This window comes from Monodelphis domestica, chromosome 4 (assembly GCF_027887165.1).
Source record: "Monodelphis domestica isolate mMonDom1 chromosome 4, mMonDom1.pri, whole genome shotgun sequence".
In the NCBI taxonomy this organism is placed as follows: domain Eukaryota; kingdom Metazoa; phylum Chordata; class Mammalia; order Didelphimorphia; family Didelphidae; genus Monodelphis; species Monodelphis domestica.
In genome coordinates, this window is record NC_077230.1 from 430,395,643 (window position 1) to 430,515,983 (window position 120,341).

General features: G+C 46.4%; 2 protein-coding genes and 1 pseudogene across 5 annotated transcripts; 2 read left to right on the top strand and 1 right to left on the bottom strand.

The window, feature by feature from the left end:
* Positions 1-43,618: 43,618 nt before the first annotated feature.
* Positions 43,619-63,612, top strand: LOC103106759 (zinc finger protein 829-like). 4 transcript variants are annotated; one of them, XM_056796441.1, is made up of 10 exons: positions 43,619-43,735; positions 44,920-45,050; positions 46,015-46,089; positions 46,720-46,796; positions 46,995-47,056; positions 47,464-47,561; positions 58,059-58,185; positions 59,585-59,680; positions 59,798-59,931; positions 62,519-62,632. In XM_056796441.1, the coding sequence occupies exons 2-9, from the start codon at positions 44,928-44,930 to the stop codon at positions 59,860-59,862; spliced, it is 723 nt and encodes a 240-aa protein (XP_056652419.1). In that variant the 5' UTR covers positions 43,619-43,735; positions 44,920-44,927; the 3' UTR covers positions 59,863-59,931; positions 62,519-62,632. The 4 variants fall into 4 exon arrangements, with proteins under 4 accessions (XP_056652419.1, XP_056652415.1, XP_056652416.1 ...); XM_056796437.1 differs by lacking the exon at positions 59,798-59,931 and having other exon boundaries at positions 62,519-63,612; XM_056796438.1 differs by lacking the exon at positions 59,798-59,931 and having other exon boundaries at positions 47,467-47,561; positions 62,519-63,612.
* Positions 63,613-77,814: 14,202 nt separating this feature from the next.
* Positions 77,815-79,534, bottom strand: LOC130459026 (uncharacterized). Its single transcript, XM_056826241.1, has 2 exons — positions 79,531-79,534; positions 77,815-78,380 (listed from the first exon to the last, which is right to left on the bottom strand). The coding sequence occupies exons 1-2, from the start codon at positions 79,532-79,534 to the stop codon at positions 77,815-77,817; spliced, it is 570 nt and encodes a 189-aa protein (XP_056682219.1).
* Positions 79,535-86,087: 6,553 nt separating this feature from the next.
* On the top strand, positions 86,088-91,266 carry LOC103091900 (ADP/ATP translocase 3-like; annotated as a pseudogene).
* The last annotated feature ends 29,075 nt before the right edge of the window (positions 91,267-120,341 follow it).

The window sequence follows — 120,341 nt, forward strand, 5'->3', positions numbered from 1 at the left end:
AACGATAGATAAGTCAGTTAAAGGAAGTGAGTTAAGGATATTGTTAGTATCATAAGTGAAGGGAAGGGCAAAAGACTGAGAGATAAGTCAATCCTCCTTGTTTAATGTAGCATTTTAATAACAATCCATTTGCTCTTAACAGCAGGTAATACTTTTCTTAATTTCCAATCATCTGGTGTAAAAATTTTGCTGATGAAGGGTCTTAATCAGCTCTATAATGGTGAGAGCTTCCAATAGGTTGGCATGCTATAGCACAAGCTAGAACTCCTGCTTCCTGTTTGCCGGGGGCTATCCGTAGCCTCCTTAATGCTATTTTGGCTTGCAGAGTTCTGTGGGGACAGGGGCAGGCTGCATAAGAAAAGAAGCCTTCAGGGATGAAGGTCTTATCTTTCTCTAGAAGTCAGGGTTTCAATGCCCATAGCCTGAATTAGGTTATAAGGTTTTATCCCAAGGACTGGAATTGGTCAAAAGGAAAGTTAATACTAAGTGCAAGTGTTTAAATGACCAGCATGAATTGGTATATGCTTTAGAGAAATTTCTAATACATTCAAATTTTAAATATGTAGGAACTATTATTTTTTAAACACGGCATAAGGTCAGCAAGGATGGAAATGAGCAGAAATTGTTTAAAAATCATGAATGAAGTTCAGAAACTTTATATGAGGCATATTAATGCAAAAAAGCAGAATGTAATGTTTATGGGAATATCGGTACTTGTAAAGAATTTGCACTTATTGTTGCATTTATAGTTGGGCAAAAGTTTTACAGGGTCAATCGTGGTCAACATCGATTAGGGAAATAGAAATCATTTTTGAATGTCAATTCTGACATGACACATTGGCTCAGCTACAGCTATGCCACATGAAAGGTGAGCCGTTAGTTTAAAATTTTGCATTCATTTCATGGTCATTTTCCATGATCATTTTCTCAGATTATTTTTCCCATATATTTTCTTTGAAATACTACAAGTACATTGTAAGTACGACTAATGCTCTGATCCTGATATGTGAATCAGAAATTTCATTTTTGGACATACCCATAAGGCTTATATAAGAAATGTGCAGCCAAAAGTTGCCATGTCACTTCATTAGCTTCATTCTTGTTGTTTCAACAACAAATCAAAATGTAATGTTCATGGGAATGTTGATACTTGAATTGATGTTTGCACAAATGTTTGAAAAATGTAAAAGATGCTCATCTATTCGGTATAGATACCACCACAAAGATCCCACACTCCAAAGACTTGACCATGGGATCAAAAAAGAATAGCCACAGTTGTTCAGACACTACTGTATGCCTTTCATTTTATATGTCGATGCTATATACTGTCAAAAGGAATTTATTTTGTAAGTATTGTAAGATTCCTATTTGTATTGTAAGAAATGCTACTATTATACAAGGGTATAGACATTGGTATGACTCTCTTAGAAGAAGGAGATAGAATTTTTCATCCACAGCATAGACCTAGTAACCCTGACAACAAAAAAAATTATGTTTAAAGCAGGAGACGCTGCCCAGAGATTTAGGATGGACAGATGGTCCTGATCTAACTCTTACAAAAAAAAAGGATGAAATGTCAGGCAGAATGTACTTTGACATTTTTAAGTAGGAACCTAAGTTATTGACAACGGTCATCTACATCTATGTATAGATGATGTTCCTGACAATACCTATATAGATATTATGTGCCAACCGCCATTTGTGTGGTTCCATGTTAATAACCTTTTTGGACCTTACTCCTAAAAACCCCCATCTTTTGGGGTGATGTCTATATGGGAACTCTTTCATGCTAGCTCCCAACAGCCCCAGAGGTTCAGGCAGGCCTCTGGATTTGGGGTCTATCATTTTCCCCTTCTAATACTGGAAGACGTTATGGCCTGTGGGAAGTCTAGCCTAAGTGGTAAACTGAGAGCTCAAGGTTGGACAGCCACTGTGGACTCACAGTTGTTGACTCAGCTCTGTGGAATAGGCTATTCTACACCTCCATGGGACAGAGGCAAAGTATACACTAAGTTTCCCCTTTGGAGTGTATATTTAAAGATTGGGGGGGGGGGGGGAATTGGCACTGATAAGCTTGTAGAAAGAGCACATTGGATGTTTTACATTTACAAGAAATTAAGAAGTTACATCAAATTCTATGTGAACAAGAAGCGGTAGAAATTGCTTCTACGTGAAAAGCAACTTAAGCTTCTAATGAACCCAAACACTGGTTTGGTAGACTGAATTTTTCAAACATTGCCAATGTTATATTCTTGGTTATATTGAATGGTTCGTTTATACAGAAGTAGAGATTTCAGTAAGGCTGATATAAGAAATATGCAGCCAGAAGTTCCCATGGCACTTCATTATCTTCATTCCTGTCATTTAAACAACAAATCAGAATGAAATGTTTATGGGAACATTGGTACTTGTTAAGAATTTGCACTAATTGTTGCACTTATAGTTGTGTAAAAGTGTTACAAGATCAATCTTGGTCAACATCGAGTAGAGAAATGGAAATCATTTTTGAATATCAATTCTGACATGACATTGGCTCAGCTACAGCTATGCCACATGAAAGGTGAGCCATTAGTTTAAAATTTTGCATTCATTTCATGGTCATTTTCCATGATGATTTTCTCAGATTATTTTTCCCATATATCTTCTTTGAAATACTACAAGTACATTGTAAGTACTACTAACGCTCTGATCCTGATATATGAATCAGAAAGTTTATTTTTGGACATAACCATAAGGCTTATATAAGAAATGTGCACCTAAAAGTTGCCATTTCATTTCATTAGCTTCATTCTTGTTGTTTCAACAACAAATCAAAATGTAATGTTCATGGGAATATTGATACTTGAATTGATGTTTGCAATAATGTTTGAAAAATGTAAAACATGCTAATCTATTTGGTATGATATTCAAAAAAAGGGGGGGAAGAGAGAAAGTATTTTTAAGAGTATCTTTATCCATTCTTATTTCAATTGAGCAATTGGGATTTGATGCTCTTTTACTTTATTTTCTCTGAATATTTTGATTATCCTATGTTGTTTTTCTTTTCATGCATTTTGAAGTAAGATTATTTTCTTATTACTTTTTTATCATTATTTTTAACCTATTATGAGACGTTTATCTTTGATTTTGATTACTAAGTATGAAGATCATTTTCATCATTATCAAATTATTAATAAGTTGAGAGTAAAATCTTCATTGTTGTTGACAATCACACTTACTTTTTACATCCCAAGTTTTTGCAATATGTTTTGGGTGTCTATTTTGAATCACGTGAAGTATCATTTTATGATGCTACATGATTTTCATATTTTTGAGTCACAATTTTTTTTATATTTTTATATCACTCCCCCTTCATCTTATTTTTTTAACACAAAAAGGGGGGATATGTAGCATTCCAAGCATATTCACATCTAAGAAATATAACTGATATATGGATATTGTGTCTTCAGACACAAGGTTTGAACTCTGACATTTGTGGGTGGACTCTTGACCTAGCCATGCAAACTCATTAACATTTGGTGCGGACTCGAATTCCTTGGTAAAAGGGCCGGTTGGGGTCAACACACCCAAAAGTTGTCATCATTACCTTCCCATCCAATCTGAATTATCTATGCTTTCTTATCTGGTCATTGATCCTGGCTATCCCCAAGAAAGCCTGGGGTCAAGGCGTGATTCCCTCTCTTGTTCCAGCAATCTTAAAGCTTCACTACTGTCTCTTTACTAAGGCCTCTCTGGGCCACATGTCTTACTTCCACCTGTCTGCAAGCTTCTCATATTTTCTTTTTAATTTTACATTTAAATTTTTTAATTTTAATTCTTTGACCAAGGAAAAAAGCAGAGGGGATCACGCCTGCCCTATCTATTACTTTGACTTGTCTCTGTCTGTCATTCTTCACCCATATTCTCAGACTCCTTGCTCCTTCTTCTCGAGTCCCAGCCCACAAAGGAAAAATCCCTTTTTGTAACCACCACGACCAGGTTACAGACACCCTCATTCACAGGCCATGGTACCAACCCTGCAACCATATGTCTATGTGGCAGGCATCTTGGATTATATATCCCAAAGACTACGCATAATCAGAACAAGGGAAAGACAAGGATTCCCTCTCATCTCGAGAGGAAGTCTTTTTCTTTAACTATTGAAGATGTGACAACTTCTTATAATCCTGGCTATACGTGGGCAATATGATATGTCCATGCACCTGTCCTATGATTACTTTATCACCTTAATTCAGGATCACTAAGGAGTGAACATCATTTTCTTATTATTTGATATTATAACTTGTGATCTTTGATGATGAAAATTGTTACGCTTGACATTGCTAAATGGAAATGAAGATCATTCTTATCATTTTTACAGCAGTATTGCTAAGTTATACTTCATTTTGAAATTGGATTGTGAATTCATTTTTGATTCTTTATCTGATAGCTCACTAGTATTCCTGTTTGTTGATTAAGTTTACAATTTCATTGTAACAGGATACCCTCTTATTTAATTTTTGTAAAAAAAAAAAAAGGGGGTGGATATATAACCTACCAGGCATGGGGGTATGGTTGATGTATGAAATACTTGATCAGATCCATTCATGATCGATGTATCGGCAGTTCTAAGGGCAAGAGAATTCCTGGGCCTGAGCCACAAAGGCTTAGCCCTCACCTTGTCAAACCTCCTTCCTCTGAAAAGCTCATGTCAGGAGAATCCCCGCCTCCTCTGATCTTGTCATTGTCTATGCAACCAAAGTTAAGAACTATGTACTATGTCACCTATTCATTGATCACCTCTCAATCCACAATAAAGGCTGGGGTGAGGCCCCCTGCTTTTTCTCTTGTTTCCTGCAACCTAGGAGTTCTCCCTGCTGTCTCTCTTTATCTGTCCTAGCGCCACTATTGGCCACGTCCTTCTATCTCAGAATTCTTACCTCCACTTGTTCTCTTATGTCTCAGATTTTCCTTTCATGATTTTTCTAAGGAAAATAGTATCAGGGGCCATCGCCGCTCCCATTTCAATTCACTTCTCTGTGTCTCTTGATTTATCACCCATTTTCTCCGACTCCTTTCTCCTTCTCGAGCCCAAACCCACTAAGGACATACATTATGTAGCAGCCGCAGGTTGGACTCTTATCCCAGGTTTCACAAAGATATATCATCTCACGATTCACTGACCTAACCTCGGTCACCATGACCATACGTGAAACATATGGGTACCGAAGACTAAGATTGCTGTGTCTTCCCTTTGGGCACTTGGGTTTCAGGACCCCAGCCCCAGGACTTTCGGTTCACTCCCCCCCACCCCAGGAATTCCTTTTTACTCCCTGTACCCTAAAAGTGTATAAAACACCTGCAAATCGCAGCCTCGGGGCCAGCACTTTAGGTCCTCGGCACCAAGCTATATTTTGCTCAATAAAGTACCTCTTGTGTGTTGCATTACCGTGTGTGTGTGTGTGTGTCTGTGTGTGTGTGTGTGTGTGTGTGTGTATGTGTCCTCCATGAATTCTGAGCCAGAATCATACATTATACCTTCAACCCAAAAGGCAGGAGTCCTAGACACGGAACAGAAGAGCTGCCTTACCACTGCTGCTGCTGCTGCTGCTCTTTGTGCTACAGCTGACCGCTCTGTGGCATCACATTCTGAGGGAGAGCCAAGAACACAAGGTACAAGTGGAGCCCAAGAGTGACCAGGCTACCCTATAGGTTCCAGCCATCTCTCTATCTAGGCAGGCACTGATGCCAGCACACAGCCAGCCAGCCAGCCAGTCAGCCAGCCAGCAGCGTCTAGTGTATTCTCTACCTGCTTCACTCCTTTCACAGACCTAGCCAGGACATGGTGAGGACCAAGGAGAATAGTGAACGTGCCGGTAAAAGGGACAGCTGTCTCATCCCTGCAAGGACAAGGTCCACCCTATGTTGCCAGGAACGACACTTCCCCCCTTTTGAGGTGAGGAGGGATGCATGGCTGGAGGAATGGGCATGCTTGCAGGGGACGGTCATGCCTCCAGGGTCACACAGGACTTGCCTTTGCCTCCTCTATCCCTCCAGATCCTCCATCGACACCACTCCAAAGGAGACACTTCCCTTACAAAGAACGCTCACAAGGTGTGTAAGCCAGAGGACGCCCAGCAAAGGCTTTTCCACCAAAGGCATGTTGGTGATCTGACTGGCAGGAAGAGCAGGCTGAACACACTTTAGGGGCTCTGGTAGTTATACCAGGGGCCAGCCAGACTCTCTTAACAGAGTCCACCATGCCCGGGGTACCAAAGTGGCCATTAGGATGAACAGATTGGTAAATTTGGTGATGGAAACTTCTAGGGAGCAGGGGTTTTCCTTCAGATGACACCCACACTCCATGAATTGGTTTTGCTTTGAATTTTCCTTTCCATTTCTCCACTTCCTTTTCATTATAGGAAAGTGATCCATTTAAGTCATCAGTGGTTGTTCATGTTCAAAGTAGTTCAGGCCCTCCTATGGCTGCTAGCTTGGCAGCAGCATCTGCTCAGTCATGTCCCCTGGAGACAGGGTCAGTGCCACCTCTATGGGCACAGCAGTGAACTAGAGCGAGGGCTTCAGGCAGCGGGAGAGCAGAAAGAACTTCCTTAATCATTTCTGCATCCGCTATGGAAGGAGAATACTGAGAGCACAGGGTGGAAGGCAGGTGTGTGACTGCTCTAAGGCAAAGTGGGCCACTCACGGCCAAGGTCCACTCCTATTTATGCCTGAGACGTCAGGATGTGTACGAGGCTTGGGGTCCAACTTGCACAGAGCTCTAAAAGCTTATTTCAAAACCATTAAAAAAAAAAAAAAACCCTCCTCGGATGCAATACCAATATGTGGCCTCAAGAGGGAGACCAAGAGGCGAAGGGGGTGGGGGAGGGGGAGCTGAGCACCTGAGGAAGTTGGGGACCTGGGAGTGGGGCTACTGAAGGAGGGGACTTTCTGGTGGGTGTCCCCCAGGGAGAGGAGGGGCAGTGTGGGAGGCGGGCAATTGAGAGGGAGGGGCAGCTTTCAGGGGTAGGCCTGCCTATGGAGCTGACCAGTACAGGCAGCAGGCGGGACTACTGAAGAACCCAGAGGAAGAGGCAGGAGGCGGGCTCCGCGGCAGCAGCCACCCCCAAAGCCTCCTCCCCTCGGCAGAGGTGCCTCATGTGACCAACTTCGGCCCAAGTGCTGCTCCCCTACCTCACACAGTCCACAGGCAACTTCCAGTCTTTTGCCTTGGCCGACCTTAATGCTAGGCACAGCGACACAGGGAGGCTCTGACAGAAAAGGCGGGAACTTTCCGCTCCCCTCCCCCTCCGCCACGTGCCACCTGCCTGCCCCTACTGCGCCTGCGTGCCACCTGCCTGCCCCTGAGCGCCTGCACTCCAAGCCTCCTGGCCTGCCTTTTACTCTGGGCCTGCGCAGCTCTTCCACACACCTCCTTCCTCCACCCCTCCCTTCAGCTGGAGCCCTTGCTTTTGCCACACTCTGCAATTGGGGTTCGGGCTCCAAACACACATTAAGGGATACACCACCAGCAACCAGGGGAAAGGGCACAGTCCCCACCCCCACACCTCCGACCTGGGACTGGCCTTGCCTCACATCTATCCCTTACAAAAAGCCCGGGTTCGGTGGAGGGAAAACAAAAACAACAACCGTCTTTGGTACTGACCTACAATGCCCAAAGGAGTCTCAGTGTTCCCCTTCGCCTTCCGAAGGGGGAGACCTGTCTAAAGAAGCTTCGCCAAAAACAAAGAAAAACCCCCAAATCACATGGCCCGAAATCGCCAAAGTAGTCCCCAAAGGGGAGACTGTGGTAGGTCACCAGCGGAGCTATTCAGCTGCTGCTGCTACTCTTGACACACAACTCCCTCCCACCCCGGCATGGACCCCCTGGGGAAGGGAGCAGCACCCTACCCAGTCTTCTGGCATCCACCACCACAAGGAAGGTGAGCGGAAATGGATTCATTACACTTACCTTCCAGAAGCACCTTCATGACGGGACCTTCATTTCACCAGGGAGGGAAGAAAGCAGGAAGGAAGGCAAGGGCAGGGAGAAAAACTGTGGCAGAAATGAAAAGAAAGGTGCAGGAGCTTCACTTACTAGCTCTACAAGATGCATGCCCTCCCACCCAGAGACCATCTTCTTCCTCCCCATTTAGGCTGACAGGAACAAGGCTTCGATGGCAGAACAGATTTGTGCCTTAATGCTACTGCTGCTGCTCTTTCTCCTGACCACTCCATGGCATCGCCTAGAGTGGCCCGCTTACCCTGCATGCTTCATCCAGCTCTGCCTCAAGGCAGCCATTTCTCCCTGCAGAAAGCCAACCCGCAACCTGTGAATCTTGAAATTTCTCAGACTTGTGAATGTTAAAGGGGATTTTTTATTGGGACATTTCCCTATTGGAATTATTTCCCATTTTAAACAGTGAAGCTACTTAGATCTAACATGTGAGAACTCTACTTGGATCAGAAATGGGAGGACCTCTACTCCACCCTACTTAAGACTGCTTTAGGGGAGAAAACTTTTTGCTGAACAATGAAAAATACTTACAGCCATACTTAAGGCATGCCTATTTTTAGAACTAATACAAAGGGGTGCTAAGTACCTATAAAGGTCAGGCAACTTGTAAACTTAGAAGGAGGAAAGAGGAAAAAACTTACTTAGAGATTCTAGCCTACTCAGGTGTGGATTAGAATGGGCTGTCCTTTGGAAAACGTCTACTGTGATTGGTAGATGGAAGAACTTAGGGGAGGTGACATAGGAGAAAACCTGCTAAATAAGAAAAAGACCAGTCTGTTGGAGAAGGCTCGCTGGAGCTCCTCTGAGGAGACTGTGTCTCTCTGAATCCTTGCTTGGACAAATCTTGTGGTGAGTGATAAAGGCCTGACTGATTCTTTCTCTTAAAGGCTTAGGCCTGGGTTGGCCAGGGCCACCTTGGGCTGGCCTATCCTTTTCTCATTATTCCCCTTTTTCTCTCTTTCTCTCTCTTTCTTTGATTCCTCATCATATTATTAATTAAATTCTCTATAAAACCCAGTTGACTTGGGTATATTCATAATAGGGAATATTTCCCTGGTGACCACCTTATATTTGATAAAAAAGAAGACACTGTAGTGAAAACATATTTTCTGCGGTCATAAATTTACTCATCCACTCTTTATCTACTACAATTTAAGTCTTCCACCATTTTAACCATTACAGTTTATGGCATCCACTCTTTTAAATGCCACAAACCTCCCCTGCATTCTTGGCCTGGCTCTCTTACTTCCAAGACCTAGCCAGGACATGGGGAGGAGGTGGGAACATCCTGAGCATGTGAAGGAGGCCAAAATGACCAGCCTTGGAAAAACAGCACGTCCTAGGCCTTACCAGCCTTGAAAAGTTTGTCAGAACCCTAAATATGTCAAACCCCAAGTACCAGATAAAGGCCAGGAAGACCCCAATAAATGTCAAACTACAGGCCAGGAAGACCCCAATAATATAGAATTGTCAAAGTTCCAAGAATAGTGGGAAGCAGATGAGAGCCATACATGCAGGCAAAATTCCAAGGATGTTTGATAAGGGGCTGGAAAGCCAGGCCTACAGAAAAGTATTTCAAGCCCAGCCTGTCAGAAGCAACTTGGAACTCTGATGGCAGAGGTTCCCACTGATGCGCGTATCAGTTTCACAATAAAGGCTTTCTCCTGGCTTGATTACATTGTCCGTGGACTTCCTTGGTGGTGGGTGAAAATCCGGACCTTAACAACAGGTTACCAAGCTGTGTGCAGGAATTGACTGGCCCACGGCGGAGCCTTATGTCGCGCCTCTCCTGCTTTAGCTTCCGAAGAGCTTTTGGCCACAGTGCTCGGTCTTCCAGGGACTGAAAATCCACCCCCCCCCCCATTTTGGGCCCTTAGACTTGGCGGAGGTTCCAAGACCTCACAAGGCACCACCCTCCTGTCTGCTAGGCAGGTTAGTTGCCTCACCTAAGAGCCTGAGGGCGGGGCCACATGGGGGCCTGCACTGCCATTGGCTCTTCCATGCGCAGACTCCGCCTCTCGGGTCAGGTCAGCGCCTTTTCTGTAACTAGGAAAGGGAGGCCTCCAGCAAAGACGGGCTTCTCTGTCTTCCGGCTGAGCCTCCCCGGCCATATCACTTCTTGGAGAACAGACCCGTTCCCAGGGGGAATTCACGGTAAGTCCGACTTTTGGGGGGGAATCATTTCAAAAGGCTGCTACCGAGTCTCCAAGGACGTGGCCATAAAATAAGCAAAGTTCATTTTGGAAAAGCGAATGCCGGAGCAGGGAAGAAGGGAAAGGCAGCGCAGAAACCGGAAGAAAACATTTATTGAGTCAAAGCGAACACTTTCATTTCAATATCTCCAAGCCAACATGGGAACGACGTTGTTCAAGAATGATCACAGTTTACCAAAAACGTGGGCTCTAAAGTATGCTACAAAAATATGCCAATTTTCCCCAGGGAAGAGTGAACAGCAGCAAGCTCTGAATGTGCACTGATTGATAATTGATGGCAAAAGGAACAACTACTGTAATCACAACATTTGTCTGTGGACGGGCCAACTGTATTGTAATACTGACTTCCCTTCCTAAATCCCCCTTTTGCCCCACTCACCCCTCATTTTGCTTTTCACAGATCGGCACCACTTCATGGTTAGCCGCCATTATGCAAGTTACCTCCCAGTGTAAAAATAAATGCATTTTCTTAAAGTGGGCTAGACACGAAACTGGGCCAAGTGGGCTCTGTTTTTTAATGAAGTTATTTATTAGTGAATGAATTTCGAAGGCTTTTCCATGGCTACAGGATTCCCGTTCTTTCCTCCCCTCCTCCTACTCCCCTCCCGTTGGGCTATTTTTTATTTGCTTCCATTTTAAAATGAGAACTGTTTGGCCCTTAGACCTATTGAAATCAACCTTTAAAATGCCTGAAAGTCAGTCAAAACCAGCCTCAAAACTTCAACATCCTTCTTACTTTTCATCCTCAGTAGGAAAAACTCCAGAAAAGGTGGTTCCACATTTGGGAAGTTTTTGTGTCCTTTAAAGGTAAATCTCCTCCCTGTGACAATCATCCACAGTGGTTTAAAGGTATCGTTGGAGCAGTTTGGAAAGTGATGGACTGAGAAAACAAAGTCCTTGCTTACAACATTGGGTCTTCTGGAACAGGAATGTGCAGAGTGGCAGGCCTAGAATTAGGAAGGTCTGAGTTCAAATTTGACCTCAGACATTTATTAGCTGTCTAACCCTGGGCATGTCACTTAACCCTGTTTGCCTCAGTTTCCTCATTTGTAAAAAGAGCTGGAGGAAATAGCAAACCACTTCAGTATTTGTGCAAAGAACACTCCAAATGAGATCACAGAGAAGGAATAAACAACAGGAATATCTCTAATGGGAGGGAAAATGGACTCCACTCTAAAGGGAAGAAAAACATGATTTGGAAGAGACAATGACTTCTGGATCCTCCTGATGTTCTATTTCAGCCCTCAGGGAACAAAAGCAAGATAAGACCTGCAAGTACTGCTCCTCCTGCAGGGTAGCAGCCCTGCATTGTGCACAATATGCTTCATGTGCAGCTGAAGAATTTCCATACGGGAAACAGTGGAAACCAAGGAGTTGGCCTGTAACTGTTACCTGTTACAAAGAGCGCTGATCTTTTCAAGTGCGAGCAAGCCTCTGATAACATTGTAGGGAGTGATGATGCAGCACTCAGTCTGCCAGTACTGCTTTGGGAACAATGCTGGGCCAGGCACAGACGGATCTCCAGAAAGAGGAAATGCAAGAAGATGCAGTAAGGACAAGGGCGACTTTCCTGCCAAAGCCCAAGGAGAAGATGATCTTCACTAAGGAAAAGGATCTGGGGGCCAGCAAGGAGACAGCAGTCTGGCACTCTTGGGCAAACCTGCTTGCATCTGACCACGTTGGAGGTACCATGCAATATGCAAGATGGCAGTTTCCTTTCCAGTGAATCCACGTAGGAAGTGCCAGAATAAGACGCTTCATGCATCTAGCACTGACTTCATTCGTTGTTTCAGCAGGAAGTGAGGCTCAGCTGAGAGGGAAACGGGAAGTCAACAGAAGACATTTCCTTCTTCCCATCCGTTTATTTCCAGGCTGGTGGGGGTACTCGGGTTACCCTACTGTTCGATCACAGGCAGGCATGGAGGAGCTGGATTGGGCACGTGCTTTTGAAAGAAATCCACAGAAAATCAAACCAACGACTCTATTCTGACAACCGTGATAGCAAGACGTGGGGATGAGGAAGGGGAGAAGAATCAGCTCTAGAATCTGGAGACAGTGCAATATTCACGTACTTTGGAACCTGAGCAAAAGGCTTCTCGCCTCTCAAGAGTAAAAAGTGACCCTGTGAGTTGTTTTCAAGTTTCTTTTCTGCCAAGTCAGCGCGTTGCTATGAGCAACGTAAGCTGACCTGAATACAGCTAGATGAAAAACCCAAGCCTGCCAACTGTGTGGGGAGCAGTTCCTGATGACGGGCAGTCTAAGGAGGAACATAAAAGAAGACAGCAGGGAGGAGAAGGGAAAAGAGAGAGCATGGATGGAAGCACTCATCTGCTCTTTGCAGGCTTGACGGTGTCCTTTAAAAATAAACATACTCAACATTTACAACGTCGTGTCTTCTGAACGCCAGCTTTGTTTCGTTTCAAAATGGCAGAGAACGAAAAGGGACGCCGATGGAAAGCAGCTGTGACAAGCGATCTTTGCTGTGATGTCGAGAGAGTGGGGGCCACCCGGAAAACTTGGCGGCTTCCTCAAGCCCAGGGGCTCAGCCGGGCTTCCAACAAGAGGAGAAAGGGTCATCGTGCTTGTCCAGAGACCAACCTTCTCTGGCATGCCCAGGACCGAAGTCAGGACAAGAAAAGTGCTGGGACAGACGGTTTAGAGGAAACGAGGGGCAGATGCTAAAGCCAGTCGCCTACCGGATAGGCCTTGAGAATACGCCTAAGACAGAACACCGCAAGCCGGGCTACTCTATAGTCACGGTGCGGGGGAAGCCAGACGCACGCACGCCGCTGGAAGGACGACGAGATCCACTTCAGCGTCTTTGGAGCACGGCAGAGAAACGTCACCAGAGCCGTCACGAGAGGATGAACGCGGTCCCAGCCCATTTCTTTCTCAAAATGAACACGTGAAGCAGGCTCAGCCCGCGCGCCCCAATTCCAAACCAGAAAACAACTCCCAAAGCCCCAAATCTCCAAATCAAAAACCCCAAAACAGTAGACGAGATCCGGAAATTCACACGAACCTGTGAAGACAAGAAAAACAAGCCAAGTTAGTTCCAACATTACTGAGAATATTTAGACTTTTGTTTTGGTTTTAAGAAGCTTCTCATTTTAAAGTTCAAGTAAGACACTGTTAAAAGGGAAAACGGATGTCATTCTTTGGGTCTGTCGAAGCCCATAGAAAATAGGCACTCTGAACTGAACTGAACTGAATTTTTAAAAAATAGTACCTGGATGGAGAGCCAGGCCTAGAGACGGGAGGTCCTGGGTTCAAATCTGGCGTCAGACACTTCCCAATCTGTGACCCTGGGCAAGTCACTGAACCCCCACTGCCTAGCCCTGACCCCTCTTCTGCCTCGGAGTACAGCGTCGATTCTAACGTGGAAGGGGAGGGTTTAAAGAAAATAGGACCTCAATTTAGAAAGCCGAAGGACGGAAAACTGGGCCAGGCTTCTGACCAAACTGGATTTCCCTGTCAAATTTAGTCCACGGGGAAGAGGTTAGAAATGGCAGTCCTGGTAGCTCAGTTACTTTGAACTGGCCTCAGTTGACAACTCGGACGCACGTCTGCCTGTGTCAGGACTAGAAATCGCGAAGCGCAGAGGTCTGCTTCCTGGACTGAGCACCCCTTGAGTGGGACGTGCAGGGTTCTCAGACACTCACTCGAGGGACTCCCAGGGTTATCTGGCCTTTGTCTCCACCAGCTGCATCTGGCCATTGGAAGGCATCCCCCCACCATAGCCTCCTTTGGACTGCATCTGGCTCTGTATGGAGCTGACCTAGAGGAACAGGAAGGGGAAAAGCAAAGAAGCCGCTTTTAGCTCAAATCCCCACCTCGGTGCCACTTGCTCCGCTGATGAAGGGCCTTCCTAGAAGCGCTTCTCTGGGCTTAAAGCTCTGCCCCGAGCAAGGCCCCCCCCCCCAACACATGACCTCGGAGGGTGAAAAGGGCAGAGGGAAGAGCAGACGCCCAGGCAGCCTCCCTTGGCCCAGGCACGTTTTCCTTATCCTGTATTTTCTTTAATCCTTAACTTTTAATAAACCTCTAAAAATGTAATCCTCCTTGCAGAGAAAAACTAATTTCTACCTGCCTCAGTCTCCCCTAAATTTTAATCTTGACAGTTTGGCGTAACCACTTCGGGAGAAAAACCTCTCAATCTTCTGATTTCTTTTCTGATCTTAAATTCAGTTTTAATATCTAGTGCCTAGAAAATTTTTTTTTGAGCCACATCTCTCTGGTCAAGGTTATTTTTTACCCTCGCAAAGCTGCTGCTCGATCCAGACCTGTTGCGTTTGCCGCCCACCCCACCCGGCTCAGCCGCTTTTGCCTGCGGGCGTTCAGCCCCCGATTCCAGACCTGATTCAACCAAGATCGCAATCACCTGGTGACCTGCCTGCCCAACAAACCCAGATCCTTGACGGGTAACAAAACGGGGGGGCGGGGGGGAGGTATTGGCTCCACGTGGGCGGCCTGGGCTCCATGTGGACTGGGGCAGGAGAAGGTATCAGAGCAGGGGAGAGAGAAAGGGAGAGGAGAAGAAACAGACTTTTCAAACAGAAACTTAATAGCAATGGGCTGTTTAAAAGGATACCTTTTGACTCTTCTGGTAATTTCATTGACTTCACCTGCCTGTCAGGGAGCAGACTCAGCCCAAAGATTCAACTTTAACTTTGAAGGGGCAAATGCGTGGCCCAGCAAACTGGGAGCCAGGCCCAGAGATGGGAGGTCTCTAGTTGAAATCTGGCCTGAGACACTTCATGGCCGTGTGGCCCGGAGCAGATCGTTCAGACCCCATTGCCTAGCCCTTACCACTCTGCCTTCGGACAATAGACATTTAAATGGATAAACACCCCCAAGGAACGCCAAAGAGACTAAAGGATAAATTTTGAGGCATTTCAAACTCCAATGGTTTATAAAAATCTCTGTATTCTATTGCATTGCTTGGTTTAAGATTTAACTTTGTGATGTTAAATTCATATATTACTGGATTGAATATTATTCTGTTACGCTGAAGGTTGATTGAATTTATTTTGAATGTACTGAGTTTTGAAATTCTGTTGTTTTTCCCCTATAACTGTGCTAAAAAAAATATCATTGTAATTAAGCCCATATTAAAAAAAAAACAGTTTTCTATTTTGCCGAGGATAGATGGACTTCAGAACTGGTTACAATTGCTATAACAATCTTTGGAAAATTTAATATGCTAAATATCTCAACTGATTTTAAGGGTTTTTAAATATGATTTTTGGAATTTTTTTTTAACAATCTCTGGTTATTTTGCCTGCCCCTACCACGAGGTAAGGCCAATTGTAGCTGAAGCGAAATACATTTTATAACCCCCCAACCTTCCCGCATTTCTAAATATGTGAATGGAAGTTGGGGCAGTTAATCTCAGGGCATTTGTACCCCTAAAAAGCCTCCAAGATAAAGGAGCACCCCTTTATTTATGCTCCTCAGCTCACTATTTTATTTGCACCAGAATGATATATAGATTTCTTGATTATGTTCTTAACCCAAGATGAGTTTTACCTTGTTTAAATATATATATGTTTATTACCAAAGTTGAAAGATTTGCTACATTTGTAAAAATTGTGACAAATATCCATCAATTCATAGGCTTTTAAATGTCATACAACTTATGTGAAATATGATAGTGTGTTTGTTTGCTATTGTAATTAATTGGGCTATTGAGAATTTGGGGAATTTCGATACCTACATATTTGTACTACTGTTCAGTTCATTTGCCTTCTGCTCACAGTGATCATGGCCAGATATTAAGAGGAAATGGATCTCATTTTTGGTGAGAAAGCCTTGCATTTTATATTTTCTTAGCTGACTCAGTGTGTCAATGATTATAAGCTACATTTTTGAATTTTTAAAGCTCTTTTATTATTATATTTTTCTTGCATGTGCAATATACTTTTCAGTATTTTTTATTTTTTTCTCTTTTTTATATTTAAAGCACATGTCACCAGCATTAAGGTTTTGAATTTTCAGTACTACAAGTTTGAAATACATTTGTCAGAGCATGCTCAAAAAGCTAGAGACTATAAAAATGATGCCACTAATTATTTAAATAAATTATGGGACTTTGCTTAATGATTCTGTCTGATTCCAGGACAAGATATACACACAAGAGCCATTGCACAGAGCCAAAGAAAAGCCAATCCAGGATGGATTGATGCTCGTCTAGGCCAACACAAAGGTCTTGAACCTAGTGTGAAGACTCGAGGTTATTGTGTTTATCATTGCTAGACATAGGCTTTCCTTGTGTCCACACTCACTCTGAAGATACTCACAGACGAGTATCTCAACCCTGGCTCCTATAATCTGGTCCCTCTTTTCTGCCTCATAGGGTGCTACCTTTCTGTAGTCCTGGCTACTGACTAGGTAAATGCATCATTGCTTAGATCATTTAGATTGGGCCCTGATTCAAGGACCCGTTATAGATTTATTTTTCTTTACTTGGAATTTTTACACATAAGACTTTGATAGTCTATATTTTCATCCAGAAATTTTTTTTCTTTTCTTTGGATTTTTCTGATGTCTTTTTAATATCTCTTGCCAATTGATTCATATACCTCATACCTCAGCCGTGCATCCCTAAGTGATTCTGTATTTGTCAATCACCCTCTTAACGGGGGGAATGTAAAAATATCATTATTTAAATGGCAAAGTTTAAATTCCTTTTGAGAAGAATTTTAGGTAAAGAAGATGCTCCCTCTCTGAATCCAGAACTGAACTGTTGGAGAGGCCACCGTGAAGAAGCCTCCAGACCACAAGCTGCACAAAATTGAACTTTGGGTGTGATTGATTGAACATTTATTTGTATGTATACTCTCATGCCAAAGGGGGCTGCCTGCCCCCTAATGGCTTTTTGTCAATGTGTTCAGCAATTATTGTTTTTTTTTTCCTTTCCTCTTATCCTCAAATTATCGTAATCTTTAAATTGATTCTGTTTTTATGATCCTTTGGGGAAGGACTTCTTCCCAGAGGATCAAACAGGGGAATGTAAAAATGGACTGGAATCCAGGACTTCAATCCCCACAAGCCTTTGCTCCACTTCCCCAAAATGCTTTGCAATCTCACGCAATTCTGAGGTGGGCCGAGATTGAGGAAGGATTTAAGCTGGTGGCACAGGTTTTGGGGTCTCTTTTTGGACTTCCGTTTTGGAGCAGATGGGGCTCTTTCCTTAATGTAGGTGAGGTCTTGTCTAGGCCTCTGGCCTAGGCACGTTTTCCTTATCCTGTATTTTCTTTAATCCTTAATAAACCTCTAAAAAATATAATACTCCTTGCAGAGAGAAACTCATTTCAGATGCCTCCGTCTCCCCTAAATTTTAATCTTTACATCGGACCACTTTGGAAATAAACAAGCTCCGGTGAGTTGCGATGGCGACCACGAGGGGGTGAGGGAAGCGGTGAAAGAGGAGGCCAGACGGCAGTGAGTCCCCAGCCTTGGGCCAGCCAAGGGGGCACCAGGCTGAAATGCTCATCGATTCTTAGTCTATGTGGCGACACGAGGTTTTACGCTACGGACAGCCCGGAGGAAGGTGTTGGACACGGCCTGCCCTCCGTGGAACATCTCTCTTGGGCCAGCCTGAGATGTCCAGTCAGGCCACTTAGAGCTTGGTGGGGCAAAAGCACAGGAACTATCCACAGACAAACTGGCGTTGAGTGCAATGGGGAGTCCTTAGGGAGATGGGAGGGACTCACATCCTGAGAAGAGGACAAAAGCTGCTGCCGGTCCAAGGCTCGGACCCGAAGCTCCACCCATCGGCGATTTCCCAGAATCCTCTCTTCTCTTGCTTCTTGCACTGCTCCATTTCCCCTCCGTGCTAACATCTCCCTTCCAGCTCCAAGTGTCCGAGGCAGGAAGATTTCACTTACAGCAAGTTCCTGTTTGCGTTCAGCTTTCTCCTTGTCTGCTGGGATGCTCGGCCTAAAGGTGAAAAAGGGGCCCCAGCGAACACTTCCTGCTCCGATGCCAGCACTTTGCAGACGAAGACGCTGAGGGCCACGAGGGGAAGCGCTCACAGGAAGTGGCTGCAGCTCTGCAGGGTTCCTTCTGTCATCTGCGTTCACTCTCAGAAGCGTGCACACCCCACTCACACTCGAGGGGGGGAGGCCTGCGAGCCACGTGTGCCAGTGGGCGACGAAGGAGAATCGACTGACGGCCCCCCGGGCTGTCCTAAGCAAAGCTCTTGCTGTAACTGGTCCATGTAAAGTGGAGGAAAGTCACAGGAAGTGACAAAGAGGAAGGCCTTTCAAAACACCAAGAACTTCCTGCGAAGGGTGCCTTGACTCTGAGGATCTCTGACTGCTTCTGCTCTCCTGGATCCTCTGAAGGGACCAGCCTCAGGAGAGGCCTCCCCTCCTGAGAGAGGCTCCCGCTAAGGGCCGATTAGCCCTGCCTGGGTTGAGCCTGGGGCAGGAACAACATACTGAGGCTAGATAGCTTACCCTCTTCTCGCTCCGATTTTTCTTACTTTCACTCTTTCCATATTTTATACCTAAATCTCTTTGGGAGTATATTCCAGTGACTCTATTCTTAAATAAGCCGGTCCAGCCTTTTATAAGAACCCTTTTTACCCCTTTTAGTACTTTATGATTTCTTGTTTAGCCCTGATTTGTCCTAGGATTGATACTAAGTATCAGTTCCGAGGCTAAAGAGGGCCAATGACAAAACAATCAGGGTTAAGTCACATGCCTATGATCACAGACTAGTGATGGCGAACCTATGGCAATGGGTGGCAAAGACGGCACACAGAGCACTCTGTGGGAATGCGGCCGCCCTACCCACCCTCTCAGAGCTGCTGCCCTCCCCCTCTCTAACCGGGCTGGGGGCATTCCTCACTTCACCGGCCCCTTTGCAGGAGGAGGGGCCTGTTAAGTTGGCGGCTCAGGCAGCAGAGCTGGAGGGAAGCTAAGTGCTCAGGCCACTCCCCTCCCCTCTCCACACTCCCTCAGGATATTCCTCACTTCACCCACCCTCTGGCCAGCAGCCCAGTGGGAGCACTTTCTCCATCCTTGTGTAGGCTAATAAGTTGTATGGAGGAGCACAGCACTCAGTCTGTGGGGGGATGGGGTGGGGCCTGGCACGCCTTCTCTAAAAGGTTCACCATCACTAGTCTAAGTCAGTTTTTGAACCCAAGATCTCTTCTCTCCTGGGCCTGGGTCTCTGTCCATTGAGTCCCCTTGTTGCTCCCAAAGTTGACTTTCATTCAGTAACATGGACTGCTCTGTGGAGCAGCCTCTGTATAGTCAGAAATGGTGCTTTAAAATGCTACTCACTAAAACGCATGCACTTTCCTCCTAGGAGAGCCCCCCAGGCCCGTGTCGGGCCTACTGTAATCTTTCACATATAATTCTATCATGTATAGTGACTGTTTCCCGGGCCACAGGACATAGAAAACCAAAAAAAGGAATCCAAGCTAATAGCCAGAGGAACCAGACCCAGCTATTTACAAGCCAAAACCAACGTGCCTCAGTGGCCCCGAAGATCATTAAGGTACAGCACAGAGATTAGAATAACGATGACATCATTACAATCATGACGATTCTGTTGTCAATAAAATTGAAATGATGTTCTATAATGTAGTCCCTCTTAGGCGGACTACAGAGGATGTTCTTGAACTCAGAGGCAAGCTTGAGTTACCTGGGAATTCCCTGATGTGATCCCTGGGATGTCAGAAAGTCGTGTCAAAGAGAAATGCCTTCACAGCTTTCTCTTAAAGTTGGGGATGTAACGCTTCAGTAGCAAGGTGGCTGGGGGGGAGGATCAGGTCCAAACTCGTCTTTCCTCCTCTTTCTTCTTCCTCCTTCATCATCATCTTCATTTTCCTTCTCTTTTTAGCTTTGGAAATGTTCCCCCCATCTAGAGCCATAGAAATTCTAGCTTCCTACTACATTTGCTTGCCAGCTGCACCAGGATAGGCTGCTTCGCTTCCCTGGGCACTTCAACATTGTAAGGTGTGCCAGAGCTGACCTTTTCCACAGGGAGCTAGAGAGGGCTCTCACCCACTCACCCATCAGAAGAATTCTCTGAGCCTTGGATTCCATTTGCCATCCCTGCCTTTGCCTCCAATGGATCTCATTTCATCCCTGATCACTTCCAACTTGAACCTCATTTTGAACTCGTCTCTTTTCACTCCAGTCACTGCATGTGATTAAAAACGATGCCTGTGAGACTGAAATACAATTTTATACACGTACGACGTGTATACACACACACACACACACACACACACACACACACACACACACACTTCCAATTCCATGGTCCCCAGACTAAGAACTCCTGCCTTGGACTAGAGCAATATGTCCTTTGAAAGCCATTTGTTGAATGAAATGATTCCACAAAGTCTGTCTGTTCCAACTGGTTGAGGAATCTTCTAACAGTCTTTGGATCCTGCTTGAAAGGCTTATAATGGAATCTCACAAACCTCTGAGGAGTCTGAGAGGAGAGAGGTCCTGGAGGGAGAGCTCCTGGAGAGGTCTGAGAGGAGGGCTTGCTCTGAAGGAGGCTGGAGGTGGAGGCCCCTGAGACTGTTTCTCCATTTTGGTCACGTGAGTGATAGGGACTGATCTCTTTTCTTTGCCTCAGCTATCTAAGGGCTTGGGCCTTTTGGCCCAGCCTAAACAAAGGGGGTATTTAAGCCCTATTCCCTTCTCTCCCCTTTCTCTCTCTCTCTCTCTCTCTCTCTCTCTCTCTCTCTCTCTCTCTCTCTCTCTCTCTCTCTCTCTCTCACTATCTATCTATCTATCTATCTATCTATCTATCTATCTATCTATCTATCTATCTATCTCTATCTCTAATACCTTTCTTCCTCCTGTTTGTAATTAAAAACTCCATAAAAGGTTGACTGCTGACTTGAGTTTTCATTTAGGAATTACATAGCTGAATTCCTTGGCAACCTTAAATTAACATATATCAGTCTTTTAAAGTGATTTCCATATCACAAATGAATGTTCAATACTCCAAGTATTATTTTAATACTATATATTAAAATCCACTCAGAGCAGAGAGAAATTAAAAACAACCAGAGAAATTTTAAAAAACAGAGAAATGCAAAAAAAAATGCTCCCTCCTCCACCCCTAACCCTACATACATGCCAGAGAGAGTAAGTAGCTGGAAACAGAAACTCAAAACCAAATCCATGTAAGGAGATGCACAAACAGGAAAAGGGAAAGAGTAGGAAATGTAATCTCTAGAGTTTGAGATTATAAATCAATACATTCCCCCTGTAGTCCTTTGGGAAACCAGTCTCCCCAATGGATCATGAAAACATAACTAACTTACAACTTGAACTAGAGGTATATACAAATATTACAGTTTTTAAAGGGAAATTACAATAATTTGGAGATGAGGAAAATAGAAAGGAAAAGGAACAAAACCAATGATAAGTGCATTGACAAAAAGCCAATTGTGGAAGACCCCTTTCACATAGGAGTGTAAATTCAAAACAAAAGTATTTCAACCCCCCAAAGTTCAAATTCATCATATCTCAAAGTTCAATCTGGATCTTCTGGTGTAGCATGTGGTCTCCGCAGGCATCTTCACAGCACCTTCTAAATTCTGGGTGGTAGTCTCTTGTTCTATATGAGGCTCAAATTCAAGTCAAAGTTCACAACAATAACATAGTCCACCCTGAAGAAAATAATAATACATCCCCCCCCAAGGAGGATACAGAGATACATGTAGGAATTGTAAGATGCTCCCCTGGGGGGCAGAACCAAGACCAGGAGTTCTTCAGGTAAGGGCAAGGGAAAATGGGAGACCAGAGAAAAGGTTGGAGTCAGAAGGACCTCATGTACTGGTGGTAGAATGAGTGTGCCTTAATTCAAGCTGGTAACATCTCTTAAAGGCAAGAACCACAGACAGTAAAACAATCCTTGGAGAAACATCAATGAGAAGGTGTAGCAGATAAGGCTCCAACGTCACCTGGGTTCATGGAACAGTCTAATCATTAATAACATGTTATTGCCCACAATAACATGTTTTATTATGCTAAGTATAAAGAAGGTAAGGGAAAAGACACTTGAAACTTTTCTAGATAGACTTTGCATAATTTGCCTCTAAGAGGACACTCATCTTAATCCTAGACAGGCTCTGAGATCTCTACCTCTGACAGGAATTACACAGGGATACGTGGTTGAATTTTAAGGCAGATGAATCAAATATCAAAAAATATAAAAGAATTGAAGAAATTTAAAAAGTATTTAGGGTTAGGATTAGGGTTCCCTAACCCTAACCCTAAATACGTGCCAATTTCTGAATCAGTTATAAAATATAAAAAGAAAACTTGAAAAATTCTCAGAAGAAGGAAAAAAGAAAAACAAAGAAAAATTATCACAACTCACAACAGGTTCTTGTAGCAATCCATGTCCCATGAGCATACAACAACAATCAGTCGCTAACCCAATTTATCAGTCTGGACTACAGTAAGTTGTCCCATCATGAGAGAAAATAGAAAAAAAGACTAGATCACAAGACAAATGGGAAGTAGAATTCCTCGATTCAACCCTTTTCTTTGCTTTTTTGGGAAAATGGTGCCAGAACAATCAATGTTATATAGAGTGTGGTACAAGGAAGTCCTGAATTTAACACATATTAAATAGCTGCAACCTTGAGTCTCACACATGATCAAGTCAATGTGCTTTTTGTGCAGAATGTCATTAATTCCCATAGGACTGGCTGAGTTTCTTTCACCTTTTTGTGCTCATTTGGAACTTTGCAAGTCAAGTTCTGTGCTCTGTTGTGGTCCGTTTCTCTTTTGATTAGATATAGCCATCAACCAAAATTCTCATGATAGTTAAATAACTAGTGGCAGGTTACCATAGTCCAAAGCTTTTGGGGTGTGCTTTTTATATGTTAGGTAAACAGACATCTTAGCTTACTCTATTGCAAAAAGTAAAAATAGTTTTAAAAAGCCTTTTCAATACTAGTAACATGTATTTTAAAGGCAAAAAAATGAGAAAAGAAAGAGGAGAAAATAAAAAACTATGTGACACATGTAGGAAGAAAACAAAATATTAAAATGTGTATATTTCACAATTACAGAGGTGAAGTATAGAAGCTAGTTTTCAAAAAAAAATAAGATTCATTTCCTCTTAGATTTAACATGATCCACAGTGCAAGTGCAAATTATAGTGACCCCCCACGGGAGTCCTATAATATTTATCTGTGGGTAATAACCTGAGGTGGAGAGAGGAGGCTAAGGAACTGGGAGAATAATAATGACTCAAAGACAAAAGTTGAAACTCATGGGGAGTAAGGTGAACTCCGAGGAAATAAGAGGAATAAGAGAATAGGTGAGGAGTATCAAACTCCTATAGACAAGAGAGTCTGCTTTGGGGGTGACCGCGTCACTAGGAAAGGGGGGAGTCTCAACTCCTTGGTTCCTCCTATAGACAAGGGAGTCTGAACATTACTAGGAGGCACTGGGGGCGACACCATCGCTAAAAAGAGGGGGGGAGTCACAACTCTCCTATAGCAATAGGAGGCACTGGGGCAACAGCGTCGCTATGAAAGAAGCAAGAGGGGAAGAGGAGAGGAGGGGAAGAGAGAGAGAGTAAGAGTAACAATAAGAAAGCTTGTAAGAGAGAGTTTCATGCTAGTTCCCCAGTATTTATTGAAGGTTTTAGAAATGTGGATCAACAAATACCTATCATGACATAGGTTTTCACACTGGTTAAATTGACAATGACGAGATCAAAGAGGTGGAGATTAATCCAACACGCTCTTTGCAAATGAATGTACTCTGAGCTATTGAACCACACTTTGCAAATGAAAGTACTCCGAGCTGAGGCAGCGTGGCTGCCAAGGCCCAGCCTATGCTAGAGCTTAGGACTGTGCCTCTCCATACAATGAACATCAAGAGGTCTGACCATGTGTCTGATTCTGTGTTGAGACAACACAGAATCAGTACAATGAGTTCCTTTATCCGAATCAATACGTGCTAGCAGGCCAAAATTGGGAATAATTTTTTTCAAAAGGATTTTAGCAACAAAAGTTGTTGTGGCATGAGCAGTAGGAAATGCTTCAGGCCACCTGGTTAGTTGATCTACTATGACCAGACAAAATTTATACTGTCCAGCTTTTGGCATGGAGATAAAGTCATTTTGTAGCTGCTCAAATGGTGTGTAAGCAAGAGGATGTCCACCAAAGGCTTTTCCTTGAAAGGCATGTTGATTAAAGGCCTGGCAGGTAGGACAAGCTGTACATACTTTGAAGGTAATTGTAGTTATTCCAGGTGCTATTCAGACTGTAAGGATAATCTTAGGGTTGTGACCTAATCTAAATTAATTTTGTCACCAGAGAAAATCCCAAATAAAATACCCAAGTCGGTTTGGAAATTTATGGTGATTTTAATTAATATAGAGAGAAGGAATTAAGGAGAAGAGAGAGAAAGAGGGTATAGGATTTCTCCCCCCTGGCTTGTGCCAGGGGGAGTTCAAAGACCTCTGCCATGAGGTCTTTGAAGAAGATTAGAGGCTTTTCTAAGAGGATAGTGTTTGGAAGGTAAAGGAGAAAAGAATCAGCCTAAACTCCAGGAGAGCTCAGTGAAGATAGTATCAAGGAAAACTCACCGCCAAACCCAGACAATAGCTGCCACCACGCCAAGATGCCAAAATGCTCAGCAAGTTGCCACCAGAGCCACCTCTCTGTGGAAAGAGACCAGAGAGAGGAAGTGATGTGAAATACATAGATAGTTTTTACATAACTTTCCTGCACCTCACAGTACCAATGGTAGCTTAAACTTGACTTAGGACATTCCAGGGGTCTATCAGTTGTTTCTGATTTGTCATTTGCTAGCACACATCTGTCATAGGCCATCCTCCTAAATACTTAATCCTTAAGTATGAGTGTAGACATTCCTGTTTTTGTTAAACTAAGTAGGGTGGAATAATCTAAAGTTCACAATACTCTTTTAACAGTGTCTACAATGCCTTGGGTGCTGAAATGGCTATGTTTATGAATGGAGTGGGAAATCTGGTAAACTCTAGTGAGCAGGGATTTGTCATCTTATGATACCCATACTCCATTTATCTGTTTTGCTTTAAATTTATGCTTTCATTTTTCCACTTCCTTGTCATTATAAGAAAGGGATAGATCCAAATTAACAGTAATTGTTAGTGGCATAATTAACTCAGGTCCTTCTAAGTCTGCTAGTTTAGTTGCCATATCTACTTGGATGTTTTCCCTGGAGACAAGGTCAGTGCCACCTATGTGTGCAGAGCAGTGAACAACAGCTACGGCTTTGGGGACACAGATTGCAGAAATAAGATCAGTAATGAGGTTTGCATTGGCAATACATTTTCCAGCTGATGTTAAGAATCCCCTCTGAAGCCATAGCATGCCAACGGTGTAACATATGCCAAAGGCATAGTGGGAGTCTATGTAAATTGTGACTCTTTTATCCTTTGCAATGATACAAGTGTGTTTCAAATCTGTGTGTTCTGCACCCTGTGTGCTTACAGTTGAGGGTAAGGAAGCTGACCACAGAGTATCAAATTTGGTAACTACTGCAGCTCCTGTGTAGCATACACCATCCCTCATAAATGAAGAGCCATCTGTAAACAATATTAAATCCAAATTATCCAAAGGAATGTCCAGTAAATCATTACAAGGTTTATCAACAGTTGACACTAAAGATATACAATCATGTAAAGGTTCTCCAAAAATTGGTAAATCGGGGAACAAGGTTGAAGGATTAAGAACTCCACAGTGTTTTACTGTGATATGTTCATTATACAACAGGATTATCTCATACCTAGTAATCCTTTGGTCAGTGTTTTTTCTGGGTTTCTCCTGACAAATTTTGGAATGATGGCAGTAATAGACTTTGTTAAAAAATATTTTACCCAAGGTTGAAAGATTGACTAGATTTGTAGAACTTGTGAAAAATATCCATGAGTTCATAGGTTTTTATAAATGTCACACAGCAACTCATGTGAATCTAAATAATAGTGGGTTTGTTTGCTATTGTCATTAACTGGGCTATTACTATTTGGGGAATTTTGGTATTTCTTTGAATGTGCATTTACTGTTTTATAAAGCTGTTATTTGGTGAAAATCAACTGTACTCACATTGTGGATTATGGCCAAGTTAAAAAGGAAATGGATCTCATTTTTTTGGTGAGAAAACTTTGTATTCTGCCTCTCCTTAGATAAACACAGTGTGTCACTGATTGTGAACTATATATTTTTGATTTTTTTTTAAATTTTATTGTTTTCCCTTCTGTGTGCAATACACTGAGTTTTCTTTTTTTCTTAATTTTTTGTACTTGAAGCACATGTGTGACCACAAAAATATGGTTTTCAAGACTTTGAATTTCCAAAACTGTAAAGATAATTTTTAGTGTCTTGAGGTAAATAAAAAATAAGTGGTTGCCATGGGAATAATTCCCAAATATGAAATACCGAAGTCAGCTGGGTTTTATGGAGATTTTAATTAATACAAATGAAGGAATTAAGGGAAGGGAAAGAGACAGAGTAAGAGGAAATAATAGGAAAAGGCTAGGGTCTAGGCCCTAGGCCTTTTTCTTTAAGAGAGAAACTAAGTCAGTCTTTAATCACTCACCACAAGATTTTGTCCCAAGCAAAACTCTAGTGTTCAGAGACCCAGCTAATCCAACTAGTCCGAGCTCCAACTACTTAAGAGAGCCTCCTCTGACTCCTGACCTCCAATTCAGCTTCCAAAGCTGAACTCCCTCCAGAGACCTCAAGCTCCTTCCTTTTAAAGAAAATTTTTTCTTGTGTCACCTCCCCTAAACTTTCGCATCTACCAATCACAGTAGACACTTTTCCTAGGACTACCCATTCTTAGTTCTCACCACTCTTTACTTCTCACCTTCTCTGGGTAGATTGTATCTTCTGAGTACTTCACACCTTTTTGCTAAGTTTGCCTTTTGTGAGTTACTTGACCTTTTAGTGATTAATTTGACCTTTATAGGTACTTAGCACCCTTTTGTATTAGATCTGAAAATAGACCTAGCTTAAGGGCTTTTGCTTCACTATAAGTATGGGTTGGGGACTTTTTCTCATTGTTCCATCAGGAGTTTACAACTTTATCTTCCCCTAAAGTATGCTTAAGTATGGGTAGAGTAATGTAAAGTTCTCAATCCATCCTAACCAAGTACCTTCATTGTTTAAAATGGGGAATAGTCTTAATCAAATGTTCCAAAGTAGAGTCTGAGAAATTTTAAGATTCACAATTCCCCCTGATGATCATTGGGAGCTAGTCTCCCCATTGATCATTTAACATCATCATCTTGTAGTCCTAAATACACTTCTAACTTCAGATTCATACAATATTCAATTTTCTAAGAGGAAATTACAGTAGTGAGGGAGAAACAGAAAAGAAAGAAAGCAAAACCAATGTTTTGCTAGGCGCATTAACAGAAAGCCAAATTAGGGGCAGTCCCCTTGGCATAAAAGTGTACATTTACAATAAATGTTCAATCAAATTTCAGTTCAATCAACCACACCCAAAGTTCATTCTTGATCTTGCTTGCTGTAGGGTAGGTTTTCTGGCATCTTTCTGCAACAGTTCATTCTCTGGATTTAGGAGTTAGCAAGCTTCTTCCTTGAAGATCTTTTCTTGAACAAAATCAAAATCTTGGATTTTTATAAAAATACAATCTCAAACCAAAAATTAAAAAATCTTGGATTTTAAATTAAAATATACATGTAACCAGTATTAAGAGTTGTTTTTTTTTTATTTTGCACTAGGGTAAGTTTAAAATGTTGATTAGCCCTGGTGTCAATGCATATCCAAAAGCTTTAGATTATAGAAACAGTGCTATTCATTGTTTAAAAATTATGAGACTTTGACTAATAATTGTGTCTGATTCCAGATGGTACTACAAAGTTGACCTGAATAGTGCCAATGAGCACAAGGTCAAAGAGACCAACCAATCCCAGTGGGATCGATGAGTTTCTGTGCCAAGACACGGGACTTGAAATTGTTTGGGGTTTGAGGTTGCAGCTGTTTGACATATGTCAGACGCATGTCTTCCCCATGCTACATTCTACCAATTACCAAAGTTTGGCTACCATCCTGGCTACCCTATCCCTGAGAGAAAAGGTAATATCAGACCATGGAATGCTATTTCCCATTTGCTTCTAAAATCTAGTCCTTTTTCTTTCTTTCATAGTGTGGCAAATTTTCTGTTGTCCTGGCTGATGATTGAGTAAGTGCATAATTGCTATTACAGGCTTATAGGCCATAAATCACTTTAATCAGGCTGATTCAAGAACCTGTTATAGGTTTATTTTTCCTTACTTAAAATTTTTACACATAAGACATTGACATTTTATGTTTCCTCCAGAAGTTATTTTTTTCTCTTTTATTTGGATTTCTTGATGTTTTTATTTCTTTTGACAGTTGATTCATATACCTCATAACTCAGCTATGGATTCCCTGAGTGATCCATGTGTTTGTCAACACCCTCCTCGGCGGGGGTGGGGGGTTGTATTATTATCCTATAATGCAAAGTTAAAATTCTTTTGAGTGTAATTTTAGGATAAGAAACTTGCTACCTCCCCAAATCCAGAAAGTGAATGGTGTAAGGGCCAGAATGTAAGGGGTAAAATTAAAAGGGTTAGGCTAAATATATGTGTGGTCACCAGGAATTATTACTCAATTCCAAGTGATTTTTTATGGTAGTTTATTTACTGTAATATTTCTTGGGGAAATGTGTGGGATTGAAGAACAGGGAATAAGGAAGGTTTTATAACAGGGAAGTGAAGAGTTGAAGGAAGAGAGGAATATGGCTGCCATTGAGGTAAAAGGAGAGAGATGCCCCCTGCCAAGAGGCTACTTTTGAAAAATGGGATTCCCAAGAAATGGGTCACTTATGATAGCACTATGAGTAGATGTGAAAGATACCCCAAAGCAGGTAAACATGGACTCTTCTGAGGGACAAGCCTCCCACCCAGACTTAGTCCCCCAGCAGGGGTCCAATAAGGACCATATATAGTTGAATGGCTGTCCTGAGATTAAAGTCCTGAGATTATAGTCCTCCTATCTGACTGCGGTTATTTAAATAAAGATAAATTTTAATAACAAGTTTGGATTTGGGAGGTATCAGGAAAGAGGGAAGAGGGATTTCCCTAGGTGAGGGTTGAGTCTCTCTCAATTTTTGAGCTGAGGCCAGGCCTCGCAGGCTGGGGGAGGGTTTCTTTTATTCTGGTCTATGCTAATCTGTGCTAGTTTACTTAAGTTCAAAGTCTTAGCAGTAGACAGCAAAAGGAAGAAAAGTTCTGATCCTTCAGAGCTGGTTGGGTCTGTCTCTTTGGGATGACACCCCTAAAGATCAGCCTTACAGTAGAAACTGCTTCCCTTAAGTCCTTTTGCTCAATTAACACGATCACAGGGATCCAGGTAGAGCACACAGTGGGGAAATTCAGGAAAAGAAACATTTCCAGAGAAAGGGAGAGAGACTCCTTCCAGTTTGAGGGCCACGAAGTGAGAACTTGTCACGAGATCAACTGTCACTCCCAGTTGCCCCTTCCCTCACTAACTGTCATTCTTGTCAATATCTTCTCTCTAACATTCCAACTACTGTTTGTTCCACCTGATTGGCAGAAAGTCCAAAACTTGCTTTAGTTTTCCTTTCCACATTACAAATGGAGAAAGAGTGAAAGTATGAAAATCATAGAGATGTGGCATTTAAAAGAGTTGGTTGTCATAAATTGTGATGATTAAAATAGTGGAAGACTTAAATTGTAGTTTATATAACGAGTGGGTGAGTGGGTAGTCGTGGCTGCAATCTAGACGCCACACGCTTCCTCTCCCCGGTACTGAACGAAATAGACTACATCAAAGGAGCATAAAAATCACCTTTGGAGGAACAGAAGGACTCCCCAGCACTCCCCAGTACCCCTCAGAGGCAAAGGTATGGGGGTTTGAACATTTCCACACTATAATAAGAAAGAGGAAAAGCTTGCACAAAAACATGAACTGAGCTGCCCTCCCCCCCCACCTCCCCCACCAAACCAGAGTGAGCTACCAGAGCACTCACTGGGACAGTGAGTGAGTGGGGAATGTCTCTGTCTGGGGGGGGCACTCCAGGGTCCTTGGAATCTGGGGACTGCCAGGAAAAAACTTCTCAGGGCAGTTTCATGGGAGAATCATGTGCTGAGCACTGGGGGCCCAGGGAGCCAGGGCGGTTGCACTGAGCATCTGGGTGGAGCTAAACACCAGGGGCAGACCACACACTGATTATCTGTGCGGAGCTGAACACCTGGGCAGTTTGGCTGTGATCAGGGACCCAGCGCTCTAAGAAACCTCAGAGGCTGGGAAGAACTAGTCTGAGGCAACCTAAATTCACAGAAAACCCGCCCATATCACCCAGACCCTAGACCAAAAAGGAAAGGGGAATAAAACCACCAAAGGGATGGCTCACATGGCCCAAAATCAAGCCTCCAGGAAGAAAGGGGAAAAAGGTGACTATTGAAAACTTTTATGGTGGAAGTACCCAAGGAAAAGAAGAGAATGAGGATGAAATCCAAAAAAAAAAATCAGAACATGCCTCCCAAAATGGAAACTATCAACAAGCTCTGGAAGATCTCAAACTGGAACTTATCCAAAAGATGGAAACCTGGAAAGAAAAATGGGAGAAAGAGATCAGCAGTCTGACAGATAAGACTGCTCAATTGGAAAAAGAGCTTGAAGCATCCAATAGAAGGGCAGACAAAGCTGAAAAGCAAAACCAGTCCCTAACGACCAGAATTAAGCAACTCAAAGAAAGTGAGATCATAAAACAGCAAGTATCAATAAAGCAAACCCAAAAAATTAATGAATTAGGAGAAAACATAAAATATCTCACTGAAAAGGTCACAGACTTGGAAAACAGAGGAAGAAGAGACAACCTCCGAATTATCAGTCTCCCAGAAAAACCAGAGATAAACAATAAACTCAATATTATTCTACAGGAGATTATAAAAGAAAATTGCCCACACATACTGGAGGAAGGGGGCAAAATAGAAATAGAAAGGGTTCATAGAACACCTTCTATACTAAATCCCCAAAAGACAACCCCTAGGAATGTAATTGCCAAATTAAAGAACTTCCAAGAAAAGGAGAAAATCCTACAAGAAGCCAAGAACAGGAGCTTCAGATATAAGGGGGCTCCCATAAGGATCACACACGACTTAGCGGCTAACACACTGAAACCACAAAGCATGGAACACGATATTTAGAAAGGTAAGAGAGCTGGGTCTCCAACCAAGAATCAACTACCCAGCAAAACTGACTATATACTTCCAGGGGAAAGTATGGGCATTCAACAAAATAGAAGATTTCCAAGCATTTGCTAAGAAAAGACCAGAACTTAGTGGAAAATTTTATATCCGAGCACAGAAAGCAAGAGAAACATAAAAAGGTAAATACGAAAGAAAGGGAAAAGGAGATAAATCTTATCTTTTTCTTTAAGTCAAACTCTCTTCTATAAGGACTATATTTATATCAAATTATATATATATATATTAATATTTGGGGGAAATCTTATGTGTAACTCTCAAAAATTGTATGCATCATAAGAGTAGTTAGAAGAAACATGCATAGGGAAAGATTGGGGCATTAAGAAGATTTGGGGAAAGTGGGGACAAAAAAAGGAAAAGGGAGGGGGGAACCGTCGATAACACTAAGATTTACTTCAAGAAATAGGGGGGACTTAATGGAATAATCTTTCCCATATAAAGATACACATGGGAAGGGGAGGGGAAGAACTCTCATATGAGAAGGAGAGGAAGAGAGCGTGAAGTGGAATTACTTATACCTTACTCTCAGTGAAATCAAATCTGAGAGGGAAGAACATCTAGATCCAGTGGGATCCTGAATTCTATCTTATCCATTAGGGCAAGAAAGAAAGGAAAATTAAAGAGGGGGAGGGGGAAGGGAGTATAAAAAGGGAGGGAAGGAGAGGGAGGAGGGGAAGGGAGCATAAAAAGGGAGGGGCTAGAAAGGGAAGCATCTCAAGGGAGGGGACTAGGGGGACTGACCTAAAGTAAATCACTGGTTCAAAAGGATATAGCTAAAAAAGAAAGGTCAGAACTAGGGGAAGGTATCAAAATGCCAGCGAATCCACAAATGACAATCATAACTTTGAACGTGAATGGGATGAACTTACCCATAAAACGTAGACAAATAGCAGATTGGATTAGAACCCCAAAACCTACCATTTGTTGTCTTCAAGAAACACATATGAGGCGGATTGACACTCACAAGGTTAGAATTAAAGGTTGGAGTAAGACCTTTTGGGCCTCAACTGATAGAAAGAAGGAAGGAGTTGCAATCATGATATCAGACAAAGCCAAAGCACAAATAGACCTGATCAAAAGGGATAGGGAAGGTAAATATATTCTGTTAAAAAGGAGTATAGACAATGAGGAAATATCACTAATCAACATGTATGCACCAAATGGTATAGCATCCAAATTTTTAACAGAGAAACTAGGACAATTGAAGGAGGAAATAGACAGTAAAACCATATTAGTGGGAGACTTGAACCAACCACTATCAAATTTAGATAAATCAAACCAAAAAATAAACAAGAAAGAGGTAAAAGAGGTAAATGAAATCTTAGAAAAATTAGAGTTAATAGACATATGGAGAAAAATAAATAGGGACAAAAAGGAATACACCTTCTTTTCAGCACCACATGGCACATTCACAAAAATAGATCATACACTAGGTCACAGAAACATGGCACTCAAATGCAGAAAAGCAGAAATAATAAATTCAGCCTTTTCAGATCACAAGGCAATAAAAATTTTGATGGGTAAGGGTACATGGAGAGCCAAATCAAAAATTAATTGGAAATTAAATAATATGATACTCCAAAATCAGATAGTTAGAGAAGAAATCATAGAAACAATTAATAATTTTGTTGAGGAAAATGACAAAGGTGAGATATAAAGAGTGGGTGAGTAAATTGTGACTGCAGAAAATATGTTTCCCTACATTGTCTTGGGTTTAAATCAAATATAAGGTGATCGCCAGGGAAATATTCCCAATTATGAATATACCCAAGTCAACTGGGTTTTATAGAGAATTTAATTAATAATACAATGAGGAATCAAAGAAAGAGAGAGAGAAAAAGGAAATAAATGAGAAAAGAATAGGCCGGCCCAGGCAGCCCTGGCCAACCCAGGCCTAAGCCCTAAAAGAAAAGATCAGTCAGTCCTTAATCACTCACCATAAGATCTGTTCAAGCGAGGATTCAGGGGGACAGAGTCTCCCCAGAGGGAGTTCCAGCCAGAGTCAGCCTCCCTTGAGAGACCTCCTTAGAGAGTGTCCTTCTCTCAACAACCTCCTTAAAGACTGTCTTTTGAGAGCTCCAGAGATCTCCTGTTTTTCAGCTTTTCCTTTCCTTATAAAGGGAAATTTTCCTTTGTCACCTCCCCTAAATTTTTACATCTACCAATCACAGTAGACGTTTTTCAAAGGACAGACCATTCTTAGTCCACACCTAAGAAAGTGTGGATTTTTTAGTAATTCACACCAGGAAAGCTCTGAGTAAGTCTCCCAGTTCTTTGTTCCTTGTAAATTTGCCTGACCTTTATAGGTACTTAGCACCCCTTTGTATTAATTCTAAAAATAGGCATGGCTTAAGTATGGGTGTAAGTATTTTTCATTGTTCAGCAAGGAGTTTTCTCCCCTAAAGCAGTCTTAAGTATGGGTGGAGTAGAGGTCTTCCCATTTCTGATCTAAGTAGAGTTCTCACTTTCCAAATGGGGAATGGTCACAGTAAGGAATTGTTCTAATGGAGAATTCCCCAATGGGGAAATTTTTTTAACATTCACAAGTCTGAGAAATTTCAAGACTCACAGAGAATAGATATTTACTCTGGCTGGTCCGAACCAGGCAGGGTTTAAAAGGCCCCAGCAAGGGGGGGCCCAGATGATTGTTTATTGTTATTGATTATTAATAACAATAATTATGATAAATGCATATTATCAATTATTGCTATCAATATTTATACTAAGGTATTATTATTAAATATTAATAACGGCAATTATAATAAATGCATGTTGGTGGTGGTCATTAATAACAACTATTATACATTCATTATTGATACTATTATTTTGCAACAATTACTGTTTCCTTACATTAGCTTTATGTTTTAAGCCTCCTCTTATTGCCTTCCATAATAACATTGAAGAACTTTGTGTCTCCATTTTTTTTTATGTTTTGGAAACTTTTCATTGTTTAATCTGACTATTTAGTTATACTCAGACTAGCTTAAATAGGCCAATTAAGACAGACAGATTTGACAATATGGGAAATACTGCAACAAATTAAAGGAAATCAGGAAATATTCCTCCTGATTCACCACTGTACACTTTTAAATTCCTGGGCAGATTCTAATTTGCCTAAGGAGAATTGGATAACAAGGAAAGAAGCTAGAAAGCTTTGTAAGGCATGGATGGACATATCTTTTACCTGGCCAAAAATATGGCCCTTTTGATTTCAAGATCTTAAAAGATTTGAAGTTAGCCATTAAAAACGAAGATTCGAAAGATTATAAATACTGGTACTTGTGGGCATATCATGTTGATAAATCGACCATCCCTTCCAGTGAGGAAACCATTCTTTTTTTTTTTAATCAAACCATTCTAGCTTAACTCCTTCAGTGAAATCTAGCAAGAAACACGCTATATCATCCTACCTGGCCTGTGAGGAGACTTCTCCTCATAGTGACCCAAACCAGGACTTGAACCCTTCAACTAGTCTCCCTATCAGACCTCACTAATCCCCTACTCTTCCCATCCCCTTTCCCCCAAATCTACCTCTCTACCTTCCCCTAACACCTCACCTTTCTAATTACTCAGTGCCCACCCATCTCCCCTATCCCCACCTGAACCCTCCCTTCTTCAATCCTTTTCCATACCCTCCTCTAGACCTCACCCATCCTACTCCTCTCCACCCCATACCAGGTCCCCCCTCCCCTCCACCCAGCCCCACCCTCATTGCTCTCCACCCCACCCCCAATCTTTTCGCCCTGACTCCCCACCTCCTGACCCTCTCCATTGTGATTTTTAAATCTCCATCTTGCTTGGTCTAGCACCCAAAATTGTGCACACCCACACTACACAGGCATGTGCTAGTCAATGACAAATCAGAAATAACTAACCAGAAATAACCTGGGCTGTCCTAAGCCAAGCTTGAGCCACCATTGGCACTTGTGAGGCAGAGAAAGTGATGTAGAAAGCAGCCTCTAGAGTTCACTCACTTCCTGGGGACAGAGTTAGGCACCAGTTCATGCTAGGAACTTGAGCAAAGAGGAGGCCCGCAGACAGCTTTCCTTCAGATCGGTCACGTGAGTCAAGGACTGATTCTCCTTTCTACGTCGGCCTTTGGGCCTAAACTCCCTCTGGCTCTGCCAGAAGGTTGAGTTAACCTTTTTCCTTTTCCCCCTCTTTCCTTCTCTCCCTCTCATTCTTTCTTACTCCCGTTGTGATTAAACCACCATAAACTCCATTCTGACTTGAGTGTTTCATTTTAGGAATTTCATAAGTAAATTCCTTGGCAACCATAAATAACATTATATCAGCCTTTAAGGTGATTTGACTATAACACCATTCAACGCCCCCCCTTCCCCTACTAGCCTCACTACAACCCACTCCTTTGAATTCCAGAACACAGGCAAAGTAGCAGTTACCATAGATGATTCAAATAAAGGTCTTTTCCCTCTAAAAGATAATAACAGATGTGGAGATTTAGTAAACATCAGACATTATATACCTCCTTTTTCTCCATAGGACATTGAGAGATTCAAAGAAAAATTTCCCTCATTTGAAACCAAACCTATACTGTTAATAAATAAGATTGAGAACATTTTTCATACATATAACCCCACATGGGTTGATGTGGAAGATTTGCTCCAGGTCTTGCTAACAGAAAGGGGAAAGGAATAAGAATCTCTTGGTAATCAGGCACAGGGAGAGGAAACAACTCATTGGCCAACTGAGGATCCCAATTGGAATCCAAATTCAAAGCAAGATTACTTACAACTATGCCAGGCTAGAAAGGTGTTGCTAAAAGCTATGAAAGCCTGCTCTGATAGGCCTGGAACATGGGCTAAATTTGAAAATCTTAAGCAAAAAGAAAATGAAAAAATCCAGTTTTTTGATATACTTGTTGAGCTAGGAAGTAGATATATATATAGCTCAATCTGGATAGGGAATGGGATGTTAGAGAAATCAGAATACAATTTGTAAAAAATTAAAAAAAAAACAGTTGTAAGATAGGAATTATTTTATGACTAGCTATCCAAACTGGCCTACTATGGACCTTGAAGAATTGAAAAGAGTGGCAGTTCATGCTTTTGAGAGACATAAGGAAAAGGGGAAGGAGAACACTAATTTAGTGGAAGCATTAAGGAAGGAAATAAAGTAATTGACTGCTAAGCATGGTGCGAAGGATAAAGAGAATGCTACTTTGGTAGAGACTTTGAGGAAGGAAATAAAAGAATTAACTGAACAGTTAGACAACAGTTAGAAAGGTAAAGCAAGGAAAGATCATAGGTCCCTTACAAGAATCCACAAAACAACCACTAACATGCTATTTTTGTGGAAAAGTGGATCATGTAATTATGAATTGTAAGAAGAGGAATCAGGAAAATAGAAATAGAAGTTTCAGGAATAATAATATTGATAGGAGGAATAGTTGTTCAAATGAGGTAAATTAGAACTCACACCCAAACATCTGTACTCAGTGTGGGAACTCCCCTCAGTATGGGGAACTCCAGAGGTATGGACAAAGAGATTGTGATGACTGATAGTACTTGGGAGAGGAAGGAACCTCAAAGAATCTGGAGGTGAATTTTTAAGCCTTTTCAGATCTCATTGCTTTATTGATGTTGACTGTTTCAGTTTGTTCCCCTCCCCAGAATGAAGAAGTCTCTGTAACACAATTCTAAATACAAGATGTATATAATTTAATAATAACCACTTCATAAATTATCAAAATTGAAATATTTGGTTACATTATCTTTATTGGTACCTCGCCTATGATTGTGCTGTAGAAGAATATCATTGTAAAAAGCCCATAAACAGCATTTTGTTCTTTTTTTGCCTTTGTTAATTGTCACATATATGATGATGGATGGACTCCATCACATTGGTTTCAACCTGTATAATGGTTTTGGATAATTTAATTGTCTAATAATCTCAATTGATTTTAATGAGTATTCAGACATGGTTTTCAGATATGTGGGAGCATCCCTACCTCTGAAGATTTATTTGCTTGCCTCTGTGTTGTTTGTAACAAGAGGTACAGGTCCAGTATGGCACTGTTGTATTTTCCCATCTCTGCATTTATTGTAAATGTAACGGATGACTTACCTTCAGTAATTTTCCTTTTTAGGTCTTGACTCCAGGTGAACATGGTTGGGACATATTGGAGACAGTCTGTTACACTGTTACAGTCTCATACCATGAGGGAAGGAGGTGCCCAAGTGACTTATTTAACCTGCGCAATGTGTTATAATCCCATCCAGAAGGTGGGTATGATTTTTCTTCATCAACAGTACAGACATTTTTCAGGTTTCTCTCCTACCACATTTTGGAATGATGGTAATAATAGACTTTGTTAAAAATATCTTTGCCAAGGTTGAAAGACTGGCTAAATCGGTAGAAGTTGTGACAAATATTCATGATTTCAAAGGTTTCTTACATGTCACACAACAAGTCATGTGAATTCTAATGATAGTTGGTTGGTTTCCTATTGCCATTAATGGGTTCTTAGAATTTTGGGGATTTGGGGTACTTCTTAGAATCTGTATTAGTTGTACCACTGTTTTTAAATGGTTTTTACCTGGTGAAAAAATTATGTGCATTCACACTGTGGATCCTGGCCAAGTTAAGAGGGTTATAAATTTCATTTTTGAGGGAGCACCTTTTGTGTTGTGCCTCTGCTTGGCTAACACATTGCCACATGGAATGTGAACTGTGAAACTATGATTTTTTAATTATTTTTTCTCTTTATGTTTGTAATGGGATATTTGATTTTTTATCGTTGGTGATACTTGAAGTACATGAAATCAGTATTAAGGTCTTTTTTTACCTGAAGGGTAAAGTTCACAGTATCTATTAGCCCTAGGAACTATGCATACCCAAAAGCTTTAGACTATGGAAACCTGCCATACATTGATAAACGTCCTGGGACTTTGTTTAGATTATGTTTAGATCAATATCTCACACCCTATACTGTATTGGCAAAGGTGTGGCTCCAGGACCCTGGGGCAAGGAGGGGGCTGCTCCATTCCCCCTCTCCACCACCCCCTGGGGACAATGTTCACATGCACTGCCCCTCTGCCCAGCAGCCCAGTGCAAGCACTTCCTCCCTCTAGTGTCTGAGGGAATGTGGGAGGATCACAGGCAGCCTGAAACTGCAGTTGTCAACATTGCCCTATCCCAAGAGAGGGTCAAAAACGGTATGTGACTTCAATGGAAAGCATGATATTATACGTAAAACAGAGCAACCTAGAAGAGTTTGCCTAGCAGATTGATGAAGGGAAGAACATTATGAGCAAGCAAAGATAAAGGACATTATAAGATGTAAAATGACGGAGTCTGACCAAATTAAAATAAAAAGGGTTGGTGCAAACAAAACAAATGTAACCGAGATTAGAAGGGAAACAATGAGCTGGGGAAATTTTTCATAACATATTTCTTTTATGAAGGTCTCATTTCTCAATGGAGAACCAAGACACATTAATAAGAACACAATCATTTCCCAGTTGACAAATGGTCAAAGAATATGAGTAAGCAATTTTCAGATGAAGAAATCAAAGCCATCAATAATCATATGAAAAAAATGTTCTAAATCGCTGTTGATTGGAGAAATGCAAATGGAAACACCTCTGAGGTAGTGCCTCACACCTATCGGAACGGGCATTTTGACAGTAAAAGAAAATGAACTTGAGGCACTAATGCACAGCTGCTGGTTATCAATGGATCCAAGCATTCTGGGGGCAATTTGGAATGGTGCCAAGTGTGTCCTTTGGTCCAGGAATACACTACTGTGTCTATCCTGTAAAATGTAAATTAATATCTGATAACTCCAAGTATTATATTTTATAAGGGTTGTTAATAATCAGTTGAAGTAGAAGAAAGTAAAAAGAACAAAAGTAAAAATCTGAGTAACATTCTCCTGCCTCTCGCCTTCCCCCCACCTCCACCGTCATGTTTCTGGGAGAAGAGAGGGAGGGATGGTGGGAAAGAGAGTCCCTGGGGAGAGAATTCTAATTCTACAATTCCAAGGAGATAAAAGAATAGGAAAGACCTGTTTGCACAAAAATATTTATAGCTGCTCTTTTGGGGAGGCAAAGAATTGGAAACTAGCAGGATGTCCCGCAACTGGGGAATGGCTGAACAAATTGTGTTCTACGGTGGGGATGGAATACTATTGTGCTCAAAGGAATGAACAGGGCAGTGTCTGAAAAAGTTGGAAAGACCGACATCCCTAGGCTCGTGGAGAGGGGAAGGGGGTGGGGAGGAGCCCCCGCCTCTTGTGACACTCCAAGACAGTGATGGCGAATCTCTTCAAGGGGTTGCTGAACTGAGAAATGCCCTGGCGGGGTGCAGAGGGGGAGGGGAACAGCCCAGCCCAGCTCCCTCTGACTTTCTCACAGAGAGGTCTCTGAGTGCTGCCCTTTGGCACACGTGCCGCAGGTTTGCCACTCTGAACCTAGGGGCTGATGGAATGGCCCAGCCACCGCTCAGGGTTTGCTTATTTACTGAAGCTCATGGAAATCCCCACCTCCCTTCCCTGGCATTCCATGCAGGAATCTGCAGAAAAATGGGCGCAGAGGAGGAAGGCACGAATGCAAGTAGAAGGGTTTGGCAACATCACGGGTGAGCTGAAGGCCACCAAAGAGGGAAAGGGGATTCCCCCAGGCTGCCGGGCCTCAGTGCACAGGCTGTGACCCCTCTATGGGAGAGGACCCGCCCCCTCCCGGAATGGCCTCATCTAGGTGGGCATATAGAGAGGCTTCAGACCCCCGTTAGGAGACTAAGGCTTGTGGAGATTCAATCCAGCTCGGCCCTGACTGTGGAGACCAAACTGTGGCCCCTCCCCATGTTTAGATTTAATTACCAAAGGTGTGAACACATCAAGTGGGAGGTCTGTGACCCACATGTGAAATGGCGGCTGATGCCCTGGCAGCCCTAAAGCAGAAGCGTCAGCTGTGATGGCGAAGATGAGGGGAGGAGCAGCCCCAGAAAGGGGCGCCAACTGCCCGAGGGGAGCGGAGGCTGGCAGAGGGTCTGCTGAGTGCACTGACACGTGGTCAGGGAAAAGCTGACTCTCCACTGCTGGTTGGTCTGAAGAGACCCCGACCTCCTGGGAGATTCCCCGGCTCCTCCCTTCCCTACAACAGAGCCAAAGGAGGCCGGTGTGTGACTCACAACACAGGCACAACAGCTAAAGGACCAGCAAGGTAGGCATTGCAGGTGGCGTGTCTCCAGCGCTTTCTTCTTTCAGGGCAGCCTGTGGTAGCCTGGCCCATCCTCTGGCCCTGCCACGTGGGTGGGGCCAGCACTAGGAGGCACCAGGAGCCAAAGTCCAGAGGAAGGGAAGTCCTTCGCACCCACCCCCTTTACCTGGGCTCACCAGGGGTGGGGCCGGGTGGGGCCTCTCCAGGGACGCTCCCTGGAAACTGTCAACTTTACATTTTCTCCATTTTGCTTAGTCTTCGAAATTCTAGCAACGGGGAATGTCTACACCCCTACTTAAGGATTAACTGTGAGGAGGATGGCCTAGGAGCACATCAGAAGCAGCTGACAGACCCCTGGGCTGTCCCAAGTCAAGTTTAAGCTGCCATTGGTGCATGGGAGGCAGGAAGTGACGTATATTTCACATCACTTCCTCTCACACCCTCTGGTGGAGATGTTGGTCCTTGTCAGACACACTGGGCAGCCTTTTGGCGCACTTGCAGCTCTTGTTGGGGTTTGGCGTTTGTGGCTTCCTGGTGAGGACAAGCTCTGTATTGTGGGTTAGGTGAGGCGTCCTCCCTGTGTGTCCTCCTTTCCTTGACCTCCATCTCCTCTCTGGCTTGCCAGAGCAGTCCAATTCCTTTTTCTCTCTCTGTCTCTCCCTCTCTGTCTCTCTCTTTCCCTCCCTCTCTTCTCTGTCTCTGTCTCTCTGTCTCTCTCCCTTCCTCTCTCTTTCTGTCTCTCTCCCTCTCTGTCTCTGTCTCTCTGTCTCTGTCTCCCTCTCTCTCCCCCTCTCTCTCTGTCTCTCTCTCCTTCTCTCTGTCTCTGTCTCTCCTTCTCCCTCTCTATCTCTGTCTCTCTCTCCCTCTCTCTCTGTCTCTTTCTTTCTCTCTCCTCCCTCTCTCTCTGTGTGTCTCTCTATCTCTCTCTCCGTCTCTCTCTCCTCTCTGTCTCTCTCTCTCTGTCTGTCTCTGTCTCTCTCCCTCTCTTTCTCTCTCCTCCCTCTCTCTCTCTCTCTGTCTCTCTCCCTTCCTCTCTCTGTCTCTCTCTATCTCTCTGTCTGTCTCTGTCTCTCTCCCTCTCTTTCTCTCTCCTCCCTCTCTCTCTGTCTCTCTCCTCCCTCTCTCTCTCTGTGTCTCTCTATCTCTCTCTCCGTCTCTCTCTCCTCTCTGTCTCTATCTCTCTGTCTGTCTCTATCTCTCTCTCCCTCTCTTTCTCTCTCCTCCCTCTCTCTCTCTCTGTCTCTCTCCCTTCCTCTCTCTGTCTCTATCTCTCTGTCTGTCTGTCTCTCTCCCTCTCTTTCTCTCTCCTCCCTCTCTCTGTGTCTCTCTCTCTCTCCGTCTCTCTCTCCCTCTCTCTCTGTCTCTCTCCTCTCTGTCTTTCTCTCCTCTCCCTCTCTCTCTGTCTCTCTCTCTCTGTCTCTTTCTCTATCTCCCTCTCTCTCTATCTCTCTGTCTCTGCTTCTCTCTCTCTGTCTGTCTCTCTGTGTCTCTCTATCTCTCTGTCTGTCTCTGTCTCTGCTTCTCTCTCTCTGTCCCTCTCTCCCTCCCTCCCTCTCTCTTTCTCTCTCTCTCTTTTTCTCTCCCTTCCTCTCTCTGTCTATCTCTCTGTCTGTCTCTGTCTGTCTCACTGTCTCTCTCCTCCCTCTCTCTCTATCTCTGTCTCTCTCTCCTTCTCTTTGTCTCTCTCTCTCTGCCTCTCTCCCTTCCTCTCTCTGTCTCTCTATCTCTCTGTCTGTCTCTGTCTCTCTCCTCCCTCTCTCTCTGTCTCTCTATCTCTGTCTCTCTCTCCTTCTCTTTGTCTCTCTCTCTCTGTCTCTCTCCCTTCCTCTCTCTGTCTCTCTATCTCTCTGCCTGTCTCTGTCTGTCTCTCTGTCTCTCTCCTCCCTCTCTCTCTGTCTCTCTATCTCTGTCTCTCTCTCCTTCTCTTTGTCTCTCTCTCTCCCTTCCTCTCTGTCTCTCTATCTCTCTGTCTGTCTCTGTCTCTCTCCTCCCTCTCTCTCTGTCTCTCTCTCTCTGTCTCTCTCTCCTTCTCTTTGTCTCTCTCTGTCTCTCTCCCTTCCTCTCTCTGTCTCTCTATCTCTCTGTCTGTCTCTGTCTGTCTCTCTCCTCCCTCTCTCTGTCTCTCTCTCTGTCTCTCTCTCCTTCTCTTTGTCTCTCTCTCTGTCTCCCTCCCTTCCTCTCTCTGTCTCTCTATCTCTCTGTCTGTCTCTGTCTGTCTCCTCCCTCTCTCTCTCTCTCTCTATCTCTGTCTCTCCTCTTTGTCTCTCTCTCTGTCTCTCCCTTCCTCTCTCTATCTCTCTGTCTCTCTCCTCCCTCTCTCTCTCTCTGTCTCTCTATCTCTCTGTTTGTCTCTCTGTCTCTCTCTCCTTCTCTTTGTCTCTCTCTCTGTCTCTCTCCCTTCCTCTCTCTATCTCTCTGTCTCTGTCTGTCTCTCTGTCTCTCTCCTCCCTCTCTCTCTCTGTCTATCTCTCTGTTTGTCTCTCTGTCTCTCTCTCCTTCTCTTTGTCTCTCTCTCTGTGTCTCCTCTCCCTCTCTCTCCTTCTTAATTTCTTCCTTCTATTGTAGTTAAAACCACCATAAAAAAAATCCCAAACTGACTTGAGTAATTTATTGGGATTGAAATATTCAGTCAATAACCCCTAATTTTACCCCTTACAGAACCAGGGCAGACCATGAGGAACTGGCCAGGGGGAGGAGGTTGGGATCGCACCTCCCACAAGTCCTTTCTTCAGCCCCCTCCCCCCACCCCCCACCCCATCTAGCTACCCCACCACCGCTGAAGTTCCTGCTTCAATCACTGGCCGCCTCCAGAGGCTGGACTCCCACAGGCTCCGCCTGCGCTCCTCCCGCTACTTTCCCACTGGGCCCGAAGACCCTATAGCTCGGGTTGAAGACACGCCCAGGCCTGGACCAAGCCTCCCCTTCCGGTAATAAGGGCGACAGATACCGGAAGTGGGGCGGGGGGAGCGGGGTTTCCTGTCGCAGCTGGTTTGAAAAGCGATTGGGCTCGGAGGAGAAGCTGCGGGGGGCGGAGAGGCGAGGAGGCCGGACCGGAGGCTGGAGGCCCTGGGCAGTAAGTGGGCGCCGCTGCCCCTGCTTGGCCTGGCGGCCAGCGCGCTTCTCCCGGATGCGTCGTTGCCCCCATCGCCGTGGGCTCCCGGGTCGGCGTCCGTCTTCCGTCCGCCAGGGCCCTCCGGGACGGGAGCGGCTCTTCCCCGGAACACTCGGACCTGCGGGGCACGTGGGGCCGCCGAGCAGGACCGAGTGGGGAGGTCCGTGGCGGAGGGCTCGTGCGCGGCTCCCAACTCTTCTGTCCGGAGACCTGCAAGTGTTTCTCGAAGGGAGGAGAGGCCTCGGCTGACGGCTTTACGGCTGGGCCGCTCCCGTTGCGGGGTGCCCGGGGCCTTGTGGGGCGGGGCGGGCAGGGGCCTGCGGACCGCGGGTTCAGGCTGCGGGTGCCAGAAACGGAGTGCGGAGCATGCGCGGGCTCGGGGGCTCCCGTTCCCTGCGTTGTTCCACCCGCCCTCATTTGTCCGCGTTAGGGATGGCACCATCCGCCCCCCCCCCCGCGCCCCTCCCCGCTCGGGGGCGCCTCGGGGCCTGGGTCGCGCTTTTCCTCTGTCTCGGCAGAAGTGCTGGAGTGCTTTTCCGTGTTCTTCTCCGGGATGGGGAAGCTGAGAAAGAGAGTGGCCAGGCGAGCGGGGCCCCACTGGGGGGAGGCAGGCAGGGAGGGTCCCCACTCGGGCACTTGGACAGGAACCCACAAGGACTGACCGTGTTCACCTAGAATGTATGAGAAAATGAGGTGGGAGCCTGGCTATCCCGGGGCTTCCGTGGCTGCATGTGACACCCCGAAAAGAGCCGAGTTCGAGTCCTACTTAGGCGGGAGCACCTGTTCTCCATCAGGGGTAGGACGGGAGGGTTAGGGTTAGAGCGCCTGCGTGTGAGATGAGCGGCCCCAGCGGGGCTCGGCAGGTGCAGCAGGAGCCGCAGAAGCGCCCGGTACAGTCCAGGGAAGCCGCTGGGGCTTGGCGATGGCCCTTTGGGCCTGTCAGCCACTTCCCCAGCCCCAGGCCCCTTTCTCTACTGGAGCCCAGCAGCGCTTTCCAGGGTTCTGGGCGACAGGAGGGGGCGTGGATGTGCCTGGGGGAGATCCAAGCCCAGGGCTGGCTCCCAGCCGCCGGAAGTGCGTCCCCAGGTACATGGGGCTGCTTCCGGGAGACTCCACCGCCGCTAATGGTCGGGCTTTGATTGCAGGCGTGGCCATGGAAAGCCCCGCCTTTCCCAGCCTGAAGCCAGCTGAGATCGTGGCACACGTGCAGAGCTGCATCCTGACCGGAGCTGACGGCAGACACCTGTCCAAGAACGACCTTTTTCCGGATCCAAAGGTACCCGCGCTGCCCCTTCCCTGGTTTAGGTCCTGGGGCCGGGCGGGGCTCCTGGGCGGGTCCCCCCCAGCCTCGCCCAGTGTTGATCCCTGGGGGAGCAGCTGAGGAACTTCCAGGAGTGGGCGGTTCCCTCCATGGCCGCCCACAGATCTGGGAGCCTCCAGGGTGCCTGTCCACTTGGCGCCATGATGGGCGGGCAGCTGGGCAGGCGCTCCTGCGCCCCCGGGCTCTGAAAGCTTTGAATTCGCACTTCTAAACAGTGAAATGTATTTGCCTCTTAAGATGTCACCTTCTCCAGCGCCGTCCTTGTGCTTCCGGGCCGCTGCGAATGGCCTTCGCTTAGTCTGGGAGGAAGCCTGTTGGCGCCCTTACTTGGATGGCCTTGAGCCGAGAGGCAGCTAGGGCGGCCCCTGTGTATTACAGGAGATGGGAACAAGGCTCTGGCCACCCAGCTCAGTGAGGAGGCGGGATTTGAACCCAGGACTCAGAAATGGGGACTTCCGCACCCCAGCCCCCAGGCTCTGCTACCTCTGTACCTTGTTTCATGCCATGTGGCGGAGAGAGAATAGGAAGCTGTCATTTGGGCGTGCTGGCACCTCCTCGGTATGATTTCCCACTGGACGCTGAGACACCAGGAGGTGCGCAGCCTCTCCTCCGCCCCTTGGCTGCCACTTCTCTGGACTGTCCTGGGGTCAGGATGGCTCCTCCCAGCCGGAGCCACCTGATTCCTGATTGCTCAGGCGAGGGGGCGTGTCTGGTGTCACGTGATGCTCACGGGAGCCCGGGCGCCAGCGTCAGTCCGCCAGCCCCGTCCGTGAGCCCCGATTCGGCCGGATATCCTGGAGCCGAAGTGGGGAAGGGAGAAGAGAGGGGGCGCTTCCCTTTTCCAGGGGCGTCCCAGCCTCCCTCGGTGACCCCCCCCCCCGGAAAAGGGGGGATTTTGACGGCCATTTTTCTCTTACAGCCAGAGGTCGTGCGCAGGATTTTTTGGCGGAGCCTCCAAATGGTGTGCCGGAGCCCCCAGGACCCCCTTTACACGGTGGGTGTGCTGGGGTTGGGCTTCTGAAGAGGCGGGAGCTGGCCTCGGTGCTTCTCCTCCCCGCCCCACGCCAGCGGGCCAGGGACAGGCGGTGCTGACCGAGGCGCGCTCCAGGGCAGCCCGAATCTGGGTGGGCGTAGAACCTCCCTCCTGAGGGCCGTCCTGGGGCCGAAGGGCGCCTGCGCTCTGCTCCTTCTCCCGGGGATCTGGGGGGGTTCCGTGTTTCAGTCCGTCTTAGATCAGCCGGGCGCCGAGGTGAAGGAGGCCCCCCTGAAAGGCCCCTCTGCTGCTGCCTTCTCCCGCCAGGCGTCATTCGCTGTGCACTAATTGAGCACCTGCTGTGTGCCAGGCGGGGAGGCCCGGCAGAGGAGCGGCTGGGGGATCTCCGAGGGCTCCCCCACCGGCTCCAGGTTCTCTGTGGCAGCCAGAGCCCTCCCTCCCTTTGCTGTCTGCGCTCCCGGCTTCTCTGCCCCGGGCGTTCCTGGCTGTCCTCATCTCCCTTCGAGGCCCCCCTGAGGGCAGGGAGGATCCTGGGCTGGTCCGTCTCTGGGCGCTCAGCCGGAGCTCCCCCCCTGCTGGCTCCGAGCTCTTTAGGGCTGGACTAAGTGCCCCCTGCGTTTGCGTGTCTAGATGCCGGTGAGCGTGGACGTGGCGTATCCCCAGATCATGGAAGGCTTCCTGCCGCTGTGCAACCTGTTCACGTCCATGTGAGTCAGGGGGCGGCTGGAGCCCCGCCTCCCCTGTCCGGGCGGCGCCCCCCCCCCCCCAGCCTCTGACCGGGAGGGCTCCGGCCAGCTGACGCGGGGCGGGAGCGCAGGGGGGGGGAGCGCCGGGGGCTCCGGCCGAGAGGCCTCCCGCGCAGTCCTGTCCCCGTCGGGCTGACGCCGCTTTGTCCGGATTCCCAGGGACGCCTTCCTTCGTGTCTGCCGGGTCAGTGACTTCGAGTTCGCCGACGTGCTGCACCCAAGTAAGTGGCGCTTTCCTTCCAGTGCTCTCGGGGGGCTGTGGAGCCCCTTTCTGGGCTCGCAGGGCGGCACTTCTGTTCCGCCGCGCCCTCCGCCCCCAGCCGTGCTCTCCCTGCTCGCGTGTGGAAACGCTGGCCTTCCGGTGTTAGTTCTGAGCCCCAAATTCGGTGGCTTCTCCCCCGGCTCGAGCAGTCGGACGTGTGCCGCCGCGCAAAGCCTCGCCCCGGAGCTCCTGCCGGGAAAGGAGGCCCAGCCGCAGTCCAGAGGCGCTCGTCTGCTCCTCTGCGCCGGGCGGGCTTGGGCAGGCTCCCCTCAGAAGGGGGGGCACCGCCCAGGACACGCCCACCGCTCCGAGGGGAGGCTCCCCGTGCCAGCCGTCCCGCTCACCGCGCTCTGCTTTCCCTTTCAGAAGGGAGGCGCACCTGCTGGTTCTTGAGTGCCATCATCAACTTCATCCGCGCCGGAGAGTCCCGTCGGGAGCCGCCCGTGGAACGCGCCAGGCGCTGCGTAAGATGGGGGGGGAGGGGCCGCCTTGTGGTTCAGGAGCTTCGAGGCTCGTGCTTAGGGCCGGGGTTAGCCGGGGGAGAGCAGCGAGGCGGGAGGCCGCCCCCAGCAGCTTGGAGTCGAGTCGCGAAGACAAGACGGCGCTAAAAGTGAGGACAAGCCGAATGGACGATCAGTGCGCAAAGAAGGGCAGAGCCGTCAGCCACGTGAATGGGTTGCTCCGTTTGTGGGTGTCTTCACGGAGGCGTCTGAAACGCTGAGCTCATCCCTTCGCGCTGCTCCCCCTCTTCCCCCCTGTAGAGATTGTTCGGGCGACGGCCGAGAGATCTGGCTCTCCCGTTGGTCCTCCTCTCCAAGGTGCTGTTCAAGTCTTCGGTGCTGCCGCGGCCTGCTTTGGGCCTGCCCGGTTAGGAACGTGGCGGGAGCTCCGGTGGCCGTCGAACGGCTTCCTTGTTCTCGGGCTGGAAGGCCTCGTCGGCCTTCTCCCGAGGTCTTGGGCAGTGTGTTCCCCCGTGGGGCTCCGGCCCACCTCGGGGCCCCTCTCGCTGCCTGAGTGGCGCCTGTTTCTCCTCCTTCCCATTCGAAATCCGTATCTGTGCAGGCCGCGTCCCTCGACTTCTCTGTAAAGCCACCTCCGTGATCAGCCCCTAATCTTGCAGCAAGTCCTGCCGACGGTCGGCAACTTGCTCCGTGCCCAGAGAACGTCTCGTCGTCATAACCCTGGGGAGGCTTTGCTTGTCCTGGTTCCGGGCATTCGGTGTTCTCACTTGGGTCCCACTCATTTGTAGAAACAGAGATGTCCAAGGCCGGGCTTCCATCCCAGAAGCCCTCGCTGGTTCCCAGAATTCCCAGTAATCTCACCTGGGTCTCCAGGCTTCCATCCCCAGAAGCCCTCGCTGTTCCCAGAATCCCCAGTAACCTCTCCTGGGTCCATCCCAGAAGCCCTCGCTGTTCCCAGAATCCCCAGTAACCTCTCCTGGGTCCATCCCAGAAGCCCTCGCTGTTCCCAGAATCCCCAGTAACCTCTCCTGGGTCCATCCCCAGAAGCCCTCGCTGTTTCCCAGAGTTCCCAGTAATCTCACCTGGGTCCATCCCAGAAGCCCTCGCTGTTCCCAGAATCCCCAGTAACCTCTCCTGAGTCCATCCCAGAAGCCTTTGCTGGTTCCCAGAATTCCCAGTAACCTCTCCTGGGTCCATCCCCAGAAGCCCTCGCTGGTTCCCAGAATTCCCAGTAATCTCTCCTGGGTCCATCCCAGAAGCCCTTGCTGTTTCCCAGAGTTCCCAGTAACCTCTCCTGGGTCCATCCCAGAAGCCCTCGCTGGTTCCCAGAGTTCCCAGTAACCTCTCCTGGGTCCATCCCCAGAAGCCCTTGCTGTTTCCCAGAATTCCCAGTAACCTCACCTGGGTCCATCCCAGAAGCCCTCGCTGGTTCCCAGAGTTCCCAGTAACCTCTCCTGGGTCCATCCCCAGAAGCCCTTGCTGTTTCCCAGAATTCCCAGTAATCTCACCTGGGTCTCCAGGCTTCCATCCCCAGAAGCCTTTGCTGGTTCCCAGAATTCCCAGTAACCTCTCCTGGGTCCATCCCAGAAGCCCTCGCTGTTTCCCAGAATTCCCAGTAATCTCTCCTGGGTCCATCCCAGAAGCCCTCGCTGGTTCCCAGAGTTCCCAGTAACCTCTCCTGGGTCCATCCCAGAAGCCCTCGCTGGTTCCCACCTCTCCCGGGTCTCCAGGTTGGCGAGATCACAGGCGGCGTTCAGCTGGCAGTCGCGCCTGCCTCCCTCTTCCATTTCCTAGAACCAGGAGGTCGCTGACTTGGCCCGTCCCCTTCTCCGCCTGCCTCCTCATCACGTCGGACTCTTGGGGGTCGGCTCTACTGGCCTGTTGCGTTTCTCCTGGATCAGTTGGCTGCTGGGCGGCAGCGAGTGCGGTCTCGCTTTCTGTGCCCAGCTTCCCTTCCCATTTCTTTTCCAGGAGACGGTCTTGGGTCGGGGGCCTCCCTTGTGGCAGGGAGAGCGCTGGGGTCGGTCCGTCCATCTCCCCGTCCCGCGTGCCTCCGTCGTGCTCAGGAAGGGCCACCTCGTGCGTTGGGGAGGCGCGTGACGAGTGGACCCCTCGGGGTGGCCTCGGTTCCGCCGGACGGGCCCCTTTGGCTTGCCTGAGTTGGCCCCATCGGGCTTGGAGCCCCAGAGCCGACCCTGCCTTTCCTCAAGTGGGATCTGCCAGATCCGGGCCTTCCCCTGGCTCCGGGGGGCCACCTAGTCAGGCTGTGATCTGGCCGCCTCTCGGAAGGGTGGATCAGAGACCCTGAGAGCACGTTTGGGTTCTCTGTGTGTCCCGAAGGGCTGGTCGGTACCTTTTGGAGACCTTTTCTTCGGGGGTTCGAGTTCCTGGGTCGTGACCTGCCTCCGCACTTTTGATGAGGACCCACCGGCTGCACTAGAGCGTTGAGTGACCTCCTTGGAGGAAAAGTGTTTTCCGGTTCCCTATCAGACCTAGTGTCCTTGTCGCTGTCATTTCCTGTGCATTCGCCGCTGCTTTCTTTGCCTTCCTTTCTTCTTCCTCGGGCGCACCGTCTGCCTGGCCGTCGCTCTTGTCCTTCGTCTGGTCTGACCCTTCGGGGGATCGCAGCTCCACGGACGTAATTCAAGTAGGGTGCCGAAAGGGCAGCTGGGCTGCGAGCGTGCTGGTCCCGAGAACCAGAACTCGGGCCGCTCCTGTGAGCCTCCGAGGCCCGGCTCCCTTGTCGGCGGGATGGGGCAGGGCGAGAAGTCGCTGGCTCCCCTTGGGACTCGTCGTGGAGCCGGCTTGGCCGCTTCCCGTCCGCTGGAGGAGCTCTCCTGACCGTCCTGGGGACCCCCATCTGTCCCTCCCCTCATTGCGAGGGCTGGCCCGAAGCAACTGGAGGAGGAGCCCCGGGCCAAGCCGGGGAGGGCCAGGCCAGCGCGAGCCCTGCCCCCGCGAGAACATGCGTGACTGGGGCCCGCCCCCTCTTCAAGGTGAGGCCTCCTTGCCTGCTCCCTGCACGCTCTTCTCCGGAGACAGCAGAGGCCCGCCCTCGGCCCTGCCTGCAGCCTGATGTTCGGGCCCGCCGTCTCCTCGCGGCTCTCGCACTCTCCGCTTTTCGCTTCTACCTCTGACCTCCCCTCGATCACCCCTCATTGCCGCGGCCTGCCCAGCTCGTAGGCGTTGGGGGTTCTCAGCCAGGTGTGACAGCAAGGCGGAAGAGAGACGGAAGGCAGCCGTGTGCGTGTGTGCACAAGTGTGCGTGTGTGCACAAGTGTGCGTGCGCGTGTGTGTACGTGCGTGTCTGCGCACGTGTGTTTGCGTGCGTGTGTGCATGCGTGCGTTTGTGTGTGTGCACAAGTGTGCGTGTGTGTTTGCGTGCGTGTGTGCACAAGTGTGCGTGTGTGTGCACGTGCGTGTCTGCGCACGTGTGTGTTTGCGTGTGCGCCCCTGGGGCAAAGCTCTGCGTGAAGTGGCTTCTCCGCCCTGCCCAGACTGAGCTTCTTTTCATCTCGGCACGCAGTTACGTATCCAACATACGTGTCCAACTAAAGACCGTTGGATACGTGGCACACGAGCACGTCGCTTTCTGGACGTTCTGAGAGGGTTCTGTGCGCGTGTCGCTCCCGATTCGGGCAGGATACCCCGAGGTTTGCGCAAGATCGATGATTTCCTCACGAGTAGCTGAACTTCCTTCAAGGAAAGCCGCGCGACTGTTCGAGAGCGCTCGGCGGTGAGGGAGGCCCGGAGGGCTTCTGGCCCTCTTCCCGTCGTTGGCGAGCCAGCGGAGAAGGGCTTTGGCTGGTAAACCGAGTCGCCGAGGCCTCTCCTTGGGAGCGACTGATGCTCAGAGCGCGGGAGGAGGGGTTCCGGGCACAGCTTTTGCTGCCAGTGATGGTGGTTTGGGCTGGCTCTGTGGGGGACCCTTTGAGGCACTGCGTGCGAGTGTTTTGTGCTTCTGTTGCTGCTGCCGAGACCAGGGAGAGGACAAGAAGCTCGTCGGCCCCCCTCGTGAGGGATGTCGGCGAGAGAAGCGGGGCCGAGAGGGTGGCTCCGTCCTGCCGAGGAGTCTCCTTGTGGCCTTCGGGCCTCCGCCTGCCGCCTTGTCAAGCCGCCGTGGCCGGATGGCTCCCTCTAGCGGTAAGCTCGGGCTTAGAGTAGAGGAGTTTCTCCAGCCCTCTTTGGGGCGCTGCTCTTCACCCTTTAGGCTCCTTTACCTGATGACCCGAGCAACCCCCAGGGGTGTGTGCGGGTGAAAAGCAGGGATCTGACAAAAGCGAGGAGCGCCGTGGAATACAAACACGTAGTTTCATTGGAGAAGAAGTGCAGAAAGAGGAAAGAGAGAAGTCTTATTATCTCTTTGGGGTATAAACCCAGCAGTGGCATGGCTGGAACACAGGGCAGGCAGTCTATTTTCTTTTTTTAATTAGAGCCCTCCCCTTCCGTCTTAGAATCAATACTGTGGATGGGCTCCAAGGCAGAAGAGGGGTCCGGGCTAGGCCATGGGGTCAAGGGACTTGCCCAGGGTCACACAGCTGGGAAGTGTCTGAGGCCAGATTGGAACCCAGGACCTCCCGTCTCTAGCCTGGCTCTCCATCCACTGAGCCACCCCGCTGCCCTTCAGGCAGTCTTTTAACTTATGCCCTTTAGGCATAGTTCCAAATTGCCTTGTAGAGTGGTTGGATCAGTTCACAACTCCACCAGCAATGCATGAATGTCCGACTTTGCCACATCTCCTCCACCATTCACTGCTTTCTTCTGCTGTCATGTTAGCCAATCTGCTGGGTGTGAGGTGATACCTCAGAGCTGTTTTGATTTGCATCTCTCTGATTATAAGAGATGTAGAACACTTCTTCATGTGCTTGTTAATAGTTTTGATTTCTTTGGCTGAGAATTGCCTGTTCATGTCCCTTGCCCATTTGTCAATTGGGGAATGGCTTGATTTTTGGTACAACTAGTTTAGCTCTTTATAAATTTGAGTAACTAAACCTTTGTCAGAGGTTTCTATGAAGATTTTTTTTCCAATTTGTTGTTTCCCTTCTGATTTTAGATATATTGGTTTTGTTTGTAGAAAACCTTTTATTTGATGTAGTCAAAATTATTTATTTTACATTTTGTGACTCTAAGTCTTGCTTGGTTTTAAAATATTTCCCTTCCCAAAGGTCTGACACATATACTATTCTATGTTCACCTAATTTGCTTATAGTTTCCTTCTTCATATTCAACTCATTCACCCATTCTGAGTTTATCTTGATGTAGGGTGTGAAGTTTTGATCCAAACCTAATCTCTCCCACACTGTCTTCCAGTTTTCCTAGCAATTTTTCTCCCAAAAGCTGGGGTCTTTGGGTTTGTCATAGACTGTCTTGCTGAGGTCACTTACCCCAAGTCTATTCCACTGATCCTTCTTTCTGTCTCTGAGCCAGTACGAAATTGTTTTGATTTATAGTATAGTTTGAGATCTGGGACTGCACAGCCCTCTTCCTTTGTATTTTTTTCTTCATTATTTCCCTGGATATCCTTGATCTTTTGTTCTTCCGAATGAACTGTGTTATTTTTTTTTCTAATTCAGTAAAAAACTTTTTTGGAAGTTCAGTGGGTATGGCACTAAATAGATAAGTTTGGGTAGGATGGTCATTTTTATTATATTGGCTCATCCTACCCATGAGCAGTTAATGTTTTTCCAGTTGTTTAGGTCTAGTTTTAATTGTGTGGCGAGTGTTTTGTAGTTGTGTTCATGTAGTTCCTGTGTTTGTCTCGGCAGTTAGATTCCTGAGTATTTTATATTGTCTCGGGTGATTTTAAATGGGATTTCTCTTTCTAGTTCTTGCTGCTGAGCTGTGTTGGAGATATATAGAAAAGCTGATGATTTATGTGGGTTTATTTTGTATCCTGCAACTTTGCTAAAGTTGTTGATTATTTCCACTAGCTTTTTAGTTGATTCTCTAGGATTCTTTAAGTCATATCATCCGCAAAGAGTGACAGCTTGGTCTCCTCATTGCCAATTTTAATACCTTCAATTTCTTTTTCTTCTCTAATTGCTACTGCTAGTGTTTCTAATACAATGTCAAATAATAGAGGTGATAATGGGCATCCTTGTTTCACTCCTGATCTTATTGGGAATGCATCTAGTTTATCCCCATTGCAGATGATGTTGGCTGATGGTTTTAAATACTGTTTATTATTTTTAGGAATGACCCTTCTATTCCTATACTTTGCGACTCCTGCCTTCTTTCTGTCAGTTGAGGCCCAAAAGGTCTTGCTCCACCCTTTAATTCCGACCTTGTAAGTATCTGCTTGCCTCATGTGTGTTTCTTGTAGACAACATATGGTAGGATTCTGGATTCTAAACCACTCTCCTATTCGTCTTAAGTTTTATGGGTGAGTTCATCCCATTCATGTTCAAAGTTATGATTGCCGCCTAATTCCCCAGCATTTTGATATCCTCTCCTAGTTCTGTCCTTTCTCCTTTTGCTATATCCTTTTAAACCAGTGGTTTACTTTTAGTTAATCCCCCTATTATGGACTCTTTCAATGTCTATTTTGCCCTCTTTTTTCAGGAATATCAGGGCAGTTTCTTGAATAATTTCTTGTAATACGTTGTCAAGGCTTTTGTCTCTCGTAGATCTGTTTTCCATGTCACTTGTCCTTTCAATGAGATATTTCATGTTTCCTTCTATTTTGTCATTCTTTTGACTTTGCTTTATTTATTCTTGCTGTCCCCTGAGATCATTAGCTTCTACTTGTCCAATTCTAGTCTTTAAAGACTGGTTTTCAGCTATGATCTTTTGATTTTCCTTTTCCATTTGGTCTATCCTTCTTTTTATGGCTACTAGTAGGTCAAGCCTGGTCTCCAATTTGCTTATTACTTCATTTGATTTCTGCGCTTTTTCCAAGTAGGAAATTTTGTCTTTTAAACTGTTATTTTCTTTTAAATTACTTTCTTTTTCCCACTTTTCTTCTATCTTTCTTACTTAATTCTTGAACTCCTTTTTGAGATTCTCAAGACCTTGTGACCAATTTCCTCTTTTTTTTTTTTTGAAAGTTTGGATGTATTTGCTTCTTTGTCACTCTCTGCTGTCTCTTCTTTGTTTTGTTCTTTTTCTCCATAGAAATTATCCTGGGTCAAAAGCTTTTTCTGCTGCAGCTTATTTCTTTTGGTATTTGTGGGTTGTGGTTCCTGTGTGTTGGTGGACATTTCTGTCTATATTATCTTCCCTTCCCAGCCAGAAGTCCGAGTGAGGAGGGCTCGCAGTTCATTGTGTGTTGAGCTTTAAATTAAAGCATTTGCCCTGAAGTTATTTTTTCAGTCTCATCTGTTGTGGCCAGCCCACTTCTGTCCTATCTCCATGCCCAGGCTCTGCATCCTTCAGCCTAGTTTCCCAAGTCTTGCTGCCAAAGCCTTGCACTGCCCTCAGGATAAGTCTATAGTGCCCTCAGGCAGCTTCCAAAAATTTAGAGATTGTCCTGGCACTCGCTCATGGTGTGGGGGAGACATGATCAGCTTGTGCTTTCATGTAATTTTACCCCTTTATTGTGTGGAAATGCCTAAACGCTGCCTACCTTTAAGGCTGTACTCTGTGGCAGAGCCCCTTTACTCACCTGATTTTGATTTTTGTCCTTTTGAGATGCTTTATAGTGATTAGTTGTGAGGAAAATCCAACAGTTCCTGCTACTCTGAGGCCATCTTAGCTTCGCCTCCCAAATGCTCTTTGATTGTTCTTTTCATTGTTGTGTTCATGTTTTTTACCCAGTTGTGTTCTTCTGAGTGGCCTCTGACCATTAGGTTATCTATGTTCCTCCTGTCTTTGAGATCAGGATGTTTGGCTTTGGAAGTGGGAAGATTTTCTTTTACTATGGTTGACTTTCTTCAAGGTTGTCCTTCCCTTCTGTGGATTTCAATCCATGGTAGATTTGGGGTTTTCTCTTAGCCCCAGGGTTCTAACAACCTCACAGAGGAAGACAATACACAAATGATGAAAAGGGTTCTGGGTGGAGAGAAGGTGCCCATACCAGGGTCCTGGTGGAGAAATAAGTCAGAGAATACCCAAAAATGTAGATCCAGGTGAGAAATAATATGTTTGTGTGATTCAGTTTCTCCTTGAAAAGTGGTTTGTAGTTCATAACTTCACCCCCTGGTGGTGATGGATGGATGTGGCAGGTCTGAGAAAGAAAGAGGTTTGGAATAGCATCTTCGGAGTGTTTCAGGGAGAATACTAAAGATCAGTTATCAGTCCCTAAAAGGTCTGCCTTTCTTTGCTGAGAACCCACACAATGGACACTATGCAGTGAAGAAGAGTAACTCAAGAGATCTTAGAGGAAAGAAAAGATTTATAAATTCTTGGGAATCTAAAAAAGCATTAGAGAGAGCAAGAAATTCTTCAATAGTTCAGAAGTCAAATCCTAGAATAAAGGAAGTGAAATGGGAAAACATTTCATTCCAGACACATTGGCCAGACAAATGTGCATAGAGCAGGTTGGACATGAAGTGGTCCCTCCAGATGATCAAGTTATATTCAGATCTGGCCAGCTTCTTTATATGGGCCATTAGCAGGCCTCTTTCACTCATTCCCTTGACCATTCTTTGAGTTTTCTTGAGTTCTAGGTGTATAATTAGATCATTTCTTTCTCATAAAGCACCGATTTTTTTTGTATGAATTAGTTCAAACAAAACTCAAGTTGATTAAATAAATATTGTTTTCTTATTGAATAAAGAAACTCCCCCTTCTCCATCATAGTCACTCTTATTTTTGTGCCATAAAGTTTAAGTAAGGAATTTATGCCATATACAAATGAAAGCAATCCTAAAGGAAATGTTTGGCTGTCATCCATCCTACCCAGAGGAGTCTCAAACCCTGAATGTCACAACAGACAAGTCTCTTTCACTTGGCTGGAAAGCATCCCAGATCATTTCATCGAATCCACATTATAATGAATATCTCCTTGGGACCCTCCTCGTGCTTTCATCCAGATACAGAAAACAAACAAGATCTTTTCGTTAGCTTTGTTGTAATTCAAATGGGATTGGAAAAATGGGGATAAATGGGAGGTTTGTATGGGGGTGTGGAGGAGATAAAGGGAGAAAGGGTATATTGCTTGGTGATGCAAGGGAGGGAGATGCCCCCTGTTGAGAGGAAGCAGCAGGGGTCCGATAAGGACTGTTTGTCCTGGAATGACTGAACTGAAGTTCAGCTCCCTCTATGACCAGAAAAGATCTGACTACGAGTTCAAATAATATAAAGTTTAATAACCAGTTGGGATTGGAGTTCTTTCCTCAGCTTCAGAGCTGAGGCCAGGCCAGAGGCTGGTGGAGGGTTTCTCCCACTCCCACCTACTCTATATCAGTCCTGCTTTGTCTAATTCAGAATCTTAGCAGTAGATAGAAAGCAAACAAGAACAGGTCTAACCTTCAGAAGCCTGTGTCTTCGGGCTGAACCAAGAAGAGCATGCCACTCCAGACTGGGCTGAACAAGCTCCACTCTCTTCCAACACTCGGAAGCAAGTCCCAACCGGCCGGGAGGAAGCGCTAGTCACAAGACCCAACTGCTACTCCCAGTTGCCCCTTCCCCCACAAACTGTCAGTCTAGTTTCCTTTCCACAGCACCATGCAGAACTCTCTTCCCTCCAGAATATACCACACTGACCAGATTCTCACTTGTAAGTTCTGTGAAGGAAGAACTTTCACCCCAGCCTCCCTCTCTTCTCTGCCATAGAGCCAGGCACCTCTCCACTAGAACACAGACTTTCTCCATGATTTCCTAGGGAGACGTGTTCCATAATGTTATAGTTAGAAATTGCTGGAGGCTTATTGCTCAATGTGTGAGCATTTACCGGTAAAGAGAGAGTTCTCAGCCTTTCTAGATCTCACTCTCCATTTAGCTCGCTCAGGCTGAGCTGGCCACAGATGAAGAGATCAGGAAAGCTCAGAGACAGGCCCCCAGCGAGGAGGCACAAAAGGCCCCTCTCCTTCCCTCGCTTTCCTTTTACTGTACTCTTCCCTCTGTGATTAAGCTGTGCTGGTTCTGGCACACTGACGCTAAGGACACTCACAGTGAGGCAGGACACAGTGCAGGGCATCAGACACATGACTCTGTGTCACCTACATCTCTCTGCTGGCTGGGGCCCTTGGGACCAAAGCAGGAATGGAGGTCCCCTAGATATGTTCCTTCACACAATAAAAACTCCTCAGCATTGTTCTGGAGGGTCGCTTTGTTCAAGCCTCCATTAGGCTCTTACAGACTCAGCTTCTCGTGCTGACTGATACTGACAAAAGGTGGGACCTTTGGGCCCCTCCCTTCTCTGTGGGTCAGTTTCCTCCTGTAATTGACCATCCTGGGCTCTTAAAGACTCAGCTTCTAGTGCTAACTGATACTGACAAAGGGTGGGACCTTTGGGCCCCTCCCTTCTCTGTGGGTCAGTTTCCTCTGTAACTGACCAGAGGTGGGCTCTTCCTTGTGATGTGACTTTCAGCCTTCTGTGCTCTGCTTGGGCTGCTCTAGGAGGTGATGACGTTCCAGGATGTGGCTGTGGACTTCACGCGGGAGGAGTGGCGCCTCCTGTCCCCTCCCCAGAAGGAGCTGTACAAGGAGGTGATGCTGGAGAATGCCCGGAACCTGCTCTCTGTGGGTAAGGAGCCTCTCCCTGCTGCCTCAGTCTGCCATCCAAGGGAATGTCGCCCTCAGCAGGAAGCAGGGTTGGGAGCAGTTTTCAGTCAGGAGGAAGGGATGAGGGCTGGTATGGCGAGTCCCAGAGTCAGGGCCCCCCTGCTGCCTGGTTCTCCTGTAAAGGTCTTTGTGTAATGGGACCTTGGAGGTTCCCTTTGGTGCTCCTGAAGTCCGAGATCAAATCTATGTTGGAGAATCTCAGAGATGATTCCATCGTGCCTCTACCTGCCTTAAATGGTATCTCCCAAACCCATCTGGGAAAACTGTTTGGACAGGTTTTCTTTCCTCTCTAGGGTGAATCTACTATTGGGGATATTTTTTCCTCTTTAACAAACATAAACCCATAGCTCATAGCTCCTCAGTGTCCCCAGCAGAGCAGGGTTGTCCTTAGTCTTCCTCCAGCAGAGCCTGTTAAGACAGGGAGGGAAGGGAAGAAGCGTTTATAATGATCTGCTCTTGGCCAGGTGCTCTGCCCAGGGTTTTCTTGATAATATTACAGCACTTCTCCCTCACCTTCATTTTCTAAATTTTGTGACAAAATTATCCCCATTTTACAGATGAGGAAATAGAGATTTGAGTAAGTGGTTGTTCTGAGGCACCTACAGAGAAGTTGTCTGTGGCCAGATTTAAACTGAGGCCTTCCCGCCTCTCTGCCCAGGCCCCTGGCTGCTCCCCTTCTGGCTGCCTCTCATTTCCAGATAGCCAAAAACTAAGGACAGAGTCCAGCCTTATCTGAAGAAAATGTCCTAGAACCAAATGTTCTCGTTCCAAATTGACTTCCTGACCTTTTCCCCCCTTCTCTCCCCACCCTAAATGCTGGGGAGACTTTCTTCCATGAGACCACAGAATCCTCCCTCAGACACTGCTTGTACCCCTCTGTCATTGTCAGGACAAATGGACTGATTGAAAGTCAGAATTGGGCCCAACAAGGATTGTTGAGTTCCCCAGGAGAAGAGGCAGTCTCCCCAAGAGAACAGTCCATGAGGGCTGAGAGAGGGAGGAGCAGGCAGGGTCATAGGACAAAAGCTGATCCCTTGCGGTCCCTGTGTTTGGGGTCTCACACTGACCCAGAACACGGATCCTCAGACCCAGTTTGGGAGTTTAGGATTTTTTGCCAGATTGGACCAGAACAGGATGGGGCCAGGGAGGGGCTGTTGCTCATTCCAGGTTCCCCAGCAGGATAACAGGCACATCCTACCCTGGGCTTCTGCATTACCGGCACTGAGGGGTGAGGGCAGACTTCTGGGGGAACCCCATGGACAGTCTCTGAGTGGAGTCACTGGACTCCCCCACCTTTCCCTAAAGAGAACTCAATGACAACTTCTCTCCATCCTCCTCCCTGACTGATCCCCCATGCCCAGGGCTTCCAGTTCCCACAGAAGATGTACTCTCTTATTTGGAGCAGAGCGAAGCTCCATGGATGCTGGAGCAAGAAGACCTGAGGAGCTGCCACCCAGGTGAGGGAAGGGAAAAGAAGCATGGGAGAGCTGGGGTGACCAGAGGCTTCTATATGCTCTGGTGAAGGCTGGGCTAGATTTGGGGGCAGGAGGACCTGACTTGGAATTCTTTTTCAGAGGTTTTAGCAGGGGTTTCCTGGGCAAGTCACTGCACCCATGAGCCTCAGTCTCCCGATCTGTAAGACGAGGCTGTTGGACTCCATTTCCTATCAGCTCCCTTTCAGGGGATCATTCTGTAACCTTCTTAAGAGGTCAGTGTTTGGGACGGAAGGGCCTGGAAGTCTTCTGCAGGTGCCAGAAGGGCTGAGCTTATCCCCTCTGAGCTCTTTATTAGTATCCAAAAACATATATAAGTGTTTGCTCTGTGCCAGGTCCTGTGCTGAGTTGTAGGGGATGTAAAAGGGTGCAGTGGACACCCCTGCCCTCATGGAGCTCACCCTCTGCCAGAGCAGACAGCAGGTCGACAGCTCTGTAGAAGCGCTCTAGATCCCAGCTCCGAGGCAGCCAATGAAGAGAGGGAAGGCTCTGGACAGAAGTAGCTCTAGAGAGATCTAATGGGGGAAGATGGCAATCGAAGGAGGAAATAATCAAAATTTAAAAAAAAGCCACTGTTTGCACATGGCACCTAATATGTGTAACACACTTTATAAATATGATCTCGTGTGATCCTCATAGGAGCCCCAGGAGTTACTTGATGCTATTCTGTTTGTGTTGTAGTTGAGGAGATTGAGACAGACAGAACTCCTGCTAATTGCCCAGGGCTCAAAGTCCTAGCAAGTTTCTGAGGTAGAATTAGAATATACCACTCCACCTGTATGGGGATTTTTAAGAAGAATACCATGAAAATGCTAGATTCTGTGTAAGGTAGGAAATAGGAAGAGGATTTTGCGAGCTGTCTTGGTAAGGAATGAAAATTCTTCGGTTTTAGCTCTCTAACCAGTGAAGAAAATTGCTACCTACCTTGCAAAAGATTCGTTTTTCCATTGACTCATGAAAAGAAGTGTATTAAATGATGAACATGGTTAGAGATCAATGGCATATATCACTGTTGTTTCTTTAAAGCAAAGTTTATCTAGAAATTCACTTTGTAAGGGTGGAATTTCATTTTTCTACACTGGCAAATTGGCTCCATTGTCACTGAAATTACTGAATGACTAGGCTGAGTTACCAAACAATTCCTTTAAGAAACCCCCGAGATAGAAGAATGATTACATAAATGAAGGTAAGTTCAAGTCAGAAAACAACCACAGCACTGCAGTGAGTGGCCAGCAAAGGGCTGTTTTTATAAAAAGGTTGTGGTCATTGATGGTTTCATAACGGCCTCTGCATGTCTAGTCACTGGGGTTTGCAAAGACTCTGCTATCTCTGCTGCAAGAATACAAACCCAGCTAACATCTTGATCTCATGGCTACAGATTTGATGAAATGCAGAGTAACCCAGGAATGGGACAACTTCTCGTGTGTTGTGACAGCCAGTGAGAGTCTGTGCATGCCTGTGAGCATGAATGACCAACCTTTTTGGAAGTTTGGAAATAATTTGATGTCAAGTTGAGAAACTAAAAGAATATGTTACACTTAGAAGCAATCAGAGTTTGAGGTTGTCATTGAATGTACCCCAAAAGCATCATATTCCTGGTTAGGATCTTTTGGGATCACTACGGGGGGAGGGGGGGGGATCCATTTATGTTTGTAATTCTTGTTGTCCAGAAGGAAAAATATTGTTTTAACAAAATTGGGTGCCTTTATTTATTGCTTAAAATGTCAGTAACTAGTTTTTAGTTCAAGTTTGTTGAAGCATTATCTCAAACCTTTAAGGGATTTATAAACGAATAAATGGGAAGGGTACAAAAGTACAAAAAATAGAAGCTTGCAGCTCATTTCTTTAAAAAAAAATGATGGACTCAAGTTACTATATGAGACATATTTTTAATCATGGGCAATGCCATGTCTTTGTTTAAATTGTATTCAGGAGAAGGCCTTTATGGTAGTGAAATGAGACTTTTTTAAAAAGTAATAGCTACTGTCAAGTAGGGAACAGAACAAAATCTTTTATGACTTGGATAAATGCCAAAAAGAGTGTAATTTCTTCCTTTGATCTCAGATATTGTAAGAAAAAAATAAGTTTGAAAGGAATCATGAAGGAAATTGTGTAAGGACTACAGATAAGCTAGATCATGAAATCATAACTATGAAGATAGGATGTGAAAAGGAAAGCAAAAGGAAAGATTGAAAGTGAATTGTCTAGTGGGGACAGCGCACCCAATCACAAGATTTGGTTTCATCTGCCAGGATTTGGGTCAAGTCACTTAGCTAGCCTTTCTGAGGTCATGCTCTGAGATAGGAATATAATAATGCTAGCCTGGCCAAAATCACAGGTTTGTCATGAAGAGCCAATGTGGGAGGCTCTTTGTTAATTAAATTGTTCTTTAGCTTTGAAGTAATAACATTTTCAAAGGATGGATTGTGTCCATTTAAGTTGGAAGACTTTTTTCTTACCTCAAGATATAGGATATAAAGCAGTTTATGTTCTGATAATGGAGGAAAGGAGATGTGGTTATTTGTGTGTATATGTGACTATGCAGATATGTATTTCTGTTTGTTTCTTTTTTTTTTTTTCATTTTATTTTTTTAACCCTTACCTTCCGTCTTGGAGTGAATACTGTGTATTGGCTCCAAGGCAGAAGAGTGGTAAGGGCTGGGCAATGGGGGTCAAGTGACTTGCCCAGGGTCACACAGCTGGGAAGTGTCTGAGGCCAGATTTGAACCTAGGACCTCCTGTCTCTAGGCCTGGCTCTCAATCCACTGAGCTACCCAGCTGCCCCCTGTTTGTTTCTTTTAGAAGGAGAGATCAGACCAGAAATGAAGGAGACTCCAACAGAGATGAGCCCTTCTGTGGAAGAAACAGACCAGCAAATACTCATGAGTGATGTTCCAGATAACGTAGCTTGGAGAGAATTCTGCGTTGAATCTCAAAATTCACCCTATTCTGAACATCAAAGAATGAATTCTGAGGAAAAGTCTAGTGAATGCGAGCAAAGTGGAAAGACATTCAGATGGAGACCCAAACTTGCTGGACATCAGAGAATCCACACTGGGGAGAGATCTTATGAATGCAAGCAATGTGGAAAGATATTCAGTCGGCGATCCAATCTTATTAAACATCAGAGAATCCACACTGGGGAGAGACCATATGAATGCAAGCAATGTGGAAAGACATTCAGTTGGAGTTCCCATCTTGCCCAGCATCAGAGAATTCACACTGGGGAGAAACCTTATGAATGCAACCTATGTGGAAAGACATTCACTCAGAGCTCCACTCTTGCTCGACATCAGAGAATTCACACTGGGGAGAAACCTTATGAATGCAAACAATGTGGCAAGACATTCAGTCGGAGCTCCTATCTTGCTCAACATCAGAGAGTCCACACTGGGGAGAAACTTTATGAATGCAAACAATGTGGAAAGACGTTCAGTCGGATTTCCCATCTTGCTGTACATCAGAGAATCCACACATGAGAAACATGAATAAAATTAATGTAAGATGACTTTCAAACATCTCCAATCTTTCTCAGCATCAGAGAATTCAAAATGGGAAGAAACCTTATGAATGCAAGTAATGTGGAAAGACATTCATATGGAACTCCACTCTTGCTCTGCATAAGTGAAATCATAGTTTCACATAGAGCTCTCATCTTGCTCTAAGATTAGGTATGTATTTATATAATATTCTTGTATATAATATTTATATAATCTTATAAATTTTTGTACATATTAATTGTAAGTTGAATTTGAATTAATATCTTTAGGTTCTTATTTCTGTGTAGTCAGAATGGTATTGTTTATAACTACAATTATTTGTAATTTTGTAACTAATTTGTAATTTTGGGTAATTTGAAACATGTAAAAACCAAGATTGATTTTGCTTTCATTCTCTCCCTGTCTCTTGTATTTGTATAGTTTTCTATTAGAAAGAATTAATACTATAGGCAACTTTGACTAGGAATAAATATATATACATATATATATATATTCCTAGTCGTGCATGAAAGATTCATTGGGGAGACTAGTCTCCCAAAAGATTTCTTAATCTCTCCCTCTGTCTCCTTAAGAGGCAAGAGAGCAGGGTTTCTAAGTAGATCAGAACTGACAGAAGTCAGTGAGCCAGAACTAAGGATTCCATTATTAGGGAGACCAGGAAAGGGAAAAGGACACTGTGCTGATGGGCTTTTTTGCCTCTGGATCTCGATAGAGTAGGAGATCTGTCTCTGAGGCAAGGGGCTACTGGCAGTTAGCTACTGACAGCTGAGTGGTACAAAGGATGTTTGTGGATGGTGAATGTCTAATTATTTAAGAAGATAAGTAGTTAGTGAATCAATTTTACATACTGTAGGTTAGATAGACCTGATCTTGCCAGGCAAGAAGAAACTGTCCTGAGAAGACAAAAGAAGGGTTTTAGAAATTTTAGATAGTATTATAAGTTTAGGTATAGTTATAGGGTATTAGAATAATAATCTCCCTTTCCTCCTTTTCTATTTCCTATCTGTACTTCTCAAATTAAACTATTTTATTCAACTGCTCTAAATTTTATCCAACCCTAACACCTGCTTTCTTGCTTCGTAAGAAGATAGAAGCAGAGATTAAGAAAATCCCTTTAACAGTCACAAGGAGGGGGGAGGGTAAATACAATTCAACATAGAAGAGCCATTAGGAGGGGAGACAACAGGAGGGAATGGAATGAGACCAAAGGAGCCAAGAGCAGGGAGTTTCCATTGAGAGCAGTGTAAACCTTAAAATTTCTTAGACTTATGAATGTTGGAAATTTCCCCATTGGGAAATTTCATACTTGAAAAAATTTCCTACTGATAGTAAGAACTCTATTGGAATATGAAACTCCTTGGCATGGGAGGATCCTTCTCCTCCCTACTTAAGACTACTTTAGGACAGAAACCTTTTGCTAAACAATGGAAAGGGCTTTGACCTATGCTTAAGCATAGAACAGGAAGTTCTTTGAGTCATGATTGATTTTAAAATTGATTCAATGGAGATACTTGGAATGACAGAACCAGGTCTTGGAACTTCCAATCTCCACCCTACTCAGAGTAACAGGATTTAGGAAGGGCTGCAGCAAAGATCAAGATTTAATTATTTGAGAATATGACCTTCAACAGACATGTGCAAAGGGGAGAGACCTCTGGGCGGTCCTGGGTTAAGCTAGAGCCACCATTGGCACAGGGAAGACATGGACAATGATTGGTAGATGTGAGAACTGAGGGGAGGGAACTTAGATGGTTTCCTTAAAGATAGCGGGGTCTGAAGACTGGGGAGAGGTTGCTCTGAAGGAGGACTGAGGAGAGTTTTTTGCTCTGGAGGAGGTCTGAGAGGAGAGAGGTCCTGGAGGGAGAGCTCCTGGAGAGGTCTTGAAGAAGGCTGTGGAAGGAGAACTCAGGAGGAGTCAGGAGGAGAATTCTCTGGAAACATTTCTTGAAAGGAGGCTCTCTTGAAGGTGGAGCCTGAGGTTGGCATGAGAAGCCTTACCTAGAGAGATCTTGGGTGAGTGATAAAACCAACTGACTGATTTATTCATTCATTCCTTTCTTACTTTCTCTCTTTTTCTATTGATTAATCAGTGTATTATATATTAGATTTCTCTATAAAACCCAGTTGGCTTGGGCATATTCATAAATTGGGAATATATTCCCTGGCAACCATCTTATATTTATATAGAACCAAGACACAGTAGGAAACATATTTCAGCGGTCATAATTGTTATATATTTCCTTTGCTCCCAAACATTTTAATTATCACAGTTTATGGCTCCCACTCTCTTATCTCCAACAATTTAAACCCCAAAACTATTTTAAATCTAACAGCAGAAAGGCTGCTCCTACATGGGGAGACTTTGACCAGGGGAGACCCTAACCCTAACCACGTGCCAGGAATCCTGTTGCCTGGCAGAGGCCCCAGGAGGGGAAGGATAGTCCTGAGAGAAGTGGGGGCCTAGGAGGCAGGACTCCTTGGTCCTTAAAAGCAAGGTAAAATTGCATCCTGTACGGACTCCCCTGGGAGTCCCCTGCCCCTTCCAGGCAGGATGTTTTAGCAGGAAAGAAGATCCCAAAGGCGAAGCAGGGAGCCACAGAAGATCCCCCTTAGACACTAGAGCAGCCTCAATAACATCGTGTCCTTTGGAAGATTCACACAATCTGCTGCTAGTTTGGGCTCTGCTTCTGCCCTGGGTCCTTTCCGAACCCAGCTGGCCCTGCCTGCACAGAGGCATGGGCAGAAGTTGGTCGGACCCAAAGGGACTAGGGAAAAGGAGCTGTCCCTTCCCCAAGCCGCAGAGGCTCTCCTAACAGAAATACAAGGAATGCTATCGATTAGGGAGAGATCATTGATAAGGGAGAGCAAACGCCTGCCCTAGTTGGGGTTTTGCAGTCCAGAGTCTGATGGAACTTCCCTACAGTTAGTTCGTGCCTCTGAGTTGGTGCTCCGTATCCAGAGGGGAAATCTTGGATTTGCAGTAATCCCTCTAGCCACTGGGTCAGCTGTGGAAGCGGAGGAAGTTGGGCTGCTTTTAAACCCTTTTCATAAAGAAAATCCTGATTGTGCTCGTCTGTGGCTCCAGAGTTGAGCCACCCGCGTTGGGGCCATTAAGCGTGAACCAGCAAGCCAAACGTGGGCTGAGTGAGATCTGGGAAACTAGCCAACAGCGGCAAGGAGGCGGCTCTTCATATAAGTAAGAAAAATAGTGGGACATCGGGACCGAGTTCGACTTGGGTCAGCGAGGATCCGGGAGCCGTAGGGAGGTTGCGAGGTCACTCGAGAGGAGAACCAGAGCTGCGCAGCTTGTCGAACCCCTTTTACCTCAACGCACTTTCTCCCCTTCCTCATGTAACCGGTGGTATTTATGTTAAATACGGTTGTGTTTGCTAGCCTGCCTCCAAGCAGTTTCTATACATCTGGGCCTCCAACTCACTCCAAGGGAAGCACAGGCAGACACAGAAGGGCTTGTGGACCGAGTTCACCACCAACCCTGACGACATACATTTATGGGTTTTGTCTCCGTCTCCGTTCTTTCTCTGGCAGTGACGTTCACCAGCTCTTCTTCAGGGATTCGCCCTGTAGATAGAGAGAATGTTCTCTAGGAACTCCTCCTATCACTCCTCATTATTTCAGGGATGTCAAAGTTAAATTCTCTCTCCAATAGCAAAAGCATTCTATCTTATGAGGGTTGTTAAGGGTCGTTAAAAGTCAAGGAATAAAGATACAAAACAAAAGCCGCGTGCCCGTGGCTGGTCAGCCCATTCAGAGTCCCCGCGCTTAGCTTGCCACTGGAAGAGAGGAGAGAGCCAGGGAGGCGTTACTGCCAGGTAAATACCCATTGTGAAGTCGCCATCGTGGAGACTCAGGAGAGATTCTAGGGAACTCTGGGAAATACCCAGGACTTCTGGGGATGGACGTCTGGGGTTCAAAATCTCCATTTGTACACATGCCCCCGAGGCCCGAGGAAGACTAGTCTCTGATGGGTCTTGTAAACATACCAGCTATGGAATTGCCATCATTTGAGGATAAGAGGAAAAGAGAACAGAACTCGGCGCATTGACACAAAGCCAGTTGGGGGCAGTCCTCTTTGGCATAAGACTATACATACAAACAAATGCATTCCAGCCCCACACAGGGCAAATCACCACATCCCAAAGTTCACTCTGGGTCTTCTGGTGCAGCTTGTGGTCTGTGGAGGCATCTTCACGGTGTCTTCTCCAACGGGTTCACTTTCTGGATTCGGAGAGCTAGCGTGTTTCTTGACCTAAAATTACTCTCTAAAGGAATTCAAACTTTGCGATTTAAAATAATAATATTTTATACCCCCTGAAGAGGGTGATTGAAAAACACAGGGATAGTTCTGGATGAAATATAGACTATCAAAGTCTTAGGTGGAAAAATTCTAAGTAAAAGAAAAATAAACCTATAACAGGACCTTGAATCAGGGCCCAATTAAAACGATCTAAGCGATGATGCATTTACCCAGTCAGTAGCCAGGACTACAGAAAGTTTGCCACACTATGAAAGACAGAAAAGGGACTAGATTATAGGAGCCAAATTTGAGATACTTGGTAGAATGTGGAACAAGGAAGACCTACCTTTAACACGTGTTAAATAGCCATAACCTTGAACCCCAAACAAGTTCAAGTCCTCGTCATAGCTCAAAATTTTCATCAACCCCTTTGGGATTGGTTGGTCTCTTTGACCTTGTGCTCGATTGGCTCTATGCAGTTTAGCTTTGTGCTTCTTTGGCACTGTGCAATGACTCTTTTTGTATTCTCTTGTCCTGGAATCAGAATTAGTAAGCAAAGTCCCATCGTTTTTTTTAATTAATGGCATCATTTTTATAGTCTCAAGCTTTTGGGGTATGCATTGACATTATAGCAAATATAATTTAAACTTATATTACAAGTTTTTAAATTCAAAAATATAGCTTATAATCATTGACACACTGTGTCAGCTAAAGAAATATCAAATACAAGGTTTCTCACCAAAAATGAGATCCATTTCCTCTTCATACCTGGCCATGATCCACTGTGAGTACAAGCAAATGAATTTCACAAAGAAACAGTTTTTTATAAAGAACAGTAGTACAAATATGTAGTTATCAATATCCCCAAAATTCTCAATATCCCAATTAATTACAATAGCAAACAAACCTACTATCATATTTCACATAAGTTGCTGTATGACATTTAAAGAAAATGGGTACCTGTCACAAGTTTTTCAGGTGTACCAATGTTTCAACCTTGGCAAATACGTTTTTAAACAAAGTAAAACTTATTTGGGTCTAGAACATCATCAAGAAATTTAGAGATCATTCTGATGAAAGTGTAAAGTGAGCTGAAGAGTTATAAATGAGAGATCCTCCCTTTGAGGGAGCCATCCAGGGGTACCATGCCCTGGGACTAATTTCCCAGCTCCTTTAGTATGAGACTGTGATGTCCCATCCATTCACATTTTTATAAATGTGGGAAGTGGGGATTAGTAGTAATAATTGGGATACTCTGCACTGACTAGAGAGATACTAGGGGAAACCTGAGGGTTCCTAATTGTAATGGAGATAGAGATACTACTAGAGGGGATACTCTGGGGTTGCCTAGTGATCACTACTGATGGCTAATAGATCAAGATATTTCTTACCCTCCACCCTTCACCTCCCAGTTTTCCACCCACACCCTCCTGCCTCCCTTCCCCTCCCCCTTTAGTCAGCCACCCTTCTAAGTCATTCAAAGGTGAACTGTGAGGTTTAGAGAAGATACCTTTTCCCTCTTTCTCAGGTAAGGAGGTTTATTGGGAAAAACAGGACAAGGATGGAAATTGAGGTGAGAGGGATAGGGTTGTCCCTAGTCTATAAGGAGGGTCAGGAGGATTTGGGGAAATGTCAGTCCTGTCACAGCTGTGACACAAAAGTCTGTCAGGGAGATGGAAGGACAACTGTTTAATCTTCTTTCTTCAAACTCAAATCTCAAATATACAATTAGTTCTTCACACTTTAAACCACCAACAAAAGTTAATTTCTCAGCCTAGCTCCAGAACCCTGCCCCCCCTCCCCCAAGGATCCTTCAGCCTAGGACAGAAGCTAACAGGGGTCCAGTTCAGAGCTTCTTCCCCTTCAGCCTGGCTTGACTCTCCAACTGACTTTCCTGGAACATTCTATTTAGAATGTTCTTTCTTGATTGACAGCTGAAGTCCTTTACTTTGTTTTGCATGCTTGAAATTCTCTCTTCCTTCATGCCTCTTCCACAATACCCTCCATCTTTGTCTGCACTGTGACCCCACCAGGGTTCCTCATTCATCCCACTCTCCTTGTGCAGCTTCCTTCTTCTTCTGTTGCTCCTCTGCTGCCATTGTGGTCTGGAGCCATTCCCTGCTGCGTTGTGCTCTTGGGGCTTTTCAAGAAGCAAATTTCAGGTTTTCTCCCTAAAAATTTTTCCGGCTCCTCTTCATTCGTGAACACTTACTTTTTAGCCACTATTGTTGAACTCACATTTACAGGTGTTGGGAGTGTGTTGGGGACATCTACAGAGTTGCAGTAGGGGTCAGTTTAGAACTGTTGGAGAATAGCTATGGAGTCGCAAGAAAGCAAGACCGGAACATTATCAAAGAGGGATAATGAACGTTTATTGCAAGCAGCACACCAGATTTCAAGCTCTTCTCGAGAGGCACAATCTATCCTCTCCAGAGTGTGAACAGGGGAGTTAACCCGTTCCCAGGAGATCTTGGAACTGTTCATGCAGCCTTGAAGGGAGATGACTACGTTTTGGCGGACTCAGCAGGAATGGAAGGTCACAAACACCTGGGAAGAGGAACTCTATTCCATGAGGTCATGGAAGGTTCACTGCAATTCCCCCTTTCTGTTTATGCCATCCAGTTCCCTTTGGTCCAGGGTCCCATGAATAGTTTTTTTGCAAAACTAGTCATTAAAGCTTTTAGTAAACAAGGCCCAAGCACAAGCAGATAAACAAAATCACAAGCGCACCAACTACGAGAAGAGTAACATCATGAAATGAGGAAAATGATCCCTTTTTTGTTTCAATCCAATTATACAAAGAATCTGCAATATGCTGCGCTTCAAGGTCCTCCTGTAAGAATGAATCAATATTCTGAATTAATATACCCAAATCATTAATATCTTTGGTGATATTTTCATGGTCCCTTAATCCCTGTCATTGTAATTTAATTTTTTCCAATGTTTTTGTGTCATTATTTATTGTTATGGGTAGCAAGCAAAATGCAGCATATCTATAATCACATTTCATGCGGGTTTTCAATGACAAATATTCTACTTCATTTGTTAGATCATATTTTTCTGTAACATCATCATACTTTTGTAACAACTCGTATCAGTTTCTTTTTGTCTTTCTAATGCTGAGGTTACAGTAGCCGCCAAGGCTGCCCAATAACTGTCGTCATGCTCAAGAGTATGTAAGTTAGAAACTGATTGTGCCAAAGATACAGAACCTTTTATAGTCGAAGCCAATGCAGAAACTCAGGCTGCCATGCCTGATGCAATACAAGTCATACATCGTCTACGTCGTGGTCTTATTTGTGGTCGTAATACATGAAGAACTTGATCCCCTGGACGACCACACCATGAATCTTTATGTTCAGGGGAAAAAAGGGCTGTGCGTGGTCACTTGATGGTTAAGACCGGCCCGTCCACTCGTGATCCTACACAGTAACGGACCCTGCAATTGTGTGTCATATCAGTCATGTTCAAGGCTTCAGGATGATCTTTTACTGCAGTTATAAAAGCACATCCCAGTTAGGCAAGCCTGAATGTCTAATGTAACACTTCTAGTCACTGGTGTTTGGACGTTCCCAGTATTAGTGACAGTCACACAGGGAGACACATTCTCTTTATCCAACGCCAGGGCTGTCTGTCCGTAATCAGTCAACGTCTGGGTGACGTAGCAGAGCGTCACCGATTAGCTCTGGAGCATCACCCACACATGTGAGCCTCTAAAACAGTCATGAAATGTATAAGAGTCCAGTTTCTGTCCAATCCGCCTTGTGTCGTCGTGCCAAGACTCCCAGGTCATGTTTGTCCAATGAATACGTGACGCCCTCTTAGATCTGCACGACAGCGAGGGCGGAAACATATTAACGGTGTCTCCTTGTTCACATCCCATCACAGAAGGACAAACAGGTCTTTGTGGTCCCCAAGTACTATCACAAGGTTCCCGCAGCCAACCTAGACATTGCCGCTGGCCGTGACCTTCCTATTTTACCCCTTTGTCTACACGACAAGGTCCTGTCCAGAAGGAGTCTGACAGGTCAGGATGGCCATAGTAAGGCGCCTGCAGTGATCTGAGGGGCAGGCAGGCAAGATGGTCTCGTGCGAGGCCCACTGGGGTGCCCCAACCAGTCCAGTCCAGTTGAAAGACACAAACCAGTTGTTGGCCTATTGCTGTCCTTAGCTTGTCTCTCCCAATGGTAAATGCCAGGAATATCAGTTAGTTTGTATATAGAAGACGACTCCCAGTAAAGCGTGTCCCACGCCGACAGACTCTACCCAAGGGGGTTGTTCCCCAAAGACCGTCTCTTTACTCCAGGAGCTGCACTTTTGTTCTGGAACAGAAGCAGAAGAGGCAGCATCTCATGGAGACGTGGTCGAGGCTCCTTGCGAGGCTTCCTGCGTCCTCTCCTTGTCCTTCTCTTTGGGGTCCATTTCTCGAACTCGGCGGGAGGGAGCCGAACTCTGTCTTCACCTGTGGAGACACCAACACAGCCAGCCTGCAGGACCCCTGGGTGGGGGCCTTGCCAGGATTGATCATCGTCTTTCCACATGACAGATTGTTGTTCTGGGGCAGGCAGGGAGCCCGGGAGTGGCGGTGCCTGAATTCTGTTCCTAGGAAAATGCAGAGAAACATTTTCCAGCACTGGATGTTATTGGAAGCAAAGATCAGATTATGGATAGTATGTACAGCTATTGCCAATCGTCGATGCGGGGTGCTGTCTCCCCCTTTTTGTTTAAAAGGAATGTTTTTAGTGTTTGATTACTGCGCTCCGCAGTAGCTTGTCCTTGTGGATTGTACGGATACCTGTGAGGTGTTGGATGCCCCGAGTTTGACAGAAAAGGAAATAAGCCTGTGGAGTGCAGGTGGTCATAGCAATGGGTACACCAATAGCCAAGACCATTCGTCGTGACTTTGTAAGTATTTCTGGAGTATTTCTTTAGCAATGGGGACCCAGATGTCCTGAGGATGCCGTCCTAAACCTCAGACCGCATGCTCTGTGCCCTTCCATATAACTGAGCCATGAGACAGTCAGAACTCTGTCAAGCCTTTCCCAAATTGCTTTTTGGACGTAGCCATTCAATGACTCTGTTTCTCAGTTAAGGCACCTGTTGGTAACATTGAAGAGGCAAAAAGAGTCACTTCCACGGCGAAGGGAGGCGGATATGGTTAAGTGGAGCCTGATTCACTTTGTCTTCTACCATCCCTAAAGCAAGAGAGGCCTCGGGTGTCCGTATTCCAGGGGAATTCAAGTCAGAACTGCCTTCCAGTGTTGTGAATAACAGTTCTAATGTAGTAAGAAATAAATGTTGCCTGGCCCAATTGATGTCACCTAACCATTTCTGATAATCATTAAGACAGTCCTTTCTTTATTGTATTTGTGAGGCATAACAGTTGTTGCCTATAGCTAAGCCCCTCGAGAGAGAGAGTGCAGGACGTGTTTTGTGAATCTTTCCTTGAGCGATGGCTAAATGGTATTTTTGCCAGGTAATTTCCAACTGACTGTCGCACCTGCTTATTTGGGATTCACCTTCAGCCGCAATAAGAATATCATCCATATAGTGGATGATGTACAGAGCAGGAAAGTGTAGTCTTACAGAATGGAGGGCCGAAGCCACATATTGTTGGCACATAGTAGGGCTGTTTCTCATTCCCTGGGGGAGTACTTTGAACTTTTAACAACTATGTGGTTCAGTTAAATTAACAGAGGGGATAGAAAAGGCAAATCTTTTAGTCTTGATCTTGTAAAGGGATAGTATAAAAACAGTCTTTAAGATCAATAGCCCACAACGGCCAATTTTCAGGACTCCAGGGTACATGTGGTAACCCTGGTTGTAGAGCCCCCATTTCTTCCATACTTTCATTGACTTTTCTCAAATCAATGAGCATTCTCCATTTTCCTGATTTCTTTTTCATAGCAAACACTGGAGAGTTCCAGGGTCTATTACTAGCTTATATATGCCCTTTTTGTAATTGTTCCTTAATGATTTCTTGCCAGGCAGAGAGCTTTTCTAATGTAAGGGGCCACTGAGCACCCCAAATAGGTGTGTCTGACTTCCAAGTGATGGGCATTGCTCTCTTTTCTTCAGTGACCCCTGTGAAAAATCATTTCCTACCTGCACCTTCATTTGTCTTAGTAAATCTCTCCCCCACAGTGTTGTGGGAAGATGGTCACTCATTGGTCTTTGGTCTGTGATCATTGGAGTCCAAAAGACCTGCCGATCTTCACTTGGAATTTGAGCTACTTCCCTTTCTAAAACAATCAACGCATCTGTTTCGTTTTTGATCTTTTGGCTTTGCTTTATTGATTCTTGCTCTTTTTCGAGATCATTGTCTTCCAATTGCCTGATTCTGACCTTTAAAGCCTGGTTTTCCTTTTCAGTTTGGTCAAACCAGTTTTGTAGTTGCGTAAATTCCTTTTGCATTATTTCCCACTTTCCCTGCCAGAAGGCTTCCATCTTTTTTTATCATTTCCGATTCAAATTCTTCATGGGTTTGTGGAGAGTTTCCATTTCCTTTGGAAGATTTTGGAGCATTTGCTTGTGTTTCCTATTCTATCTCCTCTGTATTTTGTACTTTTGCTCCATAAAATGTGTCCAAAAGTCGCCCCCTTCTTCTTGTTTTTCTTGGTGTTTTGAGACTTTTGTGCTTCTGTGCTGTTAGCCATCTTTGAGTAAGGAGGGCTAGCTCTTCTTTTATCTGTCTGGTGTTCAGAGGCTTTAGCCCCAGGCAAATTGTCCATTCTCTGCAGCTGTTCTGTCTTCCCGGGGAAGCCAGGAATTGCTGGTGTTTCGGTGTTACTGCCCTCCTCAGTTCCCTCCCGATGCCTCTCCTTTGCCTTACTTCCACACTCTGAGCCTGGCTTGGCACTGTCCGCAAGGTATCTCAGTGCCTTTGCCAGCCAGAAGAGCCTGCACTTTAGGGGGGGGGGAAGCTGTGGCTTCTGGGAGCTCAGAGGGCTCCTGATAGGATTAACTTCAGCTGGGTTGAACTGAGTATGCCCTGAAGCAGGGACCTTCTGTGAGACTCAGATGGAAGGATCCAGCCTGGGGGCTACAGGCTCCCCCCCCCCCATCTCTCTCTGTTTCCCTGCTATCTGTGTTGGGTGCCCCCGTGACTGGGTCAGGTTGTTTTCAGGATGCGGCCTTCAGAATAGCCGGCCCTGAGGTCCTTTTGCTGGCCCTAAGGTTCCCGCTGCTGCCTCAGACTCGGCGCTCTGGTAATGATGTAATTTTCTTTTCTGCCTCTTTATCCTCCAAACATAACCCAACAACATTGTAAATTAGAGCAAATTCAGGCTGTGGCTCTTCATTGTCCTTAAATTCAGATCCAATCCGTTCCCAATCCTCTATAGTGACCCTATTCAGGTCCGGGAACCATGAGGCTAATCTCTGGACATGTCGGACAAAATCTTTCAGCTGCGTGCTGAGTTCCGTTGCCTTTTGGGGCACGTTCTTCACTTCTCCTGGATTGGGAATAGCCTCGCGTTATTCCATTGTATCGGAAGGTCTTTCTCTCTCCTGATGGCTCGTAGCCCCGTATTTTTGGTCGCCTCTCCCTGAGTGGAGTTCGTAGCCTTTGCTTTCACCCCAAGACAGTCTGGCTTCTTGGCACTTGAATTTCGTTTTCTGTGTTCAGAAGTTCTCGCCGATTGCTTTGGGTGGTTCCTCTCGTTATTGGGAGATCCCGCGGGGTCTTCTGCATGACCTGTGAGCTCTCTGTGGTCATCCTGGCTCTGAGATCAGCATATCTGGCTTTGGAAGTGGCGAGATATCTTGGAATGTTCTGGACGTTTTCCTGACTTGTCCTTCGCTTCGGTGGACTTCCATGGCAAATCTGCTGTTCTCGCTCTCGTGCTCTTGGGGGAGGCTTACCTTGGTAGACTCAAGGTTTTCTGTTCTCTTAGCTTCAAGCTTCTAACCGTCTCGTCGTAGAGGAAGACAATACTCAAAAGAGGCATGAAAAGGGGTTGTGGAGGGGAGAGAAGGTGCCCATACCAAGGGCACGGTGGAGAAATCAGTGAGGAAAAAGCCCCAACAGTAGATCAGGGTGAGAAAGAAGATATTTGAGCTTGACTTTCTCCTCAGAATGAGCTGTGGAGTTCATTCCTTCGCCCCACGGTGGTGACAGATCGATGTAAGAGGTCTGGCATGGCATCTGGATAAATATTGCTTTTTTATCGAATAAAGGACCTCTCCGTCCTCCATCACAATCCCTCTTATTTCTGTATCATCAGAAAGATAGGCCATGTACAAATGGAAGCAATCACACAGCAAAAGGTTTCCCTGGAAACACTGCAGACCTGACTGTAGCGGCAGACAAGAGTCCTTCACTTGACTGAGAACCCACCCAGATCACCAGATCAGACTTGATTTCCGTCCTGCAGAAAACAAGCTAGAACGTCTCTGTCCCTGTGTTCTCTTTGAAGGCGTCCCGTACAGCTCTTCCCTCCAGAAGACACAGTTTTGGTGTAGAACGTGGAACTTGCAAGTTCTACGGAGAAAGGATGTGTACCTCGCACTCTCTCTTCTCCTCCACAGATCCACACACCTCCCAGTAGAACACAGCTTTGCTCCATGATTTCATAGGGAGATGCATTCTGTGGCGAGAATGTTTTAGCTGAGATGCCAAAAAGGGAAACAAAGTCTCCAAGCCGAAAAGAAATGGGTTTATTGAGAGAGGGTCAGTGTCACAGTGACGCCGGACTCCGGTCAGCAGCCGGAGACCCGGAGCCTTGGGAGCGGCCTCCTTGTACCCACAGTCTTGCTGCTAAAAACACGCTTTTCCAGGTTGCTCCCCGAATCCTGGGTTCCTGAGCATCAGGCCGGACAGCCACAATTAACAAAAGATGAGAAATAAGGGTGTGTTTGAATGCCCCTTTCACCCCATACGGCTTGGGGGGAGACAGAGCGGCTGTGTGAGTTGCCTAAGAGGGCGATTGTCTTGGAAAATCCAAGGTCTCTGGTGCCGAAACAAGTAAAGGAGGACAAAGTGGAGACACTCGTGTAACCCTGAGGGGTTCGGGGATTTCAGTCAGACGCTCCTCGGGGCTATTCCAGGGCAGCCGTTTCCTCACTACGGTTTCACGTGTGGACGCTGACACACGTCAGGGAAAGGCTGGGGCCAGACCTTCTCTGTGCTTTGGTTTCCTCCGAGAACTGTGCTTCAGGCCTGTGCTTTGACTTGTGATGCTCTAGGAGGCGGTGACGTTCCAGGATGTGGCTGTGGACTTCACGCGGGAGGAGTGGCGCCTCTTGGAGCCTCCCCAGAAGGAGCTGTGCAGGGAGGTGATGCTGGAGAATGCCCAGAACCTGCTGTCCCTGTCCGGGTTCAGATTGAGCCAGAACAATGACCCCCTTTACCCAGCTTGTGCCCAGGAGTTTCTGCCAGGATGGAACCCAACATGGTGGGGGCACAGGATTTGGCTGTTGCTCATTCCAGGAAAACTTGGCACCTCCCATCCCGGGTTCCTGGCATTACAAATGCTCTGAGGTGAGGGCGAGCCCATGTGCCGACCCCAAGTGGAGTAACGGCATTCACGGGCCTTTCCCTAGAGAGAAGGTCTCCCCATCCTCCTCCCTAATGCACTGCCCATGCCCAGGGCTGGCAGCTTTGCAGAGGAGCCGTAATTGCTTGTTCTGGGCGAAGGGACGCCCCGTGGATGCTAGAGGAAGAGGCTGAGAATCTGCTGCCCGGGTGAGTGAGGAATGCGAAGATCAGCATAAAAGCTGAAGCACCCCGACTCAGCCACCAAGGATGAGAGGTCACAAGTCACCGGAGTGGACTGGAGTGGGTGCCATGGCCCTCCCACGTCCCAGCTCCCAGCCGTGCCAGGCAAATGGGCAAGGGACAAGAAGGGACTCGGGGAAACGACTATAAAAAGTCCTGAACTTCCTCTTCAGTAAAATTCTCCTTTGGAGGCTCTGCTCCTTGGATCTTCTCCTTTGGACTTCCTTGTAGGATGGCTCCTTAGGGCTTTGGGCCTTCTGCTCGGAGCTGCTAGGAGTCAGGACTTCCTTGTAGGACAGCTCCTTGGGGCTTTGGGCCTTTGGCTGGGAGTCGGGACTTCCTTGTAGGACAGCTCCTTGGGGCTTTGGGCCTTAGGCTGGGAGCTGCTCAGGGTTGGGACTTCCTTGTAGGAGGCTCCTTGGGGCTCGGAGCTGCTCAGGGTCAGGACTTCCTTGTAGGACGGCTCCTTGGGGCTCGAAGCTGCTCAGAGTTGGGACTTCCTTGTAGGACGGCTCCTTGGGGCTTTGGGCCTTCGGCTGGGAGTCGGGACTTCCTTGTAGGACGGCTCTTTGGGGCTCGGAGCTGCCCGGAGTCGGGATTCCCTGTAGGATGGCTCCTTGGGGCTTCAGGCCTTCAGCTGGGAGCAGCTCGGAGTCGGGACTTCCTTGTAGGAAGGCTCTTTGGGGCTTTGGGCCTCCATCCTGGAGCTGCTCGGGGTTGGGTCTTCCTTGTAGGAAGGCTCCTTGGGGCTCAGAGCTGCCCGGAGTCGGGATTCCCTGTAGGGCGGCTCCTTGGGGCTTCGGGCCTTCAGCTGGGAGCAGCTCGGGGTTGGGACTTCCTTGTAGGAAGGCTCCTTGGGGCTTTGGGCCTTCGGCTGGGAGTCGGGACTTCCTTGTAGGATGGCTCTTTGGGGCTCGGAGCTGCCCGGAGTCGGGATTCCCTGTAGGATGGCTCCTTGGGGCTTTGGGCCTCCATCCTGGAGCTGCTCAGGGTCGGGACTTCCTTGTAGGACGGCTCTTTGGGGCTCGGAGCTGCCCGGAGTCGGGATTCCCTGTAGGATGGCTCCTTGGGGCTTCGGGCCTTCAGCTGGGAGCAGCTCGGAGTCGGGACTTCCTTGTAGGACGGATCCTTGGGCCTCAGAGCTGCTCGGGGTCAGGACTTCCTTGTAGGAAGGCTCCTTGGGGCTCGGAGCTGCTCGGGGTCAGGACCTCCATGTTGGGTTCGCTGCTGCCTCGGGGAGCTCTTCTGCAGTCCTGCCAGGCCTGCTGGTGAGTCACTAGGATTCCCTGGGGGACGGAGCTTCATTTCCCCGGATCAGCATTTCGGGCTGGCGCGGCAGTCTCCTCACCTCTTTCCCTTGCCCACCCCCCTTTTACTAATACTCTGTGACAGGGAATTTAGGAGAAGCCCTGGGTGAGGGTAGGCCGGTTAGCTGGTGAAAGCTGGCCGATCAGCCCTCGGGGAAACGTCCTGTGTCTGGCAGAGGGCTGCCCCGTGAGCTCGACGGACTTGTTAAAGGAGATCAGGGAGGCCCCTAAACGATGTTGTCCCAGACTGCTTAGGCTGCTCTCTGTCCCTGTGGCATAGAATGGAGACAAAGGGGTCTGAGACGCCGTAGGAATGAGGATCGACTTTGGGTCAGGACTTTGCTTAATCTGGCCTTCCCCGAACGTCCCTTTCTGGCCAAACCCTCTAGAGGGAGAGCAATAACGACACCCCAAGATTTGACTGAACTTGGCCTTAAGGAGAGCCCTCCTCCACCAAGAAAGCCTTCACCCTTCAAGCCCCTTCTACCCTCCTAAATGACATCTGATTGCACTTGGTTATCAACTCATGGATGGTTTCATAAACCTATGTCAGGGGGCAGCTGGGTGGCTCGGTGGATGGAGAGCCCGGCCTAGAGACAGGAGGTCCTGTGTTCAAATGTGACCTGAAACACTTCCCAGCTGCGTGACCCTGAGCAAGTCACTTAACCCCCATTGCCTAGCCCTTAGCACTCTTCTGCCTTGGAATCAAGACACAGTATTGACTCCAAGACAGAAGGGGAGGGTTTAAAAAATAAATAAATGAAATAAAATAAGATAAATAAATATCAAGCAAAGGATTGGAGGGAGGAACAGGAGTGCCCTAATCCAAAACACAGAGTTTAACCCCTAAGCCTAACACCAAAAGGCCCTGGCTTGGAACCTTTCTTTGACTTCTTCCTTTCCCTATGCTGCTACCTGTAAAAATTAAAATTAAATCTCAATAATAAAATATTATATTTTAAGAGACTTCTTAATGATCATTAGAAATAAAGGAATAAAAGGAATACAAAATTTAAAAAACCATGACCACATACCCATGGCTGATCAGCCATTTCAAAACACTCCCCTTATGGGGCAGCTAATTGGCTCAGTAAATTGAGAGCCAGACCTAGAGATGGGAGGTTCTAGGTTCAAATCTGACCTCAGACACTTCCCAGCTGGGTGACCCTGGCCAAGTCACTTAACCCCCCTTGCCTAGCCCTTAGCACTCTTCTGCCTTGGAACCAGTACACAGTATTGACTGCAGGACGGAAGGTGAGGGGTTAAACAAAACACCCCCCTTACCACCACCAAGCTTGCTATCACCATGCCAAAGATTGGGACCCTCTACATCCCCTCCTCTACAAGAAGTGCATGATGACAGGAAGTCAGTGGGCTACCCGGAAATAGAGTTCTTTTTTTCGGGGACAGACTTTCAATTCTACATAACCTAAGCTAGTAATGGCAAATTACAAACGTCTTTCAATATACTAGCACAGAGAAAGACGCTTCTTTCTTCGGGCCTGGCTCAGCCTGCCTGTCCAGGCAAAACTCAAGAGACTAAAAGTTCAGCCAGTCCTCTTAATGCTTTGCTGTCCATGAACAACAGGCACAATCCACAAGCCTTGAGATCAAAGGAGAAGGTTGGGAAATGCTCAAGGATTGTTGGGATTCACTCCTGAGGTGGCAACAGGAGCTCCGTTCAGTCAGGGATCCAGGAACTGCGAATCTTAAAACTGCTTAGACTGTACCTTAGAAGATTTGATTAAGCTATTCCCCATTTCTAACAATGGAGATACTTGATCAGGAATGTATTGGGAACTTTTAAAATTACTCCACCCTACTCAGGCAGTGCCTTAGGGGAAGATAAATTTGAAAACTCCTGATTGAACAATGAAAAGTCCCCAACTCATACTTATAGTGAAGCCAAACCCTTAAGTTGGGTCTATTTATAGATCTAATACAAAAGGGTGCTAAGTACCTATGAAGATCAAATTAATCACTAAAAGGTCAAGCAATTTGCAAAGGGCGAGCTTAGCAAGAGGTGTGAAGTTTTAGTCTACCCAGAGAAGGTGAGAACTAAAGAATGATGTGAACTAAGAATGGGCAGTCCTAGGAAGAAGCATCTACTGTGATTGGCAGATGTGAAAATTTAGGGGGGGTGACATAAGAGAAAATTTCTTTAAAAGGAGAAGTCAGTTCGGGCAATTAAAAATGTAGTTGGAGTTTGGTAGTGGGAGTTGGGAGTTCGAAGGACTGGAGCTTGCTTGAAGACGATCTTGTGGTGAGTGATAAAGACTGACTTGCTCTCCCTTAGGCTCAGGCCTAGGCCATTTGGCCTAGGCCCTTTTCTACTGCTTGGCTATTCTCTCTCTCTCTGTCTCTCTCTCTCTCTCTCTCTGTCTCTCTGTGTGTGTCTCTGTCTCTCTCTCCTCTCTCTCCTTCCCTCCCTCTTTCTCTCTCTCTTTCTCTCTCTCTCCCTCTCCCTCCCTCCCTCCCTCCCTCTCTCCCTCCCTCCCTCCCTCTCTCCCTCTCTCTCTCTCTCTCTCTCTCTCTCTCTCTCTCTCTCTCTCTCTCTCTCTCTCTCTCTCTCTCTCTCTCTCTCTCTCTCTCTCTCTCTCTCTCTCTCTCTCTCTCTCCTTCCCTTAATTCCTTCATTTATATTAATTAAAATCTCCATAAATCCCCAGCTGACTTGGGTATTTTCATGTTTGGGAATTTCCCATGGCAACCACTTATTTATATTTTAAGTCAAAACACTAAAATTATCTTTACCAGTTTGGCCAAAACCTTTACAGAGTTTGGCATTTACAGGTTTTTAACATTCACAGAATGAACTCTTCCCCTGAGACAGTTTCTTTCCCAGAACTCTCTGCTCTTCAACCTCCCAACTGTCTTTAGCTGTCCCTCGAGCCTCTCTTCCATACTCCATCTCCTCCAACTAAGCAAAACTGTAAAAAGATGCTGGTGGTTTTCCTGACTTCTGGTATAATAATTGGCGACCACGTTTTGATGACTCGGATTTAGTACAAAGCAAACTCAATCATCATAGCAAGAAGAGGCCCGTGAGAGCTGATATTGCCAGATTTCTACGTGCCGCAGTGAAGCCAGGGCCAGGTTTGAGGGCACAAAGACCTGGCTTGGAGTTCTTCCTCAGGTATTTTAGCAGCGGCTTCCTGGGTACACCATGGCACCCCTGAGCTTGCGTTTCGTAGCAGTAAGATGAAGGCGTTGGCCTGCCCGTCCCGTGGCTAAAACATTGTCACATGAATGTGAACTATAAAATTATTATTTTTTGATATTTTTTCTTTATATTTGCAATAGGGTATTTGATTTTGTTCTTTTTTCCTGTCCTTGATAGTACTTGAAGTACATGAAATCAGTATTAATGTGTTTGACTTGAAGGATAAGTTTACAGTATATTAACCCTAATAACTATGCCTACCCCAAAGCTTTAGACTATGGAAACCTGTTATTTATTGATAAATGCTATGGGACTTTGCTTAATGATTGTGTCTGATTCCAAGAGAAGGGAACAAAAGAGCCATTATACAGTGATAAGTAGCACGAGGTCAAGAAGGACCAAACCAATCCATGCAGGATTGTTGACATACATCAACACAAAAGAACTTGAACCCAGTGTGAGACTCGAGGTTGCAGTGCTTGATATATGTTAAGATGCAGGAGTCCTTGTACCACACTGCTTGTGAATTATTCTCAGTCAAGTACGAAGTTTGGCTACCATCCTGGCTCCCCCTGTCCCTGATAGTGAAGGTAAAATCAGGCCAGGGAATGATTTTTCCCATTTTCAGCTGAAAACTCGTCCCTTCTGTGAATCTTAAAACTGCTCAAACTTTACCTTAAAACATTTGGTTAAGGCTATTCCCCATTTAAACAATGGAAGTACTTAGTCAGGAATGTATTGAGAACTCTAACATTACCCCACCCATACTTAGGCATACCTTAGAGGAAGATAAAGTTGTAAACTCCTTACTGAACAATGAAAAGTACTTAACTCATACTTATAGTGAAGCAACGAACCTTAAGCTAGGTCTATTTTTAGATCTAATACAAAAGGGTGCTAAGTACCTATAAAAGTTAAATTAATCAGGATCAGTTGCGCTCAGGAGCTGAACTGGAGGGTCTCTCTGAACACTAGAGTTTTGCATGGGACAAAATCTTTTGGTGAGTGGATTAAAGACTGACTTAGTTTTCTCTCTTAAAGAGAAAGGCCTAGGCCATTGGCCTAGACCATAGCCGTCCTATTATTTCCTCTTACTCTGTCTCTTTTCCTTCCCTTAATTCCTTCATTTGTATTAATTAAAATCTCCATAAAACCCAGCTGACTTGGGTATTTCATAATTGGGAATTTTCCCATGGCAACCACCTATTTTTGATTTAAATCAAGACACTAAAAATTATCTTTACAGTTTTGGCAATTCAAAGTCTTGAACCCATATTTTCGCAGTCACCATTTATGGCAACCACTCTTTCGTCTGTAACACTTCTCTCTTATACTTTGGCAATTTTCTATAGTCCTGGCTGCCAATGAGTAAAGTGCCACATCACTGCAATTGCCCTACAGGCTTGTGGGAAATAAATCACTTTAATTGGGCCTTGCTGGTGATTCAAGGACCTGTTACAGGTTTGGGTTTATTTTTTTTTTACTCAAAATTTTATACATGTTTTTATTATTTTTGTACTTATTATTTTTATATAGAATTTAATTTTTGCTCTTTTATTTGGGATGGGGGGTATTTTTCCTTTGACAATTGTTTCCTATACCTCAAAACTCAGCTGTGCATCCCGGGGTGATCCTGGTGTTGGTCAAAACCCTCCTCAGGGGGGGATTGTGTGATTATCCTAAAATCTGAGATTTAAAATCTTTTGGAGAAACTTCAGGAAAAGAAACTTAAAAACATCATGAATCATGGAACAACAGCCACACACCTCATCAAAAGATCCAGAACCAACTTTGGGATATAATGAACTGAAGTGAAGGGGGTTGAACATACTTATTCTGAATGTAACTCTTATGCCAAAGAGGATTGCCCTCTAATTGGCATTTTGTCAATGTGTATCAATCATTTTTGTTGTCTTCTTCTCATAGTTCCCTCTTATCTCTAACTATTGTGACTTCCTCTTAGAAAGTGAAGTATTGTATGTGCTTTTAGTTAGAAGATACTTGGAGATATAAGATAGTTATGTTTAAATAATCTATTGGGGAGACTAGTCTCCCAAAGGATCACAGGGGGATTATGTCGAAGGGGTTTCATCCCCTCCCCCTCCTGGGTTGCTGACCGGTGAATCAACATTTTTCACATGCCAGCACAACATCCGTGAATGTCTGTGAAGCATCTGTGAACATCAATAAGAGAGGATGGGCGGAGCCCACCTGGGTCTTTTGGCAGGGATCCTTGGAGGGAACAGGGAGGTGATGGAGGGAGAGATGCAGGAGGATGGCTGCATGTGGTCAGAACTTAGAGTAAGGAAAAGACTTTAAATCTATGTTTATCTACCTTTTCTATTAATAAAATTTATGAAAAATAATAACTGGTAGATATATATATTGATTTTAAATATAATAGAGGATAAAGAGAGGGAAGGCACAAAAGTGAAGGAGCACTAGAGAAGTCTTAACTGTGGAAGGTGGTTTGGAGCTTCAAGAACTCTAGTTTGAGGATATTTGGCAAACAGAATAACAGGAAACAAGGAAATGCATTGGCAACACAAACTGCAAATGGCCATCTCTAGCAGTTTAGCCTTGAAACCATGGACAGATGTTGGACAATATCTCATGGGAATAAATAGAACACGTGAGAGTTTTCAGAGCATTAGGGGAAGTGTTTTCATTGGTTCTCATAGAAAAGGAGCCATTATTTCATGGGTTTGGGAAATACTGAAAATGAAAGAAAAATAGAGGTCCTGGAAGAAAGAATACACTGTGTTTAGATGAGGGAGTGGAATAGGGTATTTTGCACCTGTAAAGAGATTTTCTTTAGCTAGGAGGAGAATAACCTTTTTCTCTGATACTGAGGCCAAAGAGGAAAAGGGGACATCTGAGTTCTTTAAGATCTAGAGGAAAAGATATCTCTTCATAAACATCCAGTTTTTTAAAAGTGAAATATGCAACCAAGTTCTCAACTCAGAAGGTGTGGGCAGGGAGGAGGAGTAAGCCGTAAAGGAGAGTTGGAGACCAAGGAAAATATTTAGAAAAGATGCTGTGTGGTGAATGGAAACGGGAATCAATGAAGGAGATGTCAAAGGATTGCCTTACCATAGTGAGGACCCAGCTGAGATTAGGGAGCCCAAATGTATAGTGGACCCAGGGAGCTGTTTCATGGTTTTCATTCTCTCCCTTCAACAGCACATGAGAAGGAGTGAAAACTGCATAAATCACCAGCCCCAGGCTCTTTCCCCATCTCTGGGCTCAGGCTTTGTCTTGTTCTGGAGAATTGGGGGACCAGGTCCCCTCAGTTTAGGGACATGGAAGCCCAGAAAGAAACCTCTGTGATCTTCAGGCCTGGGTCTGCTTTAGTTCCAACAGAATCACTGTTGACAACTGAGAAGTAAGGGCAAGAAAGAGACAGAAACAGGGCTGAGGCCAGAGCGTGCATTTGCCTTCCAGGAGAGAGACCAGAATGCAAGGATGCTGACAGAGCCTGGACCTCTCATAAGCCCTGGACCAAGTCAATAAACATGGATTAAATATAAAATGTATTCTAGGAATAACCCCTGAGTATGCAAAGGAAGGACAAAACCAGCTCACCATCTAGGATCCCAACGTGGAGGTGGTTTAAAAAGAAGCAACAGATCCTGAATCTCACTCTTAGATGATCCAGGGAGAAAAGAGTGTTGGGGAATGGAAACGCATTTATTCAACAGGGAAATAAAAAATGGAGGAATGAAGATATTTAAGTAGAAAAGCAATCAAAAGGAGGAAATATCAAATTAAAATGATAAAATAAAATCCAAAATTAGACTAGGGCATCTACTATGTATCACACTTTATAAATATTCTCTCTTTTACTCCTCATAGGAACCCTAGCAGTTACTTACTATTATTATGCCCATGTTATAGTTGAGGAGACTGAGACAGACAGAGCTCCTGGGAATCACTCAGGGTTAAAAGTTTAGCAAATGTCTGAGGTAGAATTAGAATTTCCCATCATCACCTGTATTGCCATAATCTATGTAAGGCAGGCAATAGGAAGAGAATTATAGGAGCTCTCTGGCTGAGGGATGAAAATTCGTGTTTTTGGTTTTAGCTCTCTAACTAGCCAACAATATGACTTGCTACTGTTACAGACAAAAGGGTGGTTGCCATAAACTGTGACAGTTAAAAGAGTGGTTGTCATAAACTGTGACCGCAAAAATATGGTTTCAAGACAGTGTCCTGAGTTAAATCAAAAATAAGTGGTCGCCATGGGAAAATTCCCAAATATGAAATATACCCAAGTCAGCTGGGTTTTGTGGAGATTTTAATTAATGAAGGAATGAAGGATTTAATGAAATGAAGGAATTAATGAAAGGGAGAGAAACAGAATAAGAGGGAATAGTAGGAAAAAGCCTAGGCCAGCCTAGGCTTTAAGCCTTAAGAGAGACCAGTTGGTCTTTAATCACTCACCATAAGATCCTTCCAAGCAAAACTCTAGTGTTCAGAGAAACCCTCAAGTTTAGCTCAGGAAGCTCCACTTCAGGTTCCAAGGCTGCATAAAACTTCAGAGGCCTTCTGGCCTCCTCTTAAAGAGAATTTTCTCCTATGTCACCTCCCCTAAGTTCTCACATCTACCAATCACAATAGACATTTTCACAGGACTGACCATTCTTAGTTCACACCTTCTTTAGTTCTCAACTTCTCTGGGTAGACTAAAACTTCTGAGTGAGTTCACACCTCTTTGCCATTTGCAAGTTGCCTGACCTTTTAGTGATTAATTTGGCCTTCATAGGTACTTAGCACCTTTTTGTATTAGATCTAAAAATAGACTTAGCTTAAGGGCTTTCACCTCACTATAAGTATGAGTTAGGGACTTTTCATTGTTCAGTAAGGATTTTACAACTTTATCTTCCCCTAAAGTATGCTTAAGTGTGGGTGGAGTAAGGTTAGAGTTCTCACATTCCTGATCAAGTACCTTCATTGTTTAAAATGGGGAATGGTCTTAACCAAATGTTCTAAGGTAGAGTCTGAGAATCTTTAACATTCACAAGTCTGAGAAATTTTAAGATGCACACTACCTACTATGGGAATGATTTGTTTTTCCTTTGACTCATGACAAACATTGTATTAAATGATAAATGTGCTTGGAGATCAATGGCATGGATTGCTTTGTTTTCTTTTTAAAAATTGCTCTACAAAATCACCTTCATTGGATATAATTTCATTTTTTCTCCACTGGCAAATTGGCTTCACTCTCACTGAAACTACTGAATGACTACCCTGTGTTGCAGCCCAAGGCTTTTAAGGATCTTCCAGCCAGAAGACCCTGACCTGGAGTGGAGAATAAATTAAACTCAGAAAACAAGCACAGCATTTCAGTGAGTGACCAGTGAAGGGCTTTTTTGTAAAAAACTTGTGGTCAATGAGGGTTTCATAATGGCCTCTCCTCTGCATATCTAGTGACCAATATAACAATCCGGCCAGCGGTTGTTATGTAATTTTCCTTTGTGGGTGATAGTTTGAGAAGGAGAAGGGAACCTGAGAAAAATGGGTGATAAATGAAGACTCAAAGACAAGTTAAAAGATATGGGGAGTGGCGCTAGAGCCTATAATATTTTCCTTTGAAAATTAATTAAAGGAAAATATGAGAAATAAGAGACCGCGTGGATGTAAGAAGATAGAAATAGCACGTGGCCAAGAGTCGCACTAGGACAGATAAAGAGAGACAGCAGGGAGAACTCCAAGGTTGCAGGAAACAAGAGAAAAAGCAGGGGGCCTCACCCCAGCCTTTATTGTGGATTGTGAGGTGATCAATGAATTCGTGACATAGCACGTACTTCTTAACTTTGGTTGCATAGACAATGACAAGATCAGAGGAGGAGGAGATTCCCCTGACATGTGCTTTTCAGAGGAATGAGGTTTGACAAGGTGAGGGCTAAGCCTTTGTGGCAGCTCAGGAATTCTCCTGCCCTTACATTGATCATTAACTGATCTGATCAAGTATCTAATACATCAACCATACTTCCCAGATGCCAACATGCCTGGCATGCTACTACCAGGGTGTGCAAAGAGCCTCCTATCTCAGCTGTAAGAATAAGGCAAACTCAAGTAATGTCTTGATCTCGTGATTATAAACTTGATGAGATGCAATTACAGGGTTAACCCAGGAATGGGATAACTCCTCACATGTAGAGACAACCAGTGAGAGTCTATGCTTGCCTGTTAGCATGAATGACCAACCTTCCTGGAAGTTTGGAAATAATTTGGTGTCAAGTTGAGAAACTAAAAGAATGTGTTTTACTTAGAGTTTGAGGTCATCATTGAGTGCACCCCAAAAGCATCATATTCCTGGTTAGGATCATTTGGAATCACTGCAGGAAAAAAGATTATGTTTGAAATACTTGTTACCCAAGAGGGAAAATGTTGTTATAACAAAATTGGACCATTAATTCTTTAAGTGCCAGTGACTAATTTTCAGCCCAAGTCCTTGGAGCATGATCTCAAATCTCCAAAGGGCTTATGAACCACTAAAAGGGAATGGCACAAAAGGACTAATAATGAAGCATGCAGCCCATTTCCTTACAAAAGGATGATGGGCTCAAGTTACTATATGAGATATATTTTTAAACATGAAAAATGCCATGTCTTTATTTAATTGTATTCAGGAGAAGGATTTTATTGTAGGGAAAAGTGGCATTCAAAGAAAATCAAAGGTTACCTCAAGAAATAGGGAACAGAACAAAATCTTTCATGCTTTGGGTGAATACAAAACAGTGTTGATTTTCTTCATTTCATCTCAGACCCTGCAACAACAACAAAAATAAGTTTAAAATTAGCAACCATGAAGGAAATTATATAATGCTTAAGGATAAGATAGATCATGAAAAAATAGCAAAATTTTGCACACTGGTATCATATGAGGATAGAAATGAATGTATAAGCAATTAAAATGAAAGTAAAAAGGAAAAATTGGAAGTGAATTGTCTACTACTATGGGTAGACCATGCCCATTCACAAGATTTTGTTTGAGCTGCTATGATGTGGGTCAAGTCACTCAGCCAGCCATTTTGAGGTCATGGTCTGAGATAGGAATGTAATAATACCAGCTTTGCCAAAATCACAAAGAGCCAATGTAATGCAATGTGAGGCTCTTTGTTAATTAATTTGTTATTTAAATTTGAGTTAATGGCATGTTCAAATGATGGATTGGACCTGTTTATGTTGCAAGACTTTTCTTCTTACTCAAGGAAATAGGAAATAAAGTAGTTTATGTTCTGACAGTGGAATAAAGTAGATATATGTGTATATGTGGCTTTGTACATATGTTTTACTGTTTGTTTCTTTTAGAAGGAGAGATCAGACCTGAAATGAAGGCAACTCCAACAGAAGTGAGCCTCTCTGTGGAAGAAATGGGCCAACAAAGATTCATGAGTGATAGTCCCGATAGTTTAGCTTCAAGAGAATTTTGTGTTGAATCTCAAAATTCATCCCTTATTAAACATCAAAGAATGCACGCGGAGGGAAAATCTAGTGAAGATAATCAGTGCAAAAAGGCTTTTATGCACAGGGCTAGTCTTGCTGTACATCAGAGAATCCACACTGGGGAGAAACCTTATAAATGCAAGCAATGTGAAAGGCATTCAAACAGATTCAATCTTGCTGCACATCAGAGAATCTACACTGGGGAGAAACCTTATGAATGCAATCAGTGTGGAAAGACATTCAGAGACAGCTCCAATATTGCTGTACATCTGAGAATCCATACTGAGGAGAAACCTTATGAATGTAAACACTGTGGAAAGACATTCAGAAACAGCTCCAGTCTTTCTGGACATGAGAGAATCCACACGAATGAGAAACCTTATGAATGCTGAAATGAATGATAGGGCTTTGAGGATGGAATTAGATGTTACAATGTAGGGCCAATATCAGAATAAACTTTGGGAAGGCTATTGGTGGCTGACAGGCCCAGTCCTGGCTGAGCCTGTCCTGAGATAATAAATACAGACCACTATAAACAGGGACATATTGTTGTATTGTGAATTTTAGATTTTCTACACCCTGCTTAGTCTTAGAAATTTAGCAACCAGGAATCAGCAAGGATTAAGTGTTGAGGAGGATGGCCTATGAAAGGCATGTGCTAGCCTTTTGGTCCGAGCTGTAGCAAGGATCTGTTCATACAGCAAAGCCTTCCCCAGCTTTCAGCCCTCTTCCACCGGCTTTCTGTTTCCAATTCCACCACCTATCCCCTCTGTAACCATGACGGAACAGGCCATCTCCTTTGCCAAGGACTCTTTGGCCGGTGGCATCGCCGCTGCTATTTCCAAGACCGCGGTGGCCCCATCGAGAGAGTCCAGCTACTATTGCAGGTGCAGCATGCAAGTAAACGAATTGCTGCAGATAAGCAGTGCAAAGGCATTATGCACTGTATAGTCCGAATTCTAAAGGAACAAGGGGTGCTTTCCTTCTGGCGGGGTAACCTAGCAAATGTCATCAGAGATTTCCCCACTCAGGCCCTTAACTTCGCCTTTAAGGATGAGTATAAGCAGGTGTTTGGGGGAGGAGTGGACAAGCACACACAATTTTGGAGGTATTTTGCTGGGAATCTTGCCTCTGGTGGTGCAGCTGGAGCCACCTCTCTCTGCTTTGTCTACCCATTGGATTTTGTGAAAACCCGCTTGGAAGCTGATGTTGGGAAATCTGGCACTGAGAGAGAATTCCGAGGCCCGGGAGACTGCCTTGTGAACACCACCAAGTCTGATGGGATTCGGGGCTTATATCGAGGTTTCAGTGTCTCAGTGCAGGGTAGTATCCTCTTTGGAGCAGTCCACTTTGGAATCTCTGATGCAGCAAAAGGGATGCTTCCAGATCCTAAGAACACCCATACTGTGATAAGTTGGATGATTGCCCAAACAGCGACTGCTGTAGCAGGCGCAGATTCCGATCCCTTTGATACAGTAAGGGGCAAATGATGATGCAACCTGGGCACAAAGGAGCTGATCTCACGTATGCTGGGACAAGTGGCTGCTGGAGGAAGATTGCTGAAGACAAGGGTGGCAAAGCTTTCTTCAAGGGTGCCTGGTCCGACGCTCTTAGAGGCACGGGTGGAGCTTTTGTGCTTGTCCTCTCTGATGAATTGAAGAAAGTAACCTAAGTACATCCTACCTAAAAGTGGGACGGTGACCGAGATCATGTGGAATACTTCACCACACTTAGCGTTTCGGACCGCTGACCTTCAAGAAATCCCTGTTGTCTTTCTATCCAGGCCAGATCGTGTTTGTGGAGAAGCCAGGAAAAGCTCTGAGAAGGAGGGACTCATTTCTTGTGATCCATTATTCACACAATGGGGCTGATGGTGATTCAGTATATTGATTGTATTGGTTTGGGGGGAACTAACCGTTACTGTGGGGCCAAGGAGGCAGATCAACTTAGACCATCTAGTTTAATGCTATTTTGTAGGACCATAAATCTGTGTTTAAGTTACTTATTCGAAGAAAAAAATCATGTCTCCCATTTGTACTTAAGCACTATATATACTATTTTGCACAGCTGACTATTTGGCAGTTATGATCTGTGTTGGGCATTCTGCTGTAAAACAATAAATACACAGAACACTCAAAAAAAAAGAAAGAAAGACGTGTGCTAGCAAGTGACAAATCAGAAACGACTGACAGCCCCTGGGCTGTCCTAAGTCAAGCTTAAGCCACCATTGGTATGTGGGAGACGCAGGAAGTGATGTAAAAGCGGCCTATATATTTTGCGTCACTTCCTCTCACGCTCTCTTTCTCGCTCTCACTCGCAGACACGTTGGTCTCTGCTGGCAGCGTGGGGAGTGCTGGACAGTGTTTTGGCGTTTGTGGCTTGATGGTGAGGTGACTGGGAGAAGTTCTTGGTGTGCTTGGTGAGTGGTTAGGCTGATTCCTTTTTCCTTTACCTCCTAAAGGAAACTATCTTCCGAGAAGACCCCTCATCTTGGAGGAGGCCTTGTGACTGGAAGCCGCGCTAGGTTGAGAAGACCCCTTGGCCTAGGCCTCTGAGCTCCTATCTGGCTTGATAGAGCAGTCCAATTTCCCTTTCCCCTCTATTCTTCATTTCTTCCTTCTATTGTAATTAAAATCACCATACAAATCCCAAACCGACTTGAGTAATTTATTGGGGTTGAATTAATCCCTGGCAATCGCTCGCATAATATAGATTCGGGCAATAACCCCTAATTTTACCTCTTCCCATCTTTAATAAACAAGGGAAGGTGAAAGGGGGATTTGGGATCATCTAAACGAAGGTCTCTCTAAATATCTCTTCTCAGAGATCTCTTCTGAGTGAAACGTCCTCCTCTGACCCTCCCTAACTCCCTAGATCTCCAGTCCCTGATCTTCACTAAGACCCTCAACTGAACCCCCCTTAGTTGGATTTAAGGAAAGGGTCTGTGTGAGGCTTTGCTAGGGCCAGGGAAGATCTTAGATCCGGAAAGGATGCAGACTCGATCTCATGACCCCTGCAGATGGATCGGAGTCAACAGGAACTGCCTTGGTGAAGCACAGCAAGCAAAACAGTGAGCAGGAAGGACAGGATTAAGCACCAAGGAAATGTGCAGCCACCCGCTCCAGGGATTCTCCAGAGATCCAGCTGACAGCCTTGGTCCCAGCCTCGCCTCCTTCAAAGTTCCAGAGTCTTCCTGCTGGTCTCCCGCCACTTCCCTCTGCAGACGCAGACGCTTCCTTCTAGCAATGCGAGCAACATCCAAAGCCCTCAGTCAGAGCTGCAGGCGCGCCCTCCATCGGAGGAACCACAGACGCGCCCTGAGCTCTCGCCTTGCTCGGAACCAGGATCCGGCCCGAACGTCTCGACCTCTTGGACCCAGGCGGGGCACAGAACAGTTTCACCCTTCAGATCCGTTCACTGATGAGGGGCGCGTTTGTGAGCAAATCAGAAACGGAGAACATTGTGAGGCGCATTGGATTGTTTCCATTCCATTCCAAACGGCACCAACAAAATCAATGCAGAGAGCCCAAAGGGCGACAATAAGACCGGCTGCTGTTCATCGCTGGGGTCCTCCTGGCCCAGCACGTGACTGCAGCCTTCCCGGGGCAGGTCCCGGGTAGGTCTGAGCCTCCTCCCAGCTCCTGCCTCCTTGCCGTGGAACCCCAGAGAACTCCCAGATGGAACGTCAGCAAAGCTCTTTGAGCCCCTGGAAAAGGGGGACGGGGTGGAGCAGAGATTTCCGAGCGGGAGCGAAGGTCCGCTGTTCGGGCAAGCTTAGGGCGCCCCAGACCTAGGTCCTGACGGGTGTCCCGCCTCAGGGCTCCCAGGAGCACCCCAGGCCTGGCTCCTCCCTCTTCTTCCTCTTTTCTGGCTTCCTGACCACCGGGTGGCCCTTTCCCAGACTTCAGTGCTGCCCACAGGGACCCAGGAGCCCCTTCCAGACTGGATTGTTGGCTCCACTTTCCCTTGGGAGCGTCCGAGCCACCCCTAAGCCTGAGCCTCTGCCGGAGGGTCCCAGGGAGGCCTCAGCACCCACGAGCAGCCACGACCCTGGCTCCATCCTGGGGAAGAAGGCAAGGCCGGGGCCGAGTCCCTTCAGCCTCTGTGGACAGGGCTGGGCCGGGCGGGCGGTGTGGAGGCCTTCGAGGGGGATCCTGCCCAGAAAGTGGCAGGCGAGGAAGCTCTGCCTCCGCCTCCCCCGGGCTGCCTCCTCTCTCGGGTCTGCGCTGCCCCCCAAAGTCCCGCCTTCCCGGGCACCCCGGACAGAGGGACGGTCACGAGAGGCGGAGACGAGGCCCCCAGGGAGCCCCGACTGTCCCCACCGCAAAGCAAGCGCGTCCCTCCTAGAATGCCAGCGCCTTTCGGCTTCTGCCTCTGCAGCAGCCCCTCCTGCTGCAGACACGGACACGGACGGACACGGACTGACACACAGACACACGTGCACACGTACACACATGCACACACACACAGACACAAGTGTACACACGCACACACGTGCACACACATGCACACACTCATGGACTCACACAGACACGCACACAGACACACATGTGCACACAGAGAGAGGCACACAAGCACACGGACACACACATGGACACACACAGACACACATGTACACTCAGAGAGACACAAATGCTCACACACGCACACATGTGTACACGCACGTGCACACACGCACATACATGCACACACTCGCATACACACATGTACACGCACGCACACAGAGACACCCATACACATGCACACAGACACACACATGGACTCACACACATGCACACGTGCACACGTGCATGCACACATGCACCTGCACGCATGCACACCGGCACACACAGACATGCACACAGACACACATGTACACACGTGCACACAGACACACATAGAAATGCACACATGTGCGTGCACACACACACGCAGCATCTTCTCCTCTTTTTCTTTTGGCCGGCCTCTTCCCGCTTCAGTCTTGTCTGGCCCGGCCTGGAGCAGAGCCTGAGGGTGGCCCCGCTCTGCTGTCCCTCTTGGGGCTGCTCAGTAGCTTCCGCCTCGGCTCCTCCCTCTTCCCTACTTTAGGCCCAGCCGGCGGCTCTGGAGGGACAGCCCGGCACAGAGAGAAGGAAAGCCAGCAGCCGCCCTCCGGTGCCCCAACACGCACGCTGTGACCGAGGGGACCCCAAACTCTACAGGGGGGCCGGTTGGGCCGCCGGACTCTCGAAGCCAGGAAGAGGCCCCTGTGCAAGCAGAGGAGTGAAAAGGGAAACGGGGGACCCGTCCGTCTGTCCGTCTGCCGGCCGCGCTCCGGGGCAGCTCCGGGCCTGCTGTCGGCCCAGGAGGCGGTCATTGTCCGAGCGGTGCCGTCACCCGGGCCAGACGCAGCCGGAGATGCTCCGCTCTGGAAAGCGGACGGAAGAGCTGCCGGACACACGAAGCTGGGCCGCCGGGTACAGCCTGGGGGGGCCTCGTGCAGCCGCGCCTCCCCCATTTGTGTGACCCAGACAACAGGGCGGCAGCGCTGGCGGCTCACGGCAGAGGCCGGATCGCCGCTCTCCGATGTCCCCTGTGAGACGCCTCGTGCTCCTTCAGTGACTCTCAGACCTGGGTGCGGCCAAGGATGATGTCCTGGAAGTTGTGCCGTGCCTGAGGCCACACACGGTGCTCCTCTCGCGGACCCCAGTGAACGAGGGGCCCCTTCTGGAAGGCCTCGGGGGGCCCCAGTGTGGGGAGCCTGCCCAGAAGTGTGAGCCTCCCCTCTGTGCATCCACATGGGCTGAGTAATGGCTGAGCCGCGGCCTCGGGGTCCCCCCAACAGTCTCTCCCTTCATCTGGCTGCAAATCTGAAAGCCTCTCATAAATCAGGGCGCTGGGGGGGTCGGCAGAGGATCTGAGGAGGTCCCTCTTCCTGGGCGCCCTGAGGCCGAGCAGAAACGCTCCCCCCTTTCCCAGCCCTCATCCTGATCTTAAGGAACCAAGACAGGAAGGAGGCAGGAGCTGGCAGGCTTCAGGCCAGCTGCCGGCTCTGTCTCTTGAGCTGTCTCTTGGGGCATCTTTTGGGGTGTCTCTTGGGCTGTCTCTTGGGGTATCTCTTGAGCTGTCTCTTAGGGCATCTCTTGGGGTGTCTCTTGGGGCATCTCTTGGGCTGTCTCTTAGGGTGTCTCTTGGGGTGTCTCTTGGGCTGTCTCTTGAGGTGTCTCTTGAGCTGTCTCTTGGGCTGTCTCTCGGGCTGTCTCTTGGGCTGTCTCTTGGGGTGTCTCTTGAGGTGTCTCTCGGGCTGTCTCTTGAGCTGTCTCTTAGGGTGTCTCTTGGGCTGTCTCTCGAGCTGTCTCTTGGGCTGTCTCTCGAGCTGTCTCTCGAGATGTCTCTTGGGGTGTCTCTTGAGGTGTCTCTCGAGCTGTTTCTTGGGGCATCTCTTGGGCTGTCTCTTGAGCTGTCTCTTGGGGTGTCTCTCGAGCTGTCTCTTGGGCTGTCTCTCGAGCTGCCTCTTGGGGTGTCTCTTGGGGTATCTCTTGAGCTGTCTCTTGGGGTGTCTCTTGGGGCATCTCTTGGGATATCTCTTGGGGTTTCTCTTGAGATGTCTCTTGGGGTGTCTCTTGAGGTGTCTCTCGAGCTGTTTCTTGGGCTGTCTCTTGGACTGTCTCTCGAGCTGTCTCTCGGGCTATCTCTTGAGGTGTCTCTTGAGCTGTCTCTTGGGGTGTCTCTTGAAGTGTCTCTCGAGCTGTTTCTTGGGCTGTCTCTTGGGCTGTCTCTTGGGGTGTCTCTTGAGCTGTCTCTTGGGCTGTCTCTCGGGCTGCCTCTCGGGCTGTCTCTTGAGCTGTCTCTTGGGGTGTCTCTCGAGCTGTCTCTTGGGCTGTCTCTCGAGCTGCCTCTTGGGGTGTCTCTTGGGGTGTCTCTTGAGCTGTCTCTTGGGCTGTCTCTTGGGGCATCTCTTGGGATATCTCTTGGGGTTTCTCTTGGGCTATCTCTTGGGGTGTCTCTTGAGCTGTCTCTTGGGGTGTCTCTTGGGCTGTCTCTTGGGGTGTCTCTTGGGGCATCTCTTGGGCTATGTCTTGGGCTGTCTCTCAAGCTGTCTCTCGAGCTGTCTCTTGGGCTATCTCTTGGGGTGTCTCTTGAGCTGTCTCTTGGGGCGTCTCTTGGGCTGTCTCTCGAGCTGTCTCTTGGGCTGTCTCTCGAGCTGTCTCTTGGGGTATCTCTTGAGGTGTCTCTCGAGCTGTCTCTTGGGGCATCTCTTGGGCTGTCTCTTGGGCTGTCTCTTGGGGTGTCTCTCGAGCTGTCTCTTGAGCTGTCTCTTGAGCTGTCTCGTGGGCTGTCTCTTGGGGCATCTCTTGGAATATCTCTTGGGGTTTCTCTTGGGGCATCTCTTGGGCTGTCTCTCAAGCTGCCTCTTGGGGTGTCTCTTGGGGTGTCTCTTGAGCTGTCTCTTGGGCTGTCTCTTGGGGCATCTCTTGGAATATCTCTTGGGGTTTCTCTTGGGCTATCTCTTGGGGTGTCTCTTGGGCTGTCTCTCGAGCTGTCTCTTGGGGTGTCTCTTGAGGTGTCTCTCGAGCTGTTTCTTGGGCTGTCTCTCGGGCTGTCTCTTGGGGTGTCTCTTGGGCTGTCTCTTGGACTGTCTCTTGAGCTGTCTCTTGGACTGTCTCTCGAGCTGTCTCTTGGGATGTCTCTTGAGGTGTCTCTCGAGCTGTTTCTTGGGCTGTCTCTCAGGCTGTCTCTCAGGCTGTCTCTTGGGCTATCTCTTGGGGTGTCTCTTGAGCTGTCTCTTGGGGTATATCTTGGGCTGTCTCTTGGGCTGTCTCTTGAGCTGCCTCTTGGGCTGTCTCTTGGGGCATCTCTTGGGATATCTCTTGGGGTTTCTCTTGGGCTATCTCTTGGGGTGTCTCTTGAGGTGTCTCTCGAGCTGTTTCTTGGGCTGTCTCTTGGGGTGTCTCTTGAGCTGTCTCTTGGGCTGTCTCTCGGGCTGTCTCTTGGGGTGTCTCTTGGGCTGTCTCTTGGACTGTCTCTTGAGCTGTCTCTTGGACTGTCTCTCGAGCTGTCTCTCGAGCTGTCTCTTGGGGTGTCTCTTGAGGTGTCTCTCGAGCTGTTTCTTGGGCTGTCTCTTGGGCTGTCTCTCGGGCTGTCTCTCAGGCTGTCTCTTGGGCTATCTCTTGGGGTGTCTCTTGAGCTGTCTCTTGGGGTATCTCTTGGGCTGTCTCTTGGACTGTCTCTTGAGCTGTCTCTTGGACTGTCTCTCAAGCTGTCTCTCGGGCTGTCTCTTGAGCTGTCTCTTGGGGTGTCTCTTGGGCTGTCTCTGGGGGTGTCTCTTGAGCTGTCTCTTGGGGTGTCTCTTGGGCTGTCTCTTGGGGCATCTCTCGGGCTGTCTCTCAGGCTGTCTCTTGAGCTGTCTCTTGGGGTGTCTCTCGAGCTGTCTCTTGGGCTGTCTCTTGAGCTCTCTCTTGGGGTGTCTCTTGGGCTGTCTCTGGGGGTGTCTCTTGGGCTGTCTCTTGGGGTGTCTCTTGGGCTGTCTCTTGAGCTGTCTCTTGGGCTGTCTCTTGAGCTGTCTCTTGGGGTGTCTCTTGGACTGTCTCTGGGGTCGTCTCTTGGGCTGTCTCTTGGGGCATCTCTTGGGGTATCTCTTGGGGTTTCTCTTGGGCTATCTCTTGGGGTGTCTCTTGGGGTGTCTCTTGGGCTGTCTCTTGGGGTGTCTCTTGGGGCATCTCTTGGGCTATGTCTTGGGCTGTCTCTCGAGCTGTCTCTTGGGCTGTCTCTTGGACTGTCTCTCGAGCTGTCTCTTGGGGTGTCTCTTGAGGTGTCTCTCGAGCTGTCTCTTGGGGTGTCTCTTGGGCTTTCTCTTGGGGTGTCTCTTGGGGCATCTCTTGGGCTATGTCTTGAGCTGTCTCTTGGGCTGTATCTCAGGCTGTCTCTTGGGGTGTCAGGAGGCTGCGAGTCTTGGCCGGCTCTCCGACTCTCTCCGGCGAGGCAGAAACCCCTCCTGGCCTGTGGCCTGAACCTGCGGCCCCTCCTTCTCCGGGGATGTCTCCGAGCTTCTGGGGCTCCCCGGCCCAACGGCCTTCCCGGTCAGTCAAAGCCCCCTCAGTGCCGCCTCCTGTCCCTGCACTGCCGCCGGCTACACCGTCATGCCGGCGCTCGTTCTTGGGAGGTCGGCCCAGCCAGAGCCGATACCTGGCGGCTTTGGCGAGGACTCTGGCTGCACAGTCGCGCCGCAGCGGTCTCTGAACCGCCCCATTCCTCGTCCCTCATAGCCAACAGTGCGCTGGTGCCCCTGAGCTGGCCCCCCGCCCTTCTGCCCTCTTTGACTGTCTGTCGGCCGATCATTAGGTGCCCCAGAGCTGGTTTAAGCCACATCTTCTCCTCCAGAGCAATCTCGAGCCGTTTTCACGGGCTTCTGAAGGGCTTGTCTGGCCGTTTGCCAGCTTGTCTTCTGGGTCTGCCTTGGCTCTTCTTCTCCAGGGCTCTCCTTTCCAGCCTCGGCTGCATTGCTTTCGTTTGTGTTGAAGCCTTCCCTTTCATGTACTCAGAAGGGCTCACTTCATGGCTTGTGGCATGTTCTGTCTCTTGTTGGCTGTCAGTCCTTCCTCGTCCTCACATCTGGCAGCTTTCTCTAATCGGCTCAGTGTCGCTCTCTCCCTACATCCTGCGCCTACTCTTAGCCTTACTCGGTGTAGGGTGTAAGACGCTGGCCTGTGCTTAGTTTCCGCCATGCCGGGTTCCCGTTTCCCCAGCAGTTTCTGTCCAATAACGAGTTCTTGGCCTAAAGGCTGGGATCTTGGCTTTGCTGAGGTCGTTGACCCCATCTAGTCCATTGACGCAGCTTCTCTTATCAGGTAGACCAGATGGCTTTGATGATGACTGTTTGATAGCACAGGTCAAGGTCTGCCTCTACTACTGCCCTTCACATACTGTTATCATGATTCCCTGGAAAATTCTTCCAGATGAAAGTTGTCATTATTTTTCGTTTTATAAAATACGTTTGACGTGATACTGAGTATGTACTTTAATTGTTAGAATTACCTTTATTCTATTAGGTTGTCTCTCCCAATGGTTGGATTTAACTTTATTTGGGGAAAGGCGTTTCGTGATTCTGTGATTCCTGTGTTTGTTGTGGCAGGCCGATTCCCGAGTATTTTACCTTGTCCAGAGTGATTGCAAATGGAATTTCTCTTTCTAATTCTTGCTGCTCGACTTTGTTGGAAGGGTATAGTCGTGGCCGGGATGTGTGTGGGTTTATGTTGTATCCTGCAACTTTACGAAAGTTATCGATTCTTTCAACTAATGTTGGAATGCATTCTCTAGGAGCATCGAAGTCTACCATCTTCTGTAAAGAGTGATCATTTCGTTTCCTCATTGTCTACCTTCACTTCCTCAATTTCTTTTCCTTTCCTTATTGCTCAAACTAAATTTCTAGTACAACATTAATAGTGATCATTGTCATCATTGCTTCATTCTTGATCTTATTAGCTTTCTGCTAACTGACAGCTTTCTGCTACCCTTTGTTGAATGTAATATTTATTGTATTATATCCTGAAAAGTTATGAAGTTGGTTTGGTTATGAAGTTTTTATGTCCTGTTCCATGGTCGATTTTTGTGAAGGTGCCATGACTTCTGAAGGTGTATTCCTTTCCGTTCTCATTCAGAGTTTTTTTCCCCCCAGGCCTATCATATCAAATTTATCTAAAGTTCTATTTACCTCCTTAACTTCTTTCTTATTTTTTGTTGGATTTATCTACTTCTGAAAGGGGGAGGTTGAGATCCCCTACTAATTACATTTGACTACCTATTTCCTCTGCAACACTTGGAACTTTTACTTTAGAAGTATTGATGTTGTGACATTTGGTGCATATATGGTTAGCATTGATGCTGCTTTATTGTCTGTGGTGCCTTTTATCAAGATGTAATTTCTTTCTTTATCTCTTTCAATTAGGTTGATTTTTACCTTTGCTTTCTTCAAGATCATGATTCCGCTCAAGCCTTTTATTCCGTGTATCTCCCTGCTTTAAATGTGTTTCTTGCAGACAGCATATTGTGGGATTCTGTTTTATTAAATCCGCTGTCCTTTACCACGTTATGGGTCAGCTCACCCCCTTCACACGAATAGTTATGATTGTCGCTTCCCTGCATCTTATTTTCTGTTTACCCTTCTCTTTGTATCCCTTTTCTGTTCACATATGTTTTGGTTTAGATGACTGCCTTCCCCCATTTGCCCTCCTTTCTCTTCCAATCCCACCCTTCCCTTATTCCCTCTACTCTTCTACTTGCACATAGGTAAGGTAGGTTTCTATAGCGGACTGAGTGCGAGGGTTATTTCCACTTTGAGCTAAATTGGATGAGAGCAAGTACCCCAGGCCAGCCCATTTCCCCTCCACTGTTTTGCCTCATATGCCTTTTCATGAGAGAGAGTGTTGCCCCTTCTATCTCTCCAGTTCTCTTCTCCCTATCTGTTCCTATTTCCATCCCTTGATGTATATATTTTGGATAGAATCCCATCCTATCCAGCTTCATTCCTTCTTTCTATGTCTACTTCTTTTCATTGCTTTAATAGTGATAACGTACTTAAACGTCTTAAGGAATCTTGCCTATTTTAAGCATCTTGCACAACTTAAGTACCTTAAGCATCTCAAGTATCATAGATACCTTAATTATTTCAATGATCATCTTCCCAGGTATGAATTTACTCAATTTAACCTTATTAACATCCTTAAGTTTTCACTTGACCTTTTTATGCTTCTCTTGAGTGTCAAATATGCTCATCAATTTTTCTTTTCAGTTTTTGGTTTGGTTTCTTTGGGTCAAGAAAGTCTGAAATTCCTTTGTATTGTTAAACATCAATTTTCCCCTGCAGGATTATGTCATTTTTCTGGGTATTCAATTCTTGTTCATAATCCTAGATCCTTTGCCTCTCAATATAGTCCATCCTTTCTGGTGCTTTAATGTAGAAGCTTCTAGGTCTTGTGTGCCTCCACAATATTTTTCCTTCTGGATGCTTGTAGTACTTGTTGCTTGGTTGAGTTCTGGAATTTGGATATATTAGTCTTGGGGTAGTTTATTTGGGGTGTCTTTCAGGAGGTGAACAAGGAATACTCAAAATTTCTGGTTTTCCCTCATTTGGAGATTTCAGGGAAATTTTCTCTGATGACTTCTTGTAATGGGTCCAGGCTCTTTTTAATCAAGGCTTTTAGGTATTCCTATGATTCTTAGATTATCAAGTTATTTGGGATTCACGGAATGGGATAAGAAATATGTGACTGGGATCAGGAGGGTCAAAGACAGACTTACAGACAGACACAAGGCCTCATGCTGATCAGTGATGATGTTTAATGATTTGGGGTACATATTTTATAGGGGAAATGACATCGGCTAAGGGATTTGGTAAGCTTCTTGCAGAGGCGATGGTTAGTAATGATTCACAAGATAGAGGCAATGGATTTAGATTACCTCAGTGATTCTAAATGGTTTTCTATTGGATAATAAATCACAGGTAAATATGTAACCATTCAGTCCAGATTCTCAGGAAAATGTTTGCTTCAGTGGGTAGAACAAGGACAGTCAGGAACAGCCAAGAAGCTTTGGTGCTTTGGGTGAGATCACATGTGCCTGGCTCTAGCTAGCTGATGGCTCTGATTTTATTGGGGCCTACTCTCACTACTGGGGGCTACATTAGACCCTCTCTCCTGGATATATTTTCTAGGTCAGTTATCTTTCCAGTGAGGGATTTGAAATTTTCTTCTATTTTTTTTTCATTCTGTTGATTTTTTGTTTTTATAGGATCATTAGCTTATATTTGTTGAATTCTAATTTTTAGGAAGCTATTTTCTTCCTTGAGTTTCTGTTTCCTTTTCCATTTGGCTAATCCTAGTCTTCAAAAAGTTGTTTTCCTCAGTGATTTTTTTTTTTGTCTCCATTTCCATTTGGTCTATACTATACTTTAGGAAACTATTTTCTTCCATGTGTTTTTGAGCCTCTACTCCTTTTAGCCTACTATAGTTTGTGGGGAGTTGATTTCTTCAGCAAATTTCCCCCCAGCTTTTGAGTTTTTGTCAGTTCTCTTACTTGATTTCTTTAACTTCAAGTCCTTCCAGGGTTTTTATTTGGGGGGGGGGGTAACATCTTTTTACACTTCCCTTTGAGGGTTTACACTTCCTTTTTGCTATTGTGTTCCTCTTCTGAGTTTGCATTTTGATCATCCCTGTCACTAACTTTCTAAGGTATGAACTTTAGATTACTCCACCCTACTTAGTCTAACAAAATCAGGAATGTCTAACCCCTACTTAAGGATTAAGTATTTAGGAGGATGGCCTATGACAGACATGTGCTACCAAGTGACAAATCAGAAACAACTGACTGACTCTCTGAGCTGTCCTAAGTCAAGCTTAAGCTACCATTGGTACATGTGAGACGCAGGAAGTGATGTAAAACTGTCTATATGTTTTGCGTCACCTCCTCCCTCCGGCCTCTTTGCATGGAGAGGTGGCTCTGGCGGAAGCTTGCTGAGCGTTTCAACATCTTGGCATGGCGGCAGCTATTGTCCAGTTTGGCGGTGAATTTTCCTTGATACTATACTGGGAGAAGCTGAGTAGCTAGTTCAGGTTCAGGCATCTTAGCTGATCCCTCTCAGAGTTTAGTCTGATACTTCCTCCTTTCCCTTCCAAACACTATCCTCTTAGAGAAAGCCTCTAATCTTCCCCCTGGCACAGGCCAGGTGGGAGAAATCCTACACCTTTTCCCTCTCCCTTCTCCTTAATTTCTCTCCTCTATATTAATTAAAATCACCCTCAATTTCCAGCTGACTTGGGTACTTTATTTGGCATTTCCTCTGGTGACCAAAATTAATTTTGATTAGGTCAGAACCCTAAAATTATCCTTACAAAGGTTAGACTTTTTCTTTGGACTGTTTTTAAAAACCCTCACCTTCCATCTTGGAGTCAATACTGTGTATTGGCTCCAAGGCAGAAGAGTGGTAAGGGCTAGGCAATGGGGGTTAAGTGACTTGCCCAGGGTCACACAGGTAGGAAGTGTCTGAGGCCAGATTGGAACTTTCTTTTGACTTTTCCTCATCTTTCTCTGGCTCCCACACATCACTTCCTTACCTTTCCTATACGTGGAAGTTCTTCTCTGCTCCTAGGGTAGCTTGGAACCTTCTCTGATACTTAGGGTGGGACTAGCTGCCTTTGGGTCCCACAGTGTGCACTGCAATGAGATAACCTGTGTAGGGAGTCCTGTAGCTGCTTTGTCCAACTGGATTCCACTCCCCCTGCTGCCAGTTCCTCTGGCGTCTTGTGTGCTGGTCTGACCCCTGTGATGCCTCACAAGCTGGGCTACTCTCCCTTCTCACACATGAGACAGCTCCCTCCTGCTTTCCTTTGTTTGGAGGCTTTTTCTTTTTTATGGAGGGTTTGGGTGAGCTCGACACAGTTCTTACTCTGCCATCTTAGCTCCAGAAATCTGGAGATTTTTTCCGTAAAATGATTACAAGGCAGACAGCTGGGTGGCTCAGTGGATTGAGAGCCAAGAAGTCCTGGGTTCAAATCTGACCTCAGACACTTCCCAGCTGTGTGACCCTGGGCAAGTCACTTAACCCTCATTGCCTAGTCCTTACAACTCCTCTGCCTTGGAACCAACACACAGTCATGATTCTAAGATGGAAGTTACATGTTTCTTGACTTTTTACATGAGCAAGTTCACAGCCATGTTTCTTAGCATTAAAGAAACAACTGATAGACACGGAGTGATGGAAGCCAAGTGAGCAGGAGGGGCGTGACAAGGGGCACAATCTGCTGGGGAAGAGATTATGGAAGGGGATCACTGAGAGGGTGACAGTAGGCTTCTCAGAGATGCTGACTGAGGAAGAGGAAAAGGGGGGGCTCCATGGATGGACACCTTTTTCCCAGAGAGACAGGAGACAAGGATCTCAGCGGAGATGGGGAGCTATGGAGGGCTAGAGAGGGAGGAAAGGCTTTGGACAAGCTGTCGGTGGGGAGGGAGAGTGACAAAGAGGAGATGTGAAAGGGTTAGCTTGCAAGAGTGAGGGCCACCGAAGAGATCATGGACCGATTTTGTGGTTTTCTCCAGCCTTGGTCCCAACATTGTACCTACTGGGCCAACTGGCTGCCTCCAGATGTAGACCTGGAAGACAGACTGTGGGACAAGGCTGAGGATAAAGCCAGTCCGTTAGAAGCTAAGGAGATCGCAGAGTGCCTTGAGGGATGGAGCAAACTGGCAAAATTCAGTTCAGTGACATTTATTAGGCACCTACTGTATACCGGGCACTGTGATAAGCGCAGGTGAGCGTCAATAGTAAAGGTTGGCCTTCAAGGCTCACCGCACACTCTGACCCACGTCCGAGAAGCAGCCCAGTGAGTACAGGAAGGCTCATCCTTCTTTGGCCAGGGCAAGGCACGGCGCAAGGAGCCCGCGAAGTGGACATCCATGCTGGGACTGAGGACACTTCCTTGGGCTTGTTCGGGGCCCAAAGAAGAAGCCCAAAGGGCAGGCGTGCCGCGTCTACACGGCTCTTCCGGTCATCCCTCTGAGCGTCTAGTCCGACTTGGGGCAGAGCCAGGAGTTTGCAGCAGAGCAGAAGAACGTTCAGGGCTTCTCCCAGAAAATGCCAGTCTAGAGAGGGAACATCACGCGAGGTCCGGGGAGGAGCCGAGGAAGCTCCGGGGCAGACAGAGGCGGGAGGTGCCACCTGCTCCCGCCCAGCTCCGCCAGCGAGGAGCCCAAAGTCCCCGGATGACGGCCCTATTTCCAGCCCCCGCCATGTGGCCTGCGGCTGGCTGCGGCTCGGCTCCCGGAGACCCTGAGGAAAGTCCTGGCTCCGCCGGAGGAGCCTTCCCGGGCCAGTCTGAGCTCCGGCCCACCCTGGGCTTCTTCTCCGGATCATTCTCCAATTAAGGGGAAAGCGACGCCCGCCGGGCCAAGTCTGAATCGGGACTGGGGGGAGTCGGAGTGAATCGGGGCACAAGCAGCGGCTCCCTTCCGCGGCGTCAGAGCACTCGTGGAGAGAGGATCGAGCACCCTGCCGGAGCGCCGCCCCACAGGGGGAGGGGCAGGGGAGGGGCGCGCTCCGAGCCGGGGAGGGGGAGGGGGAGTAGGAGGGAGGGGCGCTCCGCAGCCCGGATCCCCTACAAAGGACACCGAGTTCAGAAGGCCTCCGGAAAGGGGAAAAGCGCCGAGCCCGATTCCTCCCCCAGCCCTTTGACCCTCTTGCCCGGCTTCCTCCAGGAAGCTCCCTGAGGGCAGACTTCCTTTTTGCCTGCCTGTGGACCGGCACACGCAAGCCCTCAATAAGCATCGGCTGACTTGGAGATGGGGTAGCGCAAGCCGCCGGGGAAGGAGAAGGGCAGCTGCGCACCCGGAGCTCAGGAACACCTCTGGGTCCCCCAGAAGGGCTGTTCCAACCGGGCCGAGGACAAGCCCGCTCCAGGGAGCCTCGTGAGAATCGGGGCTCGCTCTGGCCGCCACACAGAGGGGGGAGAGCCGACGCCCCCCATCAAACACTTAGTGGGCGCCCGGCACGGGCGGTGGGTGGTCGGCGCCCTCCAAAGGCTCCCACAAGCAAATAAAGAGGTCTCGATCGTGGCCGAGGAGCGGCGGAGGCTGCCCTTTGGCGCTCCGCTCAGCCCCTTAGCTGGCAGGTCCCGGTGACTAATGGGTGGCTTTGTAGTGGCGGCACGCATTGAGGAAGCCGAGCAGGGAAGGCTGGCGGGGAGCCGGGCGGAAGGGAGACGCTGGAGTCTGTTACCCGAGACTGGACAGTGGCTGCACCAATCGGAAAAGTAAATTCCAACCCGGCTGGGATTAGGGTGCCTAAAGGCCTCTGGGGCCCACCTCTGGACAAGCACCTTCCCTCCCCAGGAAAGGCAGTGCACGCGCTGCTCCGCCAACAAGGCACGAGTCCAGAGAACACACCGGAACGGGAGCTGCACCGGCGGCGGCGCAACGTGGATCCCAAGGGCAGAATGAGGCGCACTCTCAGCCCGCCCCAGCGTCCGCTCTACCTGCAACGCCCTTCGTCCTCCGAAAGAAAGGCACCGTCTGCAGGGAGTAGGGCCTGAGGAAGTAAAGGGTGAGGGAACAAAATCTATGCTCTGGCCCTAGAGCGGGGAGGAAGCAGGAGCAGGGATGGTGCAAGAACAGGCAAGCCCACCCCCATGTCATCACGTTTACACTGAGTTCAGTCAAGGAGGGGAAGACCGTCGGGACTCCGTCTGAAGCCTGGTTCATGCACACGACTTTTTTGCCACGTGGATTCCTAATCCACCGCACAAGGAGTGGCCTCTCTGCAGTCTGGCTCACAGTCGGGCACAAACTTCCCGAGACTTCTCTCCCTGTCCGAGGGCACCAGTTCCCCCGGGTGTGAATCCTCGGATGGGAAGCAAGTTCTGACCTGTGAGGGGCGGCCTTCCCACACTCCCTACGTTCAGTGTGAATCGTCTGATGATAAATTAAATCAGCTCTCCGGCCAAAGGCCTTCCCACAGCCAACACATTTATATGGTTTCTCTCCAGTGTGAATTCTCTGACGACAAATTGTGTCCTCTGATCAAAGGCCTTCTCACATTTGCTACATTGAGGTTCCGCCCATATGAATCCAATAAGGAAAAGTTAAGTTCTGCCTATGGGAGAGAGACTTCTCACACACACCACATTCATAAGGTTTCTCCCCAGTGTGAATCCTCTGGCGATCAATGAGTCCCGTTCTCCTGCTGAAGGCCTTCCCACAGTCCTCATCCTTAGAGTGTTCCCCCCAGTGGGAAGCCTGTGATGGGAAATGAGGGAGGAGCTCTGGCTGAAGGCCTTCCCACACTCCTCCACCAACCCGGTGTGAACATCGTGATGCCGATTAAGCCGCGTCCTCTGGAGGAAAGCCTCCCCACGCTCCTTACATTCATCAGGCTTCTGAGATGGGCGCTGAGCTGGGCCCTATGGGGGAAGGTCTCCCCACATTGTCTGCATTTGTACGGTTCCCCCCCAGTAAGAATGCTGTAATGGCAGCTCAGGGATGAGCTGCGCTTGAAAGCCTTCGCACACTTGCTACACTGATAATGCTTCTCGAGTCTGATGGGCAGCAAAGGATGACGTGGTTGGGCTTACATTCCTTAGACTTTAGCTCTGAATGTGACCCAAAGCTCCTTCACTGAGTCCCCAGATGACAGAAAGTCTCCTTGACAGGTGCTCTCTGAGGTGGGAAGAGGCTGGACCCCAGATGGAAGCTTCTGGGGTCACCCCAGTGAGGGGCATGAGGGGAGTTTTCTGGTGGCTGACGAGGGCCGGCTGGACGTCCTCCTATTCCTTTGTCTCTAGGCCAACATCGCTGTGGTCTCGGGCTTCCCTTACATAGAGAATACAAGCATCCTTCCTCCTGAATCTCTCTCGGGATGATTGCTCTGTAGCAGATTCCTTGGCTTCAGATCTAGTCTCCCAATGTGAAAGAAAGTAAAGATGGACATCTCCGCAGTACTCACTTGGTGTACAGAGTCCTCTCTTCTATCTCCTTCCATCGAGAAAAATGTGGATAGAATGCCAGGCCTGGAGTTGGAAAGACCTCAGTTCCAACCTGGCCTCAGACCCTTCCCAGCTGGGTAACCCTGGGCAAGCCACTTAACTCCCATTGCCTAGCTCTCACCAGTCTTCTGCTGTGGAACTGATACTTAGGATGGCTTCTCAGAAGAGTTGGGGTTTCAAGAAAAGAAACCGAGTCACACTCTAAAGAGAACAAATCGTGTTGGCACAGCTCTTCGTGGTTTCTAAAATGTTTTCAAACTCATCTTCAAAACAACTTCTTGAATAGGGAGATCAGTTTTTATATTTCTAAATGAGGAGACGGAGATTCAGTGACTCAGTTGGTCCAGCAACAACAAACTAATTAGGATTTCACCATTGGGAAATTTCATACTTGAAAAATTTCCTATTGATAGTGGGTCTTGACTATTGGAATGGGAACCCCATTGGCATGGGAGGCTCCTCCTCCTCCCTTCTTAAGATTACTTTAGGACAGAAACCTTTTGCTGAACAATGGAAAGGGCTTTGACCTATGCTTAAGCATAGAACAGGAATTTCTTTGAGTCATGATTGATTTTAGAATTGATACAATGGAGATACTTGGAATGACAGAACCAGGTCTTGGAAAATACAATCTCCACCCTACTTAGTCCTAACAGGATTGAGGAAGGGCTGCAGCATAGATCAAAATTTAATTATTCCAATCTCTACCCTACTCAGGTTAACAGGATTTAGGAAGGGCTGTAGCAAAGGATCAAAGATTTAATTATTTGAGAATATGACCTTCAACAGACATGTGCAAAAGCCAGAGACCCAGGGAAGACACGGACAGTGATTGGTAGATGTGAGAACTGAGGGGAGGGAACTTGGATGGTTTCCTTAAAGATAGGGGAGTCTGAAGACTCAGGGTGGTGGTTGAGAAGTTGGTCGGTGTGGTTGGAGTGTGCTCTGAAGGAAGCTGGAGGTGGAGGCCCCGGAGACTGTTTCTCCATTTTGGTCACGTGAGTAATAGGGACTGATCTCTTTCTTTGCCCCAGCTATCTAAGGGCTTGGGCCTTTTGGCCCAGCCTAAACAGAAGGGGTATTTAAGCCCTATTCCCTTCTCTCCCTTTTCTCTCTCTCTCTCTCTCTCTAATTACTTCCTCCTATTGTAATTAAACTCCATAAAAGATTGACTGCTGACTTAAGTTTTCATTTAGGAATCACATAGCTGAATTCCTTGGCGACCTTAAATTAATATATATCAGTCTTTTAAAGTGATTTCCTTGTCACATTGTGGCTGACCACACGGGAGTCTAAAGAATCCTCTCAATAAAACTTCTGAAATTCCTTGCTTTTTTACTATACCGTCTCACCACTTAGTCCCTTTTTTTTAACAAAAAACTTGGCTTAAAGACACAGCTGCTAGAACACGTGAGTATAAAAAACTTTTTCTCTTTTCACTTTTCTCCTTAAGTTAAATTGGAATCAGCAGTTTTTCTTTTTCTTCCCTTTAATCTTAAGGGACAGCTGGGTAGCTCAGTGGATTGAGAGCCAGGCCTAGAGACAGAAGGTCCTGGGTTCAAATTGGACCTCGGATACTTCCCAGCTGTGTGACTCTGATAGACAAAAAACAGCTGTTTTAAATCTCAGCAATAGGACCCTAAAGTCCTGGCTGGAAGAGCTGTTTCTAAATATCCTTTCCCTTAAGGAACAACTTCCTGGATTAGAAAAAAAAAAACCCCTGTGGAAAGTTTGTTGCTTTGCCCTGCTCCCCATGTGTTTTGTGAAATTACAAAATATATTTAAAAAATGAGTACTACATTCTTTGACAATTATATGGCAGCTGAAGAATTAGGGGCATTGAGGAATGAAGGATACCTCCAAATTTTTATATTAATAGGTACTGTCATTTTTGTACTCCTCAATACTATATTTAGAGATGAAAAAATAAAAAAAATTGAGGATAAAATTAAAAAAATGAGGATAAAATAAAACAAAATGAGGATAAAATAGAAAATATTGAGGATAAAATAGAAAATGTTGAGGATAAAATAGAAAAAAATGAGGATAAAATAGAAAAACTTGAGGATAAAATAGGAAATATTGAGAATAAAATAGGAAATGTTGAGGATAAAATGGGAAATATGGAGGATAAAATAGAAAAAATTGAGGATAAAATGCAAGCCCAATTAGAAGATCTAAAATGTTTCTTACAGGATCAATTGGCAAACAACCACTCTACCAGAAACAGACCTGTTTCTGAACCTTTGAATGAGGAAATTTCCTTCCCTGAAATAGAGATGGAAAACACCTTCCCTATAGCCCAGTTAACAGACTGCTTCTCTCGTGTAGTGCAAATCTTGTCTGAATTTAATCCCCAAAACCCTTCCCCTGCAATCCCAGTTTCTCATGTTCCTTCTCCTACAGAAAACCAAATTCCAATGCAAGGGAGATCTTGCCCTCCTAGAGAAACCTGTCCTTGTCAAACTGACCCACAGGTACAAAATTCAACTAGAGGCCTGTTTCCTCTAAGAGAAGTACCTGAAATAGGACGGAATGGGGATGTGGTGACTTTAAGACACAGGGTACCGTTTACTCCCCAAGAAATAAATGAATTTACACGAAATATCCCCACATATGAACAAGATCCTTTTCTAGTAACAAAAAAAGATGGGAGACATATTTTTTCAGTATAATCCGTCTTACAAGGATGTTGAGAACTTACTACAGGCTTTTTTAAGTGAACGTGAAAAAAATAAAATAATTGCTCATGTCAACAAAACCCGGGGGTGTAATGCAGCACATTGGCCATCTCAGGATCCCGAATGGGACTATAACAATCCTGAGGATTATCTAAAACTATACCATTGTAGAGAGGCCATCCTCACAGCTATGAAGGAATGTGCAGACAGTACAGATAAGTGGATGGAACTGGAAAAAATTAAGCAAAAGGAAGACGAAACACCCTCCAGATTTATGGATAGAATTATCGAGTTTGGGGACAGATACTTAGATTGGGACTTAACTAAAGAGAGTAGTTTAAGACAAGTTAGAAGAATCTTTGTAAACAATTCTTGCAAAGCAATTAAGAATTATTTTAGAACACAATGCCCAAGATGGTCAGATATGGACCTTGAAGAATTGCGAAAAACAGCTATATATGTTTTAAAGGGAAACAAGGAAAAGGGGGAAGAAAATAATGATGACATAGAGGAAATAAAGAAAAAAATGAGATATTTAATAGATAGGATGACTAAATTAGAAAGTGGGCATGATAATGAATCAACGACAATTGCCCCTCTCCAGAAATCCAATTATCAATCCATTACTTGCCACTTCTGTGGGAAGAAGGGCCACAATATGATGGAATGTAGAACCTTTCTTAAGATGTTTGGAAGGAATACACAGTTTAATAATAGTTTTAGAATAACTATAGAAATGATGATAATGGTTATAGAAACCAGAATTCTAGAAATTATAATAATGACTATGGAAATAACTATAATGAATATAGAAATAAGAACTTTAGAAACCAGAATTATAGAAATAGGAATTGGGAAATTAATGACAATGTTCCAATTAAAGAAAATTATAATGATAATGAAAAACAACAATATATGAGAAATGGAGCTCGTCCAAAAAATGCTCGAGGTGCTAATGAACCTCAGAGAGGTGCCCTTCAGGATGGTGCCCAGGGAACTTCCTAATATAATAAAGATGATTCTTCTTAGATTGTATTGATTTTGTTGATATTAATTAACCTTTTTCAGTTTTTTTTCTCCTCTCCAAATAGTAGGAAAGAATGAATAAAGAACTTAAGACTATGATTGGCAAATTATGCACTGAGACCCATTTAAAATGGCCTGAAATTCTCCCTCTGGCACTATTTTCTCTTAGAAGCAGGCCTAGAGGAGACTTACATATTTCACCATTTGAGATGCTTTTTGGACATCCGCCTATACAGGCTAAGCCTTTCTCCCCGGCTTATACATCGCAATTAGGGGGAGATATTACTATTGCTTCCTATATACAGGAGTTACAGCACAAACTATGTGAACTTCATGAATCCGGAGCTGCAGTACAAGCCGGACCATTAGACTTTTCTCTGCATGACCTGAACCCAGGAGATAAAGTTTATATCAAGAATTTCAAGCGAACTGGAGCAACTCAACCTTCATGGGAAGGACCATTCCAAATATTATTAACTACTCCAACATCTATAAAGATTGGAGAAAGAGACTCTTGGATTCACTGCTCACATGTGAAGAAAGCATCTTCTGCTGAGACTGATTGACTCTATCCTATCATATGAATTGTGACTCTATCTTATCATAAGAATTGGAGATAATAATCCATAGACAAATGGATGCTGTTTTTTTTCAAGAATATATTGAATTACTGATTTTTTCTTATTTTTCTTATTTCTTTTCTTTTATTTTTTGATCAGAATATTTGATTTTTTTCTCATTTTTGTACTGAAGGTACACATAATTAATATTAATATTATTTTTCCCTGCAGTAATACAAGTTAATATATATATTCTTGCTATAATATCAATATATGCCTAAAAGCTTTAAACTATGGGAACCTGCCATTTATTGATAAAATATTATAGGACTGTGATTAATGTTTGTGTCTGATTCCAGGAAAAGGGATAAAAACAAGGAGCACAGACTAAACCTGAATAGTGCCAATAGAGCACACAAGAAATATTAAAGTGAGACTCAAGGTTGCGACGCTTAACTTATGTTTAAGTCGTAGGACTTCCTTGTATCTACACTCTTTTCAAAATACTCAACAAGTACAAAGCTTGACTATCATGCTGGCTCCCTATATCCCTGAGGAAAAAATCAGACAAGGGAATGACATTTCCCCATCAAAATAGAATTCTAATTCTTTCCTTCTTTTATTATGGCAACTTCCTGTAGTCTTGGCTACAAATGGCTAAGTGAAATATTACTGCATTCTGTCCTACATACTTGTGGGATAGAAATTACTTTAAACTGGACCTATACAAGGTCTATTTTGAAATTTTCTTATGTTTTTGATTATTTTTCTATTCTTTTGATAATTGACACATACACCCCCATAACTGAACATTGCATTCTGAGCTAAACTTGATTTTTTTTAATACTTACTTCAGGGGGGATTGTATTTTAATTTAAAATCTAAGAATTTTTTAATTTTTTTTTGTTTGAGATTGTATTTTTATAAAAAAAAAAATCCAAGAATTTTGTTTAAGATTTTACTTTTATAAAAAATTCAAAGATTTTGATTCTGTTTGAGAAAAGATCTTCAAGAAAGAAGCTTGAAACTTTTATATCCAGAGAATGAACTGTTGCAGAAAGATGCCGAAACCCTACACTTCATCAAGAAGATCAAAAATGAACTTTGGATGTGATTGATTGGACTGAACTTTTGATTGAACATTTATTGTAACTGTACACATTTATGCCAAAAGGGACTGCCCCTAATTTGGCTTTCTGTCAATGCGCCTAGCAAACATTGGTTTTGCTTTCTTTTCTTTTCTATTTCCTCTCTCACTATTCTAATTTCTCTTAGAAAATTGAATATTGTGTATATCTTTAGTTAGAAGTGAATTTAGAACTACAAAATGATTATGTTAAATGATCAATGGGGAGACTAGTCTCCCAATGATCATCAGGGGGGATTGTAAATCTCAAAATTTCTTAGACTTATAAATGTTGGAAATTTCACCATTGGGAAATTTCATACTTGAAAAATTTCCTATTGATAGTGGGTCTTGACTATTGGAATGTGAACCCCATTGGCATGGGAGGTTCCTTCTCCTACCTTCTTAAGATTACTTTAGGACAGAAACCTTTTGCTGAACAATGGAAAGGACTTTGACCTATGCTTAAGCATAGAACAGGAATTTCTTTGAGTCATGATTGATTTTAGAATTGATACAATGGAGATACTTGGAATCAATCTCCACCCTATTCAGTCCTAACAGGATTGAGTAAGGGCTGCAGCCTAGATCAAAATTTAATTATTCCAATCTCTACCCTACTCAGGTTAACAGGATTTAGAAAGGGCTGTAGCAAAGGATCAAAGATTTAATTATTTGAAAATATGACCTTCAACAGACATGTGCAAAAGCCAGAGACCTCTGGGCGGTCCTGGGTTTAAGCTAGAGCCTCCATTGGCACAGGGAAATTGATGGACAGGTGATTGGTAGATGTGAGGACTGAGGGGAGGGAACTTGGATGGTTTCCTTAAAGATAGGGGAGTCTGAAGACTCGGGGTGGTGGTTGAGAAGTTGGTCGGTGTGATGTGTGGTCTGAGAAGCTTGCTCTGGAGGAAGCTGAAAGTGGGGGCCTCTGAGACTGTTTCTCCATTTTGGTCACGTGAGTAATAGGGACTGATCTCCTTTCTTTGCCCCAGCTATCTAAGGGCTTGGGCCTTTTGGCCCAGCCTAAACAGAAGGGGTATTTAAGCCCTATTTCCTTCTCTCCCTTTTCTCTCTCTCTCTCTCTAATTACTTCCTCCTATTTTAATTAGACTCCATAAAAGATTGACTGCTGACTTAAGTTTTCATTTAGGAATTACATAGCTGATTCCTTGGCGACCTTAAATTAATATATATCAGTCTTTTAAAGTGATTTCCTTGTCACAAGTAACAGAGGTGAGATCTGAATCCACTTCAAGGTCCACTATGCCCCAAAGCTGAGTAGCTATGACATTTATTTATTTACTTATTTATTTTATTAAAACCCTTACCCTCCATCTTAGAATTAATACTAGGTACAGGTTTGAAGGCAGAAGAGTGGTAAGGGCTAGGCAATGGGGGTCAAGTGACTTGCCCAGGGTCACACATCTAGGAAGTATCTGAGGCCAGATTTGAACCTAGGACCTCCTGTCTCTAGGCCTGGCTCTCCATCCACTGAGCCATCCAGCTGCCCCTGTGGCTGTAACATTTAAACAGAAATGAGGTGGCTCCTCCATTGTCCCTTCCCTTCCCTTCCCTTTCATGAGGGATGTCATAGGCTACACTGTAGCTGCTGTGGTCCCAGAATTTACCACTGTTTGGTCAGTTTCAGTGCTCCCCAATATTAGTGCTCAAGGTGCAGAACTGATAGCTTTCAAACATGCCTATGTACTTGCCAAGGGGAAGAAAGCAACAATTTACACAGACTCTAGATATACTTTTGGTATTTGCCATGCAGTGGGCATGCTGTGGCTCCAGAGGGTTTCTAACCTCTGTTAGAGAGTATATTGCAAGCACAAAGATTATCAATGGGGTGGTTTCTGCTCTCCAGCTACTTGCAGGTCTGGCTCTAGTCCATTATCTTGCCCATATAGGGGTACTGACCCTGTCTCTAGAGGGAGTCATTGGGCTAAGCTAGCTGCCTTAGAAGGACCTGAGTTGACTTTGTCTCTGACACCTCGTAATGAACCACATTTATCCCTCTCTTATAATGAACAGGAAGTGGAGAAATGGAAACACTCTTTAAGGCTAATCAGATTGAGGGGGTGTGGGCGTCATCTGAAGGGAAGTTCCTACTTCCCGGAGGCTTCTATCATCAAACATGCTTACCTGTTCACAAGTGGCCGCTTTCATACTCAGGGTATCGTGGTCTGGAGGCTTTCTATATGAGCTGGGAGAATCTCAGGGAACTGATGCAGTGAAATGAGCAGAACCAGGAGAACATCGTACACAGATAGGAAAACATTGTGGAGGATTCCAGTGTAATGGACTTGCTACAACAGCAATGCAACAAGGCAGGACACTCTGGTCGTCCAGCCCCAGCGGGTTAGGGTTGGGGAGGCCTGGCTGGGACACTAAATCAGGAGAACTTCTGGTTCCTTTCTCATCTCTCACCCTTCTCTTTTGGCCAGACTGCCCACGTGGCATCTGTGAGCACCAAGGCAGCAGCTAGAGCTGGGGCAGAGGAACCCGGAAAGTCGGAGCCATCCAGGGCCCCTTCAGGACTTCGACATCTCCAAAGGAGGGAGGGAAAGAGGCTAGTTAACAAGCCAGTCGATCAGGGATTGTGGGGATTGTAAGAGGCAGAGGAGGACAAAAAGAAGAGGGATGTGCCAGGGTGGCTGGCTATCAGAGGAACCTCCCAGATACACACCCACAGAAATACAACCATCTCAAACCTTTTATCTCCTTTGTGTATGGATTACTCTGTGGATAGAGAGGCAGGAGGTCCTGGGTTCAAAGGTCCTAGCAATGTGACCCTGGACAAGTCACTTCACTTCCACTGCCAAGCCCTCACCTCAACACACAATATTGATTCTAAGAGGGAAGGGTGGGAGGTTTAAATAACTAATAACTCTGCCTCTGCTCACTTTCTATCCATTCACCCTCTGGGCTTGGTGCAATGCCTGACCCACACTGTGGATTGCTTGTGAGAAGCAGAGCGGGGTCCAGGGACCCTCGAAAGCTTGGACCCCATGGAGAGACAGTCAAGTGCTGGCTCCAGGCCAGGGCCACCAGCCAGCTGGGACCCCAGCAGGGTCATTTGTCCTCTGTGGAAATCCCCATGGAAAAGGGCTCACTCGAGAGGCTCACCGGCCCAGACATGGCCTCCTCTTTGGCCCACTTGCCTGGTCTAAGTGAACTGACTGACTGGGAGTAGCCAAGAGCTCCACGTAGTGATGATTAGTCGGCCGACTCACGGCTGAGAGTTGGCTGTGAATTCACGACTCGTTGGGCGCTGCCTTTGTGCCATGCACAGGGCTGGGGGGGGTGAGAATGAGCCCCCCATCAGGAAAGAACCCCGGGGAGCATCCCCAGAGAACATTCCCATGTAATCTACCGCCCAAAGGTGTTCCCTCTACCTCCCCGCTCACTCAGCAATAAAAGCCCAAGGCGGAGCCCATGAAGCTCTCTGGGACTTCCTCTCCCCTTCTGGGGCTCCACTGGGCTCCTAACCCTCTCCCCCTCTTTCTCCAGCCCCTGCCGGCTTACGTTCTCCATCTTAATCCTCTCCTCCCCCTCCTGTTCCATTGATCCTCATATCTTCCTCCCAAGGGGAGAATCCTAGGGTTGCCTGCCCTATTCAAACACTAACTTGTCCCGTGTCTGTCATTCTTCACCCGGGTTCCTCGGGTCCCTACCACAAAGGTGAACCCCCTTTTCTGTGTGGCCCCTGCTGGTTCAGGGGAAACCCCACAGATGGGGAAGCCGAGGGGCCAGGAGCCCAGCTGCCAAGCTCCAGAAGGGCAGAGCAGGATGGAAGGAAAAGATCACAGGAAGCCCATACCCCAAAGAGAGTGAGAGAAAAGTAGAGATCCACCTGCCCTTCTCCCCTGGCTTCCGCCCTGTCCTCGCACTTGTCTGCAAGCACAGATGTTCTCCTCGTGACTCTGGGTGCTCCCTGATCTCAGCGACTCTCTCTAGCCTTGCTCTGGCTCCCCAGTGCACATCACTTCATCCTCCCCCCTGAGACAGTCCTCTCCCCAGCAAGCCTCCCCCCAGGCTCCTCTTACCCAGACCAAAGGCTAAGATTAGAGCTAGCATTCATATGGCACCTACTATGGGCCAGATCATTAGGATCCCCATTTCATGGGTGAAGAAACTTGAGGCAGACAAAAAGGAAGTGGCCTGTCCAGCTCATGTGGCCGACCCCTATCCAAGACAGGATCTGCAGGCCTGCTCTCTAGCCACTGTGCCATATGGAAGATGGAAGTCCCCTTCCATCAGGCGTTCCAGTATCTTTAAAACCAACTGAAGGAGTATCTGAGCAAGGGAAGGGCAGGCTCTGAGGATCCTTCAGACACACAAGGCAAGGGAGTGCTTCGTTGGCTGCTTGGGCTGGGCCCTTGTATAAATGGAGATTTTGAGCCTTTGGACTTCATCCCCCAGAAGTCCCTTAGTATTTCCCAAAATTCCCTTTTCCTGCATCCCCACGTTTTGCATGATTGTATTTAAGTGGCTGTAACTCCTCCCTCTTTCTCTTTTTGGACCTGCGTCTGGGCTGAATTCAGGCAGTTCTTTTGCCCTAGTTATTATTATTAAAACTTTTAAAATATACTTAGTTATTGAATATTAATTTTAAAAGTCACACCCTACAGCCCTGAGGGGAACCCGCCAAAGGACCAAGGGCCCCGTCACTCAGCACAGCCATAAACGAATGGCAGCACCCTCAGACATGGCCCAGGAAAGGGGGACAAAGGAGAGTCAGGAGGAAGAAGTCAGAGAAAAGGGGGAAGAGGGAGCTGGTCCCAGCCAAGGACAGACCTACTGGTCCAGGATCTGGAGATGGGAGAACAGGGAAAACCCTTTGGCTCTGCACCCTCAGCACACACATTTTGGGCTTGTCCGGCCTGACCCTAAGGGACCTCAATGCTGCTGGGCAAGCCCAAGGCCAAGCTGCTCTGACCCCTCTTCTCCAGGCATGCATCAAGAAGCACCTTCTAAGCACAAGCACTGCAAAGAAAGGCCAAAAACAAGAGGCTACCCTTAGAGCTCCAGATCTAATGGCACCCCTTCCCTCCTTGGACACCAGAACCATCACAAGGGCCTGGAGGTAGGTCTGCCTGCCTCAAGTCTCTCTGTCTTCCAGTCCATCCTCCATTCATTTATTCTCAAATCTACTTCTCCAGCCCCATCCTCAACTCTACCAGCTTTTCAGACATCTCCAACTGGATGTCCAATAGTCACTCTAAATTCAGTTATGTCTCAAATACAGGAGCATCCAGATGGTTCAATGGTGAGAATGCTGGGCTTCAAGTTGGGAAGACTCCCATTGCTGAGTTCAAAAACGGCCTCAGGTATTTATTAGCTGAGTGACCCTGAACAAGTCACTTAACTCTTCCTCAGTCTCCCCATCTATAAAATGAGCTGGAGGAGATGGCAAACCACTCCAGTATCTCTGCCAAGAAAACTCCAACTGAGGCCATAAAGAGTCAGATATACCTGAATCAAGTGAACAACATCTTTCCCCATTACTGTCCAGGGCACCACCATCCTTCCAGTTCCTGAGGCTCAGAAGGTGTGAGTCATACTGGCCTGTCATAACATTTCTGGTGCATTTTGTCTATGATTTCCCTTCTGGTCTATAACCTTTCTGGTGCATTTCACCTCAGCAGCATCTGATAGATTTCCCCTCTGGTGCATTTCACCTCAGCAGCATCTGATGGATTCCCCCCCCCCCCCTGCATTTCACCTCAGCAGCATCTGATAGATTTCCCCTCTGGTGCATTTCACCTCAGCAGCATCTGATGGATTCCCCCCCCCCCTGCATTTCACCTCAGCAGCATCTGATAGATTTCCCCTCTGGTGCATTTCACCTCAGCAGCATCTGATGGATTCCCTCCCCCCTGGTGCATTTCACCTCAGCAGCATCTGATGGATTCCCCCCCCCCCCTGCATTTCACCTCAGCAGCATCTGATAGATTTCCCCTCTGGTGCATTTCACCTCAGCAGCATCTGATGGATTCCCCCCCCCCCCCCTGCATTTCACCTCAGCAGCATCTGATAGATTTCCCCTCTGGTGCATTTCACCTCAGCAGCATCTGATGGATTCCCCCCCCCCCCTGCATTTCACCTCAGCAGCATCTGATAGATTTCCCCTCTGGTGCATTTCACCTCAGCAGCATCTCTGTCGGATTCCCCCCTGGTGCATTTCACCTCAGCTGCTTCTATCCAGTATGCATCAACTTCTCTCCTCTGCCCCTGCCCCAACCCTGGGAAAGACTCATCCTCCACCCCCCTCATCTTCCCATCTGCTAGGGGTCAGCCTGTCTCAGCTCTCTCCCCCTACAGTTCATTTTCCAGGCGGCCACCAAAGTGACTGTCCTAAAGCACAAGACTGACCAAGTCACCCCCTACCCAATAAACCCCAGTGGCTCCCAGACCAAGCACAAATTGCTGCTCCCTTCTCTCACTGCAGTCTTCTTCCATCCCACTTCCCTGCCTCAGGCTCTTCTATCCAGTGACCCTGGCCTCCAGCCAGCCCATGAGCAGGACACTGCATCTCCCACCACTGCTTTTTGTCTGGAGACTGCCTGGCTCCCCCAGTCAAACTTCTGGTCTGACCCAGCCTCTACACTCACCTGCCCTGCCGCCATGGCCAGGGGCACTGCCTCAGTTTCCCACTCTTGCCAGAGCAAGAACACGGGGATGGGGGGGGTGCATTGGAGCAGTTGGGAAGAGGATGGTGACAATAGATCAGAAATAACTGGGGATGCTGTGCCCGGGGCAGGCAGAGCCTTCTGGGAAATGTAGTGCAGAAGTGGTGTCTCCGGGACAAACAGCCCCTCCCTTCTCTACCCGACTGGCTCAAGGCCCTCTGGCCCTCTCAGCACCCCTCACCCTGCCCCCATCACACCACTAGTGCCTGGGTCACCGACCCTGGGACAGCTCCCCCAGCCTGGAGCCCGGATGCCTGGCTGTGGCCCTCCATACACCCACTGGCCTCCAATTCCCCTCATTTCCCAGAGGAGGAAACAGGCCAAGAGGTGGGGCCTGGAAGGAGTTCGTGGGCAGCCCTTCCCACATGGCTCTCCTGCTCTGCTCAGGTCCAAGAGGGAGAGTGAAAGGGCAACAGCAGCTCCCGGGAGACCACCCGAACTGGCCGCTTCCAGGCTTTGTTGCCCAGTGCTAAGGCCGGCCTGCCCTCTTCCGCTCCCGGGGGACGTGCACAGGCCAGGATCAGAGGAGAATCCCCAGAGAGAGGCCTTAACCACTGCTACGTGCCAGGACAGTTCAGGGCCCAGGGGGAGGGAGGGGGCAACAGCAACGCTCCAGGGCTATGTGGGGGGGGGGGGAGGCTGATGGACTGA

Coding starts and splice junctions, on each gene's coding strand:
- LOC103106759 (XM_056796437.1), top strand. CDS start 44,928: ATGGAAAGCCCCGCCTTTCCCAGCCTGAAGCCAGCTGAGATCGTGGCA. Junction 45,051..46,014: donor ACCTTTTTCCGGATCCAAAG/GTACCCGCGCTG, acceptor TTTCTCTTACAG/CCAGAGGTCGTGCGCAGGAT. Junction 58,186..59,584: donor CCGGAACCTGCTCTCTGTGG/GTAAGGAGCCTC, acceptor CCCCATGCCCAG/GGCTTCCAGTTCCCACAGAA.